Consider the following 144,179-nt stretch of genomic DNA (forward strand, 5'->3'; position numbering starts at 1 on the left):
CGCAGGCCTACAACACAGCCACAAGTTGGGAGGTTGATGAACCAATGGCGGTTACGGGAAGTTTATGACAGACTGCAAAAGGGAAGGAAAGGAAGCACAAATCCTCCTCCTACCACAGCGATGCAGTCAAGGCAGCCTGCTCCATCAAGATACCCGAAGTGGAAAAGCAGCACAGATGCATTCAGAGACGTAGTCATAGCAAACTACAGAAGAATGCTGAGAAACAAGAGAAGCCCGCATGAAGATAACAATGAAGTTAATGACTACCTGGACAGCACAGCCCATCTCCGAAACAACATATGGTACCAACACATGAAGGAAGTAGGGCAAAGGCAGTCAGAAGAGAATGCTTTGTCTGTGCACTGCTACCATACAGCATGGGAAAATCCAAGATCTTCGTGGCTGTAGAAATTGATGTCCCTACAGCACACTGTATGTCACATGTAGCAATGTGCAACACCAGAGGACAATTTATGGGATGAGGCGCCTTGTTGATATGAGCCAACGAAAAGTATTACCCGGATGAAGATGGCTACGTCCAGGACATTAAAACAAGAAACCGAGCACACACAAGAAATCATGTGATCAGGAACGAGAACCCTGGCATCAAAGGATCAGGAATAAGATGGGAAATAAACCCGAGACTGAACATTCGAGGGAAGACTGCAGAAGAGGCTCAAATCTGGAAGAACAGAGGCCAAATGCAGATCTGGGGGTCAGTGGTCTCCCCAGATGGATGGGAAGATGGAGTAGTAATCTACCAAGCGTGGATGGTCCTTGGAGCCTGCAAGGAAGCAATAGAGAATTCACAGAGGTTATGCAAACCTCTGTGGCCAAAGCTAGTAAAGTTACTAACATGGGTCGAAGATAGAGAGGACCCCTGCAGATAGTGCCACTGGAGAGCCCAAAACTATGCTTCAGAAACAATGGCACAAGGAAGATGGGAGAGAATCAAAACTGCGGACAAATCTTTGAAGCTCCAGGAATGACACCAGGAACCGCAGTTATTATGGACCATTACTGGGTGTGTGGATCAAAGGCATACCTAAGGCTGCCGAAAAACTGGGGAGGCATATGCACACTAGTGAAAGTCCATGTTCCCACACTAGTGATTCCTAAGAATTACCTAAAATTGGACAGTTTCCCAAAAGCAGATGCTCATCTAAGAAGAAGAAGATCTGTGGAACTGGTATCCAGGATGAAGAGGGAAAATTACTTTTCTCCCAAATCAGAAGAGGCATTCCATGCAATCGTGTACAAACACAGGCTGTTCAGCCTCACCTCAACAGTATTCACAACATTACTCCTGCCCCACATCCAAGTTGGAGTGAATGCTAAATGGTTGCAGATAACCAGATGGGAGTTGTTGCAGACCATCAATACCACTATAAAATGATTCAACGCGATCAAAGAAGAGCTGAGAGCAATCAGACTGATGACCCTCCAAAACAGATATTTGCTTGACATGATCACAGCAATGGATGGAGGTGTTTGTGCAAAAATCAGAGAATCATGTTGCACATTTGTACCATCACACGATGAAGAAAACGGAACCCTAACAGAGGCCATTGCCATGCTGACAAGCCTGAAAAACCAGACGATCGATGCAAGTGATGAAGTAGACGATGACAGCTGGTTTGGAGACCTATTCTCATGGGTCCCACAATGGATGGCAGATATATTCAAGTTTCTGTGAACCCTACTAGCAATGGTATTGCTAGGATTCTGTGTTATCAAGATAATCATGACACAGTGCCAGAAAACTGCAAAGAAAGCCATAGGGATGAAAATAATGATCGATGTCGAACCAGGATGGAAGCCCAGAGACCTGACTGATGAAGAAATAATAGACTTTGTGAAAGCCAGCAAATTTGCGCCAGAGGGAACAAAGTTCACAAACCCTAAGAAACGAAGACGGTATGAAGGAAAATGGATCTACTGCAGCCCAAATGGACAATGTCAGCTAATGACATGGAACAAAGACGAACATGTGAAGACAGCAGGGAGTTTGAAGGGAGTGATAAAAATATGGACTCCAAAGGCTCACCCATTCACACCATCATGTACCAACGCAGAGGACGATGCGCATGACACTGAAGAAGCAAAAGAAATGAATGCAAAGGAGATTGCAGAAGTGGTCGATGAACCGACCAGAGGGGGGAGTGTAGAGGAGGTCCCAGACATGCCTGCACCTCTTCCCCTCATTTTGAGGTACCAGGAGCGTACTAGCAAAGGTATGTGACGTATGAAGAGCAAAGGAACCTACTAAGAGAAGCAATGGGACTCTGCCCAGAATACATCAGAAGATCCATACCGGTTGAAGCACCCATAACCAGACAACCCTGGGCAGCACGGTACCCTATCAGACAGCCATACCAGCCGCTGATACGAAATGAGGAGTACCTACACACGGTCCACAAAGAGACCCCGAAAGCCTTAATGGAAGACCAGTGGAAATGACACAAGGGCCTGAACAGATTTGAGAATGAATGAGAGCAGCTATCGAAGATAACACGCCAGTGCGAGTAACTACGAAATTGAATGGAATAGGCACAGAGAGGAGACAATGTTACAACGCCAGGAAACAGTATTACGAGACAAGATGGAAGCAACTGTCCTGTTAAATGTGTGTAAATAGGCTGGAAACACAAGATGCTAAGAAATCGATACTGCTTGCAATGCTTAGTAGAAGATAGAGCGGCAAGCGCCAACCGTATATCTACCTCAATAAGGCACATTATACAAGTGCGACTCCATTTTGTAAAAGCAGAAAGGTACCCAGGCGGCCAAAGGCATGACAGTCCAAGTTTCAAAACTGAGCCAAAGGCAAGAGAAGGAGCCGAATTGAAACTCACCAAAGAGCGGCTCATGCCTAGGAAATCGAGGTCAACCAGACTAGGGGAGGAGAGTGTCAGCTCACAAGACTCCAACTTCAGAACATACCAGCCTGCCTCATGAAGGATGCAGGTGGCTATGCCGACACAGAATTAAATGCACTAAAAGCTGGAAACTGAATCAGATTCATGGTGATCTAACACGTGACCAGCCAGGCGCGAAGAAGTACCATTGCATGATGTCATCCAGAACCCAGGATGCCATAATTGTTCCAGAGAAGAGGCTACAGTCTCGAGGCCATACCCAGCCAACTAATTGACACATAACCCTAGGATACTGATTGATGGAAGGGAGGCAGGGTGAAACTTTGTACACCAGGCCCTTAAGTGTCCACTCTGCATGCTGCTAATTAAAATGGGGATTTATGCCTAGGTTGTAACCTGATCAATCACAATGGACCAAGTTATCTGGAGTCCTATAGATATTGTAACCAATAGGACGTCATAGTTGTAGTGACATCTATCACGCGTGATGTAGAGGGATGGACGCCCACCCAATAAGAGTTATCCAATCCGCATTCCCTATTATCATATACAGATATAACACCTATACTTAAGTTACCTTTCCTAACCAATTATATTGCATGTCGAGTTTTGTAAAGTTAGACGTCAATGATGACGAACATTGCCTATAAGAATCTCTGTTCAATTGAAGTTCGAGGAAGTCGGAGCGAGACAGGTGATCGCACTACAGCTGATTCCCATTTGTTTCACTGTTTGATATATGTATCATTAAACAGACTTCCCTTTGCCAAACTACTGAGTCCTCGTTATTGAGATGTGTCGGAGTAAGTGAATCCTGCACCCCCTGTCCTCACATGGTGCAGCTATCTTGTCTTACAAGTTCTAGAGGTTGAGTGCTGACCAATGGGCCCGTCAGCGAATTCCTCTCCTCGTGAACACTTAAACCTCCTTTAACAAACATATTTTTTGCAACATTTATGTCAATTGTTATCTACAGATTGACTTCCAATGAAATAAGGCTCAAACAACTCTATTATTCACTGCACCTACCCTGCATCCAAGGTCGGTGTCTACAATACCCTAATACTGTGACCAATGGCCAGTGCTCATGGCTTGCAACCATGGCCAGTATCCAAATCCGTGGGGCATGTCCTTTGTCCATGCCATATTCCCCAATAATGAAATCAGAGTACACATTTGTATTTGCCGAGGGCCAGGCCCACTACCCAGATACCAACTGTATATCACTAGTTTTTCCACTTACATTGTGAAACTTTGGAACAATAAAAAAACAAGACATATTTCCAAAACATTCTTTAGGTCCTTACTGATGCTCGTCATGCAAGTTTGTTGTAATAATTGGAACATTTCTGGGGTTTTTCGGTTACAAAACAGGAGTATGTGAGCCCACTTCATTCCCTGCACTCGAATACCATAACACTTCAAATTCATGGAATCCAAGATTTTCAGCCAATACACAGTGCTAAGGATATACCTTCAGACAATGGATTCAAGAGTCCCCCAAAATCCTTACACTGTGCCTCCTCAAACACATAGCCATAGCCATCTTCTGTGCTCTCACCAAACAAAGCGCCTGCTACCCAATCCTCATGTACACCACACCCATAAAACCAGATTGGATGATCCCCCAGTGTCTGCACACAGACACAACTGTCTGCAGTCTCCGCAACCCACTTGCCATGCCAGGCATCTTTAAATGACCCATATGGCATGTGTATTTCCCTGGACTATCAATTTGTCCACAGACTGAATGTGAAATCGAAAAGGGTGGGGGGCGTTGTAACTCAGTTTCAGTCATTTATTCTTTAGTGTTGTCTCTGAAAAAAACCTTTGTTTTTGGGTTTTTTTGGGGTTTGTTAACAAACACCTTTTATTTCCTTTTCTTGCTTTTATGTACAAAAGTACTGTACCCTCTACATTTTCCCTTCCAATTTTCTAACAGGAACTGTTTCAATGCATTGCTAACATTGTTAAGAAAAATCGCATTTCTGACATCTGTGAAATTAACTACATCTTCACGACAAAGATTCACACCATCAGACCTAATATTGTCATTCTCAAAAAATGCCAGTTCTGCAGCATATAAAAAAGCCGGTACAGCTTTAATGACAAGCTGCTGTGATTATTCCATTTGTACACTGAACGGGTTTACACATCTATATGTTTGCCTCTGATTTATTTGAGAAAAAATATTCTTTGCGCAGGAAACAGTTCCATTAGACTTTTGAAAAAATCCTTCAGAGCAAACTGCAAATACATTGCAGTCACATACCCCAAACTATTCCCTCCACAATGCACAACTATTCCACAATGCACAACTATAATGTCAGGACATTTAAAATGTGCCATACTCTGACCAAAGGACAGCAAGCTTGCCCAGTTCAACCCACAAACTGCATGTCACAAAACTTCCAGTTCGTGTAATCCAATACTTTTACAGATGCCATGATTTTCAGCATACACCCTCAATGACTTGTAAAGGATTCCAATCGGGCATCACACACCAGAGTAGGACTCTTGCCCTTAGCCTCTGATGTAGCGCTCAATTAGAATACATTTTGTTTATTTTCTATGAATTCGGATTGAGCTGGCACTCACCCGTCTCACAACCCCTTTTACAAATACCCCGGGTCACAATGGACCATGAACCTGGCTAGTAGGTGGGAATAAAATATTTATTTATTTTAAAATTCAAATGAGATCAGACAATTTTAATATTGGGCAGCAACCACCAGTGTGGTGATAATTACAGAACAAATGATGAAATACACTTAGTTTCACCCTCTGTTACAACATAACCAAAGCACAAATTAATAGGAGCACTTTTTCTATTCAAGTAGATAGCATCTGAGTTAAGATTTCCTCCTGCAATGCTCCCTCATAACCAAATTATTCCAATATTGGAGTGCATAAAATGCCACTCGGAATTGACAAATAATTAAATTCATGTGCGGTTGAATCAAGGAGGTAAATATGATTTATCACAGTATCAGGGATGTAATATCACTAGCAACTACAAGGCAGGATATCAACAAAGGGCATATAGTTAAGAAAGCAACTTGAACGTAAGAACCCACTGCAGCCAAAATCACACATTGAAAAGTTGCATTTCACACTTTTTTGCAGTTTTAAATGTCAACACATATTTATTTTTTAAACGGGTGAAATAAGCAAAATCGGAATGCGGTTTTTAGGCTGGGTGATAGATGCACATCACAGGGACAATAGGAAAGTGAAAGAGTGACTATGGCTGGAGAACTGGATGAGATTTTCAGGGTGAAAGAAATTCGATTTTGGTAAAATAAAGCAGTTAAAAGAGAAAATTGGTTTGGAAAGAAAGGACACATTTTATTTAATCTAGATTATCAAGAAGATAGCACTGGCAATGAAACAGGTAAAGCGGCCGTCTTAACCCCCTTCAGGCTGCATGTCTCTTTATGTGGAAATTAATTAAATTATTCAAAAATTGACTAAGGATTTATGCAAGACAGAAATGAATGGAATAATTGTGCTAACACTAGAAAGTCAAGGACAGGATGAGAATTCTGACAGTTTTGGACAAGTTACCAAGGTATGGATAGGATTACTTAGAGAATTGGACAAAGACAAGGTATTAAGATGGGGTAGGCTATGTGTGGCTATGGGAGGGTAAAATACTCACAATCCGCACTTGAGTTTGGGATTTTGGACAGCCAACCGGATTCTGGACTCAATGGCTCTGGTCACAGCAAGGCGGCGGACTCTCCTAGCAGAACAACAGCTGGGCCGGTCTGGTCACGGAACAGCGGTATGCAGGTAGTGGGGCAAAAAGCCGGTCTGGTCACAGGATACTCTCAAAAAGGGTACCACAACATTTCCCCCTTCTCTGTGAGTTAGTGGGATTTTGTTATGGGGTTAAGTTATGAAGGGTGGTTCTGCCTGGATAGGAGCGCCTGAACCAAATATGCTTTTTGTGGCAGTGAAGTCTGGAATCTGCAGGGTGGATCTGTAATGTCTGGATACGCAGGCGCTGAAAATTCAGGAAAGATAGTCCTGTCTCTTTGTGCTCCCCTTCTTTTTATAAAGGGGGTGACATGACAGGATATATTGTTTGGCAGAACTAAGCTAGACCTACCCCCAAGAACCAAAGAGGTCAGCCTATGTTGGCCGCCTCCTGAAGGAGGGGACGCAGTTTATGGGTTTGTGTTTTATGAGGAACAAAGCCATCCCACTGTCCTTTTTTCCAGAAATCAATATTATCATAAATCACACATTTGTACAGTTGTGACACTTATGCATATTACATAGGCAAAATTACATATTTCACACAGAGCATGGCAGTCCAACTTCCAAGTGTGTAGGACTTTGTTTCGTCTGTCTAATATTTTTTTGTCATTTTCAGTGAGAAATATTTGACCTAAAATTCTGTAACTTTATACATGTGTACATATTAACATAAGGCATGTTAGTATTGAATTTCAAAGTGGCACTTTGCTCAGAATGTCAAATTAATTGCCATGTCCATCCTCAATATGCCAGTTAAGGCTACCATGTCTTAATTTAAAGCTACCAAAGTTGCATCTAAACTGTGAAACTTTCACATTTCTGCATTGTTCAATTGCAGAGATAAACGTCTCAGCATTTTATTAATAAACTAGTCTTTTGAGCCAGATGGCCAGCATTGCCTTGCAAATAAGGGCATAGCTTACAAGGCTGTTCTGGAGATGGCTTTGAAGCTCCCCAGTTGAAGTTGTGGGGAGGTGTTATTTCCAAAAGTAACACGTAGGTGTCCCAGAATCTATTGGGTCAAACTGGAGCACAGACACAAGTCTGACGAGCGTGTGAGATGCATCTTCCTGGACCATTCAAAGTTTGCAAAGGCAAAAAGTAACACATAGGTGTCCCAGGAATCCATTGTGGCTCCTGTTGGGGGAAGTCCACTCCTGTTACCAGCACACAAATGTCCTTGGAAGCCAGCAGGAAAACCTGTTATGTGGCTTCCAAAGCCCAGTCAATGCATTTATTTACATATTTATTCATTTAATTTTCCTGAGCCCAAAAGGCCAGGTTGTTATAATCAAACATTATATTATTTTTTAACCAAACACCCCTTACATTTTTAGGGAAGCACAGGGCATTATTCAACATTACACTTTTGAAACAGGCATTTTTCTTGTTTGCAGAAATGCATTTTGACACATGGTGAATTTGGCCTGGATGTCCCTTTCAAATTTGGTTTTCTCTTCCATCTGAATTCCAAACATTGTTTGCAGCCCTAGTCAGTTTCTATTATACAGCAATCTGTTCAAGGCACAGGTCCACTGAAATTGACATATGAACAGAGAGCTAGGGTTTCTTTTGAAGCATCTATTTTATACATTTTGTAGCATTAAAGTCAAGCATTTTTCCGTATGGCTGAGAGTAAAGTTGTTTGTGATTTTACAGATTTCTCTTGACACAGCCTGTCATTCAGTGATAATGCTCTCTTCTGCTGGAGTACAATCTGAATATGGATGGGCATAGCAGCATCTCACTGATAAAAGAAGTGTAATGTAGAACAGATGAAAAGAGCATCAGAGCGGCTTCATTTTAAATGTAAAATATTTCCTTTTTTTCAATGGGAAACTTTGAGCTCGCAGCAAAGCAGCGATGCTTTTCAATTCTCTTCTTTGGTGCACCTTAGAACATACATTGGCAGCCTTTCTCTGCATGCTCCCTGTTTCATCTTGCCCACTAGGTTCTTGGCAAGTACAGTACAGTACAGCCATTATTTTGTAGCTGCAAAATGCAGTTTTGATGCAAGGCAACAATTCTCAAGGAGTCAGTGCGGCCTTTTTGCTGGTAACTGCTGAAATCCAAACACCCTGACTCCTCAAAGACATAGCCATAGACATCTTCAGTGCTCTCACCAAACAAGACTCCTGCCACCATTTTATCATGTACACCAGACCCAGGAACCCTGAGTAGCTGATTCCCCGATGTCTGTGGACATCCACGACTGGATGCAGTCTCCACAGTCCCCTTTCCATGCCAGGAAACCGCAAATGACATGGATGTGGCACGGGCCATCCACAGACTGCCACAGTGTCTGCTGACAGAGCGACCAATTGAATGGGGTGGGGAGGTCTACACTTAATTTAAACAATTTGTATAATGGTGGCACTTAAAAGAGACGTTATTTGTTTTTTTCAGTTTTCAATTTCTTTTTGCTTTTCTGATTTGTATTGCCTAGAACTACTAACAAATTTGTAAATATCCACTTTATATATTTTTCTCATAAACTTTCTCAATGAATATTTACAAGAAACATCTGATTCCCAAAATCAGTAAACATTCACTCAATCCAACTTGCAGGCCGATTCATGGAATAATTAGCGCGGCGCAAGTGGGCAAAAACGTGCGAATCGCAGTGGAATAGCGAAAATCGCAGTGCAAGTGCGAAAATCGCACGAAAAGCAGCGCACGTCGATTCATGGAAGTCCGTGCGCGAGAAAACCAGCGGATGTGCGATAAAAAGTGCGCTGCGCACGTTGGCGCACAGGCCATCTAACAGCGTGCGCCAGGTCACAGCGAAAATCGCACAGGCCACAGCGAAATTCGCACATAGCGCGGCGCACGCAACAAAAGTAGGCGGAACACGGGCGTAACACTCGGAATGGGGAACAACTTGCAAAAACGTGGGCGTCACGGGGGAAGTACAGGGCACAAGTGCGCGGAACGCCCACACGCTCGCCTACAACACGTATTCATGGAATAGAATAGGGCAAAAAAGCGCACGCTCAAACCAGCGCACAGGCACAAACACGACCGCCTCAAGAAAGCAGGCGGTAGCGTCTCTGCGGCTGTAAGAAATGTGCGCCAAAAGGTGCGCCAACAAATAGCACCCATATACTGCAATGATGAATGTCCTATACTGTGGCCCTCCAGGACAAATGACGTGCAAAGGGGTACCCACAAACACGGACACGCTGACAAAAAATACGTGTGCGTGTATACCGGGGTGCGCGGGAAGTCTCACACGCGATTTGGCCGGGTACGTGGATTTCAGGGGTGCGCGGGAAGTTCCACACGCGATTCCATCAGGGTAGGTGTATTTCAGGGGTGCGCGGGAAGTTCCACACGCGATTCCATCAGGGTACGTGTATTTCAGGGGTGCGCGGGAAGTCCCACACGCGATTACAGCAGGGTACGTGTATTTCAGGGGTGCGGGGGAAGTTCCACACGCGAATAGCCTGGGTGCGTATATTTCAGGGGTGTGCGGGAAGTTCCACACCCGAATAGCCTGGGCGCGTGTATTTCAGGGGTGCGCGGGAAGTTCCACACGCGAATAGCCTCGGCGCGTGTATTTCAGGGGTGCGCGGGAAGTTCCACACCCGAATAGCCTGGGCGCGTGTATTTCAGGGGTGCGCGGGAAGTCCCACACGCGATTACAGCAGGGTACGTGTATTTCAGGGGTGCGCGGGAAGTTCCACACGCGAATAGCCTGGGCGCGTGTATTTCAGGGGTGCGCGGGAAGTTCCACACCCGAATAGTCTGGGCGCGTGTATTTCAGGGGTGCGCGGGAAGTTCCACACGCGAATAGCCTCGGTGCGTGTATTTCAGGGGTGCGCGGGAAGTTCCACACGCGAATAGCCTGGGCGCGTGTATTTCAGGGGTGCGCGGGAAGTTCCACACGCGAATAGCCTGGGCGCGTGTATTTCAGGGGTGCGCGGGAAGTCCCACACGCGATTACAGCAGGGTACGTGTATTTCAGGGGTGCGAGGGAAGTTCCACACGCGAATAGCCTGGGCGTGTGTATTTCAGGGGTGCGCGGAAAGTCCCACACGCGATTACAGCAGGGTACGTGTATTTCAGGGGTGCGCGGGAAGTTCCACACGCGAATAGCCTGGGCGCGTGTATTTCAGGGGTGCGTGGGAAGTTCCACACGTGAATAGCCTGGGCGCGTGTATTTCAGGGGTGCGCGGGAAGTTCCACACGCGAATAGCCTGGGCGTGTGTATTTCAGGGGTGCGCGGGAAGTTCCACACGCGAATAGCCTGGGCGCATGTATTTCAGGGGTGCGCGGGAAGTTTAACACGTGATTTCAGCATGGTACGTGTATTTCAGGGGTGCGCGGGAATTTCCACACGCGAATAGCCTGGGCGCGTGTATTTCAGGGGTGCGCGGGAATTATCACACGCGATTTGGCTTGGTACGTGTATTACAGGGGTGCGTGGGAAGTTACACACGCGATTAGGCTGGGTGGGTCTTCACATGTGTTCCCTGTACACCCTCGACGGCCCCTGCAGGCAGCCCACAAAACAGGGGACTACCCTGCACACCTGCTCATGTCTCCCACCACCCCCCCCCCACCATCCAGGGGCACCCTCCACCAGGCCCCCACTCATGTCTCCCACCACCCCCACCCCCCAGCAGTGCAGGGGCAGCCTCCACCAGGCCCCCACTCATGTCCCCTATCACCCCCACCCCCCCGCCACCAGGGGCACCCTCCACCAGGCCCCCACTCATGTCTCTCACCACCCCCGCCCCCCCAGTCACCAGGGGCACCCTCCACCAGGCCCCCACTCATGTCTCCCACCACCCCACCCCCCACCATCCAGGGGCAGCCTCCACCAGGCCCCCACTCATGTCTCCCACCACCCCCACCCCCCACCATCCAGGGGCACCCTCCACCAGGCCCCCACTCATGTCTCCAACCACCCCCACCCCCCAGCAGTGCAGGGGCAGCCTCCACCAGGCCCCCACTCATGTCCCCTATCACCCCCACCCCCCGCAACCAGGGGCACCCTCCACCAGGCCCCCACTCATGTCTCCCACCACCCCCACCCCCCAGTCACCAGGGGCACCCTCCACCAGGCCCCCACTCATGTCTCCCACCACCCCCACCCCCCACCATCCAGGGGCACCCTCCACCAGGCCCCCACTCATGTCTCCCACCACCCCCACCCCCCCAGTCACCAGGGGCAGGCCCCCACTCATGTCTCCCACCACCCCCACCCCCCACCATCCAGGGGCAGCCTCCACCAGGCCCCCACTCATGTCTCCCACCACCCCCACCCCCCTGCCACCATGGGCACCCTCCACCAGGCCCCCACTCATGTCTCCCACCAACCCCACCCCCCAGCAGTGCAGGGGCAGCCCCCACCAGACCCCCACTCATGTCCCCTATCACCCCCACCCCCCAGCAGTGCAGGGGCAGCCTCCACCAGGCCCACACTCATGTCTCCCACCACCCCCACCCCCCTGCCACCATGGGCACCCTCCACCAGGCCCCCACTCATGTCTCCCACCACCCCCACCCCCCAGCAGTGCAGGGGCAACCTCCACCAGGCCCCCACCCATGTCTCCCACCACCCCCACCCCCCAGCAGTGCAGGGTCAGCCCCCACCAGGCCCCCACTCATGTCCCCTATCACCCCCACCCCCCCGCCACCAGGGGCACCCTCCACCAGGCCCCCACTCATGTCTCCCACCACCCCCACCCCCCCAGTCACCAGGGGCAGCCTCCACCAGGCCCCCACTCATGTCTCCCACCACCCCCACCCCCCACCATCCAGGGGCAGCCTCCACCAGGCCCCCACTCATGTCTCCCACCACCCCCACCCCCCTGCCACCATGGGCACCCTCCACCAGGCCCCCACTCATGTCTCCCACCACACCCACCCCCCAGCAGTGCAGGGGCAGCCTCCACCAGGCCCCCACTCATGTCTCCCACCACCCCTACCCCCCAGCAGTGCAGGGGCAGCCTCCACCAGGCCCCCACTCATGTCTCCCACCACCCCCACCCCCCACCATCCAGGGGCAGCCTCCACCAGGCCCCCACTCATGTCTCCCACCACCCCCACCCCCCTGCCACCATGGGCACCCTCCACCAGGCCCCCACTCATGTCTCCCACCACCCCCACCCCCCAGCAGTGCAGGGGCAGCCTCCACCAGGCCCCCACCCATGTCTCCCACCCCCCCCACCCCCCAGCAGTGCAGGGGCAGCCTCCACCAGGCCCCCACTCATGTCTCCCACCACCCCCACCCCCCAGCAGTGCAGGGGCAGCCTCCACCAGGCCCCCACCCATGTCTCCCACCACCCCCACTCCCCCAGTCACCAGGGGCAGTCTCCACCAGGCCCCCACTCATGTCTCCCACCACCCCCACCCCCCACCATCCAGGGGCAGCCTCCACCAGGCCCCCACTCATGTCTCCCACCACCCCCACCCTCCTGCCACCATGGGCACCCTCCACCAGGCACCCACTCATGTCTCCCACCACCCCCACCCCCCAGCAGTGCAGGGGCAGCCTCCACCAGGCCCCCACTCATGTCTCCTGCCACCCCCACCCCCAGCAGTGCAGGGGCAGCCCCCACCAGGCCCCCACTCATGTCCCCTATCACCCCCACCCCCCCGCCACCAGGGGCACCCTCCACCAGGCCCCCACCCATGTCTCCCACCACCCCCACCCCCCAGCAGTGCAGGGGCATCCTCCACCAGGCACCCACACATGTCCCCCTGCCCCCAGGTCCTGACGATACTCAATCATGGCAGTAATGGGCAGCATACCCAGCACAAACACCCAGGCAAGGATTGCATCCACCCACATAGTGAATGCAATTACATGATACAACCCCAATGGCAAGTATGTAAATGAACACATGTCCGTCACACACACATACACAACGGGTGCAAGTGAATGTCAAAACCCATATCATGACATGTATGAAACCAATGAGAAAATACCACAAGTGAAAGTTAAAAAAACATGTATTAAAGATGAAAAATAAGTAAACAAATCAAACATACACCAATGGGGATAACAAAATAAATGGTCCATGTCCAAGAACAAATGTAAAAATAAAAAAAACAAAGTAATCCAAAAACAAATGTTGTCCAAAGCAATGTCATGTGGAAGGAAAATAATGAAAAACCATTTCCTCATGGTGAACACAATAATCAATAAAAAAAATGTTTCTTCAAAAAGCAAACTATATACACAAATGTTCCAGAGTCCATGAGCCCAACACCATAAATGAAACCTACTACTACCTAATGAAAAAAATATATACAAAAAAGTGGCCATTGTCCGAGCGGTCCAAAAAAATAAAAATGAATAAAGGAAACCTAACACTAACTATCTAAATAACTATATACAAAGGCAGCGGGCAAGTCCTGTGGCTCACTCGGTGATGTTGCTGGCCAGGGCATCATCGAACTCCATGTCGATGTCCTGGAGGCGGGACTCTGTCCTGGCCCCGAGGTCTCGCAGGGATAACCCCATGTTCAGCTCAAACTCCCTGCGAGCTTCCTCGAGGCACTCAGCCCGCCTCAACGCCCGACGCATGGAGAACTCCGCCCTGACCATGGTGAGCCGCTCCTCTTCTGCCCGCTGCCGCTCCGCACCTATCCGCTGGACCAACTGCTCCCACACAGAAGACACCACCATCCCAGGGTTGCCCTGCCCTCCGGCCGATGCCTGCCCCTCTGATCTTGATGGCCCCGAGCCATGATGCCTCCCACGTCGAGCCTGCTGCTGCCTCCGACGCCACTGCCTCTGCCAGCACGACGGCATCCAGGCTGATGGAAACCACCGACGCCGTCGTGCACGTGCCCTGCCCGATGATGCTGTCACATCTTCCATCTGCTGGGGTCCAGTTGCTGTGTTGTCCACCCCTGCTGGACCTCCGACTCCCAACTGTGGCAGGGATGGGATCCCCACCGAGCTGGCTGCATTGGTCGGGGCAGGTCCACAGGCGGCCCTGGTGGCATCTGGGCCGGAAGACGGCAAGGAGAACGACTGGTGTATAGCCTGCACAGAGGAGGAGAGGGCCGCCAGATTGGCCAACACATGCAGCAAACCCCCGAACATGGCCGATCCCAATTGGGCCACGTCGGCACGGTGCACTTCGTGATGACGTGCGTGCTCCTCCCGGGAAGCATGCACGGCATCACGAATCACAGCCGTGCGCACCGCGACCCCAATCAGGACCTTCTCCACACGGCCAGGGGTTCCCACGTCCGCAGGTGGAGGGGAGTCAGGTGACATGGACATCCCCTCTACCTGCGGACGGGCCTGGGACGGGGCATCCCTGCTGGTGCATGGTGGTGCACTCACAAGGTCAGGGACAGCAACATGCACAGGCCCCTCCACGGTGACCTGTGCTGCCTCCTGCCCCTAGCCCTGGACTGCACCACTTGCACCAGCAGGGATGCCCCCACCAGGCCCCATGTGTGCCCCAGTGGCGGGCTCCTCCTCCTCTGTGCAAACCACCAACCTGGATGGCTCCTCACCGTCTCCCACCGTAGCAGGCCCCTTCCGCTGCAGCCGTGAGGGCATCCCCGCCGCCTTGCTCCACAGCGCCGTCTCCGCCCTCTTCTTCACTAGCCGCTGCGTAGAGGGAGACAAAGAACACAAGCATCAGGGTACTGTACAGTGGTCCCCTAGACAGGAAGCAATAGCAGATGAGCACCACTGTCAAAGTACACTTCCATCATGTCCCTCCACAACACATGGGTCAGTCCAGGCAAAACACACACAGTAACAGGCATGGTGCATGCCATGAACATTTCCATGCAATTCCAATGGACTCTTGAAACATTCAATGATACGTAACTCACATGCATCATGGCTCATGCCTATCACATGCACACACTTCACCTCAGTCACATCCATCTGGCCCCAAACACACCAAACACAGCGGATACAAGGGTAATTTGGCTGCTTCACTGAATCTGTGCATTGTCACACACATGTGTCATGCATCCATGGCATTCACAAGTCACAGACACGCAGGTCAGGCACACAGACATGGCTACCATATATGTACCTGGCATCAGCACCCATCCCTCACCCCCACCCATGTCCAGGTACAGAGACTGGCATGCTCTCATGTTCAAAATCTGCATAGGGCTCCCCATGCGGCATTTGAACACATGCAACAACCATGTGGGTCACACATCACTGGTCGCACATGCATTACTATGATGTCCCTGCACACATACATGCATACATGGCCTATGGCACACATACAGGCAAGTATCATAGAACCAGCACACCGCAACATGCCCTGTCTCACACAGTAATGCTTGGACACTTACCGCTCAACTCCAGACGGGCCTCCCTCTCAAGGATCTGGCCGTGGAGCGCTGGGCGTACGCGTTCCAGGACCCTCATCTGGATGGAACTCATGCGGCCCCGGCCCCCCTCCACGAGGCGCCGGGCCTTCACAAGGGTCCTGGACCTCAAGTCCTCCCAGCGCTTCTTGATCTTCAGGACGTTGCGGGTTGCCACCCCCTCCGCGTTGATGGCAACCACACAGTCGGCCCAGATCCTCTCCCGTCCTTCCTTGCTGGCGCGGGACGATCCAAAGAGGGCATCATACTGCCCCAGGACATGCTCCACCAGGACACCAACTTCGGTGGCAGTGAAGCTGGTGCCCCTCTGCCCCTCTGGCCTGGGGTTGTTGCCACTGGTGCCAGATGTGGAAGTGCCCGACATGGCAACCCCAGAGGCAGGTGTGGGTGGGCAACTGGGTCCTGGGGCTGGGCTGTGGAGCGGTGTAATCCCAGTCGGGAGTCTTCAGTTCCAGCAGGGGTGGACACAGCAACTGGACCCCTGCAGATGGCTGATGTGCAGGTACCAAATGGCAGGGCACGGTGGCAGCAGGCAGGCAGGCAGGCAGCAGCAGATGGCACGTGGGAGGCTGCTCGGGGCACTGGGGGGCAGTAACTCGGCCTTCTGGGCAGGAGCGTGGTCTTCCGTGTGTTTTCCCGTGATCTGGCACGTGAAAATCCTGCACGTCAGCGTGAAATCCGAGGAAAGGCCCTTAGCGCGTAAGCGCGTCAGCACGCATACGCGATTCTATTGGACCAGAGTCCCTCAGCGCGTAAGCGCGTCTGTGACGTGACCCGCACGGGTGTTCCCCACTCAGCACGTGATGATGGAGCACACGTGGAAATACTGCACGTCAGCGTGTAATTGGACAAAAGTGCGCGTACACACGATTGGCCTATGTATGTGTATTTCATGGGTGCGCGGGCACTTACACACGCAAGTACGTCAGCGCACCTGTATCCCGTGGTGCGTGGGAATTTCCACACGCTATTGGACTGGGAACTGGATTCCAGGGGTGCGCGGGTCACACGCTCGCCTAGAACACGCGCAAAGCATAAATTTGCGCACTTTAACAATAACAAGCTCAGACGCCAGGATGAACATACCGTTCCTAGCAGCAGTGGCAGTGGGCTACCAAAGGAGGAGGAGGAGGATAGTCAGGGCCAGAATATTCACACCCAGAACCAGCCTTTTCGGGATGCCTGATGACCAGGTGTATGGGAGGTACAGGTTTCCACCACACATAATACTGGACCTGGTGAGTGAGTGGGAGGATGACCTCACATCACCCACCCTGTGCTCCCAAGCACTCAGCCCCCTGGAGAAGGTCCTCAATGTACTGCACTTCTTAGCCACTGGATCATTTCAGCGGACAAGTGCCATAGTGGGTGGGGTGTCACAGGCCACCCAGTCACGCTGCCTACACCAGGTCTTGAACATCATCACTGCACGCCCATCAGTCCGCAGGCACATATACCTGCCCAGAACACCTGCAGAAAGGCATGCTGCTGCCCTGGATTTTTACGGTGTGGCACGATTCCCCAAAGTGCTAGGTGCCATCGACTGCACCCATGTGGCTCTACGTCCCCCCATGGCATCTGAGCACATCTATAGGAACCGCAAGCACTGGCATTCCATCAACGTGCAGGTAGCATGTAATGCCAAGGGAATCATCACCTCAGTATATCCCAACTATCCCGGGTCCACCCACGACAGCTTCATTTACCGAATGTCCACCCTAAGCCGGGACCTAGAAGCTGGGCGGCATGGCGATACATGGCTGCTTGGTGAGTATGTATGCCACTGCACATGCATGTATATTGGATACTGAGCAAGGTCACAACCCCACCAATGATACCAATCACGACCTCCACAGGGGACAGTGCCTACCCTCTCAGCCCCGACATGATGACGCCAATTCGGAACCCCACCACGCCACCCGAGGAAAGATATAACACAGCCCACATTACGACCCAGGGCATAGTGGAGCGCACATTCGGAGTGCTAAAGTCACGGTTTTGCTCCCTTGACCGTTCTGGCGGCCAGCTGTTATACGCTCCGCCAGTAGTGTGCAGGATCATAGTGGCAGCATGTGTCCTGCACAACGTTGCAACACGCTGGGGCCTGGCCGTGGACATGGTGGTGGCCCCACATCCCCACATCCCCAACCACATGCACAGCCGCTGCGCATGGGAGGGGAAAGGGCACGGGGGAGGCAGCCCGTACACAGCTAGTGGCTAATTACTTCACATAGAAATCACACCCCTGTGGAGTGCACACTGCCCTGGCACATTCCATCTGACAATCAATGATGACTCAACCTGACACTGATCCTGAATGTCTGGAGAATGAACCGTGAATACCATATCAGCCTGAGATTATTCACCTGGAAGTGTCACAATGTGTGCATCCCTACCCACACAGACACCACCAATGCAGTTTTGTGGAGTTACACATTCAAGCAGCTAAAAAGAATACCCACTTGCAAAATGCAACAAGAGGACAGTGCCATGTCAGCCAACCCAACCCCAGCACCGCCACACGACACACCGTGCCATGTCATGCTATTTGCAGGTAAACAAAGTAATCCCCACAACATGACACTAGTGTCACTATGTACAGTGTCCCTATTAGAAACCTGCAACACCTGAAATGCTCACAGCAATGCCGGACCAACAACATACTTGAGCACGTACTACCATTAACATGACATCACAAATGTTACATATTAGTAGTCTCACCACCTGGAAATGCCTGCACTCCCACCACTACCAACTGTGCAGTGTTGGCGCCATGTAGAGTTGTAGGTGCACTGCTGCCAACATGGACCCCATCTCCAGACTAGAGGTCCTTGTGTAGACATGAGGAAGGGACCTGCAAATTGGGAGGTAGACACAGAAGATGAGTTACACATCAATGCAACATGCAGTGTACAACACAACAGCAATATGCACTAGGAATGTATACACAGTATTGACTACAGACTGCCCACACAGCTCATGGGAGTCCAACGTCACTGTGTAATTCACTGTCACTTGGGCACACCCTTTGCAAGCCCATGGAAACGGGAATCAGGAGGGGTGTGTGTGACTCAAACCCAAGCATCTGAACCAAATACATTACAAGCCTGCATGTGCCCAGCCACAATGCAGCGTATGCCCACAGGAACCACGGAAGCCAACAAATCGTCCCAAAACAATAGGGAATAAAATAAATAAAAATAAAAATAAAAATAAGAAACAATCAAAAATGGCCATTGATGGGCCCGGGGGGGTTGGGGAGGCCACCCAGGAGGTCCGAGGACAGGATGCACACCAGAACCCACCTGCGTGGATCCTGGGAAAATAAAACACCTCCATGGGCTCATGGCCCACACGGCTACCCTATTGTGGGAGTATCACTGCTGTCGCTATTATCACCCTGTGCAGCTGCATCCGGAGGTGGTTGCACTATGGGAGGCAGCCCACGCAAGGCCCTAGTCTGCTCCTCCATGGCTGCAAGCATGCGGGTGTGGTAGGTCTGGTTCTGGAGGATGAGTGTGCGGAGGTCCCCATGCAACAACTCACGGGATGCCCGGACCTCCGCCCTCGTTGCCTGCATCTCAGCTGAGAGCATACGGGTGAGACGCTCCAGCTGCTGTTCTGTCCTTTGGTGTGTTGAAGCCTCAAGCTCAACAAGAGTCGTCCTGAGGTGAAGGAGCTCCTGCCTCAGGGCTTCCCTGTGGCCCTTGGACTCAATGGAGATGGCCTCCTGCAGAGTCGCCAGTGCCGCCCGCCTGTCCCTGTTGGACCCCAACATGTCCTCCCTGTGTGACTGGCAGATGGAGTCGGTTGCCTGCTCTAGTCGCTCCATCAGCCTTTCTGGGGGGACAATGGAAGTGGCCACCCTATCCATGGCCTGAGCCATCATCTCGGATGATGCAGCCTGTTGGGTTGCCATACCGTAAATGGATTGCTCCCATGCGGTATTGCCAGGTGGCGTACGGCCACCACGTCGGCGGGCACCACACCTGTCTGGGGCAAGGCGAACTGCGCCTTGCTGTGCCGGCACTGCCTGAGGCTGCAGGACTGTATTCCCCCTCTGATCTGCTGGCCCAGGAACAGGATCAGATGTCGCGGAGTGTGACCCTGCATCCGTAACCACCAAAGGCGTAGCTGCCAACACTGACATCCCCATGGAGGGTTCTGACCCTGGTGCAGGTGGGTGAGACAGAACAGAATCCCTCCCTGGAACACTCACCTGCGACGGCACGTAGGTCTCATCCGAATCAACACCTGAGTACAGCTCGGGGGAGGTGCAGCCAGAGACACCCCTTGAGAGCACGACCTGCAGCACTTGTGGGTTCTCCCCCACCACCACACCACGTCCCTCACTGGTGGTTGGTCGGCCCTCGGACCCCTCCTGGGTCTGCACCATCTCCACAACCCCAGCAGTATCAGGTGCGTCTTCCCCTGCAAAGACATGAAAACAAAGAAATGGAAACAGGCATTAGCACCATGGCACACAATGAGGGCTGAGAAGCAAGAGAACCAGTACTTGATTGACACATGTCCCACATGACTAAAACCCTCCCATGCATGCACCCTCACTGCGTATGAAGTGCAGGCAAATGGCACACACTGATGACACCAAGATGGAAGATGAACACATTTTCTGCATGCTGCCTGGCAGTGGCATCACACATTGGCCTGTGATTGCCAGGTGAAACACACGTGCCATCACACAGATGGCATGTACCATTGCTATTGAGTGAAGATGGAGAGGAGGGCAGCACCTATTCATTCAGTCCAGTTCCCGCATGTAATTGCTTTTCTAATTCTAACAGGTCAGATTTTTCACCTGGAGCTGCTAGTCTGAAATGGTCCAATTGCACAGGGACATGTGTGTACAAATGATATCCAGGTAACAAAGTCACTCCACTTTACCATAGCCATGTCAGACATGTGACTAGTGGACAGCGACATGGCTAGTAAAAGTGGGGGAATGCAAACAATCTGACTGAATGAACAGTGAAAAATAAGCAACTATGTTGTGGCAAGGTGACACTTCAAGGGCAACTGGCTTGCAGTTGGGCTAGATGTCTACTGTTGGCAGAAGGGATACTGCTATGGCCAAATGCAGCTGCGCAGGAAGTATTGCATGAAGCACATGGCTGACCCATACGACTCAGGCGCACACACTCTCACCTGGCACACAAACAGAAGCCCTCACACACACACCATGCACATGGATGACACACACATGCATGTGCACTCACCGGACAATGCCTCGTAATCAGCCAGATCTCCCACGCCTTGGATCTGTTCCTCCGTGACGTAGGTCCCAGCGACTGACTCATGTGGAGTGAGTTCCATGTATACTACTGGAGACCCACCTCCAGTCACTAGAGTTGCGGCATGACTTGAGGCCAGCTTACTCTTTGCCCTGCGCTTTAGGTCATTCCAGCGCTTATAGCAATCATTGGCTGTGCGCCTCACGATTCCAAGGGCACTTACGATGTCCGCAACGGTCTGCCAGTGTGCCTGGCGTTGTGCAGGTGTGGTCTTGGATCCTGCAACAATGACCATCTCGTTGTCATGTCCGGACACATACTCGACAAGTGCATTCAGTTCGTCATCCATGAAGCTGGGCTTCCTGGACGGGCCGGACTGTGTAGCCGTGTCTGGGGCATCAGCCTGTGCCGGACGAGCACTCTTCCTCTTCCGCTTGGAAGGTGGTGGTGATCCTGAGTGTCCTGCGCCGCTCTGGACACTAGGAAAGGAGCCCTGGTGGACTCTGTATCAGGAGTGTGGGATTGCACACTCAGCATGGGAGTTGGTGCAGGCATTGGCTCTAGTGCGATGGTGTCAGGGGGAATGTCAGCAGCATGGACTAGGACCGACACTGTCCTGGCTGGGTGTGTGAGGGCTGGGGTGGATGGAGCCGCAGCTCCCCCTGCAGCCTCTCCGCCCTGCCTCCTTGGTGCAGCAGATGACCTTGCTGCCCCAGATCCACGTGGCATGATGGCATCAACGTGCACCAGCGCACGTGTCGTAGCCTTGCTGACCTGGAAGTCAGCCATGGAGTCAGCCAGGTCTGGTGCCACAATGGGCTGGTCCAACAAGGGCTGAGCATGGATGGTGTCAGCCACATCAGCCTCAACGGGAGGGTGGGAGAGGGGGGGGATTATGGGTGCCTGTGACTGGTCCTCCACACATGGGGGGACAGGCTCACCCTGCAAGTTACGACCACGTCCCCTACCGGATCCACCACGGCCACCACTTGTGGCTCTTCCACCTTTGCCACCCTTACGGAATCCTCGCCTCCCAGCCATGGCACTGATGTTAATGTGCGTATGGGAGTGGATGTAGACTATTGTCCTGGGCAATTGGGGGTCAAAGGGGTTGGGTACCAGATGGTAATTGTACCCTAGTGCTCTAGCAAGGCTGAATGTAACCCCTGGGGAAAGATGACGGGTCACGCAACGCACAGGAGGCCCAAAAAAGGGAGATGACGTGCACGCAACCCCTCCTAGACCACGTGTGCAGAAAGAAAAACCTGCACTACGCTGTGGCACCCAGTAACACAAGAATGAACGTATGTGTGTCACACGCAGCCTAGAATGACCTCTGAAGGGGTAGGCTACACACGGGGCAAGCACAGATGTTAGATACGTGCGTGACTCACCATCTGCCAGGTAAAAGAGCGTGAAAAATGAGTGCGTTTGGTTGGCAACACCCCCGCCAAAAGAAGATATGTACGCTGTCTGAGGAGACAGGACAACAGTAGAAGGGAACACTGTTTGACGGAACAGGCCCAGGTAAACCAGTACAAGAGAAAAAATAGAACAAGCTGTCAGAGGTAACAGGGAGTACGAACTTGAAACGCTGTGAAGTAAATCGCGTGTGAAACGACAAGAAGTACAGAATTCACCCACTCGCTCTCCACGAAAAGCAGTACAAGGAATTGGTGTTCTACACGTACCTTATATGCAGGCCCACACGTACAGCGTCACTTACACGGCGTGTACGTGCTAGGCCCATTCCCACCAATTACACGCTTTGTCACTTCTGCGTGTAGGTCCATTTGCACCAATTACACGCTTTGTCACTTCTGCGTGTATGTCCATTTGCACCAATTACACGCTTTGACACTTCTGCTTGTAGGGCTATTTCCACCAATAACATGCTTTGACACTCGGACGTGTCACGCAACTTTTTCCTACGCGTGCACGTGACTTCATAGACGCGCATACGCGTTTACGCGCTAAGGGCCTTTCATACACGCAGACGTTTGGGATTTTCACGTGCAAAATCACTCACTACATATCAAGCTGTCCACGCGTTCACACACGAAAGACCACGCTCCTGCCCAGGAGGCCAAATGACTGCCCCCCAGAGCCCTGAGCACGCTCCCACCTGCCATCTGCTGCTGCCTGACTGCCTGCTGCCCACGTGCCCTGCCATTTGCTGCCTGCACATCAGCCAGGGGTGCTGTTGCTGTGACCACCCCTGCTGGAACCAAAGGCTCCCGACTGCTTTTCGGTCGCCCCACAGCCCAGCCCCAGGACCCAGTTGCCCACCCACTCCTGCCTCTGGGGTTGCCATGTCAGGCACTACCACATCTGGCACCAGTGGCAACCCCCGGCCAAGGAGGCAGAGGGGCACCAGCTTCAGTGCCAGGGAAGTTGGTGTCCTGGTGGAGGATGCCCCTGGTGGCTGGGGGTGAGGGTGGTGGGAGACATGGGTTGGACATGGGTGGGGGCCTGCTGGCAGGTGCCCCACAGCGCTGAGGGGTGGGGGTGGTAGGAGACATGGGTGGGGGCCTGGTGGAGGCTGCCCCTGCACTGCTGGGGGGTGGGGGTGGTGGGAGACATGGGTGGGGGCCTGGTGGAGGGTGCCCCTGGTGGCTGGGGGGTGGGGGTGGTGGGAGACATGAGTGGGGGCCTGGTGGAGGCTGCCCCTGCACTGCTGGGGGGTGGGGGTGGTGGGAGACATGAGTGGGGGCCTGGTGGAGGGTGCCCCTGGTGGCTTGGGGGTGGGGGTGGTGGGAGACATGGGTGGGGGCCTGGTGGAGGGTGCCCCTGGATGCTGGGGGGTGGGGGTGGTGGGAGACATGAGTGGGGGCCTGGTGGAGGGTGCCCCTGGTGGCTGGGGGGTGGGGGTGATAGGGGACATGAGTGGGGGCCTGGTGGAGGGTGCCCCTGCACTGCTGGGGGGTGGGGGTGATAGGGGACATGGGTGGGGGCCTGGTGGAGGGTGTCCCTGCACTGCTGGGGGGTGGGGGTGGTGGGAGACATGGATGGGGGCCTGGTGGAGGGTGCCCCTGGTGGCTGGGGGGTGGGGGTGGTGGGAGACATGGATGGGGGCCTTGTGAAGGGTGCCCCTGGTGGCGGGGGGGTGGGGGTGGTGGGAGACATGGGTGGGGGCCTGGTGGAGGGTGGCCCTGGTGGCTGGGGGGTGGGGGTGGTAGGAGACATGGATGGGGGCCTGGTGGATGGTGCCCCTGGTGGCAGGGGGGTGGGGGTGATAGGGGACATGAGTGGGGGCCTGGTGAGGCTGCCCCTGCACTGCTGGGGGTGGGGGTGGTGGGAGACATGAGTGGGGGCCTGGTGGAGGGTGCCCCTGGTGGCTGGGGGGTGGGGGTGGTGGGAGACATGGGTGGGGGCCTGGTGGAGGGTGCCCCTGGATGCTGGGGGGTGGGGGTGGTGGGAGACATGAGTGGGGGCCTGGTGGAGGGTGCCCCTGCACTGCTGGGGGGTGGGGGTGGTGGGAGACATGGATGGGGGCCTGGTGGAGGGTGCCCCTGGTGGCGGGGGGGGGGGTGGGGGTGGTGGGAGACATGGATGGGGGCCTGGTGGAGGGTGCCCCTGGTGGCGGGGGGGTGGGGTGATAGGGGACATGAGTGGGGGCCTGGTGGAGACTGCCCCTGCACTGCTGGGAGGTGGGGGTGGTGGGAGACATGAGTGGGGGCCTGGTGGAGGGTGCCCCTGGTAGCTGGGGGGTGGGGGTGGTGGGAGACATGGGTGGGGGCCTGGTGGAGGGTGCCCCTGGATGCTGGGGGGTGGGGGTGGTGGGAGACATGATTGGGGGTCTGGTGGAGGGTGCCCCTGGTGGCTGGGGGGTGGGGGTGATAGGGGACATGAGTGGGGGCCTGGTGGAGGGTGCCCCTGCACTGCTGGGGCGTGGGGGTGGTGGGAGACATGGATGGGGGCCTGGTGGAGGGTGCCCCTGGTGGCGGAGGGGTGGGGGTGATAGGGGACATGAGTGGGGGCGTGGTGGAGGCTGCCCCTGCACTGCTGGGGGGTGGGGGTGGTGGGAGACATGAGTGGGGGCCTGGTGGAGGGTGCCCCTGGTGGCTGGGGGGTGGGGGTGGTGGGAGACATGGGTGGGGGCCTGGTTGAGGGTGCCCCTGGATGCTGGGGGGTGGTGGTGGTGGGAGACATGAGTGGGGGCCTGGTGGAGGGTGCCCCTGGTGGCTCGGGGGTGGGGGTGATAGGGGACATGAGTGGGGGCCTGGTGGAGGGTGCCCCTGCACTGCTGGAGGGTGGGGGATGATAGGGGACATGGGTGGGGGCCTGGTGGAGGGTGCCCCTGCACTGCTGGGGGGTGGGGGTGGTGGGAGACATGGATGGGGGCCTGGTGGAGGGTGCCCCTGGATGCTGGGGGGTGGGGGTGGTGGGAGACATGAGTGGGGGCCTGGTGGAGGGTGCCCCTGGTGGCTGGGGGGTGGGGGTGGTGGGAGACATGGGTGGGAGCCTGGTGGAGGGTGCCCCTGGATGCTGGGGGGTGGGGGTGGTGGGAGACATGGGTGGGGGCCTGGTGGAGGGTGCCCCTGGTGGCTGGGGGTTGGGGGTGGTGGGAGACATGGGTGGGGGCCTGGTGGAGGGTGCCCCTGGATGCTGGGGGGTGGGGGTGGTGGGAGACATGAGTGGGGGCCTGGTGGAGGCTGCCCCTGCACTGCTGGGGGGTGGGGGTGTTGGGAGACATGGGTGGGGGCCTGGTGGAGGCTGCCCCTGCACTGCTGGGGGGTGGGGGTGCAGGGGGACATGAGCAGGTGTGCAGGGTAGTCCCCTGTTTTGTGGGCTGCCTGCAGGGGCCGTGGAGGGTGTACAGGGAACACCTGTGAGGACCCACCCAGCCTAATTGCGTGTGATAATTCCCGCACGCCCCTGTAATACACGTACCTGGCCAAATCGCATGTGAGAATTCCTGCGCACCCCTGTAATAGACGTACCCAGCCGAATCGCGTGTAGAACTTCCCGTGTACCCCTGTAATACACGTACCCAGCCAAATCGCGTGTGATAATTCCCACGTACCCCTGTAATACACGTACCCTGGCCAATCGCGTGTAGAACTTCCCACGCACCCCTGTAATACACGTACCAAGCCAAATCGCGTGTGATAATTCCCGCGCACCCCTGTAATACACGTACCTGGCCAAATCGCATGTGAGAATTCCCACGCACCCCTGTAATACACGTACCCAGCCGAATCGCATGTAGAACTTCCCGTGTACCCCTGTAATACATGTACCCAGCCAAATCGCGTGTGATAATTCCTGCGTACCCCTTGATACACGTGCCCTGGCTAATCGCATGTAAAACTTCACACGTACCCCTGTAATACAAGTACCCTGGCTAATCGCGTGTATAACTTCACGCGTACCCCTGATATGCACGTTACCCGCTTTGCGTTCCTTGTTTGGCAGCCCTGTAGACTGGTCCAGGGTTAGCGCAGCCCTTTGCGATGATTTAGCGATTTTGATGGCTTTTCCTTGCGCGAGGGCCTTCTTGGGGGCGTTACTGGCGCTGCTGCAGGGTCGCTGCGATACTCTGTGCCACGGCTGGTTTGGGAGCCTAAAATCCATGAATACGCTGTGCGCGGAAATCGGTTTTAGCGCACGTGCCTGGCGCAGACAATCGCACGCGGACACTCTGCGCCAGCCGCTTGCGACACTTTTCTGCGAAATTCTTTGAATTACCCTGTCGATGTTTTCATTTTCAAAAGATGTCCTGCCTAAACCATTCATAAAAGCACATACACCTTTATTTACATGCTGACTACCTGTTTCTGGTTGTGCACAAAACACATTTGAGCATATCCATATTTCCCTTTGATGTATTTGTGAAACCAATAATCTTTCCATCTTTCCACATGGAAATAGTTCCATTAATCCTCACAACATATCCTTTGATGCAACCTTCAAAGTTAGTGGAGTTACATAGCCCAAACTATTTTCTCCACAATGCACAAAAATAATAACTGGACCTTCAAAGTGAGCCATAGTCTTACAAAATTATAGCACACTTACCCAGTTTAGTACAGACACTGTATTCCACAAAACCTTTGATCTCTCTAATCCAATAGTACCAGAGATGCCACAAAACTCAGTGTACCTTTTCAAATTATTCATACAACAATCTCCCAGCATCCGCACAGTGAACCTTTTCTTGCAATAGCCACATCCATCTTCCCTACACACAACCATCAAAACACCTGCTAGCCTCTCCTCCTGTAAACCACAACCATACCACCTCATTGTCTAACACCCACAGTCCCTGTTCCATGCCAGGCATCCTAAAAGACCCGGATGTGGTATGTGCTGTTCACGGACTACCAGAGAATCCACAGATCCTGTAGCACAGGGGCAGCCCTTCTTCCCTTTGCACTTTCAGGTTTGTAACACTCCCTCAATGGCTGCTTTCAAACAGTCACACATCCATAAACCAATCATATCCAAAAACTCTACACCTAACCCTGTCATCTTAGTTCAACACTTCAGATCTACACCTGAACTCTCATAGTACATATGTCCTGTTAATCACAGCCATCTGCATCAAAAATAACTGTAAAACTTTCCAAAATGTCTATTTTCAGATTCAACAACATTTGCATCTAACAAGACATAGTCAAGGTACGCTTATATATTTTAAAGTATTTTCTTCAACTATTTTAAAAATATATACATAGATATATACAGTGTCCCTGCTACTTACCCTGTAATAAGCTTCTCAATAAGCATATTCCCTTTTCTTTTTTAACCACACTACCAATTGCCATGCATTTCAGCATTTAGCACCTCCTCACATCAAGTAGCAAATACTTACCATGCTGTGTGTTCAGATTTTTTTCTTTTTGGAACACTTTCATGAAAGGTAAACAAATGTAGATGTACATTTATAGCAGCACCGTGGTTATCATTGTTCTAAAACAAAGAAAAATCAGATGCAAGATAGTTAGAATATGCCAACAGGTATATAAGTACTTAAAAAATACCCTTCATTGCAATACACTTGAAGTACGCCATCACAATTCTTATTATTACAAAACATCTCCTAAAGTCTAATGTATGTAGGGTCAACAAAAGTAAATGAACCAGAGATTCAAGCTTCACAACGAAACGCACCCAGTGTAAACAAATACATATTCATAAGCAATATCCTCAATTGTGCTGCAATCATAAATTCCACATATGTTCTAGTCCCCCTATAGTACCTATAATAACTATATAAATATTACTATAATGGCTACGCCAAACCCACCACAATGTAATTAAACCATATAACAAGTACTTAATAAAACTCCCCCTTTACCCCCTGTCATTGAAATGATGTCCATGGACACCAAAAATGACCTTGGACAGGACGGCACCTGCACACCCTTTTTCCACCTACAAAAACAGTCCCATATCATCTTCATTCCAATCTCCCACCCTTTACAGGGCCCTTCTGGCCACCAAATAACCAAACATGTGTTTTCCAGACTTTTTCCCCACCAAGCTATCCGCGGACAAAGGTTACTGTTTGCGAAACCAACATGGCAGCCGTTTCAAAGGTTTTGACGCACCTCACTTTTATCACCATCCAATCAGCTGGCACGTCCGGTGTCTGCGGACATCACGCCCGACCCTGATAGGACGGATTCATACAACATTTATAAAAGCACACTTTTGGGAACAAGCTGCTGCTCCCGGCACAAATTTAGTGAACATCTGTCCAGCGATTTGGGCTGTAGGTGTGAGCACATTTTATTTTCCATTGAGTCTATGATAAAAACCACACATTTACGGACCCCTGTAAAACTTCCCACCCCTTGACGAAACCTCACCAATCTTCGAAGAATCAATCCCAGTTGGTCATTTACTGATCTGCCAGGAGTTCAGACCTCTACCAGCAGAATAATCAGTGAATCACTGGCACCATAAATAACAGTGCTGGTGATTCAGTAGTTGCCCATCCCATGGATTCCAATGACACAGCATGGAATGGGAAGTTACTGCTGTTGCCGGATCCCATAATATCGAGGTTACAGCGGATATTGGGCGCTGGTAATGGTAAGGCGAGTCTGCCAGTAACCCACCAGCAGTGCAGTCATAGGGCCTCATTACATGGAAGGCGGTGGTCCAGGGTGCTATTAGCACCCTGGACCATGCCGGTAAATTACCGGCACCGCCTTGGCGGAAAGGGGATTTACCGCCCCATTCCAAGATTGGTGGGGCGGTAAATCCCCCTTCCGCCATTGCCCTTCCCCATTCCCATTTCTGCCCCATAGGGCTCTATGGGAATGGGGAAGGCGCTAATTACGGCACTGCAATTTTGCGGTGCCGTAATTAGCTCCGAGGTCCTTTAGCGGGTTGGTTTTTAACGCCTGCAAAAAGCAGGCGTTAAAACACCAACCCGCTAAGGGACCTCGTAGTAATGCGGTAATGGTTAACGGCTACCGTTACCATTAACGGTGGCCGCTAACCATTACCGCCTTCCGTGTAATGAGGCCCATAGTCTGTGTAACTCTGGATCGAACAGACAGTGAAAGTAATAAGGCAGCAACACCACTCAGCAGATTCAGATTGGTCATGGTCTGGAGAAAATTCATAAATATCCACTATAACAAGAGGTGCTTGTATATATACACTTTACAATCCTGGTCACTATCTGCAATTGAAGTTGATCTCTATGAAAATCCTAGGAGTCATTGCAGATGAGACTTGCCCCCTCAATCCTACAGTTCAGGTAGGACTTGAGCAACCTTATGTTTAAAGAACATCTCACAAATTGCAGAATGCTCCATTCATTCCTAAAGTTCCCCTAATGGATTTCATGGCTGTGTGACTTCTCTTAAACATCCCCTCAACCTATGCCATGACTGCACACTACCTTTAAACCCTATTTAAAGCACTCCATTGCTTCTCATTTAGGATCAAGCTTTATAAATCTCATGCAAACATGCACACATATCCACCTTGGAACAGCATTCAAGAGACAAAGTATTTTCAAGCAGTGTTCCCTTGCACAGTTCTGCGCCTGTGTATCTCCTAAAAGCAACAACAATCTTAAGTGTGCTACCTTCAACTCTCAGGTCCATTTGCCTCCCATACATTTTTGTATTTCCCTTTCCGGTGAACATGGTTTACGGCTTCATCAGCAGGCCACTTCCGGGGAAAGGGGTGGGTTGTCCAAATTTCATGTAGCCAGTAAAGTCTGAAGGGTCCTAACAGGTAAGTATGCAAGATTTGGTGCAGTTTGGTGAAACAGTGTGGAATTGTATGAGGAACAACGCTTTGCCAAACCACAAACCCACAAACACATTTTTACTTTTCATGTAATCCAGGGAAAGGGGTGGGGTATCTGAATGTTATATAGCCAGTAATGTCCAGAGTGCCCTTACAGGTAAGTATGCAAATGTTGGTGCAGATTGGTAAAATGGTGTAGAACTGCATAAGAAACAACGCCTCGCCAAGTTACAAACCCACAAATCTCACCACAAATCTACAGACACATTTTGACTTTTATATAGATATATTATGTTATGTTAAAGGATATTTATTCTTTGCACTATCACCACCGGAGTGATTGCTGATGCTCTGTGGGATCTGAAAGGCAAGAGGGTAGGGTAAGTTAGTAGGACGGAGCGGGAAAAAGAGCAAGAGAGTGTTGATGTGCTGTTGGCAGCTTCAGTTTGATTTACACCATGAGAGTAGGTGTCTTTTTACGGTCGGTAGTTGTCATGTGCTGTTGTGCGAGTCTAGGTTTGCTTTGTTTCATTGCTGTGAAGTAGTGAAGTGCATATGGTGTTTTGTGCAATATAGGTACGTTTATGTTACGTTTAGATTTTGAGGTGTAAGCAGAGGGTTGAGATTTTTAGTGGGTTGGTTAGTGGTGGTGCTCCATTGTACCTCCTCCGCTTTGGCCACCTTTGGTATGCGTCCCTGCTAGTTTTCAATATTGTGGTGTGCTAGTGGGAGGCCGCCCTCCTATATTATGTCCATGGTTGTGGGTTGCCTGCAGGACTGTTCAGCGGTGATGTCTCCTCCCCTGCACCCGGTCCACCCTGTGTCCTGAAAAATTGATTTCTACACCACTTTTGCCTCTGGCATAACCTAGTGTGCAGCCACCATCGCCTTGCTGTGCCCCTTGTGGGGATTCGAGGGGGTGGGACCTTTTCCCTGTGCCCCTGGGCTATGTGGTCAGCGTGATCTATCTGTTTGGCCGTCACTCTTTCCCCTGCAACTCTTATGTCACCTGTCAGTGTTTCAAACTAGGACTCTCTGCATGGTCACCTTGCTCGCCCTCTCACTCCGAGGTTTCACCACCTCCCTACACGTGTTGTGGTACATTTTAGTCCTCTGTGTTGTTGGGGAGCTTCACAGGATTTCCCAGCCCGGTTTCTCCAAGGTGCTAGTGCAGGTCCTGGATACTGTCCTGCACCACTTGTCAAAACACATTGCCTTCCCCAGAACACCAGCCCAGGTCAATGCCAACAAAGTACGTTTCCATGCCATGGCATGCATGCCCAATGTACTTGGTGCACTAAACCTCAAGCACATTGAGCTGGTGGCCATACATGCCAAAGAGGATCTATACCAGAACAAGAAACTATTCCACTCACTGAACGTACAGTGTGTGTGTGTGACACAGACCTCATCATCATTGCGTTGCTAGGGGCTGGCTAAGGGGGCTATAGCCCCTGGTCTTTTGGTTGTAGCCCCGGATAGAATCTCAGGAGCTACAGCCAAAAGGCTAGCTTGCCCCGAGTCCCGACAGTTCCAACATCAGCATAGCCCCGGGTCTTTTCCAGACCTAGCAACACCCCTGCTCATCATTACTGCAGTGCACGTTTCCCTGGATCCACCAATGACTTCACAGTGCTGCGTAACACCACACTGGCAGGATACATGGCACAATACAGCAGAGAGTGACCCTGGATGTTGGGTGAGTGGAAGTACCTATACACACCATACATAGCATGTGCACTGTGGAATGGGGGGTTATACACTGTCAGCAGTATGTGCATTAGACAACAATATGTACACAGACTGCAGGCATGAGTGGGAGCCCATGGTTGGCATGTGGCACATGTGTGAATGGAAGGTTACACCATCCCAATTATGGCACAGATTTAGAGGCACATCACACGCACCACAGGTACCAAAATGCATCACTCCGATGCCACCTATCTCAGCATGTCCACACTGTGCACATCCCCCACCTCTTGCATCACTACCATGTCAGACAAATCACAGCAGCATCCCAAACAGCAGTGTGTGTCACAGCATGAAGCAAGGTGATTTACCTGTCACACACGCACATACCCATATGCATGTTACAGAAATCAGAACAATGAAGGACTACATAATAACACATCTGAGAGATGACCGATTATCATCATGCAAAGCAAATTTAACATGGCACCCAATAAAAAGAATGGAGAAGTAAAGAAGCATCTGTCGGCTAAAGGGACATCTCCCCAATTTGCCAAATAAAAGGACAAATATGATCATGTGTGCCATTCGTCTTGCGGTAATCTCATGTGGCACAGACCAACATCCACACATGGCTGCATTGCCACAAACAATCCAATGACTGTGCCCCCCCTTGTGTCCCTCTCATGCTGGTGATTCTGGATGACACCTGCTGCGATGGCTAATGACACCAGTCAGGAATCTACACAACCAGCAGGAGCATGCATACAACCTTGTGCACATCTGGTCGAGGTGCACCATAGAGCAAACTTTCGGACTACTGAAGGCAAAGTCCTGCTGCCTAAGTAGATTGGGGGGGCCTTGATGTACAGTCCCGTGAAAGTGGGCAAGATCATCCTGCCATGTTACACAACTTAGCACCAGGTTTAACATTCCCCTGCCCCCGGACATGGACATGCCTCCAATGGAGGGAGATGACAGCAGTGAAAGTGAGGTAGAGAGACAATTGCCCCATCACAGGGATGACTTGGACGGGTGTGAAGCCCGCTAGAACTCATAATGACTTACTTCTAGGCACAGAGTACAGAGCACAAGCACGAGGCCTATGCCATACACCACATGTGACACTGCACAGGAAATAAAGCACATTACCATAACCAAAATGAATGCCCAGTCATGATTTGCAATGCAACACCCAGTGTATTTCAAAATGCATGAGTAAAAGTGAACTGGCGGACCAACACCCCCTCCCCAACTCTAACTCCCCTCACCCCCTCCCAAACTAACCCTCCCCACAGCACCAACAATTTTTTTTATTTTTTTTTATTAAGTACTTGGTTTGAAATCCAAAGCGTTACTTATTACACACTTATTCATTAATGCAAGCCATTTACAATAAGAATACATTTGTGTATAGTTACAAAAAAAAAACGAAAAGAAAAGAAGAAGAAAAATAAAATAAAATAAAATAAAAAATCTCACACACAAACAACAAAAAAAGAAGTACTGTTTTCCTCATTGTCTCTCATTGAAAGCAAATAAAAACATTATCACCATTTCAAATGTACCCAGATACTCCTAGAGAGTTTTTACCCTGTTAATGATTGGTTGACCCTTAAAACTCCAGAGATTACATTGCTCGGCCCTTAGTTCATGAGATTACCAGTAAGTGTCACTTACACTTAACTCACTCCTCATTGTTCCCACGTTTCTAAGATAGCATTAAACAAATCCAAAAAAGCCAAGGTCAAAGACACTCTCACCCCTGCGTTCAGTAATGTCCACCGCACTTCTGGGTCAAGTGTATGTGAAGCAGACCCACATTTTCCCAGGCATTGTGTACATTGATCCTTTAGTGCCGGGCAAAGAAGAACGAGATGGAAAAGTGTTTCCCTAGCACAATCACACAGTCTCCGCTTTAGGGTTTCTTACCTCTAGGATTTCCCTCATAGGGTACAAGTTTAATCGCATAAACTGGTAGCGGAGCTGGTGGTTCGGAAACCTCCTCATGTAAGTGGGAAGCAATTCCCTTGATCCAATGTCTGGAATCGGTCTTCCATATAGTTTGCATTTATCTTATGCCTCCACTGAGTTCATCCAGTCCAAATCCATCAATTTTTTCTTGACTGATCTTGGGTTTTTAAAGAGGTCATCTAGGGTAGAATTAATGCTTACCAGATGGTTAATGCAGGTCATCCTCCAGAGATCCAAAAGTGGCTCTGACTTTTCCTCCAACACCTTTCTCATTACCAATAGCCTTCCTTCGCCTTGCGCTTTCAGGCACTAACTGAGGAATGTCAAGGATTTCCAGACACCCACGTTGTAAAGTGAATTCAACCCCAGTTCTACTCTTATTGCCTGTATCAGAGTTGCATTCGGGAGGACGGGCACCCCTCTCCAAAAAGCCCTTTGAGAATTGGCTATAGGTTGAAGGATAAAGCCAGCATTGCCACGGCTACACATGTCCGAATCAGCATCACCTTTCTGAAGTAAAATTCAACCACTGAAATTAGGGTAAATTTGCAATATTTGCTGAACAATTTTGCCTGGGCTGCCAAGGTCTTGACCTTATTGTGCAGTGTGTTTTCGTGATGGGAGTCTGTCTCACTATTTCCTATGTCCACTCATGAGACAACCTCAAGGATGCTTTCACCTTTCAAGTGCCTGTAAACTTGGAGTTGTTCCCACCTTTCCTTCCACCCAGGATCAAGACCCGTTGATCTTTAAGGTGTTGATCTCACTATACCTTTCCAGGGCAGTTAATTGGCTTTGCAACCTGATCTGTGTCTGGTCCATCTAAATAAGGTCATCTGCATAAAGGAGGCGATTTATAACCTCACCCATCAATTTTGGCATAAGCATTTTATGTCTGCAAATGTCATTTAAATATCTGATATAAAAAGGTTAAATATTGCTGTTGCTAACCGGCAGCCCTGAATTGGTTGTGTCTGATTTCCCCAACCATCCAATCCAACAGAGACCAATGTTCCCGAGTGTAGTGCCTGGACGGGTTCTGGGATGTTTTTTGGACATTTCCAGCTGTTTATCTTGTCCCAGAGTTTATCTCTATCAACTAGGTCAAAAGCTTGGGCGAGGTCAATCGATGCCGAATGAATTTGGCCTTTTGTTTTAGACTTCGCCTTCATTTTTAACAGGTTTATCAAGAATAGGTGAAGGGCCATCCCCATACCCTTGTCAAAACCTGTTTGCCAGATGTCTCGGTGTTTGGAGGTCATACTCCAAGCAGTCAATTCCGTCAAGCCGACCGCAGCGAAGAGCTTTCCCAATACATCCAACAGGGCGATACGTCTGTAGTTGTTTGGATCAGGCCTATCACCCTTTTTAAATATTGGCACTATAATGGAATGAGTCCAAGATTTAGGGATCTCTTTAGTTGCATTATTTTTAATCATTCGATTTGTTACACCATCTGGCCCAGCAGACTTTGAGTTACTGGCCAATCGGATCAATGATAATCAATGATAATATTTCCTCTTGATCAGTGTCAAAAGTCCAATGTTCAGGGATAGCCTTGTTTAGTGGGTTCCCCAGATGTCTGCCGCCACTGCATTAGCAGGGATTGATTCCTGTAGACCGTTCACAAAATTAAATGTCCTCCATAGCTAAGCTGTATTCTTACCAGCTATTATCTAGAATATTTTTTCTTAGTCTTTTTGTAGTAGTAAAAGTGTATGCATGGGCATAATTTTAGGGGGGGGGGGTTTGTCCCCACCAACTTTCATGGCACACCATTTTGTCCCCATTCATCTGGCTGGAGCACCTTTACTTCAGATGTCATGTCCCCCCCAACTTTTTCAGAGAAGTTACTTCACTCTGTGTATGTGACTTAGCCCAGTTTTAGTATTTCTGTTTAAGTTTTTTACTTTCAAGCCTTGCATCTGAAGTGTTTATTTTTGACACATTTCTTGTTTCTTTTTGCAGCAGTTTTTTCCGAGTGAAACCTCAGCTTTGTGAGTATGTTGCTTGGCAAATGTTGTTTTCAACCCTTCAGAGCCTTTTTCTGCAAATGGCCAAAATAACTGAAATATATTAATTTTGCATTCTGGAGTGATGTTCTTGTCCTTCTGCCGATTTTTTCTTTAATACTTCAGTCATTTTACTTAGTTTGGCTGGGGCTATTCTTAATCTTGTGCGTCCTCATCCCCAACTATCCCAAAGTTCAAGGTTGTCCCATGCCACACCCGAGTCCAGGGCCCATTTATGTTGCCTACTGCCACATGGCCACCCTTGTACCTCGTTGGAGACAGACACATGGACCAGTGCCTCAGGCTGCTCTGCAGTGAGCTTGTAGCCATGGAGCTGGTTGAGAGTTTGTGGGACAAGTCAATGGCCCGTTGATCCAGGGCTGCCTGCAGGGACATAGATAGGATGTCTGACATGGATGAAATGGCACTGTTCCTCTTGGGGACCCTCCATCCAGGTGCACAATGACTGATGCTGCACATCCTAGGCCATGTGCACTATGGTGCCCAGTGGCCTGAATACTCTCCTTGATTAGCTGAGTATCAGCACGCAGCAGAGCCACCTCCTCCCACATCAGTTAGCACTCCTCCAGGTGCTGCTGCACTGTGCCTGCCATTTGTTTGTGCCGTTCCTCCATACAGCACAGGTGGTCGTCCATGTCCCTGACACTGTGGAAGGATGGGAGTGGGGGGCTGTGCATGTCACTGGTGCCGAAGCCTAGCTGCTCGTATGGGTTGTGGTCTGTGATGTCCACTGTGGACTACGCAGAATCCTGTTGTGCATCATTGTCACCAGAGTCAGGCACATTTTTTTGGATGCTGGTGTGTGGGGGGGTGGCCATCTTCCTGCTGGCACCCTTGTCAATTGTGCCATGTCAGGGCTGCAGCTGGAGCCTGGCTGGTGGTGACAGCTGCTGTGACATGCACTGTGGGTGCAGCCTGGCTGGTGGTGACAGCTGCTGTGACAGGCACTGTGGGTGCAGCCTGGCTGGTTGTGACAGCTGATGTGAAAGGCACTGCGGGCGCAGCCTAGCTGGTGGTGGCTGTAGCTGTGACTGGAGCACCAGGTTGTGCTACATGGGATGCGGCAGGAGTGGTGTCTTGGGCAGGTGGCTCTGTCCCTCGCTCAACATTGGAGAAACAGAAGAAAGACATTCCATGGAATCTCTAGTAACAGACCTCATTATAGATACAGGACAAACAGTATCATCTAAACTCAAATCAAAATCCTCTTTCACTCTGCATACCATTATGGAGAATGCAATAGATATATTCACATTAGCAGTGGAAAAAGACCCAAGAAAAGTCTATATACAGAACAAACAAGACAAAAGGAAGCACTATAATCTAACTAAGAAAGAAAGAACTGCAATTCTGGATCTCAGCAAAAACGATAACATTACAATAAAAGAGGTTGATAAAGGACGCAAAATAGTACTTCTGAACACTAAGGACTACATCAAAATGGCAGAAAAACATTTGAATGACTCAACATGCTACACAAAACTCAAACATAACCGTTTACCCGCAATTATGACAGAATGGAAACAGATGAGTACTGATTGGTATGAGAATGGCCTCCTTACAGAAGAAGAATTAGAGTTCTTGAAGTCTAAACACCCGGTCCTTGCCACAATCTACTTTCTACCAAAAATACATAAGAGTTACACAACAATACCCTCCAGCAGACCAATAATTAATGGAATCGGTGCAGTTCCAGAACCCATCTCAGCATACATTGATCGTATTCTACAACTTTTGGCAGCAAATCTAGCATCATATGTACAGGACACCAAACACATTATTCAGCAGTTGGAACACATTAATTGGGAAGAAAACTATGGACTAGTCACTTTTGATGTCACGGCTTTGTATACCAGCATACTACATCTGAAAGGTATGGAAACAACGGAATACTTTCTCAAAGCAAGATCAATTCCATGTTTAGAACAGAACAACATGATACTCAAAATGCTTCATTTTGTCCTGCATAACAATATATTCATGTTCAACAATATCATCTACAAACAATGCCAAGGCAAAGCTATGGGGGCTAAATTCGCACCTCGTATGCGAACCTATACATGGGCAGCTTTGAACTCAAGCATGCATGGCTACACAAAGCATTTACTGATGAAAACAACGTCGTATTTTGGGTCAGATACATAGACGACATTCTGGTCAAATGGAATGGAAGCAAATTAAAATTGCAAGAATACCACAGATATCTCAACAACAACAACTATAATTTAAAACTAACAATGGAAGGAAACACTAATCGGATCCACTTCCTGGACTTGGAACTCTACATCGAAAACAATAAAATTCAATCAACACTTTACACAAAACCAACCTCAGGCAATAGCATTCTTCATGCCAACAGCAACCATCCGCCACACACAATCAAGAATATACCCTATGGAGAATTCATCAGAATCAAACGTAATTGTACTCAAGACAATGAAATTAATAAACACATGGAAACAGGAACTCTCAAATTTCAAAAAAGAGGCTATACCAAGAGTCAACTGAATGAAGCAATAGCTAAAGCTAAACAACAACACCGTAGAGATCTACTACAGAATAAAACAAAAGATGACACAGTAGACAAACAAGAAAACAACATAAGATTTGTAACCACCTACAATACGGACAACAAGATCCTGAGGCAAATTCTAAACAAACATTGGAACATATTGACACTGGATAATGACCTTAAGGATTATGTTGAAGAATACCCCCTCATTACATACCGGAAAGCCAAAAATCTCAAACAAATCTTATGCCCATCACACTTCATACAAGGCATACCATCTAAGGGAAAAGTCCAACTATGGTCACAAGCCAAACTCAAAGGATTTTTTTAAGTGTGGCCAATGCAATTACTGCAAATACGCATAAAATGGCAGAAAGGAAATTAGCTTACTTAATGGAAAAATGCATACAATCATGGACTTCATGAATTGCAACACAAGCTATACAATATATGGTATTAAATGCATACGCACTAAGATCTATATAGGCAGCACAGTAAGGCCTCTGAAAAACAGAATTTCGGAACATCTGCACACTATCAGAAACAGAGGCATCAGATACCCTCTTGGAAAACATTATGCACTTGAACATTTACAAGATGATATAGATGGAATAAGATTTTTCGGCATAGAACAGGTCAAAATTGGACAGAGAGGAGGAAATAGGGAGAAGAAACTCCGACAGCATGAAGCGAAATGGATTTGTATCCTAGACTGTTGTAACCTCGGTCTACATTTTGATACAGAAATGGGACATTTTATGTAAAGCAAGAGAGTCAACAAGAATCCTAAATGTACTTTGTAACGTAATGCACTATTGCTTAGTCAAACAAATCACAAGAAATGACTCAACATCATGATTTGTAAATTCTATAATTATCACCAGCGCTCAGTTTAAGGAAAACAATCTAGGTCACAATATATATACCCTTATGCATAAATATGCAGAGAATTCTCTTATAGGGTCCTAACAGCATCAATCCCGATCCAAAATGGCGACCGGGACATACGCGTTGCGTCTGGAGCGCGATTACGTCATCACGTTTGTGATGCTCCAGACGCAATATTTAGAGTGGCCATTTTGAGGAATGCATCGGACAATCGAATCCGATGCATTTCGTTGAAATTGGGCTGCCACAACGCCGAACAGCAGCATCTAAAGATCAAGGTGAGCTTTATAATTCCAATGCCACAGAGAAAGCACTAATATCCTAGCTACATAATGTTAGAATGGTAAATTACTTTATAGAAAACCTTGGGCAGAATGAAGTACTATCCACACATGGCTATGCTGTCAACAAACAAGTGAACTTAGGAAGCACAAACAAAACGAAAGCATAGCACAAGTATGTAAAGAAGTTAATGTAACTACTGATTGGGCATGAAGCGCACAGGTTAAGTCAACATCATGGTTATTTTTCTTGTTCCCTTTCCTTTAGCCCAACTGCTATAACGGCATTGAGATAGTTTCCCATACACAATTAACCTAAATCCCTCCTGAAGAACCATACAAACCAAAGTATGGTGAAACACGTGTAGAGGGTCTTATCACATGCCACAAAGTGTACTAGAGTAACAAAAGCAAATGCAATTGAAGACTATATTTCCAACATTGGTATAAATACCAGAGCTACAAATGTGAATGAAAATGAATCTATACATTTTCTAACATTGGGGTAACACATTTGCAAAATAATGAAATGTATCATTTTGAATCTATTTGGAATACAACTATAATTTGGAGCGCATAAGTGGAGTTTTTGTGGTCTTTTTGTTACAGTGGCCTGCATAGGTGGTAATGCCATGTCCTGGGTGGTGGTGTGTGGAGTTGCCTACCTTCCATGTCTGGTGCCCCTTGAGGTGCTTGGTCGAGGTCCATCACTGTCAGACAATGTGCCTGAGGGTGGAAGAAAGGCATGATGTTAGGGACCAATGTGGCTTCCCAATTTCCTGATACATGCAATATGGGCATCGTGTGGCATGGTGTTGAGGTGGCATGCTGTGGTACATGGATGTTGCAGTCATACATGTGTTACAGGGCGTCACTGGCAAGTTGTCGGATGTTGCCATGTGCAATACAGCTGTAGTGGGACTACTGGCATGGTGACATTGCATTTGCTGGAGATGGTGCAAAGGGGGGTATTGGGATGTGAAGGGAGTAGTGTAGAGGAAGGGGGGGTCAAGGCACATGTTGATGGTTGACACAGTGGCAGGTCCAGTATGTGGATGGGGGTTTGTTATAGGTCTGACAGGAATATGGAAGGTCCATGCCGTTGGCTTTGCATGGGAGTGTGGTGTAAGGAAGGCATGGTATCAAACAGTAAGGCAGACATCAAGTGATCACAGTTCAAAGGTGTCTATTGAACTTCAATCAGGTTTGAAATACACCTATTTAATCCTAAATCTAAAGATGGGAGCAAGCTACGACAATCAAATAATAATAACACTGTCCTAGTTTAGTCTGTCAAAATAAAAGAACCTATACTAATACATTTATTGCCAATCCCTACTTCTGAATACAAATAGTGTCGGGAATAATGTTATGCAAAAGAAAACTGTTAAAGAATATATATGTCATGATATTTAAGCCGTTGGCTTCCCTTCCCCGCATTTTCAGCACAGCATGAGGATGCAGTTCAAGACTTCAACATCTTGGCCGTCAGTGCCAAAAATCTCTTTGCCATTCAAAGTCTCTTATTTCAGTGCCCTGATGCAACACAACACAAATGTAAAGTTAATTTCCTTTTATACAACTTCTCAGGTGATTTTCTGTTCACCCCGGATCCCCCTCTGCTGGGCTCAGATCCTCTTTAATACAAACCTTCAATTGTTCTCCCTCTCCCGAGTTCGTACCACATTTATGTGCTTTTCTAAACTTTCTCTACTTCATCGGAAACAAAGACTTTCGATTGTGTGTGGGATTCTGCTAGACCTGTCGCAGGACCACTTCAATTCACATGTATTAATTCTCTTTCAATTGGTCTCCGTCCGCCGTGCTTGGACTAAATGTATCTACTTTCGTCACTTCTCAGCTGGATACCTTACAGAGACCCCACACGTTGCAGGACCACACTGCCAACAGTATTGTAGCATGCTTTGCAGTTCAATCATTCAACAGAGGTTCGACTTCACTTGCATCTCTTATCACACACGTTTTAACAATATTCATTCCAGCGCTCGCCATACAATGTTGCTGCTTGCAACCTTGGCTTCTACACAGACCAGTCTTGCATCGGTCTCCCCAAATCACTGACTGTGTTTATTTCACTGAAGCAGCTTTGTTCTCGGAGCCAAGGACGTACCACAGTGGCTGGTGATTCTCCCCACCTTGATTAGTGACACAGAAGGGACCCTGGTATCTCTGACACACAATGCAGGCTTCTTCAGCCTGGGTTCCTGGTCTTATGCTTTCTATCTTTGAGGTCTCTGGAAAGTAACGGTTAATTGTCGAAAAGGTCAAAGGAATTTCCAGGCCCGGCTCCAGAATGTATCATCTAGGTGGGCTAGAGGTCTTATTAGGGGGGCCCAATTTCCAGTTGGTGTGAGAGTAGCCTAACCCAGTCCAGAGATACATTATATAATAATAATAATTCATAATTCATAATTTTGCATTTATATAGCGCTATGAACCCTCAGGTATCTGAGTACTGCTTATTATTACCCATGGTGTGTGGTGCTCATTTATCGACCTTGGAAGGATGAAAGGCTGTGTTTGGCCCTGTTGGGATTCGAACCTGCATCAGCAGGCTCTGCACAGATGTCAAAGCGAGCGCTCTACTCACTGTGCTATCGGACCAGCATATATATATATAGTCTTCAAGCCTCTGGCACAAACAATACATGGGTTAGATTCTGTTTCCATACAGGCACTATGGACAGTTATCCAAACTGCATGAGCTAATGAGGATCAGTACATTATAAACAGCCACAGCCATGACATCCTCTGGCCGGGCAGTCTTCCATACTTGTTTGGTCAGAAACCCTCTAGTAAGTACGTACGACAGAAAGCACTAAAACACGACCCATACTCACCATCTTGCCCTAGTCCCTGGCAGGCAGGGAAAGCTGCTAAACCTGCCTAAGTATAAAGGATACATTCTGATTAGATAGGAATCATTATGAGAGGTACCCTTAGAGTGAAGAGGAACAAAGTCATCATTCTTGCCGTGACACATTTTCAGGCAGGGCAGGCTGCCTGACACCCAAGTATAGAAGAGACATTCTAAAAGTCCCATTCTTGGCATCTTCAATTAGGGCAGGCATCAAGCATTGTTATTAGGTTGGCACTCTGCATGCAGTTTGTGTAAAACTTAAGAGCTCTACAAAGTCCATAACTGCACATCTTACCCATTTAATTTTTAGTTTGGGCTATGATGTGACACCTTTAATCTGAAACTATTGTATTTGAGTACAATAAAGTGGGAGTTGGCAAGTGAGAAAGGACACACCCACTACACCTAGCTATTACTTTTACTTCCTCTATATAGTCAAGTTTGGACGTCGTCTCGGCCTTCCTGCTGGGCCATTGCCGACCACAGCAGGACCAATCCGAGGACCTCACTAAACCATCTAATCGGTAGTAGCGACGGGCAGTGTGTAGAAAGGGCAGGGACTTAATCAACGCAAGCTTGTGACCTGCACTTACTGGGAATTCCTTGTTCGTTGGAAATAATTGCATTCCGAACAAGGTTGAGCGAGTTAGCGGCATCTATGCACAAAGGGTAGATACACACTGATACGTTCAGTGTAGCACGCGTGCAGCCCCAGACATCTAAGGGCATCACAGACTTGCTGTTGCTCGATCTCGTGTGACTGAACGCCACTTCTCCATCGAAGAAGTTGAACGACGACCGCTAGTTAGCATGGAGGAGTCGTGTTTGTTATCGGAATTAACCAGACACATTACTCCACAAACTAAGAATGGCCATGCACCACCACCCAGAAAAACGAGAAAGAACTATCAATCTGTCAATCCTTTCTGTGTACGGGCCGTGTGAGGTTTCCTGTGTTAAGTCAAATTAAGTCTCAGGCTCTACTCCTGGTGCTATCCTTCCGTCAATTCCTTTAAGTTTCAGACTTGCAATCATACTCCCTCCGAAATCCAAAGACTTAGGTCCTGGAAGCTGCATGGCGGGTCATGGGAATAATACTGCCGGATCGCTAATCCATTTATGGCCGTAAATATGACAGTATCTGATTGTCTTCGAACATCCAACTAATGTTCTTTATTAAAAGACAATTCAAATGTATATCAAAGGTATTTGAGAAGAACATGGCCAATTTAGTTTCTGTGCATGCTAACATTAGTGTGGTCTTAATAAGAATTGAAACCTCCATAAAGTGAAATCATACATACAAGTATATGTTAGAGACATGATGGTGTCAAGTCTGACCCACAGAAAGTCATGGACATTAAAGTAGTCCTGCATTCCCAATCAGTTTCTTGGGGGATGGAGCTTCCATTTAATGCTGAAGGACTGTTGAAGGTTAATCCTAAAGCTAACACTGCTCCCGAAATGGCCAACAGACCTCAATAAAGCAATCACTGAATTGGTAGCAGCCGAGTGACATCAAGACACCTTCCAGCAGACCAAAGAGGCCCTCATTGAAGACGGGGTGGCCATATTTTAACATGCAAAAGACACACAAGTAACTTGATGCCACGCCATTAGGCATTTTTGTTTTTTATGTCTTTATTGTAGTGCCACATCTATATGTAGAATTTGTAGTGGCACCAAAGTAAATGTTTACAGTCTCATTGTTTTCCTTTACTGGAAGAAAGAGAAAAAACAACATTTCTGTTGCATTTTTCTACCCTCTGTTTCAATTTTCATTCTTTTTTTAATTTTGAACAAAAAGTGACTTTAAATGTAATATGGGAACTCAAATATCTTAATATGTCAACTTTCACACAGATCCGAATGTTTGGAAATCCCCATATAGGGCCTAATTACGGGTATGATGGTCCAGAAATAAGGGTGCCGGCAGCAACGTACCAACACCATTTCTGGACCTCCATACTGCGAGAATTCTGGTAGGGGCCACAGATCCCCTGGCAGGCCTGACCTGTCGGGTTTCCAGGCCCCTACCAGCATGTCTCTCACTGAAGCACCGGCACCAGTAGTAACAGCTACCGCCGCCACTTGTGATATTCCTGTGTCACCGGAATATCAGGCGGTGGTAAGGGTGTTACAGGGTTGCTGGTAAACTGCCCCCTACCAGCAGGTTTTTACCAGCAACCCTGTAATGAGCCCCATAGTCACTTATGTCGACCATTCACTACAGACTGGATAACAGTACGTGAGATTCAATGAGAGTCCACACTACTATGGCATCATCACCTTCCATATGTACACCTATAGACAATGCTAAGAAGCCACAATGGATCACACACCACTAATCTGAGTCTTTGTAGTTACTAATCCAAATCTCCCAGCTAGGTTGAAGAAGTGTCATAAAAGGTAGATGGTCACTAGCGAAGGATCAGATGTGAGTGTTTACTCACTTCCCCTAAGAGTTAGCATAACAAGGCCTCAATAATTCCTGATTATCGCTCCTTCACTCATAATATTCCAAGATTCTGGACTGCTAGCAAGACTTTGCAATGATCGTCTGGCCATACCAGCTTAGTTTCCAGGCTTGGAAAGTGGTTTGTCTAGAATGTGTTGACGAGAAAAATGCTGTCTCGCTGGACTGATTACCGCTGGACTGGTTACTAGAGATAAAAAAGTCAATTGTCTAAATTATCCCTGTTATCAGTGAAATTGAAAGAGGGACTCTTGCCTTTCTGTGGAAAATTTCCTTCAACAACTAATCGGTAGATGAAGGGGTTTCATAGTACAGAGGAGCCCTAGACTAGCCAGAAGGCTCCTACATGACCCAAGGCCTGGTCCAGCAACTGGAAATTTCCTCAGCCGCAGAATGTACTTCTGGAAGACTTAACCACATTTCTGGTACCTAGGTGTACTTGGAAATGTTGTGAGCAACAAAAACATGTTCAAAATGAATCATCTGCAGCACAAGCCTGACGCCACTAATCCTACCCGGAAATTATGCAACCTTTGCTCTTACTACTAGGGAATTAGGTGCCTCAGAGTTTTTTTTGTACCTTTTGGAATGTCAGTTTCTGAGGAACCCCAAAGAGCATCTGTTGCCTTAGAGAACTAAACCATGCCACTTATAAAGTCTATTTTTCTGGATGGGACTTTGAAACTTGTTGTTCACTTATTAGACTTAGTTGATTTTAACTTTTTCCTTACCATGGGGTAAAGCGCATACAGCCTCTTGAAGCTCATGTTGGTTCCAGCCTTGGGATCTGACTCACTCGTGAACTTTACCAACCAGGATAAATTGCAAAATTGAATCTGACCTGTTTGGATACATTTGTCCATATGTACTGGTCTGGATAGCCAGGCTGATTGGAGCTCTGTTTGTTTACCTCTAAATAACCCTCATCCCCAAAATAGCCACACATTTGCACCACTTGAGACCAGCAACCACTGTGGAGGTGCATGTGGTGTAAATGAGCACAGTTTAGATCTACTCAATATATTAAATCTACATTAAATACAAAAGTCAATGGAAAAGAATGGGTTGCCCAAGAATGTTCAAGCAAATTATGAGTCAGATCCTTGAAAGACCTTTCCGATCCAAGAGGGTGACTACTCCCCAGAAAAGGAAGTAGTGCCTCCGAGCATGGCCTTACTTCACATGACAATATCGAGATCTAAAGAAGGTGTGGTGCAAGTGGGAACGATGATGATCATGCCAGGGCACAATGACTAAAAGTAGGATCTCAAGGACAATGCATGCCTGCGATAACATTGTACGGTGGAGGATCTTGTAGCCGGTTGCATCCCTTGCAAATACATCGGCTCAAGTGTCTGTTGTACAACTAACCACTTATATGTGAGAGGGGGAATACCAACAGAGAAGGTCACCACAGATTCCTTTTACCTACCAGGTGATGCTCACTTTGGAGGAGATCAATTTGACATCCCTTAGAGGATTATACGCTGTGACTTGAGATGCTGAGCCGAGGCATTCGTCTGATAAATGTATTGTGGGATACATTTACCCACCGAGCAGAATTCCCCTCAATCTCCAAGTTGCATTTCAGCAGTTACCAGCTGAATGGCTGTGCTGGCTCCTTTGAGCACCATTACCTCGCATCAAAACTGTGATTTGCAGCTACAAAATGATGGCAGCACTGTCTTGCCAAGCACCTATTGGGCAAGATGGAACAGGGGGCACACTGAGAAAGGCTGCCAGTGTGTTTCTTACATGCACCAAGGAAGAGAATTGAAAAGCAGCACTGCGTTGCTGCTAGCTCCACATTTCCTGTTGAAAAAGGAAATATTTGGCATTTAAAATGATGGCACCATGATGGTCTTTTTCGTCTATTCAAACTTTACACAATTCTGATCCAGGGAGATCCAGCTGTGCCCATCCACATTCAGATGGTGCTACAGCCAAAGAAAGCATTATCACTGAACGGCAGGCTGTGTCAGGCAAGATCTGGGAAATCACCAGAGACTTTACTCTCAGCCATATGGAAAAACGCTTGACTTTTTGGTACAAAGTGTCAAAAAGAAACCCTTTAAAAAAATCCCTAGCTCTCTGTGCACATGTCAATTTCAGTTGACATTTCTCCTTCAACATACTGCTGTGTAAGAGAAAGTGACTAGGGCTGCAAAAAATATTTGGAATCCAGATGGGAGAGAAAACCAAATTTGAAGGGGACATCCCAGCACAATTCACCATGTGTCAAAATTTCTTTTTGCAAACAAGAAAATTGCCTGTTTTAAAAGCGTAATGATGAAGAATGCCCTGCCCTTGCCTAGACATGTAAGGGGGAGGGGGGGTTGGAGAATATCTAGATAATGTTTCATTTTAACAGACTTGCTTCTGATTCAGAACAAAATAAAATAAAATAAATAATTAAATTATTTGGCTGTACTGGGGAACTAGTCAAACAGGTTTCCTGCTCAGTTTACATGGACATTTGTGTGCTCGCAACAGGAGTGGCCTTCTGCCAAAAGGAGCCACAAAGGGATTTCTGGGACACATACGTGTTACTTTATGCCCTTGGAAACTTTGAATGGCCAAGAGGAAGAATATCACACCCCCTCAGACTTTGTGGCTGGACTCCAGCTTGACACAATAGAGTTCCAGGACATCTACATGTTACTTTTGGAAGTGACACCTACCATTCACCTAAACCGAGAAAGTCCATGGCATCCCTGGGCTAAACTGACATTTGGTGGTAACCTGGGAAGAAATGGCCTTAGTTGGAGGACAACGGCCAGCCCATGTTGCTCAAAAGTCTATTTAATGAATACACTTTAAAGTCGGTTAATTCTTTAACCGGACAATGCAGTAATGTAAAGGTTTTACAGTTTAAAGGTAATTTTCATGGCTTTCAAACAAGATATCATGGCTGTTGTAAGAGGATTCAATTCGACACTACAGCTAAGTCAACGCCTAGTCTATAATACTGAATGAAAACCCTTATTGATATATCTTTATGTCCAGTTCATGCGTTCTGGATGACTACCCCTATATAACACCCCTCTCTTGGAATCCCCCTGACCCCACTGAGCCAAGAAGTAGTTCTGTTTTGCAAGTTTAAAAGGTTTATTTGATAATTTAAAATATATATATCACACTTTATAATAAATTAATAATTGAATATCACGCTTAATCTGATATGATAAAGATTAACAACGGAGAATCTGGCACTAACACGCTTCTCTATAATCAATAAGGAGTTGACATGAAATGGATAAGGTAGCACAGTGGTAAATAGGAACAAAAGTATAATGTGGTAGAGGATGCTTTATGTAAGCTCAGGTGGATGCAATATTCAATGAATGCAGTACAGAAAATACTCAATATGATTTCAACCAAACAATGTAATCACTTTTCTCTGGCAATCCCCTCCCCTCCTTGATGCAAGGCAAGGAAATGGAAGGAAAACACACAGTTCTCAGAAATGCAATCAAATGTGATTCAGTTCACCCCAGCAAGCTTAGACTACAGAAGTTTGAAAACACAGGCAAAATGCTTTGATATGTGCTAGCAATGGATGAGAAATATGCTGGAAATGCTTTTAATTCCCTTTCAGAGGTTCAGGGTGAGTGGTATCTAGTTAATATTAGTCCAGGCTCACACTAGCAATGATGCAGGGATAGTTAGCAGGTTAAACGAATTTCTGGCAAATGGAAGGCAAGCAGCAGCAGTTTTTACATGTGAAGAAATTTGCAAATCGCGGTAAAATTCGCGAATGCGTGTTCCGCGATTGCGGTAAAACTATAAGGGGTAGGAATGCGGTTCTAGGTTCATAGGAAAGCCACGATTCTAAGCTTTCAGATAAAAGTTACTGCAAGTCTCTAGCCCAAACGGTTATAGAGTTATGACCGATTTAATAGAGGTCGTTTTTGGTTTTGCAAATTTTAAAAGCTCAAAATGACAAGTGACAAATTTTGCAGCTAGAATGACAGGTGACAGCTAGGAGGCAGTTCTACTTAGGTTAAATAGATTGAATTATATGATTTTAACTAAGAGAGGTGTTCTGAGTTTTGCTGAGTACTCACAAGAGATTTTGAACCGGAAAGCGACTTGGTCACGGATCTGGTCAGGGTTTTAAACTGGACTCTGGTCTGGTCTGGTCTGGCCTCTGCACTTCACAGTGATCTGGGTCAGCTCTCTCTGCTGGTCTGGGTCTCTCTGGGTACAGCACTGCTTTCTCTCTGGTTCTCTGGTCTGGGTCTCTAGTTCTGGATAGATTGAAGTCTCTAGTTTGGCTCTCTGGAGGTTTGATGGAGGTAAGTATGGATTTTTCCGGCAGAGCGTCCCGCTGCAGATGGAATTGAAGGTCCCTATCTGTCCTGTCTGTCTGCTTTTATGTGTTTAGAATGTGGGTGTGTTCTAGCATCACTGACCCTACCTCTCTCTCAGCTTCTAATTGGTCAAACTTCCATTTATCATTTGATTGGCGAATGAACTGTGAGTCAGAGGGATGTCATTTTATGGCTTGCAGATAGGACACTCCTCTGTCAGATTGCACACATTCTATATTTGATAATAAAAGACATATTTCAGAGTTACACAGTTGTTTGAAATTACATATACATGGTGTGGCTGAATTTAGCCATGTCTCTGTCCAAATCTGCTGTTTCTAAGAGCTTGCATTCAGAAATGGCACATAATTGACTTTTTAACTGATTTTTCAATTTCTGACATTGACCCAACTTTACATACATGTGCGCAGGGAGTATGGACATTAACTGATGAAGTTTCAGATTTTTAACATGCATACATTTCGAGTAATATCCACTTTTCCGCTAAAACCCCCCTGAACACGCCACCGGGTCGAAAAACCTCTTAAAATGTGGGCAGAAAAATCACAAGAATTATGGTATCATTTATAAAATTTTCACATGTCCGCTCTATGAATTATCCATCTTTTTAAAGTTATGTTCTGGCTCCAAAGGGGTGTGGTTTCCTCTCAGCACAAGGTAGAAATACTGGTTTTTCCAGTTCTGCCAAGCCAGCTTGCTCTCACAGGCAGTGCCCCTCCCCTTTCCTCAGGAGGAAGCCACTTTTTACAACCATTTACGACTCCTGCCAATAAAACCTTTGCCTGAGCCAGGACAGGGCTTTGTTCACTTTCCTGCAGAGCACAGGTAATTCAATTATCAGATAGATGGCATATCCTTAGTGTGGCCAGCAAAAAGGCAGATAGGCCTGGGAACACAGCTGTGACTCAAGTTTCACTCCTGATGGGGGTAGTTGCCAGGCAGAATTCAGTTCCTTAAGCCAGGTTTCAGATAAAATGTCACTTTTTGTTCCCCAGTTTAAGTCAAGACATTTTTTTACATATGCAGCTAGAATGCTGATTCTAAGTTCAAAATTATGACATTTAAACAATTGCAACCTATGTGACACTCAAAAGTAGGTCACTCAGTCAATTTAAACATTTAGATTTGTTTTAGTGTCTTTCAGTCCAAATTTACTTAAACTGCTGAAATCCACAGCGCAGCCAGTCTTGTTATAAACCTTCAAGTCACTTCAGAATATCACTTTACATTGTATCCACCTCTCAGTAAGTCTTTCTTTGGCATGTTTTGGGTTCATTTATTCAGTTTTCTACAAAAAAGTAAAATCTGGTGTTGTTTTAAATTGCCGGCTTTTGGATAGTGGTGAGTACTGGTACTGCACCCATTTTTGGGATTTAAGAATGAATTCCCCACCATTCTAGGTTGCATTTGGCAATCAGCATTGCCATTCCCAATGGTTTCAGACTACTGTGCGGGTAGTCCAATGGTGGTTTTAGGCAGTTTCCTTCTGTGCCCATAACATCGGCAAAAATGAGTGGCAGCCTATTCTTCATGCATTTCCCTGTGCATTTTCTGGGAAGCTCTGGCCATCATGATGTTTTCCATGTCAGTACTGCACAGTTTTGAGGTAGGCTCGGATGCATGGGTAAATACATCCCACACTGTCCATAGCATGTATGGGACGTAAATGCCAGGAGAATGTGAATCATGGGAAAAAACACATATGGTGGAACGTTAAACATTAATGGAAATGTGCCCTATGAAATATGTATTCATGCTTAAAATTGTGGGATTTTGGGTGAAGCGGTTGCCACTAAAAACCGTGAAAAACTATTAAAAGGGCGAAATAATGTCATACAGACCTGGGAGTGGGAACACCATAATCTATATGAAATATGCAATATGCCTATGTAATTTGCAAAAAGTGCCACAACTGTATAAATATGTGATATATGTTAAGATTGAATTTAGGCAAAAATTACTGTGGGATGGCTTTGTACCTCATAAAACACATCCCCATAAAACTGAGTCCCCTCCTGGAGGAGGTGACCAACATAGGCTGACATATCCGGTTCTTCGGGGTAGGTCTAGCTTAGCCCTGCCCAACAATAAATCCTGTGAGTTAACCGCCTTGTAAAAAGGGGAAGCTGACATAGACAGGGACACTATCTTCTGAATTATGGTACCCTTGTGGGAGTATCCTGTGAGCAGACCGGTTTTTGCCACTACCTGCATGCCAGCTGTACCCTTGCCATCCAGTGGACAGACAGGCTGAGCTGTTGTTCTGCTAGGAGAGTCTGCCACCTTGCTGTGACCAGAGCCGTTGAGTTCAGAACTCAGTTGACTGTCCCAAATCCCAAACTCAAGTGTGTATTGTGAGTATTTCCCCATCCCATAGCACCACATAGCCTAACCCATCTTGATACTTTGTCTTTGTTTCACTCTCTGAGTAATCATATCCATACCCTGATAACTTGTTTAAAACTGCCATCAGTCTTTGTGCATTCTGTCCTTGATTTCCTAGTGTTAGTGCCATCCTTCAATTAATTTCTCTCTTGTAAGTCCTTAGCAATATTTTGATTAAATAATGTGATTCTTCATAAAGAAAAGGGGCACATTGCGTGAAGGGTTACAACTGTAGCATAACTTTTCTATTCACGAGTGGCCTTCCTCTTTTCTAGCCATTAAATCTAGTTTAAGTGAAACGTGTCTTTTCTTTCCAAAACAATTTTCTAATTTTCACTCCTTTATTTTACCAAAACAGAATTCCTTTCCCATTGAAAATCACATCCAATTCCTCAGTTATAGTCATACTTTCACTTCCCTATTGTCCCTGTGATGCACATCTATCACTCAGCCTAAAAAGCGCAATCCGGTTCTGTCTATTTCACCCGTTTAAAAAAAAAAACTTTTGACATTTAAAACTGCAAAAAGTGTAAAATGCAACTTTTCAATGTGTGGTTTTGGCTGCACTGTGGTCTTACTTTGAAGTTGCTTTCTGATCTGTATGCCCTTTGTTGATGCATTGCTTTGTAGTTGCTAGTGATATTACACCGCTGATAACGTGATAAATCATATTTACTTCTTTGATTCAACTGCACATTAATTTAATTATTTGTCGATTCCGAGTGTCATTTTATGCAATTGCAAAGGGTTTTTAAAATCCTTTCTATCCACTCAAAATTCAATTAATTGGGGTTTGAGGGAGCATTGCAGGGGAAATCTTAACTCGGGTGCTATCTTACCAAACAGTACAATTGCTCCTATTTATCTGTGCTTTGGATATGTTCTTGTAGAAGGTCAACCAAGTGTATTTCATTCATTTACATTGTAATTATCACCCCATCAGTGAGTGCTGCCAACTGTGTGATTTTCTTTGAATTTAAAATAAATACACATGGTATTCCCACCAACCGGCCTGGATCATGGTCTATTGTGACCCGTGGTATTTGTGAAAGGGCATGTGAGACGGGTTGGGTGCCAGCTCAATTCGATTTTTTTTTAAATAAATAAAAAGTATTCTAATTGAGTGCTACATCCTAGGCTAAGGGCAAGAGTCCTGGTCCGGTGTGACGCCCAATTGGAATCCTTTACAGTATAATATTAGTCTGCCCCTTATGTGGCAGATCACATATTAGGTATAAACCTGCATTGCTTTATACATTTTGATATAGCAATGATCAATATCAATACAGTTCAATATTTATTATTATTATTATTATTATTATTATTATTATTATTATTATTATTATTAGTGTTTTCCTCTGTTTCATCTCCTTGATGCCAAATTGGCCATCCTGCCCCTCCCTTGTTGATAGCTCTGACTCATTTGCGCCTTGGCTTCCCTCACTGTATCCATCCCCATATGACTTAAAATGCTCCATTGCTTACCGAAGCTACGTCCGTGCTCAATACATTCCCTAATAATAATAACTATTATTATTATTATTATTATTATTATTATTATTATTATTGCAAACACATAAATAACAATGCATCGCATCACATAACCTGAGTTTAGTTGTGGGTTGGATGGAGACAATCAGAGCTGTAGCCTGGTGGGAGTGCGAGCTCATCTAGAAAACCTGAAGAGTAAATCTGAGAGTGGGAAGGGGAACCTAGAGGGGAGAAGTTGTGAGGAACCAACTAGTCCCAATATCTGCAACTGGTCTCATAAAGGGACAGGGCAGGCTCAGTCTCAGAGTGCTAGGCAGCTGGGTGCTGGGTTTCCTTCACCCCGAGTTTCCATGAAATCTGTTTCTGTAGGGATATCTTCAACATGTGCAGAGGAAGGATTCTGCCGATGACTTCCCCTTAAATGTCCAGGGTGTCTGCATATGTTTTTTGTCGTGCAGATGCAACCCTCCTCCCCACTGTATGCTCCATGCACCTGGCGTGAGCGGAACACTGAGGAAGGAGTTCATGACAGGACTTCATCTCGGTATCTCCCATCCTGTTCAAATGGTACGTGATGCATCACGTGGTTGCGACAGGTACAGCGTGAGGGGACACAACAAACATGATCTAGTTACCTCCCTTCACTGCCAGATCTCACAGTCGGTCTCTAATTCAAATAAGAGCAAGATCACTGCGATGGTCGTAACCCTTGGAAACATGCACAGGCATCATGACGAACATTCATGCATATTAAGCCATGCGTCTTACTACATAGCTTCTGTGTGCAAGTAGGTTGAATTTGTCATGCATCCACTTCCTTTGGAAGTCCCACTCTGGGGAGGTTTCAGTTCAGTTTCAGGAGGTCTTCTTTTCTAGAAGAATATAAATATGTATTCTGCTTAGTGAAAACAATAAAGAAATATTACATCGGTCACAATGTACTTCTTTTGAAATCAAGCGCCGGTTTATCTACAAGGTGTTCGTGTTCGATGAGCAGAATGCATTTTCAAACAGAACCCAGACCAGGCTTGTTGAGGGATCGATGCAGTTATTTGGTTATCTTACAACAATAGCTCGTGTTGTTTGATTTGTTTTTGAGGTTGTGTTCCGCCCTGTCCAGACGCATCTGCTCATGGAGAGTACATTTCCATTTGTCAGTCTAGCCTGGGAAAGTTATTGATCTCCCCGGCGTGCCCGGGGATGGGACTTTATCAGGTAAGGTGCTCTGTCTTGGATTCGCGCATAATCTCAGCGTGCTACAAGTCAAAATCAATCAATCAATTTCCCATCCTTGCCTGGGCTGTTATAGCCTGGCTACAAAAATTCTAAAGGTTTGCTTCCTGCGCAAAGATGTGTTTTTTAAACATCTGTTTTGCAGACAATGGCCCTCATTCCGAGTATGGTGGTAGTCATGGCGCTATTTGCGCCATGACTGCCTCCCATACCGGTACTGACTCCGGTTTGGTTCAATGGGGACTTACCGGTCCATTCCGACCTTGGAGGGACCGGTAAGTCCCCATTTACCAAACCATTCCCCATTCCCATTTGAGCCCCCATAGGGCTCAATGGGAATGTGGAGGGTGCAAATAACGGGCCGGCGTATGCCAAGCCCGTTATTTGTGCCCAGGTTCCTTAACGGGTCCCGTCCTCAACACCTGGTCGGAGCAGGCGTTAAGGAAGGGACCCGCTAAGGGACCTCGTAGTAGGGCGGTAAGGGATACCGGGCACCGGTAAGGAGACCGGTGCTAGTAATCCCTTACCGCCCTACTCGGAATGAGGGCCAATGTGTCTCCTGAGATGAATGATCAATGTTAGTATTCTATAATGCTGGTACACACACACACTCATGCACACACCCAAGCACACGCACACATGTGCAAGGAGCAGCTGTATTGATTTTCCCACATTTTCCCACTGAAACTTATTTGTTGACAGATACCGCCTATGTAACCTCTAGTTTAAGCATTGCTATTACCTTCAAGTAAAATATGGCTAAAATGCTAAAACGTCTTGTAACACTAAAAGTGCTTTACATCCCTTTTCTTGCTCCTGGATGAACATCCATCAACCACAAGCAAAGGCATTCACACACATTTCTTATAAATGATGACCACGTTCATTCATACTCAATTGTTTTATGTTATGTTGTTGGATTCATCCCGAGCTCCGCAAACATTTGCATAGTCTGCAGGTGGTCAATGAAGTAATGTTACCACTTCAAAAACATATGTATCTGCTGCAGAAAAATACCATCACACAACACCCGAAGATAATTGCAAGTAGATATCGCAGGGATGAAATAACAGGTACAGACACAGAACCGTGCAGGAAGGAGAAGCTCACGCATTCGCCCTCCAGGTCCTGTGAACTTCGAGGAAGCCGGAGCGTGACAAGGACTGCCAAAGGAGATGGGGAGAGCATGTGGGAGGGGCTGGAGGTCAACGAGAGTGCACAGAGCGGTAGCCACGCCATTCTACATGAGACCAAAACATAGACATTTGAAACTGCAAATGACATTAATTCAGGTGGCCAGAGGGACATTATTCCCCAAACAGGAATACAGTTGTGAGTCCTCCAGAGCTGAAGTCAAATACAGGTCTGTCTACGTGTGCTGCGAGGTCCATCAGGATAAGTGGCAATGGCCCATAGTTTGGCACAGCCAACAAACATTCTCATGGAAACACAAACACTAGACTTATGAATGTACTGTACTATGAATGTGCACATTGGCCCTTCTTAAAAACCAAACTGAGAAGGATATGACATGAGAGGTTATTTATAACGCTCTTAATACCCAGAGGTTTCTCAGCACGGACCCGGGGATCGAACCGGTGGTATTTTGTGCCATATTACTCCCAAGGCCAGCACGTTGCCCCTGAGCTATGCAGCTTTCGTAAAGCAAGACCAACGGTTGTGGGTGCTGTAGACTGTACATACAACTAGTACCCGCAGGCAACGCACACAGGGTGCCTACAAATGAAAAATTGTAACAAAAATGGTATGCATACAAGATATATACATGCATGTATGCACACATAAGAATTGTTATGAAATGCAATCCTAGCTAAATCACAAAGGACACCTATGCATGAATGAGATGCCGATTCGTAATGCGCATGTGTCAGGGGGGTTGTTCGACATTCTGACATCCGGTTATCTGTGGCAAATGATTGTTTTTTTAAGATAGGGTGTAGTCCTGTTTATAATACGTTGCTTTGATTGATTTCCTGTATCTGCACAGGATAGCATAACCACATACCTCGGCTGTGCCCATGGCATGAGGCACCAGTATCAGAGAGGTTTCCTAGGTATGCCCTACCATGCACACTAGTAACACAGCACTTCAACTCAATACTCCAAGAGCTACATGTTGATAGTCTTTGTAAAGTTCACAGTGGGGCGGGGTGGTGCTGGTAGTCCTCACCATGCAGTCATCACTTCATGGTGGGAAAGTGTGTAGATGTCACCTCAAAATCCAGGTGCACCCGCGTTTCTTTGTTACTGTACACTGAAACGAGTAGTAAATGGCAACTGTCCAGGGGGGGACTGGGAACCAAAAGAGGCCCTGGAAATAATTTTCAAAGTGGCCACATATTACACATTTTGAGCAAGCTCAACCATTTTCCTATGAGAGAATGAGAAAATATAATACACAAGAGGCCCATGGTGCAGAGGCCCACTGGGAAATCTCCAGAGTACCCTGTATGCCAGACCAGCCCTGCCTACAAGTCCAGTGATCCAGTCCACTTTGAAGACAAAGCTCCTCCAAATTACCTTCACTTTGTTGTGTAGACCCATTATTGTAATGTATTAAAGGGAAAACTACAAGTTCCAGCATGAAAAGGGTTGATGGCATAAAGGTTTAGACAGGGGATGTGCTTTCTGGATACCAGGCCCACAAGCAATTCAGCTTCACCATCCTCCAAGATTCAAACCAAGAGGTATTCGCTGCACCCCTGACAAACCCCCTTTCTTTGCATTCTGGACCATGTAGTCCTGCACATATAAAAAAATGTAACTAAGAGTACCAGCATGCAAATAAAAAGATGTACAACAAACATTCACACATTAATACTGCTGCCCTCAACCACATAGCTGCCAAGCAGTTCTATTTACAGCAACTCCTAGCTTTCAACAAAAGGCCCTTTGCATTGTGGAACTGGTAGTTTCTGTTTGGAGTCATGTAGGAGGCTCCGAGACCTGCATGCAATGAGCGGTTGGATACACATAAAACTGAATGGTCAAAAGTGCAACTAGCACCACGGACACTTGGGCATTTATGCACCCACCCTCTATGTGCCAAATTTCCTCATTTTTCCGTTGGGACCCACCAACAGGAAAAATGCAAAAAACCATCCTGTCATCTGCAAAACATCCTTGCGACTGGTTCTGTATGTTCTGATGAACCGAGAGCTCAAGCTGTGCAATGACAGCTGTGCTCAATACAACTATCTATTACTTTAGATTTGCATTCTGGTGTCTGTAGTCTACGGTTCAGAAGGCGACAAGAAAGACTACAAATACCAGAATGCAAAAAAAACAATGCTAGGCAAACTGTTTACACACGACACAGCTTACACTCCGCCTGCAGCCCGAGGGATATCACTCGAGAATAAAATATTAGATCACCCGGAGCCAAGTTTAGCCCAGGGTGTTTGCTCTAAAGCAAACCCTACCCAGGATCCAGGTGTGGGATGTTTTTACCCATGCATCCGAGCCCTACCTCAAAAACTGTGCAGTACTGGCATTGAAAACATCATGATGGCCAGAGCTTCCCAGAAAATGCCCAGGGAAAGGCATGAAGAATAGGCTGCCACCCATTTTTGCCGATGTTATGGGCACAGAAGAGCACTGCCTAAAACCACCATTGGACTACCCACACAGTAGCCTGAAACCATTGGGAATGGCAATGCTGATTGCCAAAAGCAACCTAGAATTGTGGGGAATTCATTTTCTTAAATCCCAAAAATGGGTGCATTACCAGTACTCACCACTATCAGAAAGCCGGCGTTTTAAAACAACACCAGACTTTTTTGTGTAAAACTGAATACATGAACCCAAAGCAGGCCAAAGAAAGACTTACTGAGAGGTGGATCCAATGTAAAGTTATATTCTGAAGTGACTTGAAGGTTTATAACAAGACTGGCTGAGCTGTGGATTTCAGCAGTTTAAGTAAATTTGGACTGAAAGACACTAAAAATCTAAATGTTTAAAAGAAATGAGTGACCTACTTTTGAGTGTCACATAGGTTGCAATTGTTTAAATGTCATAGTTTTAAACTTAGAATCAGCATTCTAGCTGCATATGTAAAAATGGTTAGTTTTATTTGAATGCAGAAAACTGGGTAACTAAAAGTGACATTAGCTGGGGCCTGGCTTAAGGAACTGAATTCTGCCCACCAGCTACCCCCGACAGGAGATGAGACTTGCACAACAGCTGTGTTCCCAGGCCTAGCTGTCTTTTGCTGTTCCCACCAAAAGGGATATGACACTTCTCTGATTGAATTACCTGGGCTCTGCAGGAAATTGAACAAAGCCCTGTCCTGACTCAGGCAAATGTTTTATTGGTGGGAGTCGTAAATGTGGCTTCCTCCTGGAAGGAAAGGGGAGGAGCACTGCATGTGAGAGCAAGCTGGCTTGGCAGAACTGGAAAAACCAGAAATTCAACCTTGTGCTGGGGGGAAACCACACCCCTTTGGGGCCAGAACATAACTCTAAAAAGATGGATCATTCATAGAGCGGACTTGTGAAAATTTTATAAATGATACCATAATTCTTGTGATTTTTCTGCCCACATTTTAAGAGGTTTTTAGAACCGGTGGTATGATCTGGGGGAAAGCTAGCAGTTAAGAGGATATTACTTAAAATGTATGCATGTTAAAAATCTGACACTTCATCAATTAATGTCCATACTCCTTGCGCACATGTGTGTAAATTTTGGGTTAATGTCTGATATTGCAAAACCAGTTAAAAAGTGCAAATGTTGCCATTTCTCAATTCAAGCTCCCAGGAAGAGCAGATTTGGACAGGGTATACCTCCTGTGATATGTGATGGGTGCATGTAATTTTAAACAAATGTGTACCTGTGCAAATATGTCTTTTTGATCAAATATAGATTGTGTGCAATTTGACAGGGGAGTGTCCTTTCTGAAAGCCATTAAATGACATCATTCTGACACACAATCCTGCTCTCCAGTGAGAACGCAAAGAATTCTCCAACCTATCAGAACTCTGAAGGGGTTGGGCCTAGAAAGCTAGCCTCTCCACCCACTTTCAAAACACATAAAAGCAGACAGTCAGGACAGATAGGGACATTCAATTCCATTTGCTGCAACGCGCTCTGCCGGACCACACAACATCCAGAAGATACTAGATTCAACACTTAGACTTTAAAACTCCAAAGAACTTGATTCAGAACTCAAAGCAAGGGCCTAAACCCACAAACAGAGAACTCTTCTCAGTGGGCCTCAGCATCCAGCAAACCTAACAGCGATAGCAGCATCCAGGAGCCGTGCAGATCAGCGCTGGGTCCAGAGAAAGCTGTGCAGAAAGATCCAGAAGCAGTGCTGTACCCAGAGAAAGCAGAGCAGTATCCAGAACCAGAGGCAGAGCAGAGCGGACCCAGACCGCTGTTCGCAGAACCAGAGAGCTGACCCAGACCGTTGTGCGCAGAGACCGTCCGTGGCGAGTGAAGAAAACCTGACCAGATCCGTGGCGAGGCCCATTCTATTTCTAAATATATTGTGAGTACCTAGCAGAACTGTGCAGGACCAATCTCTTAGTTAAAATAATATAATTCAATCTATTTTAATCCAACCAGAACTGTCTCCTAACTGTCACCTGTCATTTGCAAAGCTGTCACCTGTCATTTTCTAGTTGCTAGCTGTAACTTGTCACTTTGAACTTTTAAAATTTCAAATCTGAAAAACGACCTTTACCATATCGCTCATATCTCTGTGACCGTTTGTTTTAGAGACTTGCAGTAACTTTCCTCTGAAAGCTGGGAATCTTGGCTTTTCAACAAACCTAGAACCGCATTCCTATTCCCTATACTTTTGCCGCACTCGCGAATTTGCCGCGATTTGCAAATTTCTCCACGTGTGAAAACAGCAGCTTCCTTGCTTTCATTTGCCAAAAATTCGTTTAACCTGCCAATCATTCCTAGAACATTACTAAAGTAAGCCTGAACTAATTTAAACCAACTAATCCTCAACCTGAACCTCCAGAGGGAATTAAAATAATTTTAGCACATTTTCCAATATATTCCTATCACATTTTAAAGCATTTTGAGCCTGTGTAAAACTCATATCTATTCTCCTCTAAGCTTGCTGGGAAACTGGAACTCTGTATTACATTGTGATTGTATACCTGAACTGTGTGCTCTTTCTTCCATCTCCTTACTTTGTATAGGGGGGGAATTGCCACAAAGGGAAAGTGATTACCTTGTCTTTTGTGAAACCATATCAGTTTATTTTCTATACTGCATTTCATTCATTCAACCTTGCATTTCCTTGAACCCTATAAAGCATTCTCTACCACATTATTCTTCTGTCCCTATTTACCAGTGTGCTACCTTATCCATTTCATGTCAACTCCTTAGTGATTATAAAGAAGTGGGCTAGTGCCAGATTCTCCGTTGTTAATCTTTATCATATCAGATTAAGTGTGATATTCAATTATTAAGTTATTATAAAGTGTGATATATATATATATATTGTTTAAATTCTCAAATAAACCTTTTAACTTGCAAAACAGAACTACTTCTTGGCTCAGTGGGGTCAGGGGGATTCCAAGAGAGGGGTGTTATATAGGGGTAGTCACCCAGAACGCATGAACTGGACATAAAGATATATCAATAAGGGTTTCCATTCAGTATCCCAGACTAGGCATTGACTTAGCTGTAGTGTTGAATTGAATCCTCTTACAAATTGTGGGCTCGTAGCCGGGGATTCCGGATTAGATCTATCACTTGTGCAGATTAATACAGTGTGCCAGCTGACCAGATACACATATCCGGTCGGATCACCATGCTGTGTTACGCTGTAAAGCACTCCTCAAAGGAACGCTCTAAGGAAAAGGTCTGTTTTGCAAAAATAAAATACAAACATCTGTAAGTCAGGAAGGAACTCAAATTCCAGAATGACGACCTTGGTAGATATGAAAATAGCCAGAGAGCACTTCTTACATAAGCTATTTGTGAGAGGTGAGTGGACCCATCAGGACCAGACGGTCTGGTTGTAAGCAATCGCACCCCAGATCACGGAAACAGGGTCACATATATGGAGAGACCAGGGTCCCTTACATGTGGCCCTGAGTGAACTATATATGTCCTCTAAGGCCAAGGATGAGCACAACAAGATTGCCAGGGTAGCGGCATATTTATATTTACATATGGGAACCATGCAGGACAAATGTGCTGAAGGCGAAGATCTGGCGATTAGGCAACTGCTGGCATTACAGAAGGCCCAATCTGATCTGGACTCTTCTGAGCAGAGGCTGCAGAGGAGCCAGGAGTCAGAAAATGATAGTAGGCAGTATATCATTAAAATAAAAGAGGACATGGATATACTGCAACAGGAAAAGGCTGACCAGGATACTAGACTTCTGACCCTGCAGAAGGAGCACCAAGACAGTTTGGACTCCTTACTGCAGAGCCAGAAAAAGCTGGAGCAACAATTAGACTTTAACAGGGCATGCACGGAGCAGGTAGCCACCCTGCAAAGTCATCTAGATAGAGTGAAGGCAGAGAGCAACAAGCTGATTTTGAAAGACCTGGATACCCAGGCAGAGTTTGATGAAGAACGCCAGAAAGCTGGTGCCTTTCAAAGGCAGAGGGACGATCTGGCGGCACAAATGCAGGCTCTTAGTCAGGAAAGAGACGCCTTAGGCCAGGAAGTCTGCCATTTAAAAAGAAAAACAGAAGAAAATCACTTGGCCCTCCAGGGGCTGGGTGACCTCCAAAAAGAACACCAGAACTTGTTAGAACACACCAGGAGGGTGGAGGATGCTCTGGCAAGAAAGGAGCAGGCCAATAGGGACACAGCTCAGGAGGTAACCCTCCTGCAGCAAAGACTGGCCCAGTGCTCCAGGACCAATCAGGAGGCACAGAGAGAGAATGAGGATCTCTGCCAGCACAATGATAGACTCCAACAACAGGTAGCGATGCAGGAGAGACTGATAGAGTCTAGTAAGGCCTTAACTGAGGAACTGAAGGCGCAGGCTCTTGCATTGCAACAGGGAGCAGGGGCGGATAGAGATGAGGTTCGCTGGGAAAGAGAAACTCCTGAGCATAACCCCAGGAGCCCTAGTACCAGAGGCCTTTATCTCTCTCAGTCCCTGGACTCTGCCACCCCCATGTCCCCTGGCGCACATGAGCACAGGGCCACAGGGATGGCAGATTACTATCCAGCCAGAAGCATGGGGCTCATAGGCCAGTACCACCCTGGAATGGAGGGGCAGGCATCCGGGTATGGGCACTCAAGCACAGTGCAATTTAATGGGGAACCCCAGGAGAGTAGGCCCATTAAGGGCATCCTGAAAACCTCTGCCCAGTTAGGTCAGTGGGGGGGGGGTACCCATCAAATCCCGGCAGCAAGGAGGGATCTGAAGACTCCTCTGAGCGGTACAGGACACAGGAGACCAGGTCCCCACATTCTGCCAGCCATTCCCAGGCTCGCAGAATCCGGGAAAACCTGGAAGAACAGACGGGAACCTCTGAGAGCAGTGCCTCTGAGTCAGAAGATGAATGGACCAGGGTTACCCGGACCAAAAGGGCCAATAAGACAAAAAGGGCCTTGCTTAAGGACCCCTTAAAGCAGATTAAGGCAATCAGGAGCGTCATCACGCCTTATCATAAGAACGCCAAGTATTCTGTTTGGGAGCACTTAGAGTTGTTTGAGCAAATGATGGAGACTTTCCATTTGAAGGACAGCCAAAGCTGTATTCAATATGTAAAGTGGACCTTCTCCCCGGAATACTCCAGTTTCTTTGCGGGGCTGGAGGACCAAAATCATTTAAGATGGTCCACCTATAAGGCGGCCATCTTGAAACATTTTTCTACTCATAGAAATCCTCAAGAGGCTCGCAAGGCAGCCTACAATTTACAATGTGGGGAGGATCAGGCCCCACAAGAATTTGTGCAGGAGTTAAAGCGTGCTTTTGCACAGACCACAAGAAGGGTGCGCACGGATAGCAGAGAATTTATTAATACGTTTTTCCATGCCTTGCCCAAATACATAATGACCCAGCTCGTGAGGGATTTTCACGAGAAAAGATCTTTAGACTGGGTCATTGAACAGGCGACCCGGATCTATGAGGTGCAGAAGCCAATAGAAAATAAAAATAATGCGCCCAAAAACCCCAAATCCAACAACACCCCTGCTGCTGCCAAGGTGGCAGAGGTAAAGGTCACCCCCGTTTTAGATTTGGAGATGGGGGGGGCTAAAAACCTACCTGCACCTAATAATGCTAGGCCCAGAAGGTCCTCGGGCCAGTCACAGACAGGGAGCCAGGGAGGCAGCCCCACAAATGGGGTCCCTCGCTCTCCTGATTATGTAAGCCCCCGTTACAAGGGAAACAGACCCATCCTGGGTTATGTGTGGACTCCTCCAGCCCAAGGGGGCGGATCCAGCCAAGCACCTAACCCAGAGAACTTCCCTCCCAACTTCTCACAGGAGGGCAGAAACTCACCAAACCCTGGGCAGAACTTCTTCCCCAGGTATCCACCCAACTTCCAGCCCCAAAATCCTCCACCCTTCTTTCCCCAATTCCCTGAGCCCAGACAAGCGAATCCGGGAGAGGGGAGGCCAAGGGTGGAGGGGTATCCAAATCTTCCCAACCAGGGGTACTACCAAAGAAGGGATAGCTACCCTTCCCGGGATCAGCCCAGGGGAGAAAACAGGGCCCCGTATCAGCCTTAGCGGGTTTCCCAGTTAGAGCGCCAGGTTCAAAACATGGCGCGGGATCTGGGTCACATACTGAGGGCTCAGCAGAATCCTCAGATCGGCATGCCGGCGCTGAACGCACCCAACTCTGGACCTGGTGCTCCAGAACAATGACGGGGGCAGCACCCCGATAACTCACCGGTTCCCAGGGAGGAGGCACAAAGGATAGGGGGGTGTAAAGCCTTGGAGGAAGCTTCCTTCCTCACTTGTAAACAGCCCCTGGAAACCCAGGAACCGGAAACAAAATCTCTTCCCCCTGAAAGTCTGCCTCCTAAGGAGCAGAGTGGGGGTAGGAGAAACAAAAGACCCAAACAGACTCAGTTTGAGGAGGAGGTACAGATCTTCCAATTTGAGGGAGAGGGATCCTCAGAGGATCCTGGGAAAAGGATCTTCTCCTTCAGAGAGGGGCGAACTCCTCCCAAAGAAAAATGGGTCCCTAGGGATGCAAATCCAGACTGGGGAGATTGGGAGACTGAGCTACCGCCGCCCACCATCTCATCCCAGAACCAACAGCAAGAAAATCCCCTGGTTCAAACCCATCCTGGTGACTGCCTCCAAAAAGGGGGGGGTGGCCCAGAACCGGAGCCAGGGGAACCCACAATGGCTCTGATCTCCAGTTGCCAATTTTTTCTTTCAGATTCCCAAGGCTCTCCACAGAATTCTGCCCAAATCTCTTCGCTAACGATTTCCAAAACCAGAAAGTTAGCCCACCAGTTGTCCAAAAATGTGCATTATCTGTGCCCCCTTGAGGAGAAGGAGGGAAGATACTATGCCCCGGTACAAGTACAGGGGCAGGGTACAATTTTGGCACTGGTGGACACTGGATCTCAAGCTACCCTTCTGTCCAGAAGGGCCTTTGACGAACTGAATGCAGGAAGGGCAGATAATTACCAAATTCCTCTCACCTCTCTTCCTGGACAACTGCAGAACTTTGACGGGAAGGAAATTCCCGTTGAGGGGACTGCAGACTTGGACATTAAGATCGGGCGACACAAGGTGAAACACCCGGTCATAGTAGTGACTCCAGAGGGCACCCCTTGTTTACTGGGGAATGACCTCCTGATGAGGTTGTCACCCCTAATAGATTGCGTAAACAAGGTCCTCTGGACCCAGACTAGCCGACCAATAAAATTAAAACAGAGTGTCAACCATGTTAGTTTAAACGGCACCTGCCACATGGTTGAACAAAAATCTGACTAAGTAGAATTTCACTTCCAGAACAACCAAATTCCAGACGTGACAGTAATAGCAGTAGGACAACAGACTGGTGATGGGGGGTCCTCTCTATTTCTGAAAATCAACCTTCCTTCCAGTTTAAGGTGGTATTCCACACTGGAAGGAAACACCCTGAAATTCGTTACTAATCCACAATCAGAAACTCCCACTCCTATAGTCCAGAAAGATGTGAAATCAGCTCAGAGCCTGGCTGAGATTCAGCAAATTGGAGAGCAGTTGTTCATCCCTGTTCAGTTAAATGATGGGAAGGACTCTGTTCTCACTCGAGTGTGTGTGAACAACGGTAAGAGCTTCATCAGCGAAGCCATGTTCCGCCAACTCCCAAAAGATCCAGCCATTTCCACATTCAAACTGATAGACAAATGGGAAATGGACCTGGAAGCGCCTAATTCCAAACATCTCCTGCCAAGCAGGTGTATGCTCAAAATCTCCATTGGCAACAAGAGCATAGTCCATAATTGTTGGGTCGTGCGAGACGTCACTGCCGCCTTTTACTTAGGCAGTGACATTCTCAATCGCTTTGCCATTAGTTTGGACCTAATAAACTTCAAAGCTTGGTCCCGATTAGCGGATAATCCCATGGGCTTTGATGATCCAGAAAAAGCATTTAGGTCAGCTCAATTGCTACCTTATGCAGTTGAAATTCAGATTAAAGAGGAAGTCACCATCCCAGAAAGGACCCGACAATTCTCCCTGGAAGTGAAAGTTAAAAGAGGACAACATTTGAAAAACCCTGATGCTTACATACATCTAAACGCTTCTCTCCAACAGCAAGGGTTGGGGGTAAACCCAACTCCATTATTCAACATAGAACATGACACCATTCTAATAGAGGTGGATAACAGCGACTTAAAGAGTATTACTCTAGCCGCAGGCACCATTATTGGAATGGCGGTTGATGACCGACATTTTTCCATCGATTTAGGAAATGAACTGTTAGGACCAATCCCCAAGGACTGTTTTGACGGTGACAGTGAGGACAATACCACACCAGACAGGATTTTTACCCGGCATGGGGGGAACTTCCTGGTGTACACTTCCTGCCCCTATGGTAAGGAAGATGTGACTTGTGACTTCAGGAGGGATGAGGTGATTTTCCAGGTCCATGAGGGCTGCCTTTCCCACCTGAAGCCTCCGGTCCAAATCAGCACTCTGACCAGGGACTTCTCCACCCAGCTGGAGGAGGCCGCGGAGATATCCAAACCAGAAGTCTTTCCAGGCTTCAGGCAGATGGTGGAAGAGAGAGTCAACCTAGCTGATGCCTGTGTGACTCTGGAACAAAAGCAAAAGTTGAAACAAGTTTTCTTGGATTTCCAAGATCTCTTTGCGGTAGACTCATATGACTGTGGTCGCACTGACATCCACACAACAACAATCCCCACGGACCCTGGCATGACTCCTGTGTTTGTGAAGCAATATCGCTTGCCTCTCGCATCAATGGAGTCCCTTACTGAAATAATTAAGAACATTGAGTCCCGGGGAATAATCCGTCCAGTCCACAGCACCTTCAATAATCCGGTGCTGGGAATATTGAAGCCAAACGGCCAGTGGAGACTCTGCGCCGACCTCAGGGAGCTCAACAAACGGGTCCATACTTCCCGATGGCCTCTTCCCTACATTGACCAAGGGCTGGCCCAGATTCAGGGGTCACAGGTATTCACTGCAATAGACCTGACCAATGGATACTGGACCGTGCCTGTCAGCAGGGAGGACCAATACAAACTGGCTTTTACCTTTGGGGGCCAGCAGTACACATGGACCCGGACTCCCTTCGGATACCTCAACTCCGGCAATGAATTCAACATTTTCCTACATAAGGCCATGCCCGACCTGGGTGCGAGGGGTTACCTGGCTTATGTAGAAGATGTCCTCATCAAAAGTTCATCTGTGGAGGAACACATAGCGGAGATCCGTTATGTTCTCACCCAGTTGAGGGCCGCCGGAGCAAAAAGTTCCTTTCAGAAAGCACAGTGGTGTAGAACCCGTGTTCATTTCTTGGGGCATGAGATTACTGCTCAGGGCCTCTGTCCCCAGGAAAAGAAAGTGGAAGCACTTCAGAAACTGAAAGACCCCACAACTCTGCGGGAACTAAGGAGCCTCCTTGGACTGACTAATTACAGCAGAAAGTTCATTGAGGGCTACGCAGAGATCACCAGACCCCTGATTCATCTCCTGAAGGGGGGGTCAAGTGGGAATGGGGTCCAGAACAAGCCGAGGCGGTAAAACAACTCAAAAGAAGCCTCTCACAAGCGCTCTGCCTAGCTTACCCTGTCAGAAACAAGGAGTTCTTCCTGGAGACGGGGTTCTCTAATACGTGCTTGACGGCAGTATTATACCAAAAGCATGACAAGGTCAATAAAGTAATCTCCTATGCGAGCAAAACTTTATCCTCTGTGGAGGAAAAATTCAACGATTGTGAGAAGGCACTCCTGGCAACGGTGTGGGCATTGAAGAATTACCGCCCGTTTATCCAGGGGGAACACATCATAGTGGAGACTCCACACCAGCCTCTGCAATATCTCCAAAGTGACAGAATCCGGGCCGGAAATGTGAGTAATTCCCGAATTACTTCCTGGATTCTGTCAATGCAAGGCTTTCCTGTGGAGGTCAGATATGGCCAAAACAAGAAGAGTCCCCTCGCGCAAGGTCTGGCTGACTTGCATGATTGTGCCAGAGAAAACTGTCTCGAGGACGAAAGTCTAAAAATAAAGGACAACATGGAGGCATACCTTAATTCCCCCCACAAAGTCTTTGAAGAAGACAAGTGTTAGGGAATGCCCACTGTGTATGTGGATGGATGCTCTTACCATGTTGACAACGACGGGGAGAAAGAACTGGTGGCCGGCGTAGGGAATGCATGGGTGAATGAGTCCCCAGAACCCTCCGCTGGATACAAAATTGGTCCCCGAAGTAGTCAGGTGGCAGAATTGATGGCTGTGCATCAGGCCATCCTCACTGCTGTCCAGCATCAACTCCACGAACTGGTCATAATCACAGATTCGGATTATGTACGGAACGGGTTCGTGGAGCACCTGGTTAATTGGAAAACCAGAGGCATGTTATGTGCTAACAACAAACCCTTGAAACATGGGAAGTTGATCCAAAACATTGATGATCTGGTCACCTGAATAAGATGACTATCTATTGGAAAAAGATCAAGGGTCATTCCAAAGTAGAGGGACCAGACAAAACTGGAAATGACTTAGCTGATCAGCTGGCCAAAACCGGGGCCATCCAAGGGGATCTAATTGAGATTGAGTCCCTGTTGGGGGAAATCCAGGTCACTGCTATCACTTGGTCCCAGACAAATGCTCACAACGACCTTTCAATTGCACAATGGAGTAAGGAGACCCCTGATGCTGATTTGATTACCGCTCAGAAGGGGGATCCAATTATTGGTACGTTTTACCAACACCTTGAGGACCCTGAGAACTTTCCCCTGACGGATACCGATTATATTGGGAAAGAGGACCTAAGAGTGTTGATGAAATGTCCAAAAATGTTCCGAATCCAAGACGGTTTGCTGGTAAGGAAATCCAAAGCTGGCCACGATCAGTGGGTGGTTCCTACCACATTCCGAAGCCTGATGTTAAGTCACGCCCATGATGCGGCCACCGCCGGTCATAGGGGGTTTCACACAACACTGGAAATCTTAAGAGAGGTTGCATACTGGCCACACATGGGGCAGGACCTTGACCAATACTTGAAGGGGTGTCTTGTGTGTGCGCAATTTCAGCCGACGTCCCTCACACACCGCGCGCCTCTCCAAAAGCGGGGGATGGCACTGCCATGGTCAGATTTGCAAATCGACTTTGTAGGCCCTATGATTCGCTCGTCTAGAGGAAACAAGTACATGTTGACCGTTACATGCTTGTTTACCAAGTGGGTGGAATGTCTCCCAGCCCCAAATTGCAAGGCAGAAACGGCAGCTGCCCTGATGATTAACCACATCTTTTCCCGTTTCGGCCTACCTCGAAGGATTGAGTCAGACAGAGGTAGCCACTTCACCAGTGAAGTGATGACAAAGATGTGGGAGATACTGGGGGTCAAAAGGAAGTTGCATATTGCTTACCGGCCAGCTTCTTCTGGGGCAGTAGAGAGATATAACCGAACCATTGTGAGCATATTAAAGAAGTTTGTGGCAGATTCTGGGCCAAGTTGGGATATCCGATTACCTCTGGTCCTAATGGCCATCAGATCTACCCATTCACCTGCAACCAAAATGTCACCATTTGAGTTGATGACTGGGCGCAAGATGGTGCTTCCTCAGCATTTGCTCTACAGGACCCAAGAGCAGACACTAATAAATGCCTCCAAAACTCATGAGTATGTGGAGAATTTAAGGAAACACCTTCAACATGCTTTTGCTTATGCTCAGCAGAATCTAGAAAGATCAGCTGATAGCATGAAGACCCACTATGACCTGAAGACTTCCAGGAAGGAATATCAGGTGGGGGAACAGGTCTATCTATACAATTTCCAAAGGAACCAGGCCAAACAGCGAAAATGTTTGCCTACATGGAAGGGACCCTTTGAGATTATAGACAAGATCTCCCCTGTGGCCTACAAGATCCGCATCCCCAAAGGCGGTTTGGCAGAGGGGGAAGACAAGTGGGTCCACATTAACCAGTTGAAGTGTTGCCATCCCAGGCACACTCTGCAACAACTGGAGGAATCCTCTGGAATCCTAGAGGGTGCTGTCTCAGATTAATTCAGTTCTAACTTAAAATATCCTACATATCGCCTATCAAATTCTGAGTTTCTCAATGTGGGTGTTTTGGTTTTTTAATGCAAAAAGAAATGTGCATGTTCATATGTTTTGACTATAAATTTATATGCCACCCCACTATATCAATGGTGGGGGAGAAATGTCCATGAATAGGTATTGCCGCTCTTCCTTTGTCGTCCTAGGAGAAAGAAAACCTGGAGACGGGCCAAGGAGGACGATCCGGAGACCGGGAGCAGAGACGCAAGGGGCCCAGTGTACCGCCCAATACTCCCATCAGGACCGGCGAGGAGAGCCGATCGATCCGACCGGATGGAGGAAAAGATGCTGAACTGTGCCATCTATTGGAAGAAGATGAGGAAACATCCCAGGTCTTGCGAGTTCCATCAGTGAAACAGAATGGCCATCGCAAGAGGGGGGCTTGTGGGATGTTTTTACCCATGCATCCGAGCCCTACCTCAAAAACTGTGCAGTACTGGCATTGAAAACATCATGATGGCCAGAGCTTCCCAGAAAATGCCCAGGGAAAGGCATGAAGAATAGGATGCCACCCATTTTTGCCGATGTTATGGGTACAGAAGGGCACTGCCTAAAACCACCATTGGACTACCCACACAGTAGCCTGAAACCATTGGGAATGGCAATGCTGATTGCCAAATGCAACCTAGAATTGTGGGGAATTCATTTTCTTAAATCCCAAAAATGGGTGCATTACCAGTACTCACCACGATCAGAAAGCCGGCGTTTTAAAACAACACCAGACTTTTTTGTGTAAAACTGAATAAATGAACCCAAAGCAGGCCAAAGAAAGACTTACTGAGAGGTGGATCCAATGTAAAGTTATATTCTGAAGTGACTTGAAGGTTTATAACAAGACTGGCTGAGCTGTGGATTTCAGCAGTTTAAGTAAATTTGGACTGAAAGACACTAAAAATCTAAATGTTTAAAAGAAATGAGTGACCTACTTTTGAGTGTCACATAGGTTGCAATTGTTTAAATGTCATAGTTTTAAACTTAGAATCAGCATTCTAGCTGCATATGTAAAAATGGTTAGTTTTATTTGAATGCAGAAAACTGGGTAACTAAAAGTGACATTAGCTGGGGCCTGGCTTAAGGAACTGAATTCTGCCCACCAGCTACCCCCGACAGGAGATGAGACTTGCACAACAGCTGTGTTCCCAGGCCTAGCTGCCTTTTGCTGTTCCCACCAAAAGGGATATGACACTTCCCTGATTGAATTACCTGGGCTCTGCAGGAAATTGAACAAAGCCCTGTCCTGACTCAGGCAAATGTTTTATTGGTGGGAGTCGTAAATGTGGCTTCCTCCTGGAAGGAAAGGGGAGGAGCACTGCATGTGAGAGCAAGCTGGCTTGGCAGAACTGGAAAAACCAGAAATTCAACCTTGTGCTGGGGGGAAACCACACCCCTTTGGGGCCAGAAAATAACTCTAAAAAGATGGATCATTCATAGAGCGGACTTGTGAAAATTTTATAAATGATACCATAATTCTTGTGATTTTTCTGCCCACATTTTAAGAGGTTTTTAGAACCGGTGGTATGATCTGGGGGCAAGCTAGCAGTTAAGAGGATATTACTTAAAATGTATGCATGTTAAAAATCTGACACTTCAATTAATGTCCATACTCCTTGCGCACATGTGTGTAACTTTTGGGTTAATGTCCGATATTGCAAAACCAGTTAAAAAGTGCAAATGTTGCCATTTCTCAATGCAAGCTCCCAGGAAGAGCAGATTTGGACAGGGTATACCTCCTGTAATATGTGATGGGTGCATGTAATTTTAAACAAATGTGTACCTGTGCAAATATGTCTTTTTGATCAAATATAGATTGTGTGCAATTTGACAGGGGAGTGTCCTTTCTGAAAGCCATTAAATGACATCATTCTGACACACAATCCTGCTCTCCAGTGAGAACGCAAAGAATTCTCCAACCTATCAGAACTCTGAAGGGGTTGGACCTAGAAAGCTAGCCTCTCCACCCACTATCAAAACACATAAAAGCAGACAGTCAGGACAGATAGGGACATTCAATTCCATTTGCTGCAACGCGCTCTGCCGGACCACACAACATCCAGAAGATACTAGATTCAACACTTAGACTTTAAAACTCCAAAGAACTTGATTCAGAACTCAAAGCAAGGGCCTAAACCCACAAACTGAGAACTCTTCTCAGTGGGCCTCAGCATCCAGCAAACCTAACAGCGATAGCAGCATCCAGGAGCCGTGCAGATCAGCGCTGGGTCCAGAGAAAGCTGTGCAGAAAGATCCAGAAGCAGTGCTGTACCCAGAGAAAGCAGAGCAGTATCCAGAACCAGAGGCAGAGCAGAGCTGACCCAAACCGCTGTTCGCAGAACCAGAGAGCTGACCCAGACTGCTGTGCGCAGAGACCGTCCGTGGCGAGTGAAGAAAACCTGACCAGATCCGTGGCGAGGCCCATTCTATTTCTAAATATATTGTGAGTACCTAGCAGAACTGTGCAGAACCAATCTCTTAGTTAAAATAATATAATTCAATCTATTTTAATCTAACCAGAACTGTCTCCTAACTGTCACCTGTCATTTGCAAAGCTGTCACCTGTCATTTTCTAGCTGCTAGCTGTAACTTGTCACTTTGAACTTTTAAAATTTCAAATCTGAAAAACGACCTTTACCATATCGCTCATATCTCCGTGACCGTTTGTCTTAGAGACTTGCAGTAACTTTCCTCTGAAAGCTGGGAATCTTGGCTTTTCAACGGACCTAGAACCGCATTCCTATTCCCTATACTTTTGCCGCAATCGCGAAAAACGCACTCGCGAATTTGCCGCGATTTGCAAATTTCTCCACGTGTGAAAACAGCAGCTTCCTTGCTTTCATTTGCCAAAAAATCGTTTAACCTGCCAATCATTCCTAGAACATTACTAAAGTAAGCCTGAACTAATTTAAACCAACTAATCCTCAACCTGAACCTCCAGAGGGAATTAAAATCATTTTAGCACATTTTCCAATATATTGCTATCACATTTTAAAGCATTTTGAGCCTGTGTAAAACTCCTATCTATTCTCCTCTAAGCTTGCTGGGAAACTGGAAATCTGTATTACATTGTGATTGTATACCTGAACTGTGTGCTCTTCCTTCCATCTCCTTACATTGTATAGGGGGGGGAATTGCCACAAAGGGAAAGTGATTACCTTGTCTTTTGTGAAACCATATCAGTTTATTTTCTATACTGCATTTCATTCATTCAACCTTGCATTTCCTTGAACCCTATAAAGCATTCTCTACCACATTATTCTTCTGTCCCTATTTACCAGTGTGCTACCTTATCCATTTCATGTCAACTCCTTAGTGATTATAAAGAAGTGGGCTAGTGCCAGATTCTCCGTTGTTAATCTTTATCATATCAGATTAAGTGTGATATTCAATTATTAAGTTATTATAAAGTGTGATATATATATAGATATATATTGTTTAAATTCTCAAATAAACCTTTTAACTTGCAAAACAGAACTACTTCTTGGCTCAGTGGGGTCAGGGGGATTCCAAGAGAGGGGTGTTATATAGGGGTAGTCATCCAGAACGCATGAACTGGACATAAAGATATATCAATAAGGGTTTCCATTCAGTATCCCAGACTAGGCATTGACTTCGCTGTAGTGTTGAATTGAATCCTCTTACACAGGTAGCGCTGCCTCTCCTGTTTGCCTTTAATTTGTTGCTTACATAAAAATAACCAATTCGTCCAATCTTTAAAAAAAAACACAGCCCTACAGTTAAGTTGAGATTTCGGGGTCATGGGTCTCCCATTACACCAAATATCGGTTTCACGCTTGAAAAACAGCCAAAGAGGTGGGGTTCCTTTTAAAGCGGTGCAACAGCCACCGCTGCCCGTGAGCAGAGAAAACAAAAATAAGAGGGGCGCGCCCTACCGTAAAAATGTTCCACTGCACCAGGGGGTCCAACTCTGAGATCAGGTCCATGGCAGCGATATGGCAGGGGCTGAGGGTGGGAGGGGGGTCTGAGGGGGTGGTCGAGCCGGCACGTGCATTTCAAATCTGGTGTGGTGGCCAGCCCAAGAGTCCCTCATGCACAAGCACGGGCCCAGCACTGCTGCGAAGAAGAAAAGAAAATGTGCAGCGCTTGCCTCGGTTGGTGGTGGCAGCCACGCAATGTGCTGTCGTGATCCACCCACTCCATAGAGGCCCTACAGGCCAGAGACCTACCGGGGGATGTCCCAGTGTCCTGGGGGGTAGTCCAGCCTGCAACCGTCATGTACGTACTTCGCAGGAGGATCTTATAGGGATTCCTGCTCCTATGGAATCCTTCTGTTTTAATAGAAATCTAGACCACCTCCACCTGCATCAAATTCTGATGCTGATGGAGATGCTCACACATTTGTTAGGCAAATGACATAGGCCCTGATGTGCGAAAAAAGGGGACATTGCTCGCCAAACCGCATGCAAAATCCCATGTGTCGATTCATGGAATCGACTACATGGTACTTTTCCGTACTCTCAGGCTCGGCACATCTCTGCGAGCGTCTGAGTGCCTTGCATGAGACACCACACAGATTGCATGGGGGGCCTGCACAGAGGGCAGAGTAGGGGGCAGAACTCGTGAAATGAGTAGGAAAAAGAGAAAATGTGGGCGTTACGAGGGAAGGCCCCCTGTCACACAATTGTCAAACAATTGAATGCCCACAAATGCGCAGAATGAGACATATTCGTGGATCCGACCCTGCAACCTCTTGACAGGGAAATGGCAATGGAAAGCCTTCATTCTATCTCTCACCAGAAGGCAGGCTTAAAGTCATTTGCGCATAGGATTCACTGCGCAGAGGTGAGATTGTATGTTGGATTTAGGGGTGGGTGTAAGCAGCTGGGGTTCGGCTCTAACCTAGGGGTGCACATTGTGAGAATCCTGAGGGGGTCCTCACTGGTAGACTCAGGGTATCCTTTGTTCAGGTGTCCATGGGAGGGCCATCATGCTTGGATCACAACCCTGGGGGCGGACATCCGAGGGAGGATCACCTTGGAAAGAGGCCCTTGGGGCTCATGGAAGGAACGCCGTCGGGCGAGAAGCAATATCCCCTTCTTTTTGATACACATCTATCCAACAACTGCTCATTCTTTATGGAATATTGCTACCACAGTACCATCCTACCCCAGTATTTTCCTTTAAGAAAAGGCAGGAGAAAACACATTCATCCACCATGATACCCCTGTTCTCCCCTTCCTTTCTTCAGTGAATCACTACAAGCCCCATTATGCCTGTTTTTTTAAAAATTAAAATGCCTTTTTATAAATATTCAGCTGATTTTCTCCCAAAATCTGCAACTCACTACATTTCCCAGAATCCCCTTTATTCACTCTGTCCTTCAAATACTGCGCTGAAAAGGAAGCAACTAGGAGGATTGAAGATTACCAATAGGAATCTCTGGGTCATTAACTCCTATGGACGACTGATATGTTGTCCCGCTAATGAGGACAGGCAGGGTCAGGCATTCCCTTCCAATCATGCACAGCTGAACTAAAACACCACTCCCATGAATTATAAAAGGCGGGACAGGAAAGTATCTTTTAAGCGAGTTGGCGATGCTGGACGGTGCAGGGAGCCAGAGGAAGACCAGAAGAGCTGTAGAGACTCTGGGAGACCTGACGGAGGAGAAAAATGCCCTGACACTGGCCTTGTGAGTCCAGACGAGACTGCACTGTGGAGAGGGAGCTGTACCTTCAGAAGGCAAGTCCAGGGGCAGCTGGGGTTGCCTGGCAATAAGCACAGCAAGACTTCTCCCCTGGGCCAGTCAGGCAAACCACGGTCTCTGAGGGTCAGCAGAAGAGACTATGACCTCAAAACATAATCCCCTTTTGGCTCCTGCAGCTCCCAATGCCAAATGTTGTTTTGGGCAGCTGAGAAAATCCGGACTGCATCCTGGGACTAGAAGTCTTAATACCCTTTTGCAAGACTGTGAGGGTTGATAGGAGACTTGAGCGGGCGGAGGGAATTCTTCTTTATGAACTTTGTGAGACGGGTTCGAGCCAGGCAGAGGGAAGCCTTTGTGAACTTTGTGACACAGGTCTGAGCCCGGCAGAGGGAGACTCTTGTGAACTTGGTAAAAAAGGGTCTGAGCCCGGAAGAGGGAGGCCCTTTGTGAACTTTTAAGAAGGGTCTGAGCCCGGCAGAGGGAGACCATTGTGTACTTTGTGAGTGAACTTGACACCAGCACCCGAGTAGACTGGTGCCACATGTGCGCTCAGTGGAAAGTCTCTGGCTGGTGCCGCCCCCCCATCTCCTGAACGAAGAGAAAGCGAAAGGAAGTGAATCTGGCATAGTGTTAAATTAAGTTAACATTGTGATGACAAGTGTGAATCCGACTGAAGGATGCTCACAGTGAGTGGTTTGTTTGAGCCTGACTGAGGGAGGCTAATGCTGAGAGAAGGATCAGAGCCCGGCTCTGGGGTATCCACGGGTGAAGATAATTCAACCAACATTAAGATATTTAGAAGAAACTTTTGGTGTGGTGTTCATGGCATATGAGGCCCTCTAAAGCAATAAAAGAGACTTGAACACAGAAGGTCCTCATATTGAGGAGAAGGAACAGTAAGTAACCTTGTGCTGGAAAAGCCTAGGAGTGTGCTGTGCTCAAGAGTCCCGCCTTGTCAAGTGCTACAAATGTGCGTAGGAGGGGTCCCTCCACCCCCACCCGATAGAACACGTTGGTCATGTAATTACATCTTGCTCCAGGATAAGGAACTTTCCCAGACCCTCTTGGCCACCATAAAAGAGTATGTTTCGATTAATGATAATGGAGAAGCGGGTGTTATGGGGGTCTGGGACGTGTTCAAGGCCACAATTAGGGGTACTCTCATGGAGATGGGTTTGAGGAGGAGGAGAGAAAGGGAATGTGAGGAGAAGAAGTTAAGGGAGAAAATAAAGGCTATCCAACCAGGGGGAAATTAAAATCCCAAATGTTCCCGGGCAAATGAGTGGAACTTCAGCAGCTTAGGAAAAAACTTGTGGCCCTCCTGGTGGGCTAGACCGAAAGGAAGCTCACCTTCCTTAAACAAAGATATATGGAAAAAGGGGAGAAGGCTGATAAGATACTTGCTTGGAAGGTGAGGCAGCATAGAAATAGCAGAAGAGTGGACTTAATCCGCTCAGCTGAGGGGGAGAAATGTATTAGCAATGCTTCGATAGTGGAACAATTTCACCAGTATTATGAAATCCTGTATACATCGGGATATTCTGGTGATGGTACTGACATTGATCGCTTTCTGGATTCCACACCCTTTCCCCATCCTCCCTCCTGAAATAGCAGACCCCATTGAACTCCCTATTACCCCGTGGGAAGTAATAGACACCATTGACACTTTGAAGGGAGGCACCATCCCGGGAAACAATGGTTTCACGGTTCACTTCTACAAAGCCTTCCGCTCCATGCTGGCCCCGTTCATGTCCAAATGTTTAACGTAGCCCTGGAAATGGGATCCCCCACACAATCAATGATGTCTGCCCTCATTGTTGTGATCCCTAAGGAGGGAAAAGACCCCGCCCAATATCAATCCTATCTCCCCATTTTGCTCCTAAACGCAGATGTCAAGATCCTGGCCAAGCTCCTAGCCAATAGGCCAGCTATTCATCTCCTGTTCTTGGTGCACAGGTATCAGGTTGGCTTTATCCCCGGTAGGCAAGGTGCTGACAATGTAAGAAAGACACTTGATCTGATGTATTAAGTTTCAAACTGCAATTTAGAGGCCTACCTCCTATCGTTGGACTCTGAAAAGGCCTTTGATTGGGTGGAATGGCCCTACATGGGTAATGTCCTCCAAAGAATGGGCCTGGGAAGCAAATTATGCGGTTGGATTGCAACCTTGTACAACAGCCACTCGGCAAGAATATCAGCCAACGATTCTATGTCAGCCTCCCTAAGCCTCTCTAGGGGTACATGCCAGGGATGTCCTATTTCTCTTCTCTTGTATGCCTTGGCGATGGAGCCCTTGGCTATTGCTATCAGGTCGGATCCTAGCATTACCGGAGTTCACTGCGGTGACTACGATTTCAAACTGTCACTCTTTGCTGACGTCATCCTAGCTTACTTGACCAATCTCTGCGATTCCCTCCGGAATCTGCTTAACTTGATTTGTACTGAAGTGGGAGAATGGAAGACCAGGCTCCCGTCCTTCGCCTCTCGCGCATGGCCTAGAGGGTCATGACCCAAACACCCGCCACGAGAAGAGTTTGTCCATTTGCCAGACGACCAGATACCCTGGTACAGGAACATACGGATGTGTCCATCTGCCTGCCCAGCAGCCCGCACTGGCCATGCCGACACCTGCGGCACGGATCAACTAGACTAAAATCTACACGTCGTTAGAGATGCCATGACGACCTAGACAACGGGAAGCACATCTGTACAAATGTACGCACTGGACATTCCCACACCAACCTACACGAAGAATATACTCAGTGCTATGACGTAGGCGACAGGCATATTCACGGACGTGCATCTTTATTATTTTTACATAGGCTTTCAGAATGCAGAACTCTTCTACTAGCTTGCTCACGCTTCTCTTGAAACCAGTTACCGCCATGAGAAGTATAATGAAGACAATACTGGTCATGAAATTATATGCTCCTATAACCTAAAGCACCTGTACACCAAACGGACAACTTATGCACCAGGCCCAAGGAGGCCTCAAACAAGAGCTCCCGTGGACATTAACAAGGCAAGAGTCAGTTGCTGATCCTGCAGAATGAGCTTGGCGAAGCAACCAGCCAAGGTCGCAATGTTGCAAACCTACGTTCCAAGAGCAAATCATCAAAGGCACGATGTTGCAACCTCGTACTCCGCGCACCAACGTTAAAGTCACCCCGACAAATTAAACCAGACGCGCAGTAGAAAAACAATATTAATTGTGCAGAATTCTGCCTCTTTCACGGTCCCTCCCCACGTGACCAAGCCGAACCTGACGAGATGCCAAACCCAGGAGAACAGAGGCGTCTGGATCCCTCGCTACGAGACACTGGCAGATACACTTGAAAGGCTCAATGGACATCTGCAACAGTGGGAGCGGTCCCCAGTCCAGCTATGAATAAGTCCTCACATTGTCTGCATGTACCCATAGTGAAACATTGTTACAACTTACAGGTACACCGAGAGCTGGGAACGACGGTGGTCCCAGGCTGGGAAGCTCACGGGCGCACCAATCAGAACATGGGGCTCTTATCACTGACGCCAGCAAATTTAGCCAATCCCCAGGAGTCTTCATGTAACAATTCTCATGTATCTAATTGTAGGGACAACCCAGATATACCACCTGACTACACCTTGTCCACTAATATCATTTTCTATATGTGTGCTATACTAACCCTACCACTCGAACACCCAATTAAGAGTGGCGATAGGTTTTTTGTTAACTTTCTGAAGTGACGCAAGTAGCGCGTCATAATACCGTAAAAAGGGCCTGCGAGCCCCACGACTGTGTGTGTGTCAGGACGAACGCGTACGCTCCTTGACCCATCCCTGCCGTTTTGTCTAATAAACAGCAGAGTCACCTTGCTCCTTGTGTGCGTCTCATACTCTATCTCATCTCATCTGGGATATACACGGGAGGAGTTGGGGCCTCCCTGCCTGGAGGTCCGCGGACGGCCCGGCCGACCCCGGCAGAATTTCCCCCCGACAAGTTGGAGGCACTGCTGAGATCTGTTTAAGATCGACTTTTTATTTTTACTTTTTCCAAGCACTCACATTGCGAGGAGGCCCGGCGGCGCGGCCCCCTCTGCCGTTGCCCCCTTCTGAGGACTACAGGACCATCGCGGAGCTGCGAGAAGACCGGACAGCGCAATCCGGATATTGGCCCTCGGGAGCCGGTTGAGAAGTATCCCGCCCGCGGTTGGCGAGTGTCCAGACGTGGTCCAGACGAGGGGAGGTGGCGAGCCGCTTGGAGGGGTGCACGCAGTCGAGCGGCCCTGCATCGAGAGAACTTGGTGAGCATGACACGCACAACGAGCAATGCGAAATTGTGAGGGAGGGGAAGGGAGTAAATAAGGGAGGAAGGAGGTATTGTACAGAGGCGCGGCGAAGATTTAACTGAGTGTTGCTAATGGAATGAATAGGTGACGAGACGAGTGCGAGAGCAGTCGGCTACGTCACGCAAAAAGAGGGGGGCGGAGCACGAAAACATCACGTGTGACCGCTTGTAGACACTGATTGGCCTAAATCGCGACTAACGTGTAGGGGTGGGTGTGTGTGGTTTCCTACGATTTGACATTTATTGATCAATGAGTAGATGAGGTTCCCTATTGTTCGAGCAAGAAACTCGATAGGTAGATGACGAGGTTCCCTATTGTTCGAGCAAGAAACTCGATAGGTAGATGACGTTTCCCTGTAGGCGGTAGCTAGTTACATAGTTGCTCAATACGGAAGATAATTGGCTGGTTAAGCCCTCCTGTTGAGGGGCGTATCACACGCGAGGCGACGCAGCGTGCGCAGTCCGGTTATATTATTGATGAGATTACCTTGTTCCAGGAGAGACAGGAAGACAGCTGTAGGGTTAGCGGGGGTAGATTGCAAGTGTATTTTGAACTTAAAAAACATAATAAGAATGTACCAGTAGCTCGAAGAGATCGGTGACGTCACCAGTAGGAATTTAATAAGATATCGCGAGCACAAGGAACTTTGGGTTTGAGAGTGATGGGGAAGAGAAACATGATAAAGGAGCGGATACGGAGATAAACGATAAACGAGTGGATCGAAAGAGGAGAAGGGGAAAGGGGCGTGGCTGCGCACGGAGAACGCCGGCCACGGCAAGTGTAAAAGGGGGAGGAGAACGGGGAAACAGGACGACTGTATAAGATCGTCGTAAGGGGTACGCAGCCGCGGGGGGCTGCGTGCGCTTCGGCCGCAGGGGGCCGTAGGGGAAGGAATATAATATAACATCATACATATATACATATATATTTGTTTTTATTATTATTTTTTTTTTTTATTATTATTGCATAATTTGTCAAAGGATTGTCGTAAGTCCCCACACTTGCGGGGCAAGGTAAGTAATACAAGGTTGTATATTGTAAACTGCTAGTAAAGGGAAGGGTAACAAGGGGAGTGCCACTATGTCACACGGGAGAGGGTCGGGAGGGTGGGGGAACACCCTCACTACCCCACTACAACACATATGCACCACACTGCCACCACATAGGTAGAAATTAATTAAGTACAGCATAGAGTGGACCCAGGGGACGGACAACAAAATGTTAACACCATGGCCGCCTAATGGTAGTTTCGATCCATATGCCCAACATTCACTGCTAAACCATCTGCACAATACATACAAGGGGAAGAAGTTGGCAAACCATGTGGAGGTGTTTAACTTATGGAGGATGTTCCAGGGGTCCCGACCAGGACAAAATGGAATGTTCACTGTGGGGGAAACACCGGAAGAAAAGGAGATTAAGAAAGAAGGAACGGATGGGGAAAAGGGGTGTGAAAGGACAAAGAATACGGGGAATGAAGGAGAGGGAGGAGAAAAGATTGATAAATTAGACAACATAAAAAAGGAACCGAGCAACGAGATACCCATAACACCGGGAGTGAAAATAGGGGGAGAAGGGTTATACCCTCTAAGAGAATTAGGAGAAATAGAAGGACAGTTAAGGGCGGCTGAAGGATACTCGAACCCGGCATACAGCCCTCCACCATATGTGGTTCATAGGAAGATGACAGTGGGGGAGGGGAGGATTGGAGAAGAGCAGATTGTAGAGATAGGACATGATGAGTGGGTAGCTGCACAGATATTATTAAAATTACGGGGCTCACTAACGGGAGAAGAGAGGGAGGCAGTAAAGAGAACAGACGAGGATAGTACAAGGGAGAGTGAGATGAAGGGGGAGGAGCTATTACGACAAAGAGAAGAGATTTTGGAGGAAAAACTGGCAAAGCTAAGGGATGAGCAGAACGAATTAATAAAACAGCTTGAGAAGGAGGAAAAGGAGAGAGTGAGGAGAAAGAAAGAGGGTAAAGACGAATTGGACAAATTAAGGGAACGAAATGAGGAGCAAAGGATAGAAGCTGAAAGGGTAAAAGCAGCAGCAGACAGGGTGTCAAGAGTAGTGTTGAGAGAAAAAAAGAAGGAAGAAGAAGATAAAGAAAGGGAAATGGAAATATGGAGGAGGAGGGTAGTATCAGAGGCAGCTAAGAAATATGAAGAGGGGAAAGCACTAGAAAGAGAAAGGGTGAAATGGGAAAGGAAGAAAGAGGATGAAAGAATATTGGAACAGATGAGCAACGAAGTAATGGAGGAATTAAAAAGGAAAAGAGAGGAAAATAGTAGGGAGATGGAGGAGAGGAGTGAAGGGGAAAGAGAAGGGAGTAATAGGGAGAGTGAAAAATGGGGGGATGTATATAGAAGTAGAGAAGTAGCAACAACATCGACACCAGGGGGAGCAGTTGGTAACAAAGGAAGAGGAGAAATGGAGCTAATAGACTTAGAAACAGTAACAGTAAAAGGGAAAAAGGCAGAGTGGGGGATACCATTTATGACTGATTTTTGCAGTGAGGAGGAAGAAGGAGTAGAGAGGGGAGGAAGAAAGAGTGAAAGGGAAAGCTTAGATAAGCTGTACCTCACTAGAACAAACATAGACTCGCCATGGATCAGTAAGAGAAGGGAGGAGCTACAACAAAGTGAGGAGAGGGTGCACGAACTAGTGGAAAAACAAACCCATGAAGCCACACTATCACCATCTCCATCACGCCCTCCCCCATCGCACCCTACATGCTCAACCGCCACACGCTCGCTGCGCACAATAAAGCTTGCGCCCTTCATGGACGAATTGACTCCCTATGCATGTCGGCTTAGAGACCTCCCTAGCCGCAGGCAAGACAGACAAATAAACATACCCATATTAAACACAGGAAATGACGAAAAAAGGGGAAAGGAAGAAGAGGGAGGTAGGAGCAGGGGTAGTAAGGAAGAATTTGAAGTGGTAAAGGAAACGGGGGAAGAGGAGGGGTGTGAAGACTCAATATTATGGAGCGTAAAGGGTGACACAAGACACAACTTAATGCCACTGTTGGAGAGAGGAGGGGTTAGACCGCAGTATGTACCTTGGAAGCATACGGATAAAGAAAATATAAAATGTAGGCTCCCATCACTAAGTGGAGGTGCGGGTAAGTGGATATATGAAATGGAAAAACACACCGCAGGACAGAAACTAGCAGTAGGAGATGTGAAGGGCCTGTTAATATCAATATTAGGGGATAGAGCGGACGACATCTGGAAGAGAGCAGGATTTCATGGGGTAACAATAACGAACACATCGCATGATGGGGCGCCATTTGCAAACTGCAGGCATGCGTTATGGCAGGCACTGAGAGTACAGTACCCAGACACATCAGACATAGGAGCAATTACTTCCCGTAAGATGCGTGAGAATGAGGATCCTGTTGATTATATCCAGGATATTCAAGAGAAGTGGCGCATGGAAACTAGAGAACAATGGGATAAAACACCAGCCATATTTTATCATATACTAGTACAAGGGCTCCCAGAAGGAGTTCAGAAACAACTAAAGAAAGTAGTGGGAATGGAAGCAAAACCGTGGCCAGAAATACAGCTGACTATAGTACATCACTGCAGGATATGGCAGGGAAAAATGAAACAAAAGGAAGAGGACAGGAAAACAGAAGAGGCCAAACTAGTACAGAAAAAACTTACTAAATACACTATGGAGGGGGCACTAATAACTACGCCCACACCAATGGCCCAAAGCCCCACACAAGTAGTGGCTGCACAAGATCCAGCTCAAATAACACCCCCACAAAGTATAACACAGCAAGTGCCGCCACTACAATTACACGCACCAAACGTGGGAGGAGGGTACCCAATGCAAGGAGCTGGGTATTATAGTTATAACAGAGGGAGAGGAGGATTTATGAGAGGAAGAGGATACGGATATAATACCCAACAGCAGGTGGGGGGACGAAATCCCTACCCCACAGGGCAACCGGTATACCAGGACAACACAGGGAGCTTCCCATGGCAGAGTAGGGAACCACCCGTGTGTTGGAGTTGTGGATTATTAGGACACATGTCACGTACGTGTAGGGTCAGGCCAGGAACACCAGCATGGAATGAACAGGCACAACCTAGGCCATCACAAGAACAGCAGGGCATACAACAACAACAAATAACGCAACAACAGCCACAAACATATTCACTGCCACAACAACAAGTAGCGCTAACACAGCAACCCCAAACTGAACAAACGCAATTGGGTAGGGTGACGGTCTTGGGACACAACCCTTACACAGGGAATGGCCAATCATTGTACCCCCAATAGGACAGCCCACAGACGACCTTGGTGTGTCCCATCCTGTCAGTAACACCTAATAGTGCGGAGGAGCCACGCATAGAGGTAACGATAGGTGACAAAAAGTTATCATTCCTTGTTGACACCGGGGCAACCCGGTCTTGCATAAGGGAAGGTAAATTTAAGATGTCAGGCGAAGCCATGAACACCCAAGGATTTTCTGGGGCTAAAGGGTTGGTTCCTTTTACTGATAACGTTCCTTTAACTATCGGAGATTATGATCTGTCAGTTCCACTTTTGTATTATAGTGCCTCACCAGTAAATATACTGGGGAGGGACATAATGAATAGGTTAAATATGACAATCTCCTTTACAGAGGATGGTATAATTTGCTCTACTCCAGGGATTAACATGCTAGCAGCACGACAGATTATGCAAGCATACTGCGGACAGACAGCGATTAGGGCGGAACCAGTAGATGGCGAGCTATTCCAGTATGGAACAGACATGGCATTTGCATGGATGCCAGGGATAGAAGGGAAAATATGGAGGAGGCCAGCAGCCTATCTATTCCGACCAGAAACACCTGTTAATGAACAAGAAGGAAAGGTGTTTGTAATGGACATTGAGAGCATTATTGCAACAGCTGAGTATATTGCTGTGCACGCCCAAGACAAAGAAGGAAGAGCATGGAGGGCAGTGATAGCACTAGCAGAAGGATGTAGGTTGACCCAGGTGTCAGATGAGGAGCTGTTCTCAGAAGAAAAGGAGGAGGGGGAAATGGTGTTCATGATGAGTGTAGAAATATGGCTAAGAGTGGCTCACAAACAAATAGCACAGAAAATTGCGATGGCACTTGAGGCACCTGCATGCACCCCAGTCCCTTTCTTTAAGGAGGATATGTCAAAGGTGCCCAAATCTTTATGGACCATTAGCCCTTATGACGTAGGATGCATAAAAAGCATAGGGGGTGTACGGATAAAATTGAAAAAAGGTGCCATACTACCAAGAGTAAAGCAGTACCCACTGTCAAAAGAGGCAGATGAGGGCATATATGAAACTATAACGGCACTTATAAACAATGGCATATTGGTCCCCTCAGAATCACCATGTAACACGGCTGTGTACCCAGTGCGCAAGGCTAAAGGAGGGTCTTGGCGCTTCATACAGGACCTCAGGCCCTTGAACAACATAGTAGAAGCAGAATATCCAGTAACAGCAAACCCGGCCACAATATTGTGTGGCATCCCAGCAGAAGCATCACGATTTACAGTAATAGACCTTAAAAATGCATTTTTCTCAATACCTTTACACCCCGACTCACAAGATTTGACAAGTTTCACTTACCGAAATACAAAATGGAAGCATACCAGGTTACCACAGGGGTATTGTGAATCACCCTCAATTTTCAATAGAGTAATACAGATGGATTTGGGTAACGTTGAGGTGGAAAGCACAGTGTTACAGTATGTGGATGACATAATAATTTGCAGTATAAATGAAAGTAAATGTAGAGAGGACTCCTTAAAAATGTTGACTATATTGGCTGAAAAGGGGTACAAGGTAGACATGGAAAAAATACAATACTGTCAGGAACAGGTACTTTACATTGGCCAACTGATATCCCAACATGGAAGAAAGATTGCACCACAAAGAGCACAGGCCATCTCAAGCACTCCCATGCCACAGACTGTGAGAGAACTGCAGCAATTTCTGGGGCTGTGCAACTACTGTAGAGCATGGGTATTTGATTACAGTTCATACATAGGACCCCTGCTTGAGGGTTTGAAGGAAGCAAATAAAGGGGAAAAAAGTTGGGGTGGACTATGGAAATGAGGGAGGCATTTGACGAACTGAAGGACGCGATATCAACAGCTCCAGTACTGGCATCCCCAGACTATGAGCGACGCTTTTTTATATTTTCACATTGCGACTCAGCAGTAATGAAAGCAGTATTGGCCCAAAAAACAAGCATGGGCTATAAACCAGTAGCCTTTTACAGCGGTCACTTAGACCCCGTGATGTTAGGCCACTTCCCTTGCGAACAAGGTCTCGCTGCAGCTGCTTTTGCAGTAGAAAAAGCATCAGCGATAACGATGGGGTGTCCAACTACACTGTTTGTGGAACATGCACTATTTGCAATATTGAATAAACCCAAGTCCACACTAACTACACAAAGGGCATCAGGTTATGAGATCATTTTGTCTAGGGCTGAACTAGCAATTGTTAGATGTAGCACTGTTAACCCTGCAAGGTTCCTAGCAGAAATAATTGAGGAGGGAGATTACGCCCACGACTGCACCGAACTAAATGAAATATATTCATGTACTAGAAAAGTTGAAGAAAATGAACTAGAGGGAGGTGAGCTTTTGTTTATTGATGGGTCATCAACTATTGATCAAGGAGATGGGATACGGAGGACTGGGGCAGCAGTGGTAAAAATGATGGAGGCGCCGGTGTGTGTGGCTATGAAGTGTGTACAGTTACCACAGCATTACTCTGCTCAAGCCGCAGAACTAGTTGCACTAATATTAGCATTAAAGGAAAGTTTTAACAAACGTGTAACAATATATTCCGACAGTGCATATGTTACATCCACTGTTCACTCAGGGCTATCAAAATGGAGAAGAAGAGGGTTTAGGAGAGCTGATGGCACTCCAGTGCAACATGCCCTCTTGTTGGCTGAATTAATTGAAGTAATAAACGACCCCCAAGAGCTAGCCCTAGTAAAATGCACCGCACACACCAATGGTGAAGACCACGTCTCAAAAGGGAATGCAGCAGCAGACGCACATGCGAAATATGCTGCATACTTTGGTGAGATATGGAACCCCACAGACTCACAGAGAGGGAGAGGGAGGGGAATGGCTAGGGAGATGTTAATAAAAGAAGGGTACACCCATCTCCCAGCCACACAGATTATGGAACTACAAGCGGCTGCACCAATGGCCGAAAAGGAAATATGGGTAAAAAGAGGATGTACAATGTCACCAACCGACGCACTATGGCGCCAGGGTGGTACTGGGAAAGTTGTAATACCATTGGCACTTTTAAATACCGCCCTGAGCCAATTACATCACCCAGCCCATACAGGCAAGGAAATAATTGCAGCACGAATTAGAGAAGATTGGTTTTGTCCCGAGTTGAATTCTCATGTGTCAAATTTTATCAGCAATTGTCTCACATGTCAACAGTTTACGGCCGGTCATACCCTAAAAGTGATAAGAGGTACCATACCCCGGCCAGAAGGACCTTTTCGGCACCTTCACATTGACTATGTTGATATGATCAACATATGTCAAGGTAATAGGTATATGATTGTAGTAGTATGCCCATTTTCTAGGTGGATTGAAGCAGGGCCCTGTTCACACCCAGATGCATTTAGAGCGGCCAAATTCCTAGTAAGGGAGGTCTTCCCCAGGTGGGGAGTGTGCGAGGTGTTAAGATCAGACAACGGCCCGCATTTCGCAAACGAAATGTTCCAACATATCACAGCCCTGCTGAGCATAAAGCACAAATTTGCATGTGCATATCACCCACAGGCTAACGGTGTATGTGAACGCCTGAATGGCTTATTGAAGGAGGCAGTTGCAAAGATACAACAAACAACAAAGAAAAGTTGGTTGTATTGCCTTCCGTTAGCCTTATTCGAACTAAGGAACAGGCCAGGGTCCGACCACCACCTCACCCCACACGAGGTGGCTACTGGACGTCAAATGCGCCTTCCCCTAACGCCAACGTCAAGGGCATTCACTGACCACGAAAGTTCAGCGAGTGTACTAGGTGATGAAATGTATCAATATGTGTCGTCTTTGATTACTAGTGTTGTGTTTGTGTCTCAACAGCTCGAGCGCACGCGGGGCGGGTCCACCAGAAATCAAGAAGAAGGCGCCAGTACAGAATTAGAAAAAGAGAACTTGTGCAAACTTGCCAAAGGTGACCACGTGCTACTTCGCAATTTCAATAGGAAGTGGAACGACAAAAGGTTCACCGGCCCACATCTGGTAGAAGACGTATCACCAAGAGCAGTAAAACTAAAGGACAAGCGTGCCTGGAACCACCTACATGATGTAAAGATATATAAACTGCAGACCCGCCCCAGCGCCAACGACAGGTCCATTGGAAGAACAGCAACAACATCCCCGACGGCGGAAGGAAGTCCTACCACAGACAACGATCCAATTAACTACCCAGCTACCCCAGAGACAACAACTGACGAAGAAAGGGGTGATCCCTACACTGCCCACCCCATGGTCACACGTTCAAAGAGTAAAAATACTTCCGCCATCTGAGCGCAAAAACCCCCCCCCCGCCCATTGACTCCCAAGGACAGTTGTAACTTAAACTGAAAGCCACTGGCCGCACAAATACACATGTAAACACATGAATGTTCTCTTTTTTCTCTCGCACATACAGGAACTGCGTATTATTGTATAATTGCAATTAAACTGAATGTTCTCTCGCACAAATACACATGTAAACACATGAATGTTCTCTTTTTTCTCTCGCACATACAGGAACTGCGTATTATTGTATTGTTAAGTAGAGAGCTAATTAACAAGTCCACTGTCCAGGCGTAGATGGTACTCCCAGACGATAATTACCCAGAAGAATTGTCACACCAATTTGTATACGAAATAAAAAGGCCAACATACCTAAAAAGAAGAAGGGTACGTGTCTACTACACAGCCTTTCTCCTGGCCATAGAATATTACATGCCCCACCTCCGCCCATACTTGCCGGTCCTAAGAGACCGATCACTTAGAGTAGCGTGGGAACAGCTCTTCGCCTGGGCACTGAATGACAATTTGATAGGGAGAGCTTAAATAACACAAAATTAACATCTAAAAACGAGCATTTCTGAGAATTTTTAGGCGGGCAACTTTAACGTCGCAAGAATACGCTGCCAGGACTGCAGCAAGGTAAGAGCAAAATGCCGGTGAAATTAGCAGTTGTAATAAAAATAATAGGGATTTTGATGATCACCGGATTTTTGGCTGCCTCTGTCTGGCAGTACAGCTGTGCTATCAATTTTATTGCTGCACCCAAACCTAATATACCCCCGTTCCTTGCTGCAACAGGTGTTACGTCAGGTGGTAGTAGTAACATTGCACCCAAGCAAAATAGAGTTAAACGCAGCACATACTCAGACAATAAAGGTATTGATAATTATGTACAAGATTCAGCACACGTCACAAACAACATATGGTACCAGCACATGACCCGCATTGGTAAGCAGACAACTGAGGATAGCTGCTACGTCTGCTCATTAATACCATACGCCATGAGTGCTTCACGAACATTTGTTGCCACAGAAATAAATGAGAAGATAGCGCAGTGCATAATATACTTGGCACTGTTCCAGACGAAAGGAAGATTTCAAGGAACTGTAGTGCACATGACATGGAAAACACGAGACTCATACCCATATGAAAACAACTTCCTCAAGACCTACTTGAGTTATCACAAGACCAGTTTACATGCTGAAGCATTCAAATATATAACAAGTGGCCCTGCAAAAGGAGAAACACAGAAAGTAACACTGCAGTACTTACCATGTGATTGGTACGCCACTGAAGTTCCGGGTAAACAAGGATGCTGGGAGAGGCCGCTACTGACGATAACAGGAAAGGTGTATCTGGACAACAGCTGGGAGATAGGAGTGATTGGCAGCAACATGGTAACAAAAGAAACTATCTCAACCATCGAGGCACACAATCACCGATGTTGGACGACGTGGATCAAGTATGTACCAAGGCTCACGTGGGTAGAAGAAGATGAAGACCCAATAACGATACTACCGTTGACTGCGCCCAAGGTATGCTACCAGCATAAAGGAGAGGTGGACGTAGGATATAACACCAATTGTGCAAGTGTGACGGAGTTACCTGAGGGGGGAGCGGGAACAGCAGTAATAATGGACCATTATTGGGCCTGTGGAGAAAAGGCATACCATACGCTGCCTCCCCTGTGGAATGGTGTGTGCACAATGGTACACGTCAATGTGCCATCACTAGTGGTACCTAAGAAGCATGTCAATGTGGCGAAATTTCCTAGAATGACTGAAGGGGATAAGAGAAGAAAGAGATCTGCACCACTTCGGGAGGAGCAAGGGAACAGGACCAACAGCAATGACACTGTCCTAAATAGAAGAAAAAGACAAGGAGAGCCGCTGACAGGAAATTACCTGTGGGGAAGGTCGGAAACGGCACTAACATCAATACCGCCAGAACACAGACTATTTAGCAGAGCAGCAATGTTCTTCTCCTCAATAATACACCCGGGACTACAGGCTTACGCAAACGCAAAATGGCTCCAAATAACTAGATGGGAACTAATGATGACCATCAATTCTACAGTAAATGGGTTCAACGCAATAAAAGAGGAGCTGCGAGCTGTAAGGATGGTAGCACTACAGAACAGATATGTATTGGACCTTCTCACAGCAATGGAAGGAGGAGTTTGTGCAAAGATAGGACAATCATGCTGCACGTTTATACCTGCCAATGATGCTGACAATGGTACACTGACAGAAGCAGTTTCGCAATTGGCCCAGATGCACTCCAAAATGATGGATGAAAGCAACGGTGTGAACAAGGATAAGAGCTGGTTTTCACTGTTATGGTCATGGATGCCATCTTGGCTGTCAGATGGACTGAAAATAATAGTGGGCTGTACTATATTGGCTGGAGCTACCCTGATCATAATTAGATTTTGGAAGGCACGGAAGGCACGCACTACTGACGAGTTGCTGGAAATGGTGGGAATGCACCCCTTGATGCCAACAGATGACGGCCAGCATACAGGTGTAATAATACAGGAGAGGGAGAAGTTGCGCACCCAAATTATCACCAACCATCTAGACCCACCATCCGTGAAGATCGAGAACCCAAGAAACCCCAGGAGCTACATAGGAAGATGGGTATACTGTACTCCTGGAGGTACCTGTGAATATATGTATTGGTCCTTTGAAGATCATGTAAACCACTTTGAACATCTCGGAGGAATAACTAAGATATGGCGAGTAAGAGGAGATAACGAGAAGGATATGTTTGTGGTCGACAAGTCGACCAGAGGGGGGACTGAAGTGGGAGAATGGAAGACCAGGCTCCCGTCCTTCGCCTCTCGCGCATGGCCTAGAGGGTCACGACCCAAACACCCGCCACAAGAAGAGTTTGTCCATTTGCCAGACGACCAGATACCCTGGTACAGGAACATACGGATGTGTCCATCTGCCTGCCCAGCAGCCCGCACTGGCCATGCCGACACCTGCGGCACGGATCAACTAGACTAAAATCTACACATCTTTAGAGATGCCATGACGACCTAGACAACGGGAAGCACATCTGTACAAATGTACGCACTGGACATTCCCACACCAACCTACACGAAGAATATACTCAGTGCTATGACGTAGGCGACAGGCATATTCACGGACGTGCATCTTTATTATTTTTACATAGGCTTTCAGAATGCAGAAACGCAAGACGCGTCATGAACTCTTCTACTAGCTTGCTCACGCTTCTCTTGAAACCAGTTACCGCCATGAGAAGTATAATGAAGACAATACTGGTCATGAAATTATATGCTCCTATAACCTAAAGCACCTGTACACCAAACGGACAACTTATGCACCAGGCCCAAGGAGGCCTCAAACAAGAGCTCCCGTGGACATTAACAAGGCAAGAGTCAGTTGCTGATCCTGCAGAATGAGCTTGGCGAAGCAACCAGCCAAGGTCGCAATGTTGCAAACCTACGTTCCAAGAGCAAATCATCAAAGGCACGATGTTGCAACCTCGTACTCCGCGCACCAACGTTAAAGTCACCCCGACAAATTAAACCAGACGCGCAGTAGAAAAACAATATTAATTGTGCAGAATTCTGCCTCTTTCACGGTCCCTCCCCACGTGACCAAGCCGAACCTGACGAGATGCCAAACCCAGGAGAACAGAGGCGTCTGGATCCCTCGCTACGAGACACTGGCAGATACACTTGAAAGGCTCAATGGACATCTGCAACAGTGGGAGCGGTCCCCCGTCCAGCTATGAATAAGTCCTCACATTGTCTGCATGTACCCATAGTGAAACATTGTTACAACTTACAGGTACACCGAGAGCTGGGAACGACGGTGGTCCCAGGCTGGGAAGCTCACGGGCGCACCAATCAGAACATGGGGCTCTTATCACTGACGCCAGCAAATTTAGCCAATCCCCAGGAGTCTTCATGTAACAATTCTCATGTATCTAATTGTAGGGACAACCCAGATATACCACCTGACTACACCTTGTCCACTAATATCATTTTCTATATGTGTGCTATACTAACCCTACCACTCGAACACCCAATTAAGAGTGGCGATAGGTTTTTTGTTAACTTTCTGAAGTGACGCAAGTAGCGCGTCATAATACCGTAAAAAGGGCCTGCGAGCCCCACGACTGTGTGTGTGTCAGGACGAACGCGTACGCTCCTTGACCCATCCCTGCCGTTTTGTCTAATAAACAGCAGAGTCACCTTGCTCCTTGTGTGCGTCTCATACTCTATCTCATCTCATCTGGGATATACACGGGAGGAGTTGGGGCCTCCCTGCCTGGAGGTCCGCGGACGGCCCGGCCGACCCCGGCAGAATTTCCCCCCGACAGTACCTTTGGCGTTTTCTCCGGTATCAAGATTAACTTATCTAAATCATGTATAATGCCCATGAGGGATAGATACCAAGAAATCAGAGGGAAAAGAGAACTGATGGGAATGAGAAAAGAACCTAGGGCCACTCCTTACTTGGGGTGTTCCATCCCCAGGGACTGTGGGATGTTTTTACCCATGCATCCGAGCCCTACCTCAAAAACTGTGCAGTACTGGCATTGAAAACATCATGATGGCCAGAGCTTCCCAGAAAATGCCCAGGGAAATGCATGAAGAATAGGCTGCCACCCATTTTTGCCGATGTTATGGGCACAGAAGGGTACTGCCTAAAACCACCATTGGACTACCCACACAGTAGCCTGAAACCGTTGGGAATGGCAATGCTGATTGCCAAAAGCAACCTAGAACTGTGGGGAATTCATTTTCTTAAATCCCAAAAATGGTTGCATTACCAGTACTCACCACTATCAGAAAGCCGGCGTTTTAAAACCACCAGACTTTTGTGTAAAACTGAATAAATGAACCCAAAGCAGGCCAAAGAAAGACTTACTGAGAGGTGGATACAATGTAAAGTTATATTCTGAAGTGACTTGAATGTTCATAACAAGACTGGCTGAGCTCTGCAGGTCTGCAGCAGCCTAACTGAAACTGGATTTAAAACTACCAAAAATCGAAAATGTTTAAATTAACTGAGTGACCTACTTTTGAGTGGCACATAGTTTGTCACTGTTGAAATGTCATAGTTTTAAACTTAGAATCAGCATTCTAGCTGCATATGTAAAAATTGTCTTGACTTAAACTGGGGAACAAAAAGTGACATTTTATCTGAAACCTGGCTTAATGAAACTGAATTCTGCCCACCAGCTACCCCCGACAGGAGTTGAGACTTGCACAACAGCTGTGTTCCCAGGCCTAGCTGCCTTTTGCTGTTCCCACCAAAAGGGATATGACACTTCTCTGATTGAATTACCTGGGCTCTGCAGGAAATTGAACAAAGCCCTGTCCTGACTCAGGCAAATGTTTTATTATGGAGGTCGTAAAAGTGGCTTCCTCCTGGAAGGAAAGGGGAGGAGCACTGCCTGTGAGAGCAAGCTGGCTTGGCAGAACTGGAAAAACCAGAAATACAACCTTGTGCTGGGGGAAACCACACCCCTTTGGGGCCAGAACATAAATCTAAAAAGATGGATCATTCATAGAGCGGACTTGTGAACATTTTATAAGTAATATCATTATTCTTGTGATTTTTCTGTGCACATTTGAAGACGTGGTAGGACCCGGTGGTATGTTCAGGGGGGTTTTAGCGGAAACGAGGATATTACTCTAAATGTATGTATGTTAAAAATCTGACACTCCACCACCTAATGCCCACATGCTTTGCGAACATTTGTGTAAATGCGGGGACAAATCCAATATTGGTAACCCGACCAAAAAGTGAAATATGTTGCCATTTTTGAACCCAAGCTCCTAGAAACGACAGAATTGGAACAGGGGCTACCATCAGTAAATGCATGATGTGTGTATGCAATGCCAAACAACTGTCTATCGGGGAAGTATGTATTTGTATCAGATATAGATTGTGTGTAAAGTTGACAGGGGTGGGTTCTCTGTATCATAAACAGACCTCATCATGATGACACTTCATTTCATTCCCCCAATCAAGGGCAAGAGGAGGACGTGGCCAATGACAAGTGGAGAGGGGTAGGGCCTAGAAAGCTAGCCTCTCCACCCACTTTCAAAACACATAAAAGCAGACAGTCAGGACAGATAGGGACATTCAATTCCATTTGCTGCGGAGCATGCTGCCGGACCATACAACATCCAGAGATCCAGACTTCAAATCCATCAATCTCCAGAACCTGTAGCAGTACTTAGAAAGCAGAGCAGTATCCAGAAACCAGAGAGGCTAGACCAGCAGAGCAGAGCTGACCCAGACCGCTGTTCGCAGAACCAGAGAGCTGAACCGGAGTCCAGTCCAAAACCTGTTGACCAGATCCGTGGCGAGGCCTATTTCTAAATATATTGTGAGTACCTAGCAGAACTGTGCAGAACCAATCTCTTAGTTAAAATAATATAATTCAATCTATTTTAATCTAACCAGAACTGCCTCCTAACTCTCACCTGTCATTTGCAAAGCTGTCACCTGTCATTTTCTATCTGCAAGCTGTAACCTGTCGCTTTGAACTTTTAAAATTTCAAATCCGAAAAACTACCTTTATTTAATCGTTCGTATCTCTGGAACCGTTTGGGCTAGGAACTTGGTTTAACTTTCCTCTGAAAGCTTGGATTCTCACCTTTTGAACAAGCCTAGAAACGACTTCCTACTCCTCATACTTTTGCCGTTATCACGATTCTCGCACTCGCGAATTTTACGGCGATTTGCGATTTGGTTAAAAATCCAGCCACGTGTGAAAACAGCAGCTTCCTTGCTTTCCTTTGCTAAAAATTCGTTTGCCTCTTAAGAACCATCCCTGAATCATTGCAAGAGTGAGCCTGGACTAATATTAACTAGATACCACTCCCCCTGAACCTCTAGAGGGAATTAAAAGCATTTTAGCATATTTTTCACTTCATTGCCAGCACATATAAAAGCATTTTGGGCCTGTGTTTCAAACTTCTGTAGTCTAAGCTTGCTGGGGTGAACTGAATTACATTTGATTGCATTTCTGAGAACTGTGTGCTTTCCTTCCATTTCCTTGCATTGCATAAAGGGGGGAGTGGATTGCCAGAGAAAAGTGATTACATTGTTTTGTTGAAATCATATTGAGTATTTCTGTACTGCAATTTCATTCCTCCTTGCATCCATTTGAAACCATAAAAGTATTGTTGTTATCTTATCCATCCTATAACCACTCATTATTGATTATAAAGAAGTGTGCTAGTGCCGGACTATCCATTATGGATTACTGCTCAGATTAAGTGTGATATTCAATTATTAATTTATTATAAAGTGTGATATATATATATATATTGTTTAAATTATCAAATAAACCGTTTAAACTTGCAAAACAGAACTACTTCGTGGCTCAGTGGGGTCAGGGGGATTCCAAGAGAGGGGTGTTATATAGGGGTAGTCATCCAGAACGCATGAACTGGACATAAAGATATATCAATAAGGGTTTCCATTCAGTATCCCAGACTAGGCATTGACTTCGCTGTAGTGTTGAATTGAATCCTCTTACACAGGTAGCGCTGCCTCTCCTGTTTGCCTTTAATTTGTTTAATATAGGGGTAGTCATCCAGAACGCATGAACTGGACGTAAAGATATATCAATAAGGGTTTCCATTCAGTATCCCAGACTAGGCATTGACTTAGCTGTAGTGTTGAATTGAATCCTCTTACAGGACTTAGCAACGCTTTCAAATCAAACTTTCCCCCAATTCTGGCAAGGATAAGCAAAGATCTCTTACAATGGGCCCCCTTAACTCTCTCGTGGATTGGCCGCATGGTCACGGTCAAAATGAATATTTTGCCCCGGCTCCTCTATCTCTTCTCAAGCTTCCCACTATTATTCCAGAAGCCTTCTTTACAACCCTTCACGCTTGCATCCTGTGCTTTATTTGGGAGGGCAACAAGCCAAGAATTAAACATTCAATCTTAACTTTGCCGAAATCTTTGGTGGTTTTGGTCTCCCTGACTTTAAGTTATACCACAAAGCAGCCCAGCTTCGAGTGATGTTGGAGCACATGAGAGATGACTTGGACACAAGGTGATGCTGAGGGCCGGTAGACTGCCCTTCGCCCAAAAATGGAAGAGCCCCTCTACCCCATCCAAGGCTTAATGGATCACAAATTTATGGGCCATATTCACCTATGAGAAACTCTCTGCAATAGCCAATAACAAAATTGACTCCTTCCTGTTAAACTGGACTGTTGTTCTCCTGAGTGAGGAATGGGCGCGTTGAGCCTGTAGCTCCCTGTTATTGCAGGTATCACCACTCTTTCTACTTCTCTTGTTTATCAACTGTAACCTGCTTCTTACCTGGATTCATGTGCCAACCTCATTATGTCAGTTGTACTAGATTGTCTTGATCCATGGTCTTTTTCCATTGTTACTTGTACCCAACATTTGGTTGGGATTGGTAGTGCCTTGAGCCGGGAGGTGGGGACGGAGGGCGGACGAAGTTGGGGGGGGGAGAAAAGGTTTAGCATTTTTATGCTGCGTTCCCTTCGGTTCTTTCCAGGGGTTCCCTGATGATTTCTGTATGTGCGAAAATGCTTAATAAAAACAAAGTGAACAAAAAAAATGTGGGGAAGGGAAACCCTGACAATAACATTCTGACTTATCATTTTGTGAATACTTCTTTCTTTTCTTGTGAACATTATCCCACAATATTTTATAACATAGCAGTAAGGATTGGCAAGAGGTTTCTTAGAATAGACCATTTTCACTGATGAGGCCGACTTGGCCTACCTGGCCAAACATATATCTGTGTTTGCTGTTAGTACTCTTGTTCAAAGGAGAATTGCGTAGCATTTCGTTGCTGGACTGCCCTTGCGGGTTTGACAAAATGCCTCATTACGACCCTGGTGCTAAGTGTTTAATGGCGCCGTAAAAGGCTGTGGCACCGTTAAACACTTAGTGCCTTACTACGAGGTCCCTTTGCGGGACCCGACCTTAACGGCTAGTCTACACCAGCCGTTAAAGTAGGGAACTGCAAAGGGACCTTGGTGCTAAGTACGGTACCGCAATTTGCGGTACCGTACTTAGCGCCTTCCCCATTCCCATAGAGCCATATGGGGCGAAAATGGGAATGGGGAAGGGCCATGGTTCAATGGGGAATTACCGCCCCGGCAACCTTGGAATGGGGTGGTAATTCCCCATTGAACCATGGCAGACCCGTTACAACACTGGCACCAACCATGGTGCTAATAGTGCAATGATTTAACGCCGGTGTTGTAATGAGGGCCAAAGACTGATATGCAAATTGATATTTCTCCTCTGTGAAAGGTACAGTAAGCTAAACCGTGGTTGTAGACTGTCCAGAGTGGGCACCTTCCCATAGAACAGTTTATTTGGCTGTGTCTATTCTCGGTTGAGGGGTTCCCAGACCGTTTTGTGCATTTTTATTAACTTTGGTTTTCACCCTAAGTTACCGATGGTAATCAATACGTGGAGCCGTTGCTCACTTTGCTTAGAGAGGCACAGCTACACCTCTGTGAAAGGTACAGTGATCTAAAACGTGGTTGGAAACCCTCCCGAGTGCGCACCTTTTGCTTGGTCCACGCAGTAGTGCTGCAATGACCTTATTTACAAGATTTTTGTTTTTTCATTTCCAGTGCAAAGCGTAAGACTATGTATTTAAAAACTCACCCTTCAAGCTGCCCACCGTGGACCCCCACAAGCCAGTGAGTCAGACACCCCAACTCCTTAGCAACATGGTTACCGTTCTTTTTTACCACTTACAAGCGCCACCCACCTGGTGACTTCCTGCTTGCCGCTCTTCTCCCTAATTAAGGAGCCCTCCAGCCTCTTTTCCTTTGTAGCTGGGGAGCAGGTGTAAGTGGATGTAGGTCACCTGGCCTAAGCCCCGCCCACCTGCTGCCTTCCTGGTTGCCACTCTTTTTTACCACTTAGCAAGCCCCGCCCACCTGGTGCCTTCCTGCTTTCTGCTTTTTTTCCCTACTTAAGAAGTTCTCCAGCCTCTTTTCCTTTGCAGCTGGGGAGCAGATGTAAGCGGATCTAGGTCACCTAGCCTAAGCAACACCCACCTTCTTAGCCCTGCCTCTTCCTGCCTGCTCTTAACTCTAAGATCAAGGGTGTCTCTCACCCGGGCAGCCAAAGCAAAGGGCAGTCAAAGAAAAGGGCAATTCCTGTTTGGACCTGTTCGGAACAGGAGGATCCAGGGTCCAACCCCCTGCTAAGACAGCAGGTAAGCATGCACCAACATGTGTTCACACCCTCTGTCCCCACAGGCCAACACACCCTCTCTGGTCCCCCCGTGTTGTTCACTTATGCCCCCCCCCCTTCCCACACACAGGAGTCTGTCCTGATACATTCTGGTTTCACCATCACCGTTTGTGGCCAATGCTGGATTTTACTTTTATAGACTTCATTGTATCGCGGTGCATCACCCTTTCTCAACTCTCATGCTGGACTTCCTTTGCATCATGTACTCATGGTGGCCCTTAATTATGCTGTTCCCATCTACATCTTGTATCCTGGCTTGCAACATTATGTGTTACTACTGACTTCTGAAATTGTATTCACTCTCCCCTCTTGCTTCTACACTCTTTTTGACTGCTTACTCTCTGTTCTCTCCTCCCCTCTCCCTTTTCCTATCTCCTCCCCTCCTCCCCTTACTTTCTTCTATGCACTTACTATATCCGAATTGTGCCTGGTCCTAGTATTATAGAAACCTTGTCTGTTGATTCCCCCATCCCCTTACTGTTCCCCCCTCTCCCTCAAGGACTATCTGAAACGTTGTCAGACCTAGGCCCTCATTCCAACCCAGGCGTTAAGGGTTTAACGGCGCTGTCGGCGCCGTTAACCCTTAACGCCTGACTTCCACCTTAATGCCTGATTTTAGCAGGCGTTAAGTACCAAGTCGCTAAGCGCCCTTGGCGCTAATTACGGCACCATAATTTACGGTGCCGTAATTAGTGCCTTCTCCACTCCCATTATGCCCTATGGGGCAAAAATGGGAATGGGGAAGGGTAAATGGGGATTGAGGATTTACTGCCCCACTCACCTTGGAATGGGGCGGTAAATCCGCCATCCACCATGGTGTAAACAGAGTTTACACCATGGTGGTAAAGTAGGGAACTTACCACCTGGGTTGGAATGAGGGCCATTGTGTGTAGGCGCTTTATAAATAAACTATCATATCATATCAAACTTTCATAATAGCTGTGTAGAAAGACAATTCAAAGGCAGAATCCAAATGAATCAGGTATTCAGACCACTGCAGACCAAAGAGACTCTGCGAGACTCTCACGCATCTTGTTATGTAGACTGTGGGCCTCATTACGACCCTGGCACCAATGGGTTAATGGTGCCCTAAAAGGCTGTGGCGCCGTTAACCCATTAGCACCTGATTACGAGTTCCCATTGCGGGATCTGACCTTAACGGCTGGGCCACACCAGCCGTTAAAGTAGGATCCCTCAAAGGGACCTTGGTGCTATGTACGGTACCGCAATTCGCGGTACAATACTTAGCGCCTTCCCCATGCCCATTGAGCCCTATGGGGCAAAAATGGGAATGGGGAAAGGCCATGGAGGAAAGGGGAATTACCGCCCCGCCAACCTTGTAATGGGGTGATAATTCCCCCGTTCTCCATGGCGGAGTCGGTAAATTACCGGCATGGACCATGGTGCTTTCCGCCTGGGTCGTAATGAGGCCCTGTGTGTCTACTTAACTTCATATAGAGTTGTATACAAGTTATTATTCACTGTAGTGGCTTTCGTTTCTGGTAGCTTAACCTCATGCCGTCTATGAGAACGACTGGGAACACTTACCACAATTAAGCTCTTCTCATTATATATTTTTAAATGATTTAGTGGCAATGGACTATATGCACACCGACGTCTAGATCACATGGATTCTGGATTTCCTTATAAAGAACAATGATAAAACAAACAAACAAGAGGGGATTATTTTGCTATTTTTTGGAGTAAAGCAGAATTAACTCAATTTTGTTGGATTGGGCTGGAGCTAACTGGTCCTGGATCCATGGTGAAATCGTTTTTTTTGTGATAATGTAATGCTTTATAGCACTCATTATTAAAAGGTAGATAGAGGTATCACTTACATTTGGTTAGTATGCACCAGTGAAGAAGCCAATGAGACTGTAAAGGAATCATAAAAATATTCAAAATAATACAACCATAAAAATATTCAAAATAATAAAGGAAAGTGGTGACCCAGCAGGATCCAACTTCTCAGTTTTTTTTTACTGCAGTTTTTTTATAATTTATTTTTTATTTTAATTTAGTGTGCATCGGTTTAAAAACAAAACTTTCACACCAATACAAACGTCTCTGTCTACAATACATGTGGAACCTCACCCCGTTACCCAGATTTCAGCCAATCTGCACATGAGATGGTTGCCTGGAAGAAGCAACACATCATGGTGAACGTTATTTTAAGTGCCTCAATGTGAGTAACAAAACTCCCTTGAAGACCACGTTTCAAGGCTAAGAATACACCGTTTCAGAGAAATCTGCACTGCAAAATCATCAGCAGAACATCAATGTGGTCAAAGAAGGACTGGACAGAGCTAATTTCAAGTGTCTCAACACAAGGAACAAAACTCCAAGACCTTGAAAACCACGTTTCAAGTCCCTAGGATGTACTGTTGGTGAAATATTTGCATGCAATGATTTGTTCCTTATACAATTTCACACCACTCCACCAATCTGCACCAACGTTTGCATAGTTAATTGTCATGATCCTACAGACATAATTGGCTATATGACATTTGGAACCGCCACCCCTTCCCCTCAGACCATTCACACATGAGACGGTTGCCTGAAAACAGCAAAACATCAATGTGGTCATAGAAGGACCGGCTATAGCTCATTTGAAGCATCTCAATGCAAGGAACACAACTCAAAGATCCGCGTGGGAGCAGGAAAACCATGGTTGAAGGCCCTAGGATGCACTATTTCTGAGATATTTGCACCACACATTGGCAAAACATCAATATGGACATAGAAGGACCATACACAGCTAATTTTAAGCATCTTGATGCCAGGAACAAAATTCAAATGTTGACAATCAGGTTTCAAGGCCCTAGGATACACTGTTTACGAGATATCTGCACCACAATACACTGCAACGGTGGGGTGACAGGGGGGGAGAGCGCACAGAAGGTCCATCACGCTGCAGTACGCCAACTCTCCCCTCCACGTCTGCTCTGGGGTATGTGAGCCAGCCATACGTGCCCATTCTCGGTGCACTGCAGCACAAAAAATCAGAAAACGACAACTTGCGTGTAGAAGGGCCAGACAAAGATCATTTTAAGCATCTCGCCACCTGGAACAAAACTCAAAACCGTGTTTCAAGGCCCTAGGACGCACCGTTTCTGAGATGTCTGCAAAAGAATACACTGCACCACGCCAGGGTGAGGCGACAGGTGGGGAGAGCACACACAATTTCCCATTATGCTGCAGCACGCCAACTCTCACCTCCCCTGTGGGGTACATAAGCTAGCCACATGCGCCCATTCTCAGTGCATTAACTTCAGAGTGCAAAGCACATCAAATGATAAGCAACTGAGAACAGGGGCCTACATGGATCATTGATTTTCATAAGCAAAACAGAAAAGTGACCTACAGGATAATTGATTTTCAACACTTGATGAGAGTTTTATCATGTATGTCTACCGAACCCATGCAAAATATGTGTACTTTTTTCTAGTGTATTATAAGTATCATCTGTTACAATCAATGCATTTTCTAAGGAAACCACCTTTACCAATGTCATTGTCATTATCAAAGTGAAAATGAAGGTCAAAGTTTGCAGGGGGGCAGAAGGCTTCACATTCCATATAAGTGAGGAGAGAGAACCTTATATCTCAGGTGTTCACCACAGCATAGGAACACTTTCTAGGTATGGACTTGTATTGTTTTCCAGACATTTGCAACCAGATCATGCTCCTGTTTGAGCATATGCATTCAGACTCTCATCTACTATCTACTCTTCCTATACCACCAAGTGAATGCTGCCCCATTTGGTGGTGTTGAAGGCTTATATTCTACTATTGCAACCAGAGGACCAGAAAAACATGCCCTCCTTTCTTAATAATGAAACCTTTGACTGGCTGAATAGCCAAAGAATACCGGCCTGTCTTAAGAAACAGTATTATTACAGTGTGTAGAGAGCCATGGGTTGTTACAGTGTGTAGAGATAGGAGGGGAGACTGTATTGTTCTATCCCAATTAGTTTTGCTCTTGTCAAGTTTTAGGGAGCAAATCAGCATGTACTGAGGGAGAAGTAGTAGCAATGTTCCACTTAAGGAACTTATAACATTTTGATACTTTTTCCAAATCTCCAGTATACTTACAGCTTTAACGCATTGAAGTAGGAACCCACTTGCTAATTCCAAGAACAGATGAAGGTCTCATTCCTGATTCTGGATGGGTGAAGTAAAAGTGTGTGAACATCTTAAGAGACTGTATTAATTGGTTCTCAGGTTGGAGATGACGTCTCCAGTATATGTCAATGTGGGAGACTAATGCAGTGGAAAAATAGATGATATACAAGAAATAAATATGGAGGGTGTGCTTATGGTTGTTAGCTGGAATTGAATCTAAGCTGCTGGGCCTGGATATTGTTGATTTCATTTCTGTAGGTGGTTTGATTTCATTTTAAGGCATACACCATGCATCGTCCCAGTCAATAGTTAGCAAGAGGCAGACACTGAGGGAGTTGAATGCTATGTACGTCTGTGGTGCTAGCAATGACGAAGGCCTGGATTGTTGAATCCAACAGGAGTTACATATTTTTTAGGGTCAAATTAGCCGGTGGCGTATGATTTCACATTGCTAACCTTTATTAGCATGTTATGGGAGACCACATCTCAGGTCTTACAAACAGGTCCACACATCCTCCACTCCCCACCTTACCTGAGACTTGGTCATCTATTATCCAATGGTTCCTGCCCTGATTGCTTTTAGATCCGTTGCTGACAAATTACCAACCTCTCCTTACCCTAGCTTCACACTCCTATGTATCTCTGCTGTCCCCACCACATTGTTCCCTCTGTGATTGGAAAGTTCTCCATTGCTTCTCGAAGCTAGGTCCACACTCATTAAATATACTACTACTACAACCTCTACTGCTACGTTTTATAATAATAATAATAATAATAATAATAATAATAATAATAATAATATAATAATAATAGTTCTTAAGACCTTTGTGGCCAGAATTTCTGAAATGTAATTGTACTGGAGGCAGTTCTTGGCCGACAAACCAAAATAATTGCAGTGAAATTCTTAATGACACTTTAGGGACAGACATGTTGATAAGCAAACATGCACAATTTAAGGATCTGGACATATTGAATCAAGTATATTTTTAACTAATTGATAAGGGGTCATGCTCACTAAATTTCATCTGAAAAGAGAGTTGAGGATGTTAAATGGCAGATCTCCATCCAGTATTCCTGCGAGCTCCATCCTTAATGAACAGAATAAGTATTAAATACATCTCGATGACTTTGAAAAGGTGGCATCATATTAAGGACATGGGAATTGTACACAAAGTGGAGAATGTTCAAGGTTCCATCATCATACGCACACTCATCTTGGACAACAGGGGTTTTACAATTGCGTTCTAAGGATGCTGGTGTGTCACTCTACCAAGAGAAGGAAAAACAAGATAGAATGTGCTGAAGCTGCACATGCAGACATCATTGGTACAGCACAACATGAAATAAACATGGCCTTCAGAAGGACCTACAGCATCAATAGGTGGTAACATGAATAGAGAAACTCACTCTGATTAAATAAATCGTAATGGCTCAAGATAATGTCTCAATTCTTTGACCACACATTCATTGGTATAGTCAAGTTTTTAGGTATGTTAAGGTGAATTTCCTACATGAATTGAAAACGGACTCACCTGCTAATAAGACTATTATTGTAAAATAACCTGCTTGTTAAGCAATTGTAAAATTCTCACCAATGAAATATCAAAAAGAAACCTGGGAGAAACTGTTATATGGTATAAAAAAAACAGTAAACATTCTGAGATCTTGCCTCAAATTAATCTGATGAAACAGGGGAGTACAACCAGTGGCTCCCTAGATGTTTTTCAGACCACTGTGACAAGGGATTCCAGATGTTGACATCACACACAATGGTCCTCATTACAAGGTTGATGGTCTGGTAACAACGGTACTGGTATGCTTGCCAGTACTGGTGTTACTGGACTGGCAAACTCGCGGTTGTGCCACGGGTGCCTTTCATTCCACCAGGTCTGCCCTGGCGGAATGAAAGGCACCCGCGAGCACTGCTTGCTTGTAGCACCGGCACCGTTATGAACAGTACTGATGCTACAGGCATCCCCATTCCCGTTGAGCCCTATTGGGCTGCAATGGGAATGGGGATATACCAGCACCAGCACCTGCGAATGTGCAATTACCTGGTCCGGGGGAGCAAGAATACCCCAGTAATTGCCCATTCACGGGTGCCGGATTTCCATGCCGGTATGGAGGTAGCCTTGCCGATTTTACTAGCAAGGCTACCTCCAACCTCGTAATGAGGCCCAATATGTCTACTTCTAGCTGGACCAAGCATTTTAATAAATTACACAACAATGTTGGTGGTGATATTGATCACTCAGAAATAGTATCAGGAAACACTATGATAAAGGGGATGGAAGCAGTTTTCATTGCAATTAGTTAATGTAGCAATTGATTATGCAGCAAGCAACAAGTGCCCTGGTCAGACAGAGTTCCATTAATTTCTTCAATCATGTTAATTAACTGTGAGGGCTTTTACTCACAGTTGCATTTAATGGAGTTTGCTATCAAAGGGCTTTCCTCAAACATGCACAAAGGCATAACTGTCACAATATGTAGAGATGTCACCAAAGGAACGTCCCTTAATGATCACCCTATATAGTTGATATGCATGAAGAGGATTACACAGAACTGAAATGTATCATGCTCAAAACAGGAAATTCAACCATGACAGAAGTTCAGTACAGGTTTACAGATGGTTTATGTGCACTTCTAAAGTGCTTTAACTTATATGATTCTCAGTATTTGTGAGAGGGGTTTGGGTGCATCAGCACCCTGCTTCCATGGATATATAATCACCCTTTGTAAATGGGGACAGTCTTTGTTTCTATGTTCAATATTTATTGAAGAAGCACTAAGAACTATAATGAGGTTGTCACGCACATACATTGGCAATACTCCCTTATGGTATGTTGAGTTCGGACTGTTTTAGCTATGCTAAGGGTGATAGGCAGGTCTGCATTTTGTCACCACTTTATTTTAGATGCTACATTTGTAATCATTGATGCACTCATTCGCCTCTGGAGTCTTCCCATCCCCCCTCAAGCACTCCCTTGTGCACCCCCTCCTCAAGAGCTCTCTTGCAGCCGACCCTCCACCCTCCTTCTCTGCTTTTCCACCTTTTTCTGCTGATGAGGTTTCCAGACAAGTCCGATCTATGAAAGCCTCGTCTAAACAGGTTCACCCCTGTTCCTCCAAAACCATCAAGGACCACATCGACTCCCTGGCTCCTGCCCTGGCTGACTTTTGCAACCACTCATTCGCCTCTGGAGTCTTCCCATCCCCCCTCAAGCACTCCCCTGTGCACCCCCTCCTCAAGAAACCCTCTGCCGACCCCTCCTGCCCGGCCAATTATCGCCCAATCTCCATTACTCCCTTCCTGGGTAAGCTCCTGGAGAAACTGGCCATCACCCAGCTTAACCTCCATGCTGAATCTGTTGGTAATCTTCATGACCATCAATCCGGCTTCAGAGCGGCCAGAAGCACGGAAACTGCTCTCCTGAACATCCGTGAGGACCTGCTCCTGAACCTCGATTCCAACACTCCCTGTGTTCTCATTCTGCTCGATCTCTCCTCTGCCTTTGACACTGTCAACCATGCCATCCTGCTCAACTGTCTCCGTGATAACCTGGGTATCACTGGTCAGGCTCTGGCCTGGCTGACTTCTTTCCTCTCCGGTCGACCCTCCCAGGTCCAAATGGGCTCCTTCCTCTCTGACATCTTTTTCTCCACCTGTGGTGTCCCCCAGGGATCCAACCTCTCTCCCTGGCTTTTCAACCAGTATCTGGCACTCCTTGCCCACCGCATCGCCGCTCTCTGCCCCTACTTCCAGTGCTATGCAGACGATACCCAGCTCATTTTCAGGCTACCCTCGGCCTCCTCCTCTCCTTCCCTCATCTCCGACTGTCTGTCTGCTATCCAGGAATGGTGTGCCGCCAGTGACCTCTGCCTCAATGCCAGTAAGACTGAGATTCTACTCATCGGCACACCCACTCCCTCCTTCCCTGCAGCTCTCTGGCCGGCCTCCCTTGGTCCCCTTCCTGCCCCTACCTGCAAGGCTAAAAACCTCGGGGTCATCTTCGACTCCACACTCTCCTTCTCTCCTCATATATCTGACGTCTCTAAGAAGTCACACTACCAGCTGCACCTCCTCAGAGGTATTCTTCCCTTCCTCTCCTTCCCCCAGAAGCTCACTGTCTCCCGAGCCCTGGTTCTCTCTAGGCTGGACTACTGTAACAGCCTCTATCTTAATCTGCCTGCCTCCACTCTCCGCCCTCTGCAACTTATCCAGAACAGAACTGCGAGACTTGTCCTTGGCCTCAAGCCCAGGGACCGTATCTCTCCAGGACTGAAATCTCTTCACTGGCTCCCAGTGGCTGCGAGGATTAAGTTCAAAACCCTCTGCATTGTCCACAAGGCCTTCTGGGGCCTGGGACCTAAATACCTTCAACTCTCTCTTCCTAAATATCTTCCTTCACGAGCCCTTCGCTCATCCGTCTCCAACTCCCTCATGGTCAGCCGCTTCTCGAAGCAACGAGCTGGGGGTAGATCTCTCTCCGCAGCAGGGGCCTCCCTCTGGAACAGCCTTCCTGCCTCCCTGAAACTTGAGGAGAACCATCTCCGGTTCCGGAAGCACCTCAAAACCTTCCTCTTCGCTTCTGCCTTCTCTCTCCCTCTCCCCTGCTAATCCTGCTTAACTCCCCACTGAATTCAGCACTAAACCTGCATCTGGACCACTCTCAGCAACCTCGGTCCAGGGCCCAGCCACTCTCCACTTGCACTGCCTCCCTGGCTCCCCCTGCACTGTGGGACTGTCACTGTATCCCTACAGCCCCCTTCCCAGCACTTGCTCTGCACTCACCTCGCACTTGCCACCAGCCGGCCCTTTTTATTTATTATTTATCATTTATTATTTTTTTTACGCTACTTACCTTGTACTGCACTTCCCCCCCACCTCCTCCCCCTGCACTTCCTCCTTTTCCCCTTACCTCTGCACTTGCGCGATCTGAATGACACCTGGCCTAGTAGGATCGTTTGTCTGTCTTCCCCTTGTTTCCCTCCCTCCCTGCCTCGTCGCGCCTTGAAACACTTGTGTATAGGCGCGTTACAAATACCATATCATATCATATCATATCAAAGGGTCCCATTACATGCAAAGCTGAACCTTCAATTCACTGGAAAAAGGAGATGCCCCCTAGTCCTTTACTCAAAGCTCTGGCCACCGACATAGTGCAGTCGTTTGTGGATGCCTTGGTTATGTACATTGTTGGGTGTCCTGACCCACCTTTGGACTATTATGCTGCAACATTTGGTGCTGTGGGCTTAGGAAATCGAAGAGGGCGGAAAAGCCCACATTTGCGCCAGAATCCTAAAGAACCGTGCAGTTTTGCGCACAGCAAAATGGTTGCCTAACCTGCCACCCACCAGTGCAAGCATGATGGGCCAGGAGTCCCATGAGTGAAATGTGTGCCAAAGGAAAAACAGCAGTGCCGGTTGGCTAAAAAAGCGCTTTAAAATCACCTTTGTTTCCCTGAATGCAAGCTCAAAATGCCCATTTTAAACATCACAAGATATTCAAAAATCTCAATGAACACCAGCAGACATTTGGCAGAATGTATTCTTGTCTGCATACTAAATCTGGAAAGAGAAAGAGCCCAAAACCATGTTCATAACAAAACTGGCTGAGCTGTGGATGTCAGCAGCTTAACTGAAATTGGATTTAAAACCACTAAAATTGAAATGTTTAAATTAAATGAGTGACCTACTTTTGAGTGTCACATAGTTTGCAACTGTTAAATGTCATAGTTTTGAACTTAGAATCGGCATTCTAGCTGCATGTGTGAAAATTGTAAGTTTGATTTGAATGAAGAAAAACTGGGAACAAAAGTGACATTTAGCTGAAGCCTGGCTTAATGAAACTGGATTCTGCCTGACAACTACCCCCGACAGGAGAGGGAATTCAGCAGCTGTGTTCCCAGGCCTGGCTGCATCCTGCTGCCCCTGCCAAAAGGAGATGACACCTCTCTGATTGAATTAGGGGAGTGGCACCTGGGGGCTACAGGAAACTAAACAAAGCACTGTCCTTGGCTCAGGCAAATGTTATATTAGGGGGTCGTAAAATGGCTTCCTCTTGGGAGAAACTGGGAGGGGCAGTGCCTGTGAGAGCAAGCTGAGCTTGGGGGAAGTGGATAAACCAGAAATTCCACCATGTGCTTTGGAAAACCACACCCCTTTGGGGCCAGAGCATGATTTTAAAAAGATGGATAATTCTTAGTGCGGACTTGTAAAAATTATATAAACAACATCATCATTCTTGTGCTTTTTCTGTGCGCATTTTAAGAGGTGTTAGGACCCTGTGGTATGTTCTTGGGGATAGTAGCGGAAAAAAAGGTTGTTACTCAAAATGTATGCATGTTTAAAATCTGACACTTTATCATCTGAAACCCATATCCCTGGTGCACATTTGTGTAAAATCTGGAAAGGTTTAGAGGTCGTTATCTGGATGAAAAGGGGAGAACTCTGTCATAAGTGGACACGACATCGTACAAAGACAGGGATCGGATGGTTTGGTGCTACAGAAAATATGTTAACTGGACCTATAATATTAGAAAAATGGTACATAGATAAATATGTATTTGGATCAGAAATAGATTTGTGTGCAATTTGACAAGGGGAGGATCCTCTGACCATAAACCTACCTCATCACTCTGACTCACAACCCAGTTCCCCCAATCAAGGAAGAGAGGAGGATCTGGCCAATGATAAGTTGAGAGGATTGGGCATGCAGAATGAGCCAACCCACCCACTTTCTAAACGCATAAAAAGAGCCACTGGAACCCAGGTAGGGACATTCACTTTCCACTTTCTTGCGGGACGCTTTGCCGGGAGACTCCAGACTTCAAATCCATCAATCTCCAGAGACCAGAGATCCAGAGAGACCAGAGATCCAGAGAGACCAGAGATCCAGAGAGACCAGAACTGTGCAGTGCTGAGAGCAGAACCAGAGACCAGACCGCTGTGAAGAACCTCTAGCAGAAGTCCAGCCAATCCTGCCCCGATCGGTTGACGAAGCCGCATTCCTGTCCAAAATCTAGTGTGAGTACCCAGCTAGCACTGTGCCAAAACCAATCTCTTAGTTTAAAATAATCTAATCCAAACTATTTTAGCCTATTAGAACTGCCTCCTAGAATCGTGTCATTCTGTCATCTTTAAAACTGAAAACTGTCATCTGTCATTCTGTGCTTTAAAATTTCAAATCCGAAAAACTACCTTTACTAAATCGCCCGTATCTCCGGAACCGTTTTTGCTAGGAGCGAGTTTTAACTGTCATCTTAAAGCTAAGATTCTAAGCTTTCCAACGAGCCTAGACTTCCTACTCCTTATAGTGCCACCATAATTGCGCTCGACGCACACAACTAAATTTGCCGCGATTTGACATTTTACTCAATTTCAGCCACGTGTAAAAATATTTGTCCTTGCTTTCCTTGATGAAATTCGTGTGCAACCTGACAATCATTCATAGAGCATTGCTAAAGTGATCCTGAATTAATTTAAAGTATCTCTCACTCACCCGGAACGTCCTATAGGGAATTAAAAGCAATTTGAGTATATTTTTCACTTCATTGCCACCACATTTAAAAGGATTTTGCCTGTGTTTAAAACTCCTACCTGTTTTCCTCTAAGCTTGCTAGGTGGGATCAGAATTATATTTGATTGCATTCCTGAGAACTGTGTGCTTTACTTCCATCTCTTTACCTTGCATAAAGGGGGGGGGTGAATTGTCAAAGAAAAGTGATTACATTGTCTTTTGTTGAAGTCATATCAAGTTTATTTTCTGTACTGCATTTTCATTCATCATTGCATTGTCCTTGAAGCCATAAAAGCATTCTCAGCTACTTTATCCTCTCTATATCACTTCTAAGCCATCAAAAAGAGTGTACCACTGTAACATTATCCATTGTTGATCACTATCATCTTCACAAGCGTGCTATCAAACATTAATTTATTATAAAAGTGTGATATATATATATATTGTTTCATTTTCAAATAAACCTTTTAATTTGCAAAACAAACCTACTTCTTGGCTCAGTGGGGTCAGGGGGATTCTAAGAGAGGGGTGTTATATAAGGGTTGTCATCCAGAGTAAACTAACTGGACACAAAAATATATCAATAAGGGTTTCCCTCAGCATCCCAGACTAGGCATTGACTTAGCTGTAGTGTTGAATTGAATCTGCTTACAACATGAGAGATCTTGATTGAAAGTAGGTACAGGAAAGAAGGAGGCACATGCAGGCCTCATCACGAGTCGGGCGGTATCCCGACGGATTTACCGCTGGGATACAGCCCGTCGCAAAGAGCGTTACTGCAACTTGGTCCGGCGCTATTAGCACCGGATCACAAGTTGCGGCAATGCAGCTAATCTCCATTTTTATCAGAGTCCATAGGACTCCATGCAGTATTTTCGCCGCATTTACAGTGGCGCAAATTGCGCTGCGGTAAATGTGCAGAAAATGCGCAGAAAGTCGGCACATTCAACCCCAGCTCAAAGCTGGAGGTGAGTGCTCGGACCTTCCCCAAAACTCGGAATTGGGCTGAGCGGTAATGCAGCAGTAATAGCTTAACCGTCACATTTTTACCACTATGCCCAACCCGTGATGAGGCCCTTTTTTCGTCTTTCATAAAATGGAAAGGTTGAGGACATTTGATTACCTGGGAAAGTTTCTCCAACAATATGGGATATAAAGCACAGGTTAGCAAAAGGGCTAGCAGGGCGATACAATATTCAGGATTTGTGTATTTATTTACTTAATTTATTTATTGGATATTTATAAGGTGCTTATACAGCAAGACAGTGTATCAAAGTGCCACAAGGCAAAAGGGGAGGGGACAAGGGAGCAAATAACAACGAAATGACAATGAATAAATAGAAATAATCAGTGGTCCTACTAGGCCTTGCGACATTCAGAATGTGCAAGTGCAGTGAAAAGAAAATTGAAAAAAGGGGGTGGAGTGGGGTAAGTGCAGTAAGGGTCCCCCAAGGGAAGGAAGTGCCAGAGTTTCCTGTTGGGGAGGCAACAGGTAAGTGCGTGGGCAAAATAACCCGACATGCCGGTGTGGGTCCAGATGGAAGTGCAGTGGGGGGAGGTGCTGGTGGTCATTGGGCAGATGGCCAGGACCCTATTGGACTCTTGAGGCACCAGGCCGTCAATCTCAGCAACAGATGGATTGGTTAGCATGGGACGGGGAGAGGGAAGGAGGAGGAGAAGAGGAAAGTCTTGAGTTGTTTGCCGCAAAGCAACACAGTGTTAAGGAGAATTCTCATTCTATGGCTAATTTCCTTCACATAGTGATTCCCCCAGCAGCTTTGCTGGATTTCTGGAATTAATTTTTTCACTTGGTAAGAGTATGAGCCTTTTTTCCCACTCTTACATGTGTTTTGCCCTGTGTATTTCTACTGTTTGTGTGTTCTTGGGCTCTGGAGCACACCACTCCATGAGACCCACTTTTTGTGTGTGTTACACAGCACCTTCAGTGCAGTAACACAGGGATGTCTTTGAGACTTCCCTATGACTCCATTTTTTGGGGCTGACTACTGTCCCCCAGAAACAGGTAAAGTTGGCATTAAATGTAGTCATTTAAAAACTACAGAGCCAGTACATCCCATCTTACATGTAGTACTGGAAAGGGTTAATTCCTATCCCCCTTTGTCTGTGCCTCTCTGCACTTTGTTTTGCTCTTTTAACATTTAGACTTGGCTGGTGGCAGTGGTATCTACCCTAACTTTTCTACCGTGATTACACCATATAAACGTGATATTGTTCCAGGCTATTGTGGTAGCCTCGAACTTAAACCCGCTTGCCCAAATACTTTTTATGTCGGCTCCGGTTGGGTTTAGTCACCATTTTTGTGCAGCAAAACAGGTTTGCTTTTCTATGTTCACCATCTTTTGGTGGGCTTCTGCAGAGAAACTCTCCTATTGGTGCCTGAGTGTCTAGGTGGGCTGAATGTGAGGGAGAGGTGTAGTCACGCCCAGAACAGGGTATCCTAAGAAACCCAAGTCGCACTTTTCTATGATTGGCTGAGGTGGTTGTCCGGGCCGGTCAACCCCCCCTGCTGCGTGATTGACAGCCAGGCTGCGTGAATGGGGGATTTTCGCATAAACAGCAGGACTCTTGGGCTGGAAGTCAGAGTTGTCACTGGAACTACAAGGAACCGAAAAGAGGCGGAGAAGAAGACGGCTGCTGCAGCCCTGAGTCACGGTGAAGCCCTGCTGCAGTCCTGAGCTATCTACCCTTCAACGGCCAGAGAAGATCCAGTCCTTGAGCCTGGTGGGGTCAACCCGCCCATCTTCCACAGCCAGAGGATCCCCTTCGTGGTCAAAATCGCTGCACACTGCTGTAGTGGTCTGGATAGCCACCTGAAGTGCCTCTCCTGTTTTAAGGAGCACACCTTTTATTCACCGTAGCTGCTGCTGACTTCATCCCTGGGTAGGGCAGATGTCTCCAGACATCCTCCTTCTTGTCGCTATGACTGAAGCATCAGGAACCGTGAGTCTGCAGGAAACTACCAGGAGTAACTGCCATGGCACCAACTTTTTCAAAGAACAAAGTACTGTGTCCTACTTAGAGGAACTAGGGTGAACCCCTGTTCTCCTCATCCAAGGCTTGTCCTTATCTTCCTTCCCTCTTATAACTTTTGCTTCCTCTTTTGACAATATCCAAGTACTCCTGGCAACCTTGAATCTTGAACTATCTGACTGTGTGATCCTCGACAACAGGAACCCTGTTCCACCTAACACTGGTGCAGGCCTATTGACTTTTATCTTTGGGTTAGAAAGTGTTCTCTGATTCTGTCTGTCTTGACAAAAGTATTGCCTATGATTTCTACCCCCAACTCCCTTGTGGTAACTCAGGTGCTAAGTGTGGTTTTACCCCGGTAACATTTCTTCCCGCGGATACGTGTATCTTTAGTAAGACCGAACTGTCATTACTGTCAAAAAGTGATCACATATGTATTCCCGGTAATTTCTGTTGTTTCATAACACCGGTCTGTCAAATCATAAGGTACCTACCTTGAGTTGTTCTACACCAAGAGAATTGGTTGTGTGTAGTGTATTTGTGTGGTTTTAATTTAATAGAAGTGAAGTATTTTGCAAACAGATGGTCAAAAATAAATGTACTTTTACTTTTTTAACCAAAAACCTTGAGCCAGTGTTTGCTTGAGTCACAGTAATTGTAGTCTGTTGTGTAATCTCTACTACTGCTCATTTGCTCTTGAGATAAGTCTGGCTGCTCTGGTACTGCTACCACTATAACATTGTAGTACAGGCTTGTACCAAAGGTGAACTTGTATTTCCACTTGTAGTCTTAATCTTGTGTAGTGGTCACTAAGGGCACTGCCCAGGATTCTGCCTAACACTGGTGAACAGCAGTGGGATTTTTAAGTAAAGTGATTACCATGGGTCAACTAACCACATCAAAAATCATGTCAAATAAGGAAAACTACAGTGAGGAGGGTCTCTTAAACTATACTGCTGAGGTTCTGAGAACCATGTGTAAAGAAAAGAATCTCTCTGGTAAAGGAAAGAAATCTGAACTGGTTGCTAAGTTAATGGGGAAACAAAGTCTGGAGAGTGGGTCAGAAGTGCCTACCCCTCCAGCAAATGTGGATACTGATGTTTCTGATTCTAAGAGTGTTGGACTAGAAGAAGTAGATGAGTCCTTGTTAGGTAACCCTACAACTCCCTTGCCTGCTCGGAAAGCACAACCACTGTCCACAGGGACCCCCACAGGTCCTACACTCACTCCTGAGTTTATTGCTCTGGAGAAAATGAGACTTGAATTAGAAGTGAAACGTATTGATGCACAAACTGCCATGAAACATCAAGAAATAAAGCTCAGAGAAATGGAGATGGCTCATGCTCTAGAAATGAAGAAATTGTCTTTGGAAAATGCTTCTCTCCCAGAGTCTTCTAGGTCTTCCATCCCTAAGAGACCCCGTATGCCAAAGGAAATTATTGGTATGTATGAGACTAAATTTGATGTTTTGGATTGGTTAGCAATGTTTGAGTAAAATCATTTGATTCAAGGTATCACAGGGAATCAGTTGATTGCCTGGCTTTTCTCTAGGCTTCCCCCTGTTGCAAGTGATGCTGTAATGGAGTTGGGGAGGAGGATAAGCAGGATTATGAGTGTGTGAAGCTAGCTTTAATAGCTAGATTTGCGAAGACCCCTTCCCAGTACCTTAAGAGGTTTAGGACCCTCAAAAAGCATGATGGTACCCCTTGGGCTACCTAGGTGTGTGAATGTTTGAAGAACTTAGATGGTTGGGTTAAGGGTTACAAAGTGAACACTTATGAAGGTCTGAGGAATCTTGTGATGTTGGAGTCAATCTATGATGCCTGCTCTCCTGAGCTTAGACAGCACTTGGCTAATTCAAAGGAGATACATCATACAACGTTAGTTAAGGCTGCTGACTTGTGGGTTGCCAACAGGGCTACTCACAAGGATTCTGGAACAACTCAGAAGAAGGATGAGGGGAAGCAGTCAAAGAAGGACACCAAAGAGAATTCCAATAATTCCAATCCAAAAGAGGGCCCCAAACATAACCAGGGTAAGCAACAAGGGAAACCGAATCAGGCTTGTTTACCATCTGGTCCCAAACCACATGGAGGTCAGAACAAACCCCCATTCATTAAAGCATTTGGAAAATGTTTTGCTTGTGGGGCAACAGACCATGTGAAAGGGGATCCCAGATGTAAGGGCAAACCTTCAGGGGTCTACACTGTCTCCTTAGCCTTCTCCCAGGTGGATAAAGCACCTATAGCCAGTGGAAACTTTCAGTTACTAGCTGATGAGCCCATGAGAGTTTCAGCTAGTGTTTCTTTAGTATCCTTGGGTCTTTGGGAACAACAGAACTTAGATGTATATAACTCAATCCCAGACAATACAAAAGAGTATTACAAAGATAGTGTTCTTGTGAATGGTCAGGAGACCCCTGCCATCAGAGACACTGAAGCCAGCATAACTGTGGTTGATGAAGGTTTTTTCAAGGTAGAGGATGTTGCTAAGGCACCCAAACACCTAACCAAGTTAGCTGGAGGCCCTGTGCAAATGGTTCCCCAGTTACCAGCTCTCATCCAGTGTAATGACATGACTGTCAGAATACCTGTTAGTGTGCAAAGTGACGCACCTGGGAGAGTCCTGTTGGGTAAAGACCTAAAAACCCTTGGAGTTGTGTCTAGTACCCCCAGGCCTCCCAGCAAAAGGAAGCAGGAGCTCACAAGGTCTGCTAGGGAGAGAACCTTGAGAGGCTCTCCTGGGGACTTGATGAATAAGCTATCACCCCAAGTCCACAGGACTTACTTACTGCTATTGCAGGACAGAAAGAGACAAAGGGGAAATGCAAGTCTGCCAGCAAGAAACCAGCAAGCACCCCGGTGCGCAGAAGGACATCTCCAAGAGTGTCCAAAGTCACAGCTGTGACTCCTCCACCAGCTGAGACTGAGTGTGAGGTTCAACCCTGTATAGTTCAACTAGATACTGAGGAATCAGATCTAGAAGAAGAGCTTACTCTGGTTTGAGATCTTGACCATGTCGAACATCCTGTGCTGCAGTCTTTACTGGCAGAAGGTGGACCCAAGAGTGTCCTACTCTTGAAGATCTTCACGTACAGGCATCTTCTCAGCTCGATGGGAAATAGCCTGGAAAGTATAGGTTGCACTGGGAAGATGGCCTATTATACAGTGAACTGACTGAGTGAACCCCTGGAGACTGCAAAAGACTTGTAGTACCTCTAGTGAACAGACTCCAGTTCCTACAGTTAGCCCACAAGATACATTTGGCTGGTCACTTAGGTTTTAAGAAGACCAAGGAAAGGCTCTCACTTTACTTCTACTGGCCTAAAATGGGTTCAGAAGTAGACAAGTTGTGCAGGAGCTGTCACACTTGCAAAACCTCTGGCAAGAGTGGAGCCAAGAATGTGGCACCCCTGGTGCCTCTCCCAGTGGTGGGAGTTTCTTTTGAGAGGGTGGGCATTGACATTTTCAGTCCTCTTGATCCTCCCACATCTTCAGGTAACAGGTTTATCCTGTTGTAGTAGTTCATGCTAGTAGGTATCCTGAAACAATACCTATGAGGACTGTTATGGCTCAGGCTGTGTCTAAGGCCCTACTTGGTATTTTTTACCAGAGTAGGTTTTCCTAAGGAGGTGATATCTGACAGGGGATCCAATTGTATGCCCCACTACATACAAGCCATGTGGAAAACCTGTGGAGTGACCTACAAGTTCTCTACTGCCTACCATCCTCAAACCAATTAGTTGGTGGAGAGGTTTAACAGAACTATGAAGAGCATGATAGTGCTTTAGAAGATCCCCCTAAAAGAAAGTGGGATCTTCTACTGCAATGCCTTCTCTTTGCATATAGAGAAGTCCCTCAGGAAGGAGTAGGTTACAGTCCCTTTGAACTTCTCTATGGCCATCCAGTCAGAGGTCCATTGGCCCTGATTAAGGAGGGGTTGCAGAGTGCTCCTTCCCCAAGCCAGTCAGACTGACTGACTATGTGATAGGTCTCCGGAGGAGAATTGGTTGTGTGCAGTGTATTTTACGTGTGGTTTTAATTTCATAGAAATGACGTGTTTTGCAAACAGATGGTCAAAAATAAATGTACTTTAACTTTTTAACCGAAAACCTTGAGTCAGTGTTTGCTTGAGTCACAGTAATTGTAGTCCTTTGTGCAATCTCTACTACTGCTTATTTGTTCTTGAGGTAAGTCTGGCTGCTCCGCTACTGCTACCACTATAACATTGTAGTACAGGCTTGTACCAAAGGTGAACTTGTATTGCCATTTGCAGTCTTAATCTTGTGTAGTAGCCCCTAAAGGCACTGCCCAGGATTCTGCCTAACACACAGATGTGGCAGTACATTGTCAAAAGTGCCTCTTCATTTTTTGATGGAAACATTTCCTTGATTTGAACTTCCTCTTACAAATAGAAGAGGCAGCAGTGGAACTAGATGAAACTGCTAAAACGTTTCTAACTTTGAAATTATTTCAGAATGTATATATATATATATTCAGTAAAAAAAACTTTGTTAAAGGAACATTATGGTTAAGTTGCACTACTAGAAACCTATGAAATTCAGTGAAAAACAACTTTGTTAAAGGGGGTTCCAAGTAAAACCGAAAAACTCCTGACATTCGCAAGTTATGGCAAGCTAAGCAACCGTAACTCGCACCACCACCGTGCACTGCTAAGACTAACACCCAGGAAATCAAAGATGACATCACAAATGTCATTGATGACATCACTGATGACATCAAATGTCTGGCTCTTTTTTCCTTTACTGACATATCTAGGCCAGTAACAGTCAGGAACAAAACATTCAAAAAGTACTATATTTGTAGACTTATACTTCAAATATGTTCTTACAGTAATTCACTTGGGGGTCCCTCACAGCATATGACACATATAAATAGGGGATACACAGACTTGGAAGAGAGAAATGCTTTCTATGCATGAAGATGATCAGTTAGGATATCAACACTTTCTTATAGTTCTGCTGTTTTTTATGACTGTACTTTCCCTGGATATGCTCATATTTGTATACTTTGTACTCACACTACTTTCCTTAGGGTGCAGTCACATCATGTGATAGTTATACATAGGGAAGTAGTAGCTTTGAAGCAGAGCAATCATTTCTGTGCATGAAGATAATCAGTTAGGTTATGAAGATTGTCTGGTAATACTACCTTTTTTTTGTTTACTTAATTTTCCCTGTATATGCTAATATGTGTATGTGTTGTTCTCTGTTTGTGCTTTGTTTGCAAAAATGCAATTATGTAGTAAGTGTTTTTTTTAGTTACTTAGTAAATGTTTACAGTATGCAAAACACTAATAAGAAAGCATTATAATTGTAGTATTTAACATGGCAAGATTATTATTATTGCACCTCCATCATGTGTGCTGCACACTATACCTATGTTTCTACCTTAGTATACTGTAAATAACTTCATAATAGAATGCTATTTGGATTAATGCATTGCTTAATGCACTACACACATCATATTTATTCCAATGATCCATGACACTTTTGTATTAACATTACAATAAAAATCCCTTGTACAGACTTTTCATGAAAAGTAAATGCACATGTGATGTCAACAGTGATGTCATCAATGACATATGTGATGTCATCTTTGATATCCTGGGTGTTAGTCTTAGCAGTGCATGGTGGTGGTATGAGTTATGGTTGCTTATCCTACCATAACTTGAGAATTTCAGGGTTTTTTCGGTTTTACTTGGAACCATGACGTCCCTTTAACAAAGTTTTTTTCACTGAATTTCATAGAATTTTAGTAGCGTAACTTAACCATAACGTCCCTTTAACAAAGTTTTTTTTACTGAATATAAATATAGGGCCTCATTACGAGTCAGGCGTTAAGGGGTTTACGGTCCCGTAAACGGCGCCGACCCTTAACGCCTGATTACAAGGTCCCTTAGTGCCATGGTGAGTTTAACGCCTGCTTTTTGCAGGCGTTAAAATCCATGGCGCTAAGGGACCTTAGAGATAATTACTGCACCGTAATTTACGGTGGCGTAATTATCTCCTTCCCCACTCCCATTATGCCCTATGGGGCAAAAATGGGAATGGGGAAGGGTAAATGGGAAATGGGGATTTACCGCCCCACTCACCTTGGAATGGGGTGGTAAATCCGCCAACCACCATGGCGTAAACGTAGTTTAGCCATGGCGGTAAAGGTACGACCCAGGCGGTAACTTACCGCTTGGGTCGTAATGAGGCACATAGACAATATAAATTAGATAAATGTTTCGTAGGAATCCCTTAGTTTACAAACATAGAACATAGAACACACTGAAGCCCCTACTTGCGCTAGTGGATCTGATGTTTGCGGACCAATGCAAATGGTCGCGAACAGACTCGGTCAACATCAACACTATCCAAAATCTCAGGGGGTATCTTACAATGATGTATCATGCAATAGAAACACAGAACATGTTCAAAAAGCAGCACATTCAATAATAAATAAGAAGTGGAAACTGTATATGTAAGACACCAACCATCCAATAACCTAACATAGGCAACGTAATGCAATATACCAAAACAAAATAAATATGCCTCCAACAGAATTACCTCACGCAAACTGCACTGCAAAAATCAGCCGCACACCTACGCAGCAGTAACAGCAAAACTTAGTAAGAAACAAGTGAGTACACTACATTTATTTTATATATTTATAAATATTCTGTATTAGGTACAGTAAAAATAATATATGTTATATTTTTACACAGAAATGTCTAGTACTTTGGAATGGCTTGAAGAAAATGTTCCTCGTGATGAAATGAGTGAAAACAGTGATACTAATGGTAGACACTACACTTCTCTATATAAACCAATTATTACCCATTACTTTATGTGTACCATTTATTTTAAACACACCATACAGACATTAAAATAATACAGAAACAGATACCTTAGAAAATTATCAGCAGCAAATGGAGCAAAAAATTGATCTATTAAAGGAATAGTGCGCTCAGAAATATTATTGTCCCGATTGTTCGGACATGTGTTTCTAAGCATACGTTGATCGATAGTACAAACATTTCCTATGCACCTTACTGTAGTTTTCCACTTGTTTACACATGCAAAATCAGGCAGCAGGGCACGGTCATTTTGTGATATTCTTATCCGTTGCCGCATCGCCCAAGGTGGACTGCCTTGGCGGCAGTAATTCATATGCCCCGCCCATGAGGCTGACATCACCAAACCTAGTGATATTCTCTGCCTGTCTCCAGGACGTTACTGGGCAGCATAGCCAAATGTACCCAGTCATCACCTACGTGATAACGTAAGTTGATGCAGAACCCAGAATATCAACACACATCATCTCACAACACAGTGCGTCCCAACTTTGAGTATAAAACCATACTTTTAAAGGAAATAGCAAAACTGTACAATTTTTAAAGTACTTTTATTTCACAATAAACACTCCGAGAACGTTCAGCGATTTGCCATATTCAAGTAAATGGGTAACTTATTTTCCTTCATTCTCGATCAACAAATGTTTATCGTGAGTCAAGCAGTGTTTTTTTGGGTATAAAAAGCGCATTGTACGCATTGTGAATTGCAAGGCTTTGGCATCAGCTTGGGGCTAGGCCACCATTTCGATGTCAGGTTGCTCCTTATCACTGGTACTGCGTAAGGGCTTATCACCCCGTGGCGATCGCCCCAAAAAAGAGTCATTGTCATACAACCATTATGTGTATCTGCAGCTGCCAGTTGAAAAACCTGTCAGTGGATATCTGGAATCGATTACAATCACAGAAAGGCAGGATTTAGCTGTTTAAAAACGATAACAGAAATGTGTCTCAGTAGCCGATCTTTAGTACAGTTTATCATTTTACCCATTAAGTCGGCCCCTTGTTAAAATGAATGATGAACACTGACGTGAAACAATGGGAACACAGAGAAAACAACGTGGAAAGTAGTCTTCAGTTTACTTCAAAGGTTAGTGCTAAGCAGTATGGTCAATTCGAAATGGGATGCGGATGCTGATGCTACAACCAGGGAGCAAGGTAAGGCCAAGAAGAACCCATAGATGGAATTTTAATTAAATATTAGCGTTGAATTACGTGTTTGTGGAACCTGGGGGAACCCACTAGTGGACTACACACATCTCGATGGAACACTGCCCATGAGACCGGAACAAAGGCAAGTACACACACAGATTGTATTTGCGTGTCGTTGCAATATGACACAAACAACAAACAAGTACAATCTAAGCTAGCAATAACGGTCAGCGAATGGTAAGTTGACTTGTTGGTCTATAAAATCGTCAAAAGTAAAACGTACATATTATTTGGCATTTCCATTCTCTCTGCGTAACGCAGACACTCCGGTCACATCAACCAATTTTCATAAAATGAAATTGCATGTTCCTTGGTCCTGTTTTGGAATGGTGAATCTTATCATATTTGACAGTGTTATATCCCTCGCTTCACGCATTCCTTTTGGAATCCTCCTTTTGTTTCAAGGTTGAAAAACAATTGAACCTTATACTGTGTACGATGCATGGGTTTCCACAGCTCGGAAGCAAAACTTCAACAGGGCTGCCCTTCACTGAGAATGGGAGCCAATAGCCCTTCAGACCATAGTGGCATTAGAAATATTTTTTTAAAAGATATGAATTGTTTGCTACCATTCATCAGTGCGGGCGACATTTCTACAGATTTACTTTGTTTCTCTGGAGAACTTCGGACTCTCCCAGTGACTCCCACAGCCAGGCCACACCACCTGTCAGGTCAGCCCATCTCCGCTTCACACGGCAAATCATGTATACATTTTTCGCAAGGAGCAAGTCTCGAGCCCTCACAAAATTGGCTTGTACGAGAATGTCTGAGCAAGCCCCACTGTAACCCCCTCCGGACAGGCCTCGGTCCCCTGACCCCATCACTGCAGTTATATATTAGAGGCCTATAATTTGCACAAGTGTGTTTGTACTATCCCACTTTGGGTCACTAGCGATGTGAATGGTGTGGGGTTCTTGCCACCTTACAAATACAGACACATAGTAAATACTTAATAGTAAGGCTTTTACGTTATAATGAAGACAGTACCAAAAACAACTGCAAGCTAAGTGGATTCAAACATAGTAAAAGTATAACTTGGTAAGGAAACCTTCGAAACATTAGATATAATCTACAGGCAGGTGCCACAACCAATGCAGGTCACTACACTGCATATATAAAAAACAATTGTGGATGGGTCAAATGTAATGATACTAACATTACTGTAAAACAGAGACTACCAGCAAATCTTCTAAATGCTTACTTAATATTCTTAAAACCAAAATGTACTAACTAATCTGTGTATGAATGTAAACAGAACTTGAACTTCAAAACTATAACCAGTTAGAAAACACAGGTACCTAACTGCCCAAAGATTCTGCAACACGCAAACAAATAAATGAATACCATTAAAATGAAACAAGCAATAAACAAAATGCCAACAGGTATCTAACTGCCCCACAAATCTGCAAAAAACCAACAGATAGATGAATACCACTAAAATGGGAAAATACATAAACAAATAAAATCCACTAACTGCTATTGCAACAATACTACCACCACTTCCAAATCAAAAATCATACACATATTCAATTCCTCCTACTGAACTCAATGAAAGAAAAGTACCACAACATAGAAAGTTTTATTTTTTTAATCCAGCATGGATTTTTTTTTTCCACAGACCGAATGATTTTATCAACAATTACAGGAACTGAGCAAATTACACAGTACACTGGTTTGAACAATAGTACTTCTAAAGTACTAACTATAAAGGTCTACAAAGTACAGAAATGGCTACTATGCAATACAATACTCATTATAAACTACCTACACTAACATGTGTTTTTTTCTTTTATCACAGTGAGTGCTCCAACTACCCATTTCATGAAAAAAGTGCCAAAACAAGGGGGTTCCTGGGAGTCTCTCTGCCAGACATTAGTCATGAGTATGCAAGCCTTACCCAATTTTTTTAGCTCACTATCTTTCACAGTGGAGTAATATCCCAATCATATCAGTTTTTGTCCTGCCCAGGGGCAGTCCAGCACCGAAATGCTAGTCAATTCTCCTCTGAACGACAGTACCAACAGCAACCCCAGACACGTGTTTCAGTCTGGTTGGACCTCATCAGTAGGGTGGACCTGTGCCTCTCTAAGAGTAGTGAGTAAGGGATCCGTGTCTGGATTCCCCTAGTAATTTAATGTAGGATCCAAAGTTACTCAAATATGCAAAAAAGAAGGGGGTTCCTGGGAGTCTCTCTGCCAGACATTAGACCTGGGTGCAAGAGCCTTACCCAGATTATTCAGCTCACTACCTTTCACACATCAGAAATATCCCAATCATATCAGTCTTTGTCGTGCCCAGGGGCAGTCCAGCACCAAAATGAAGGCAATTCTGCTCTCAACAAGAGTACCAACAGCAACCCCAGACACGTGTTTTGGTCTGATTGGACCTCATCAGTAGGGTGGAGCTGTCCAACTCTAAGAATAGTGAGCAAGGTATCCATGTCTGGATTCCCCTAGTAACTTAGAGTAGGAGCCAAAGTTACTCAAATATGCAAAAAACAAGGGATTTCCTGGGAGTCTCTCTGCCAGACATTAATCCTGGGTGCGAGAGCCTTACCCAGATTCTTTAGCTCACTATCTTTCACAGTGGCGACATATCCCTATCATATCAGTCTTTGCTCTGCCCAGGGGCAGTCCAGCACCGAAAAGCTGGACAATTGTACTCTGAACAAGAGTACCAACAGCAACCCCAACCACGTGTTTTGGTCTGGTTGGACATCATCAGTAGGGTGGAACTGTGCCTCTCTAAGAATAGTGACCAAGGTGTCCACGTCTGGATTCCCCAGTATCTCAGGATGCGACCCAAAGTTACTTAAATATGCAAAAAACAAAGGGTGTCCTGGGATTGCTATTGGTACTCTTCTTCAGAGGAGAATTGCCTAGCATTTGGGTGCTGGACTGCCCCAGTGCAGGACAAAGACTGATATGTTTGGGATATTTCTTCTCTGTGGACGATAGTGAGATGAAGACTCTGGGTAAGTCTCTCGTAACCAGGACTAATGTCTAGAAGAGGGACTCCCAGGACCCCTCTTGGTAAGATGCATGAGAAAAACTGCATACAACCACAAAAAGTCAAACAGTAACTATAAAATGATTGGACTCACAAACACCACAGCATAACACACCCATTCAAGCAAACATCTCATAATATGTCACAATCCAAAATGTTTGCTTCCATGGGTATCTTATGCTGCAGCGCTTGTTGCCAAACAATACAACCTTGCCGGCATGGCCTGGCCAAAACTCTTCATACAGCCTCACCAAAAGAAACCCTAAGTATATAATAATTAAACTCACCACCACCACAACATAACACAGCCATGCAAACGAACACCACACCAATAAATACAACCCACAATGCCTAGTCTTCAATAACAACATTCTGAACACAATCCAACAAACTAAGACACATTATGTCACTGTCCTATAAACACTAAAACACTACTACCAATCAGTACAAAGATTTTTAAAAACATATCCCCTAAGAAGCCCACATACCATAGTCAAAATCTTTGGTAACATGGGTGTTCTATGCTGTGGTGGTTGTAGCCAGGGCCTAGAGTCTTGGGGGCAAGGCCCTGCCCACAATCACTGCAGCATAACACACCCATTGAGACAAACACCTACTAAATAACCACAACCCAAAAACATAATACATCCACCTCAAAACCTACCCACTTCAATTAACATTCTAAAAAAATAATTACAACCAACGTAGAAACTCTTCAATACATACTCTCTTCACCCAATGTTCTTGTAACGACCCAAAACCAACATCATAATAAACTAAAATAGCCAATAGTGCGCCCAGTCTTTATTATGTCCACGGACACCGCAAACACATCACAACATTCTCCCACCTAAACAAATACAGTAGTTGACCCATCTCTTACTCCCCCACCCTCTCCAAGCTCTCACAAGAACTCATACACACCAACGCACTCCCCAAAATTGCATTTATGCTCACTTCCAGTGCATGTCCGTGCATCCAATATGGCGGGCGCATCGAAACAATTTGATATACCGCACGCCTCATCACATCCAATCAGAGAACACGTCGCGTTTCCGCAGACATGACGCAAGCCGATTATCCATTCGGTGTCCTGCCCGCAGACCGAACAGGGAAGTGAGTCCGCGAAGCGGACATAGATATCACTACTTTTTTGAGACCTACGTTTTGGTCATTTAAAAAAAAAAAACTACTGGATGGATTTTCGGGACCAAGCCGCTGCTCCTGCCGCAAATTTGGTGAAAATCCGTCCAGCGATTTGGGCTGTAGGTGTGAGCGTATTTTTTCCACATTCAATCTATGGGAAAAAAAGAAGTTTTGGGACCCCCCCTTATAACTTTGCCCACCCTGGACCAAACCTCACCAAACTGCGTCAGTCCAATCCATCCAGTAGTTTTTTTTTTAAATCACCAAAAAGTAGGTCACAAAAAATTAGTGATATCTATGTTCGGTCCGCGGATACACTTCCCTGTTCGCTCCGCGGACAGGGTCCTGATTGGCTGGGCGTTGCGCATTGTGTCTGCGGACATTGGACGTGTTCGCTGATTGGGTTGTTGAGAGCGTGTGGTATGTCAGATTTCCTGGGCACGCCCGCCATCTTGTATTCGCGGACATCCGCGGACAGCGCAGTGAAACTTGGTGGAAAAATATTATTTAGTGAATTGTGTTGGCATGTAAGACTGTTTGGGGAGGGTGGGGGAGTAAGAGATGGGTTAAATGTTGTATTTATTTAGGTGGCAGGCACCCCTGTTGTGTTCATTCTGACCGCGGACAACACGGGTGTCCTGAAATGTTCGTAAATAAACTAAATGGGGGTGTCCTGAGGACGCTATACCTGTTCGTACTGTTCGTAGGCAAGTTGAAACTGTTCTAAGAACACATCATGTGTCTTAGGATGTTCGTAAATAAATGAAATGGGTGTGTGTTCTGAAGATGGTAGACCTGTCCGTATTGTTCTCAAGCAAGCTGAAACTGTCCTAAGAACACAAGTGGTGTCCTGAAATGTTCGTAAATAAACAAAATGGGTGTGTCCTGAGGATGCTATGATTGTCCGTATTGTTCGCAGGCAAATTGAAACTGGTCTAAGAGCTCAGGCGGTGTCCTGAAATGTTCGTAAATATACGAAATGGGGGTGTCCTGAGGACGCTGTCCGTATTGTTCGTAGGGAACATAAATAAACAAAATGGGGTTGTCCTGAGGACGCTATACCTGTCAGTACTGTTTGTAGGCAAGTTGAAATTGTTCTAAGAACACATCAAGTGTCCAGGGATGTTCGTAAATAAACAAAATGGGGGTGTTCTGAGGACGCTAGACCTGTCCGTATTGTTCGCAAGAAAGTTGAGACTGTCCTAAGAACACACGTGGTGTCCTGAAATGTTCGTAAATAAACAAAATGGGTGTGCATTGATGACGCTATGCCTGTCCGTATTGTTCGCAGGCAAGTTGAAACTGTCCTAAGAACACACGCGGTGTTCTGAAATGTTCGTAAATAAACGAAATTGGGGTGTCCTTAGGACGCTATACCTTTCCGTACTATTCGTAGGCAAGTTGAAAATGTTCTAAGAACACTCATAATGTTCGCGGACATTAAAAGTGCCCATATGGCATAGTTAAAATGTTTGACACTAAGGGTGTGATATACTGCGGTGGTTGTGGCCAGGGCATAGAGTCTTGGGTGCATGGCCATATGCACCCAAGACTCTATGCCCTGGCCACAACCACCCCCAGCATATCACACCCATAGTGGCTTATAACTTTGGGACCCAAGAACAAATTTATAAGCAATGAAGTTTTAAGCCAGTATGAGTGTGATATGCTGTGGTGGTTGTGGGCAGGGCCTAGAGTCGTGGGTGCATGGACAAGACCAAATTTATAAGCTCTGAAGTTATGAACTACTATGGGTGTGATATGCTGCGGTGGTTGTGGCCAGGGCCTAGAGACTTGGGTGCATGGCCAAGACCAAATTTATAAGCACTGAATTTATAAGTCACTATGGGTGAGATTTGCTGCAATGGTTGTACTTATTATAATATACTTACTGTTTGGTTTAGTAACTGGTTTACATATATTTCTTGTTAATTTATGTGATAAAAGAAAAGATCATATTAGTATTTTGTAATGACTTATCACATTGAATAATCAACATTTTTTTTTACCCTCATATTTAGTAGATTAAAAACTAGTGTACTGTGCAATTTGCTCAGTTTTTGTAGTTGTTGCTAAAATCATTGGGTCTGTGGAAGAAAAAAAAACATGTTGCATTAAAAAAAAACTTTTTTTGTTATGCTACAGTCTATTTGTTTGTTTGCTTTCGGTGCTCACTTGTTGTTTAAGGCTAATGTTCTATATGTTGGCTTGTTGCAGATTTTTGGAGCGGTTATATACCTGTTGGTATATTCTAACTGTCTATTTATTGTTATAATGAAGTGGTATTCACTTATCTGTTTGCATATTGTAAAATCTTGGGGCAGTTAGATACCAGTTGGCGTATTCTAACTGTATATTTTTTTAATATATTTTAGTGGTTTTGATTTATCTATTTGGATATAGTTAAATTTCGGGACAGTTAGATACCAATTGGCGTATTCTAACTGTATATTTTTTGTTTTAATGTAGTGGTATTGATTTATCTGGTTGGTTATTGAAAATCCTGGGGCAGTTAGATACCAGTTGGTTTATTCTAACTGTTTATTTTTTTATATAATTTAGTGGTATAAAGGTATATGTTTAGTTGTTGTAGAATCTTGGGGCAGTTAGATACATGTTAGCATATTCTAACTGTCTATTTTTTGTTATAATGAAGTGATATTGATTGATCTGTTTGGATATTGTAAAATCATGGGGCAGTTAGATACCAGTTGGTGTATTCTAATTGTTTATTGTTTGATGTAATTTAGTGGTATTAATTTATCTGTTTAGTTGTTGTAGTATCTTGGGGCAGTTAGATAGCGGTTGGCATATTCTAACAGTTTATAGTTTTCTAATAGAAGTTTTGTTAATGTTTAAGTACAGATTAGTTAATACATTTTCGTTTTAAGAAGATTAAATAAGCATTTGTAAGATTTGCTGGTAATCTCTGCTTTAAAGTAATAGTACTATCATTACATTCGAATCATCCACATTTTTTTTTGTATATATGCAGTATAGTGACCTGCATTGGTTGTCGCTCCTGTGTGGTAGATTATACCTATTGTTGTGAAGGTTTTGTTACCAAGTGATACTTGACCATGGGTGAATCCAGTCAGCTTGCAGTTGTTTTTGGTACCATCTGCATTGTAACGTAGAAGCATTAGTCATACGTATTTACTATGAGTTTGTATTAGTAAGGTGGAGCGATTATCCGATTTGAAGGTAGTACATAATCTACCATGGTTTGCATTTTGTACAAGTTGCTGAAATGGAACGGATTCACAATTAGGTATTGATACATAGACAAAGCGTTCATTAGGGATTTGTTCTTGTGTCACATTGTTGCAGAGAGTGCATGTATGTTTCCACATGCACTCTCATTTATAGGTATGTTTTTGCTTTCCAGTACTTGTAGTAAGTACATTAGACATTCTTGTGGATCTTCCTGTGAGTTTATAGTGAATTTCACCATTCCAGCACAATAGTCCAATTGTTGTCTTATTCCATGAACACTATACGTGTTGTCAGGATTGTTTGTTGTGTTTCTATGATGTACTAACATTTGCAAACACAATTGGTCTGTACTGTGTAAGTAAATGTTGTCATCAATTGGTGGCAATTCAAATAGAATATTCATTGCTACATTTGCATAGCAACTTACACCAGTTATATTTGAAAGTTTAAATGGACCAGGTAGTTCTGTATCTGAGTGCTTTTTTTGGAGTTTGTCTTCCTTCTTTGAAGAAGTACCTGGTTTACTTTCCCTAATAGGTTCTTTTTTGCTTGTGGTACTTGATGAAGTATTAGTTTATTTTACTCTCTTTGGAGGATTTGCAGTGACATTTCTGTTTGATTTAGTTTTCTTTTACAACGTTTTACTTTTTGTGGAACAGGATTTGTTTTTAGATGGGGTGTATAGTTAACAAAGTCTATTGTATTCTAAAATGCAATGAATGTCAGTGTTTACTTTACTTGCTTCAAAGTTAATTTGAAATAGCCCGTCAAGTGTACGTCGGTGTGATAGTGCTACGTAGCTCATGCCTTCTTTAAAGACTGTGTTACCAATATCTATCAATGCTTTGTCTAGGGTAAGACCTTGTGATTTATGAATGGTGACTGCGTTTGCAAGAGTTAGAGAAAATTGTTCTCTGCGTACATACATATCTTTGAAGAGAAGGAATCGAACTGTTGAGCACCCTATCCTTTTCACTTCTAAAAGTTTGTCAAAGAGAATATTGACAAACTGAATGTTGTTGTCACTTGGGTATGTTTGAAAGCAAACAACTGTTCCCAGTGCTACATTAACTAGTCCTTAATCCACGTCAAGGTTACGTTTAAGCATTGCTCTACAATTTAAGGATAATTTAAATATTTGTTCCAATCCAGCTGTGTTAGAGATTTAATTTTCTAAACTATTTGGTCTTGTTTTGGCTTGCTCACACATGGGTAGTGTCATACCATGTACGTCTAGTTTGTCTGTGGCATTGTCCCATAACATCCATAGCACATGCATTTTTGCCATTAAGTGCATGAATGTGCCGGGTTTTCAATATTGCTTGTGCTTCTTGAGATAGTATACCAACTCTAATACTTTTTAAGAGGTTGGCATAAGTGAGATCTGCAGATTGCTACATGTTTTCTATTAATTCTCAGTATTGGAAATGCTGCCAAAGGATGACATTTCCTATGCTGTCAACAGTTTTGCGGCAGAGTTTGTGTCCTAAGGTTTTAGAAATAGGCTCACCTTTCACTGGTGTCAATTGAAGAAGATCTCTGAAAACAATAATGTGTTTTCCTCCAAACAGCTCTTCGTAGTTTGTTTTGAGTACTTCTTGTAATCTGAGGTGAATCAAAGCCAACATTAGGTTGAAGACCATGCTCACTTCATCTATTAGTAGCATTTTCATTTGTTTTAATACTCTGCGTAGTTCCATTGCAGCTTCTGTAGAAAGTTTGTAATAGTCTAATTTGTTTTGGTGTTCTACTGGCAGGAGTAGTAATCGGTGTAAAGTGACACCGCCTATGTTGTAGGCAGCTAAACCTGTGGGGGCAGTGACAACAGCTGACAGTTTGTTGTTTGTCAAATGTTGAAGGAATTTGCTGATGATTTTTAAGAATGTTTTGCCAGAACCAGCTTCACCACTGACGTACAATAGTATAGGTTTGTAATTATGGCAGGTGCATTATTTTAATTTGCATGTTGTACACCATGTGCAATTTCTGTTGCTACTTCTTGAAAAATGCTACACTGCTCATTGTTTAGTTTTGATTGTAGCATAGTTAAGTCTTCTTTATCTTCATACTGACACATGGTGTTTTCTACTTCCGTCATAGCTAATTGTGCCTCATTTGCTGTTAGTGGCTGTCCCAGTGGTTCTTGGCTTCCTGTTATGGAAGGTTAACTACTGTCATGAGTGTCCTTATCTAGTTGGGCCTGGAGTTCTTCTTCGTGTTGCTGTTCATTGTGCAACATTGTTTTGTAGTGAGTAAAGTTTACATCAGTTATAATGCTTTCATTTGCTTTGAAAGCATCTTCGTAGGAGTCATAGTTATCTAATATGTCTTCTTCTTTTCACCATGGTTTAAAGAGTTGTAGCAGGGACATGTAATATAGTTTTTTTATGTTGAGGAGTCTTTAATGACAATTTGATATGAATAATTGCATTTGGTTTGGTGAGTTTACTAAGCTGCCTTCAAAATTTGTCACTCTGTATCTACCTTTTTTTTAATCAGGTTTTATATTATTTTTGTATGTGAAGTTTTGGGCTATGTGGTATAGACACATGGTTTCCAAAGTGGTACTTCTGTTTGGGTAGTATGTGTCCAGCAAATTGTTTTTCAAAATGTCTTGGCTGTTGGGATCATTTTTGGCTATTGTTTCTATGTCGTTGTATGATTTTAGACTCTTTTTCGAGATTTAGCAGGACCAAGACTTAGGCATACTATATTTTCAGATTTTCCATACAAAGCAGTACCGGTTAAACGATCTGCTGCTTCATAGGAGCCACATTCTCTATGGGAGAGCATTTTTATGCCCAAGCTGTATCATTTCAGAGTGTTTTGTCTGATGACAGGTCATTCCAGAGGTCTTGTTTTTTCTGCTTTGGTTAAGTATGCTGTGACATATCGTGCAACTGCAGTGGAATTGTCTTGAATGTACTGCACATCTATATTTGCATTCCATAAGAGGGCAATAATTGCATTGTAATCATTGATTTATTTTTCTTCTTCTGTTCTTTTTATGTAATATATATTTTTAGGTGATTTACCTTTAACAGTATGTATAACTGAAGACATGAAGTTGTTCACTTGACCTGTTTTTGTAACTGGTCTAGGGAAGCAAAGCGGCATTTGGTGTAGTATTTCCCTTTGTTTTTGTATTTGCAACGACAATATTTGCCACATTTGTGTCTTTGCAATTGTAAAATTTGTGCATGAAGATCACTATTTGTTGCTTCCGATGGAATTTCACAAGTGACATATTTTTCGATAAACTGTAACACAGTGGCATCATTGTCTGGACCAAATTTAGGAGCATCTTTAATCCATAAAAGCATGTGGATATGTGGTACTCCTCTGGCTTGGTATTCTTTTCTCCAAAAGAAGTGTTGCACTTCTCCGAGGGGAGGAACAGTTTTATTACAAATAAAGTGTAGCATAGCAATGAAGCGATGATGAAAATAACTTGAAACATTAACAGGATCTAGAGAACAAAGTTTTCCAGGTGTTAGTATATCTATGTTTGTTTTGTTTCTGTTTTGTATGCGTAGGAAATCATGTAAATCTTCCCATGCATATTCTGCACAACTTAATGTAACAAACCAAGTGGGTGGGCCAAGGTTTCTTATCATACAATGTACATCTCCATGACGTCGGAACGAGTAATCTTTAGTACCATGCATGTTTGCTAATAGATTTGTAATACTTGATTGTAAAACCTCATCTTTTTCTTGCACTTTTTGTAATAATTGTGTAGCTGACATATTTTGAAAGTGGGTTCCTGATTTTAATGTGTGTGCAACTCCGTAACATAGAGTTGCTAGTTCACTTTCAAAGAGTAGGTGGAATATGTATTCCACATTTTGTCTAAATCTGGGATCTTCAGAATACATCCGCAACAAGCGGTATTCTGATGCTGTTATTTGAATAGGTCTATCATCGTACCTTCCTCTTTTGCCAGTAGGAAAGAGTAGAGGAAAAGCACGTGCTTCTATACTTTTTTCCCATATGATGATTGGTGATCCTTTTGTTTGTCGCATTTGGTACGTTTCTGGTGCATCTTCTACGGTGTCATTAGAGTGCAATGGATGAATTGTATAATGGTCTAAAGTATTGGATACTGTAGCAGGATCTAGAAGCTCAAATTGACCCGTTTCTGGTGACTCTTGAATTATTTCAGTGGTTTCCTTCAAGTTTTCTTCAATACTCATTTCTTTGTAGTATTCATTATTGTCTTTTAGATATTGCAAGTCTTTTCAAACTTTATTTAAGTCTACCAGTTGTTGCCACTTTTATTTGCGTTTTGTAGGTACACCATTTACTAAGATAATTAAAGATTGCTGCATTGAACGTTGCACTCCTAGAGTGTGCACATTTTGTTTTAGATCTAATGGTAAATACACTACTTTGCCACAAATGCCTTTCACCAATTCAGAGGGAGGTAATTTTGCAGTTTTTGGTTTAAGGCGTATTATTGCTTGAAAGAGGTAAACTGTTTGAATTATGATGCTCTCATATAAATTGAGTTCTTGTAGGGGTTTTGGTAGTTGGAATAATTCCAAATTATTTGTGATAGCACGTGAAGGAGTTTGGTTGTTGTCATGTTTTATAGTGCATTAACTGCAAAGTATTAAGGGGTCAGTTATTTCATATTTGTTTTCTGCTATAAGGTAGAAAACGAATTCAAACCCTTTAGAATCTTCATTGTCTTCTATTTTGTATGTTAGGTCTACAGTTTTTGTGTTACTTTTATAAAATGTTCTGCAGCAACATACACACACATGGTTTGGTACTTCAGCAGATGTACTTTTAAATTTCAGTATTTCTTTTTTGTATGTGCGTAGTAGAAGGTTGCCATGCGTAGAATTGTTGCTAATTTGTTGTAAAGCTATTTCATTCTGTAAGTGGCTTTCACTTCCAAAATATTTTTTCTGGTTATAATCAATTTCTTCAAGTAGGTATTTTGCTGTACCATGTAGAAGAATGTTATTTAAATTGGCTAGTGCTAAAGCAGGACTTTTAGCATAATACAGTTCATAGACTAGATTTCTCATAGTTGAATGATGTGTTGATATCATTTTGATTTGATGGAATGTGGTTTTGCAAGCAGGTCCTGAAATGCAGGCCAATTAATGTCCTTGTAGTCCTGTGTACTTGCACACTGGACAGGTATCCATATTTTGCAGTAGTTTAATTTTGATTTTGTCTTTGCCTTTCACATACTGATTGAGGAATTGGCGTAAAGAATTGAACGATTTTTTGGGAATGTTACGCATTGACATGCAAGGCCATTTGTATACTAGACGTTCTGGTTCAGTTGAATTGAGAGGTAATTCTAAGTTTTCTGGGGATATTTTTGTAAGCAGTATTTCTTGTTCCATTGTGGTATTATGAACGTTTTCATAACCTTGTATGGAAATTGTATTTCTTTGCTTTTCTTTGTATGCTTCTTCATTAAAATATGGTTTTGTGCTTGTAGTGTGACTCCACTCACCTCCACAGTTATTTTTGTTGACATTTCGTTTATTGAGAATACATTTTTGTAATTTACTCATTCGTTTTGTTAATGGTTTCATTTTGTTTAACACTAAAATAAATAACTTTCTTTTGAGAAGGATTGTACTGTCTATCAAAGCTTCTAAGATTAATTTCCAACCGTAGGTTTTAAGGGTTGTGAATGATTTCTCTCCTGTTTTTATAAGATTTTGAAGGACTCTGGCGGAACATTTTTGCTAAAATACTTTTTTTGGTATGCTTACTTGGTACTATATCAAGATTAATAGGAACAGTTTTAAAAGTAGTGTTAGCTCAATTCTTGTTAATCATTTTCTGTTTTGTTTTACATTTTGATAGAGGATGCAAAGTTTCTGTACTTGAAGCTTGTTTCGTTTCGCTAAATTACTGTATTACCTGTTTTGTTTGAACTTTTTGTACAAATTCTGCTAGAGATGAATGCTTATTTTGGACACTTCTATTTTCATTTCCTCTACTTCTACATTGCTTTCTACGGACTTGATTTTTGGTAGGCATTCTTTAGGGTCTGTTGAAAAAAATAAAGAAGGTATGGGTTGGGGTGTTCTGCAATGTATGTGTGCTGTGTGCATGGGTGTCTGAGTATGATGATAAAGATGTATGTGATGGTGTGTGATTGTGCATTGGGCAACTACAACTAGTTCGGATGGGTATTCTGAAATTTATGTGCTACTAAACTGGGGTTCAGATGACAGAAGAAAGTAAGCTAGTGGTGAGGAGAAGCACAAATAGTAAATCTAATGGTATAGAATTAAAATAGTTGTTTGTTCTATAATATTAAAATTCTAGGGGTTGAGTTATGTCATTTGTGTGCCGACAAATGGGGATTTGTGCGCCATTCTGCCTGTAAATCTCTGTTTAACAAATGGGGATTTGTGGACAGAATGGTACACAATCTCTCTTTTTAGGCGCAGAAATAGCATGAATTAACCCCACAGTGTGTTTGAGTAATAGTAAAATTATTATGGTAGTATTTAACTTACTTTTTTTGTGGAATGAGCAGGTTTCTTCTTAGTTGTTGTTTGTACTTCAAATTCTGCTGCTGCTTTTCAGGAGAGTGTTCTTCACTGCAATTGTAAAGGAAACAAATTAGTAATTTTGTGTGTTTATAGCACTGATGTTAATTTAGACATTGATTTTTATGTTTTTGTACAAGTATTGTTGTTTGATATTTGAACATAGTTTGTGCATGCAATTTTGTTTGACTATGTGCATTCTTTATATTTTACTTTAAATATGTTAGTTCAACATGCTTTGCAAATGTGTGTGTAAAAAGAAATTAAATAGCAGATAGGTTTGGAAGTGACACTTGATTATAGCAGATGTTTATATGAATGTATAAGAATTGTACATGTATTATGCAGAAAATATGCATACCCGTAGTTTGTGTTCATGCATCTGGATACGCATGCAGCTGCAAGTAGAAATCTTGGAGACTTGTACAGTATTTCTTGTAGTAGGTGATTTCCAATGATATGACACTTGTACTCAGAGTGATTAACAGTACATTTGAACTGCTGATCTATGATGATGGAGTTAGATGTTGAGGTTTTGGATGTGATTGGTGGATCGTCGTGTGACTGATTAGCTATATCCAATGAGGGAATGGCACAGAGAGTGAAGTGGAAATGGTAGAAGGGCTGTTCATGTTACAATGTGTCCGCGGACATGGCGGTAGTCCGCGGACATTGCGTGTTTCATATGGGGATTTTGGGGCAGGGAGGCAAGCAAATGAGAATGAGCAGAGCAATGGATTGGTCAGTAAAGTTTAGTGTGTGTGTTGTGCCAGGAGAGAGTTTGTCAGATACTCTTTTTCCTGAGAGAAGAATAGATAGCTATGGCTGTGTGTTTCAGAAAACAGATTGTTTGGATTTTGGGAGACTTGTGGATACATTGGTTGAAGATGCATGCAGAAAGCTGTGGAGTAGCTGTGGATCTTGGATTCCCACATGTGGAAGTGCACTGGTATGGAGTACGTGGAATGAAGTAGTTGGACTTGCTACCTCTCTGTGCTACTTTGGAGACAGAGCATCATCCAGACATAATGATAATTCATTGTGGAGGGAATAGTTTAGGACATGTGTCTGGAATTTGTTTGCAATTTGCAATGAAAGAAGGACTTGGGAATGTCACATTTTTTCTCGGATTGCGCAGAGACAAATGTGGCTGCGTTCTTCTTCATTTGGTCCACAAATGGAGAAAGCGAGGCGCAATGTCAATAAGGCTGTTTGTGCCTTTCTTAGAGATGTTGGCATGTCCTCTTTTCACCATGAAAATATTATGTTTCGTAGAACATACATTTTTCGCAGAGATGGAGTCCATCTTACTTATGCCGGCAATCAGATTTTTCTGAGAAATGTACAAAATGCATTGCGACCTTTTTTGAAATTACAGCCATCCGTTTTGCAGTAGGTGTTGACCATTTCAAGTTTTTCAAACACAAACAAACACCACCAAAAGGCTGTTTTCAGAGCCACCACTTCCTCCGAGACAGAAATGCAATGGTTATGAAAGGGCAGCAACCCAAAATTTTAGATGTCTGCGAACTGTCCGTGAACTTCTAAAAAATACACAAGGCCCTGCTCCATTTATTTTCCACTTCTATTTTTAAACTGTGAAAGGCGGCTCTGAAAAAAGACTTTTTTTATTTTTTGTTGTTTTATATATATATTTTTTGGTTTTTTACACACGACACACTAGGAGAGGAGGGAAAAGGGGGGTAAGGGGTGGACACCAACCACGGGGATAAGAAAGGGCGGTTGGAGAGAGGAAGATGTAGAGTGGGCCTTACTTAGGTAGAGAGCAGGTCTTCTCATGCTCTGAGACCATAGTCTCAAAAGCACTACAAAGTGTCTCCCACCTGCAGAGTACTGCATCGCAGTACATACACACAACTGTGACCCTTGAAAGGTAAGGGTCATCAGCATTGCGAATGGCCTGTGAGACAGCTAGAGGAATACGCTGTCCCACAGGAGTGTTCCTTGTGGTGACAGGATCGGAAACGGAGGATGTAGTAGAGGAAGTCAACCTACTACGCTCCTCGCAAGGTACAAACTTGCGAATGGCCCCACCGTGGAACGACCTTAGGTGTCGCTTCATAGTAGTCGTACCAAAGCTGTACGAACCAGGCCTCCCGCGACTCAGTGCCATTTTGCACTGGTTGCAGGTGACTTTGTTCGCATGCGCCTTAGTTACGTTACAATGAATGGTAAATAACCGCCACACCCAAGACTCACGGCGAGTGCTGGTAGTAAGGACTTCCACTACCTCATTTTTGTCATCCTCTTCATCCTCCTCTGCATCCTCACTCCGGTTCCCCTCTTCAGGCCCTTGGGGAGGTGGTGGTGGTGGAGGGGGTGGGGGTGGTGCTGAGGCAGATGTAGAGCCAGGTTGCAGTAGTGCAGCTATGGATGCCATCAGGTTTCAGAAATAAATATGGAAAATTGGCAGCTAAATGCACTGTGTTCTGTAAGATAGCCAGAAACACAATGATGATGAGCTCTGGGGTGTGGCCTTTTATAGGGGTGCTTGTGCGCACTTCTCGGACACCCGCACAGTCTGCGGACAGATCGAACACCAAAAAAAGGTTAAAAAAGTCCCAAAAAGTATGTAGAAAATCACGATTACTGTCTGGGACTTGTGCTATGGTGATTTATTATTGAAAAATGTTGTGGATTGCCTGAAAAGGTAGTTTTAAATTGTTCAGGGACACAAACAGTGTCCGCAGTCAGAACACATGCTCAGCGTGGGTGCGGTCACATGATGGCTTCGCGAACATTTCCGCGAAGGGAACGGGTGTCCGCAGGACACCAAATGCACTGAAACTATTTTGCGCATGCACATTGGTGTTCTACGGACACTGTTCGGGTCCTGAAACTAATTAAAAGTTGCAACACAAGCGAAACAAACAGTTACGGACAGGCGTTTGTTCTTAGAACAGTTTCAATCCGCTTGCGAACAATACGGACTGGCATAGCGTCCTCAGGACACCCCCATTTTGTTTATTTATGAACATTTAAGGACACCGTGTGTGTTCTTAGAATAGTTTCAACTCGCTTGTGAACAATACGGATAGGCATAGCGTGCTCAGGACACCCCCATTTTGTTTATTTGCAAACATCCCGGGACACTTGATGTGTTGTTAGAACAGTTTCAATCTGCCTACGAACAGTACGGACAGGTATTGTGTCCTCTGGACACCCCCATTTTGTTTATTTAGGAACATTTCAGGATACTGCCTGTGTTCTTAGAACAGTTTCAACTTGCCTGCGAACAATACGGACAGGCATAGCGTCCTGAGGACACCCCCATTTTGTTTATTTACAAACATACCGGGACACTTGATGTGTTCTTAGTACAGTTTCAACCTGCCTACGAACATCACGGACAAGTCTAGCGTCCTCAGGACACCCCCATTTTGTTTATTTATGAACTGTTCAGGACACCGTGTGTGTTAGGTTGATTGCGGACATCCCGGACACTGAATGTGTTCTTAGAACAGTTTGGACTTGCTTGCGAACATTACAGCCAGGCATAATGTTCTTAGAACATCTCCATTTTGGTTAATTGTGGATATCCCGGACATCTTGTGTGTTCTCAGAACAGTTTCAACTTGCTAGTGAACAGTACGGACAGGTATAGTGTTCTTAGGACACCTCCATTTTGATTAATTACGGACATCCCGAACACCAGGTGTGTTCTTAGAACAGTTTCAACTTGCATGCGAACAGTACGGACAGGTATAGTGTCCTTAGGACTGTAAGAGGATTCAATTCAACACTACAGCTAAGTCAATGCCTAGTCTGGGATACTGAATGGAAACCCTTATTGATATATCTTTATGTCCAGTTCATGCGTTCTGCATGACTACCCATATATAACACCCCTCTCTTGGAATCCCCCTGACCCCACTGAGCCAAGAAGTAGTTCTGTTTTGCAAGTTAAAAGGTTTATTTGATAATTTAAACAATAGATATATATATCACACTTTATACTAATTAATAATTGGATATCACACTTAATCTGAGCAGTAATCAATAATGGATAGTCTGGCACTAGCACACTTGTGAATAGGAACAGAAGAATAAGGTGATAGAGAATACTTTATATAAGTTCCGATGGATGTAATGTGAATGAAAAATGCAATACAGAAAATACTCAATATGATTTCAACAAAACAATGTAATCACTTTTCTCTGGCAATTCACCCCCCCCCCTTTTATGCAATGCAAGGAAATGGAAGGAAAGCACACAGTTCTCAGAAATGCAATCAAATGTAATTCAGTTCACCCCAGCAAGCTTAGACTACAGAAGTTTGAAACACAGGCCCAAAATGCTTTTATATGTGCTGGCAATGAAGTGAAAAATATGCTAAAATGCGTTTAATTCCCTCTAGAGGTTCAGGGTGAGTGGTATATAGTTAATATTAGTCCAGGCTCACTCTAGCAATGATTCAGGGATGGTTCTTACGAGGCAAACGAATTTTTAGCAAGGAAAGCAAAGAATCTGCTGTTTTCACACGTGGAGAAATTTGCAAATCGCTGTAAATTCGCGAGTGCGTTTTTCACGATTGCGGCAAAACTATAGGGGGTAGGAATGCGGTTCTAGGTTCCTAGAAAAGCCAAGATTCCCAGCTTTCAGAGGAAAGTTACTGCAAGTCTCTAGGACAAACGGTCACGGAGATATGAGTGATATGGTAAAGGTCGTTTTTCAGATTTTAAATTTTAAAGTTCAAAGTGACAAGTGACAGCTAGCAACTAGAAAATGACAGGTGACAGCTTTGCAAAATGACAGGTACAACTTCTAGGAGACAGTTCTGGTTAGATTAAAATAGATTGAATTATATTATTTTAACTAAGAGATTGGTTCTACACAGTTCTGCTAGGTACTCACAATATATTTTTGAAATAAATGGGCCTCGCCACGGATCTGGTCAGGTTTTAGACTGGACTCTGGTCTGGTCTCGGCACTTCACAGTGATCTGGGTCAGCTCTCTGGTTCTGCTAACAGTGGTCTGGGTCAGCTCTGCTCTCTCTGGGTACAGCACTGCTTCTGGATCTTTCTGCACAGTTTTCTCTGGAGATTGATGGATTTGAAGTCTGGATCTCTGGATGTGGTATGGTCCGGCAGCATGCTCCGCAGCAAATGGAATTGAATGTCCCTATCTGTCCTGACTGTCTGCTTTTATGTGTTTTGAAAATGGGTGTGTGTGCAGCATCACTAGGCTCTACCCCTCTCCACTTGTCATTGGCCACTTCATCCTCTTCCCCTTGATTGGGGGAATGAAGTGAAGTGTCATCATGATGAGGTCTGTTTATGGTACAGAGAACCCACCCCTGTCAAATTACACACAATCTATATTTTGACCCAAAAGACATATTTGCACAGGTACACATTTGTTTAAAATTACATGCACCCATCACATATCACAGGAGGTATACCCTGTCCAAATCTGCTCTTCCTCGGAGCTTGCATTCAGAAATGGCGACATTTGCACTTTTTAACTGGTTTCGCAATATCGGACATTACCCCAAATTTACACACATGTGCGCAAGGAGTATGGACATTAATTGATGAAGTGTCAGATTTTTAACATGCATACATTTTAAGTAATACCCTCTTAACTGCTAGCTTGCCCCCAGATCATGCCACCGGTTCTAAAAACCTCTTAAAATGTGGGCAGAAAAATCACAAGAATTATGGTATCATTTAAATAATTTTCACAAGTCCGCTCTATGAATGATCCATCTTTTTAGAGTTATGTTCTGGCCCTAAAGGGGTGTGGTTTCCCCCCAGCACAAGGTTGAATTTCTGGTTTTTCCAGTTCTGCCAAGCCAGCTTGCTCTCACGGGCAGTGCTCCTCCCCTTTCCTACAGGAGGAAGCCACTTTTACGGCCCCCGTTATAAAACATTTGCCTGAGTCAGGACAGGGCTTTGTTCAATTTCCTGCAGAGCCCAGGTAATTCAATCAGAGAAGTGTCATATCCCTTTTGGTGGGAGCAGCAAAAGGGCAGCTAGGCCTGGGAACACAGCTGTTGTGCAAGTCTCATCTCCTGTCGGGGGTAGCTGGTGGGCAGAATTCAGTTCCTTAAGCCAGGCCCCAGCTAATGTCACTTTTAGTTACCCAGTTTTCTGCATTCAAATAAACTAACCATTTTTTACATATGCAGCTAAAATGCTGATTCTAAGTTTAAAACTATGACATTTAAACAATTGCAACCTATGTGACACTCAAAAGTAGGTCACTCATTTCTTTTAAACATTTAGATTTTTAGTGTCTTTCAGTCCAAATTTACTTAAACTGCTGAAATCTACAGCTTAGCCAGTCTTGTTATAAACCTTCAAGTCACTTCAGAATATAACTTTACATTGTATCCACCTCTCAGTAAGTCTTTCTTTGGCCTGCTTTGGGTTCATTTATTCAGTTTTACACAAAAAAAAGAAAAAAGTCTGGTGTTGTTTTAAAACGCCGGCTTTCTGATAGTGGTGAGTACTGGTAATGCACCCATTTTTGGGATTTAAGAAAATGAATTCCCCACAATTCTAGGTTGCTTTTGGCAATCAGCATTGCCATTCCCAATGGTTTCAGACTACTGTGTGGGCAGTCCAATGGTGGTTTTAGGCAGTGCCCTTCTGTGCCCATAACATCGGCAAAAATGAGCGGCAGCCTATTCTTCATGCATTTCCCTGTGCATTTTCTGCGAAGCTCTGGCCATCATGATGTTTTCCATGTCAGTACTGCACAGTTTTGAGGTAGGGCTTGGATGCATGGATAAAAACATCCCACAGGACGCCCGCATTTTCATTTCTTTACGGACATTTCAGACACCCGCGCTATCCGCGGACACCTTAAATGCTTTAAGAAAAAAACAAGAGATGAATTAGGACACAATATAATAATTTTACTTTATTATATATGGTTGTTAAATTTATGACAGTGAAGGTGAAGCAGAAACTGAGACAAACACAGCAGAATTGGGGTTTTCAAGAGGATTCATATGAGGTGAAGAAGGGATGGAAGTCTCATCAAAACGTTTTTGTTCATGGAGAGGGTTTGGGGATAATTGGCTGGGATATGGTGAGGGTTGACAGGTACATGTGGGACAATGGTATCTAGTTTTTTTCTTTCAAGTGATCCTCCGCAAAGATTTTTATATTGTTGAAATTTTCCATGAGTATGTCCATTTTTTCTTCCATGCGCTGGAGAGTCTTATCCAATATTTCTTTTCGTTTACTATTTTCAATGTTTGTATGGTCTGTATAAAATAAAAATGTATATGTTAAATGCATATAAAATAATATTTATTAATTGGTTTATATAGAAAAGTATCTACCATTAGGTTCACTATCTTCAGACATTTCCTCACGTGGGAAATGCTCCTCTAGCCACTCCAGAGTACTAGACATTTCTGTGAGAAAAAAAAAAAAATATATCACTTTTTTTGTATCTAATACAGAAATTTTAGAAATATATGAGTAAAATGAAGAACACTTACTAGCTTCTGGTAAGGTGTGTTCTTACTGGTCTGTAGATCTGCTGTTGCTCTTAGTTGTGGAGTTTCTGTGGGGTAATCGTGTTGGAAGCCTATCTTTCTTCTTTTGGTATATTCTATTTTAGAACATATTGTATGTAAATGAATGGTTGATGTGTTATATATATGGGTTACACTTCTTATTTATTACTACATATAATGTGTATGTGTGCTGGTTTGTGAATTTGTGCCGTGTCCATATGTTATGATATAACAATTAAAGATACTCCCCAGACTTCTTGGGTAGTGCTGCTATTGTCCGCGCCTGTCCGCCGACATAGGAAGAGTTTGCGCACATCAAATTCAGTAGAGGAGGTTCAGTATGTTCCATGTTACCTGTTATATGTACATAAAGTCAGGGATACTGACTACTAAAAACCTATGAAATTCAGTAAAAAAAACTTTGTTAAAGGGACGTTATGGTTAAGTTGCACTACTAATAACCTATGAAATTCAGTAAAAAAACGTTGTTAAAGGGACGTTATGGTTCAAAGTAAAACCGAAAAACCCCAGAAATTTGCCAGTTATGATAAGTTAAACAACCATAACTCGCGCCACCACTGTGCACTGATAAGACTAACACCCAGGACATCAAAGATGACATCAAAAATGTCATTGATGACATCACTTATGACATCAAATGTGAATTTACTTTTCATAAAACGTCTGTGCAATGTATTCTTATTATAATGTTCAGAAAAGAGTGTCAAGGATCATTTGAATAAATATCATGAGCTACTTAGTGCACTCATGTAGAAACATACAGATTGTGTGCAGCATACATGATGGAAGTGTAATATACATAATTTTGCGATATTCAATACTGAAATGATAACTACTCTATTATTACAGTTTTGCATACTGTTACACATGTAATAAGTAGCTAATAAAACCTACTTACTACA

This window comes from Ambystoma mexicanum, chromosome 5p, assembly GCF_040938575.1.
Source record: "Ambystoma mexicanum isolate Mex_15411 chromosome 5p, UKY_AmexF1_1, whole genome shotgun sequence".
Lineage (NCBI taxonomy): Eukaryota > Metazoa > Chordata > Amphibia > Caudata > Ambystomatidae > Ambystoma > Ambystoma mexicanum.